The sequence below is a fragment of the Budorcas taxicolor genome, chromosome 17 (genome assembly GCF_023091745.1).
Source record: "Budorcas taxicolor isolate Tak-1 chromosome 17, Takin1.1, whole genome shotgun sequence".
Classification (NCBI taxonomy): Eukaryota; Metazoa; Chordata; class Mammalia; order Artiodactyla; family Bovidae; genus Budorcas; species Budorcas taxicolor.
This window is the reverse complement of record NC_068926.1, coordinates 61,854,602-61,998,780: the sequence shown is the minus strand read 5'-3', so window position 1 is coordinate 61,998,780 and position 144,179 is coordinate 61,854,602. Positions and strand designations below refer to the sequence as shown.

The following is a 144,179-nucleotide window of genomic DNA, read 5'->3' as shown; positions in this document are numbered from 1 at the left end:
CAGTCCACGGGGTCCCAAAAGAGTTGGACAGGACTTAGTGACTAAACAACAGCTATTTCAGAGGCCAAGAAAGAGCTTCACTCTGCATCTTTAATTCACTCAGAGTAGATTCAGAGTTCCTATCTACCAGGCCCTACTTGATCTGCAGCTCCCACCTCCATCCAATCATTCATTCTCCTCTCCCCCGTTGCTTCCTGGGCTCAGAGATCCACACTAAGGATGCTAAGGCTGCTTCCCTCTCAGTGACTTGGTTCTCTGTCTGGGATGCACTTCCTCTATTAGCTATACGGTACCCTCTCACTACGCCAAAGCCTTTGACTGTGTGGATCACAACAAACTGTGGAAAATTCTTCAAGAGATGGGAATATCAGACCACCTTACTGGCCTCCTCAGAAATTTGTATGCAGGTCAAGAAACAACAGTTAGAACCAGACATGGAACAGACTGGTTTCGAATTGGGAAAGGAGTACACCAAGACCATATATTGTCACCCTGTTTAGTGAACTTATATGCAAAGTACATCATGTGAAATGCTGGGCTGGATGAAGCACAAGCTGGAATCAAGACTGCCGGGAGAAATATCAATAACCTCAGATATGCAGATGATACCACCCTTATGGCAGAAAGGGAAGAGGAACTAAAGAGCCTCTTGATGAAAGTGAAAGAGGACAGTGAAAAAGCTGGCTTAAAACTCAACATTTAAAAAATGAAGATCATGGCATCTGGTCCCCTCACTTCATGGCAAATAGTGGGGAAACAATGGAAACTGTGACAGACTTTATTATCTTGGGCACCAAAATCACTGCAGATGGTGACTGCAGCCATGAAATTAAAAGACACTTGCTCCTTGGAAAGAAAATCTATGACCAACCTAGACAGCATATTAAAAAGCAGAGACATTACTTTGCTGTCAAAGGTCCGTCTGGTCAAAGCTATGGTTTTTCCAGTAGTCATGAATGGATGTTGAGAGTTGGACCATAAAGAAAGCTAAGCTCTGAAGAACTGATACTTTTGAACTGTGGTGTTGGGGAAGACTCTTGAGAGTCCCTTGGACAGCAAGAACAAACCAGTCAATTCTAAAGGAAATCAACTCTGAATATTCACTGGAAGGACTGATGCTGAAGCTGAAGCTCCAAAACTTTGGCCACCTGATGTGAAGAACTGACTTCTTAGCAAAGACCCTGATGTGGGGAACGATTGAAGGCAGGAGGAGAAGGGGATGACAGAGGATGAGATGATTGGATGGAATCACCGACTCGATGGACACGACTTTGAGCAAGCTCCGGGAGTTGATGGAGAAGGAAGCTTGCCGTGCTGCAGTCCATGGGGCTGCAAAGAGCCGGACACGACTGAACAACTGAGCTAAACTGACACTGTCACTTCCTTCAGGTCTCAAATGCCATCCCAGGCTTTCGTCTCTTGCCCACTGCATGTGAAATAGAGCCCTCCCCCTATCCCCATTATCCCCATCACCCTCCATCACTCTTACCCAGCTACACTTTTCTCCATAGCACTTATCATTTGACATAATGTATACACATCTTACGTTTAACAATATTTGTTATTGTCTATATCCCCCACTAAAATAAAAGCTTTCTTAAGAACAAGGATTTTATCTGCCCCCTGCTATGCTCACTTCACAACAGTAGGCTCAGCCTACCTCTGAATTCCACAAACACTTGAATGAATTTGTTGATTAAACACTATTTACTGAAAAATAAACAAACCAACAACAAAAATACCCTTCTGTTTAGAATTCACAGGGAAGAAAATTTTTTTTAATTAAATACCCTGCTACTGCTTAAATTAAAATGCTAAGTTAATGCTGATCTACTTTTCAGGATGGGCTCTTTTTTCAGATTGACATTTAACTTTAAGCTACACTTACAGATGAAAAGAACACTGGAATTTAAAGACAGGAAAGCCAGGGTCTAGTCATTTGCCTTGCCATAACTAGCTATGTTGTTGTTGTTGTTCAGTCGCCCAGTAGTATCCGAATCTTTGCAACCCCCTGGACTGCAGCACGCCAGACCTCCCTGTCCCTCACCATCTCCCAAAGTTTGCCCAAGTGCATGTCCATTGCATCCATGATGCTATCCAGCCATCTCATCCTCTGACACCCTCCTCTCCTTCTGCCCTCAATCTTTCCCGGCATCAGGGACTAGCTTGCTCCCAGCCAAAACCTTTCCTTATCTCAGATAACTTCTCTCTAAAATGAGGGGAAGGAAATTCCCTGCCTGTGCTCTCACTGCTGAGGGGCCTCGGTTCAATCCCTGGTCAGAGAACTAGGATCCCACAAGTCACACGGTATGTCCAAATTAAATAACATTTTTTTAAAATGAGATTGATGTTTGACAGAAAACAACAAAATTCTGTAAAGCAATTATCCTTCAATTAAAAATAAGCTTTAAAAATGAGATTGGTTTAAAAAAAATTTTTTTAATAATAAAATAAGAGAAACAAATATCTCTAAGGTTCCTCCTAAAATTCTGAGACTCTGTTACAGCTAGTGCAGTCTTATGAAAGTTGCCAATCATAAATCACTTAACTCAGCTTGAATCTCATCTTTCTAATCAAAAACTGAAAGATTCTATATAACTATAAAACCCTGTAAAAATCGGTCATTTTTACCCAGGTGTCCACTAGAAGGTGTGACCTGGAAGAATATACTACATAGGGGTGGCAGCATTTCAAAAGTTAGGTGTTTTGTTTTGTATTTACCTAGCTGCTCCATGTCTTGGTTGAGGCATGTGGGAGCTAGTTCTCTGACCAAGGACTGAACCTGGGTTCCCTACATTAGGAGCGCAGACCTCTGGCCACTGACTGCCAGAGAAGTCTCCAAAAACTAGTTTTTAAAAAGTTAATGAACCTCTAATCTTCCTCAAAAATAAAAAGAATAAGTCACTAGAAAGGAAATAAAGATATCTGTTTATTACCTTATCTTTAACCAGTTATTGAATTTAAAGTAATTACAAACATGAGCATCATACATACATGATTAGTAGCAGGTATGTTTGAGACCAAATAGAGCTGAGTTAATGTCAGGCCCTCTTTTCCAGTTATGTGATCCTGAGCAAACTGCATACCTGCTCTGCAGTTTATTTGCCTCATCTGTACATGGATACAATATTTACAACTGTTAAAACAGGTAACAATATTTAGCTACCAGGATCCTTTTTTAAAAAAACCAAGATCCCTTTGAGAATTTAATAAATGCTTGACACATATGACATACTTAATCAACATTATTATTAAATAAATAAATGTGAATACACCCACACAAAACACAAATCTAGCAAAACATTCTTAGCTGCTTCTTCTGATACTATGTTGCCTGTATCACACATGGAAAGAAATGAAAAAAGTTCTGACTATAGTCAGAAGTGTTTATCACTCATACACATATTGGTTTCTGAGAGGTCAGACAACAAAAAAATGTTTAAGAGTTTAAAAAAAAACTTCCAGGCCAGAGAGGTTCCTTCTTTTAAAATCATTCTTCTGTGGAAATACCTGGCAAATACTCAGTACATTTATACAGTGAACATCTTAGGAAAGCCAACTTCACGTATTTTTAAGGGAGCCTACACTTTTTAATCCTAAAAATAAATAAACTACATACATATAAAAATTTTGGATCCGTGAACTTAGTCTTGAGAAACAAAGAGCTTTCCACATTTTACCTACAAGAGAGCCAATTAAATCCAAAGATTCCACCATCATAGCATAATGCCCCTTGAGCTTTCAAGCAGATAAGACACTCAGACACACCTTGCTTTTTATAGGAAAGGCCCGAATGAGACATGATAAACCTCTAATTCCATGTTAGGAATTCCCTATCAATATGCACATGCCTTTTTTTGGTAGCTAGACTGTAAAATAAGTCATTAGGAGTTCACAGTGGAAATGCTGCAACCTCAACCTCGAATCCAGACACAAAAATACAGAGGTCGGTATTCCCATCTCAGACACATCCAAATGTCTCAGCCAACGGGATCCCGTCACTGCCCTGTCCAGAAACACACAGTAATGGGGTTTAATCCGTTTCTATAAATGTTCGTTGTGCTGAAAGCCAAAGTGCCTGCAAAACCGCAAAACACAAAAAGATTCCTCGCATTCCGTTTATAGCCAACAGACAGGCCAGCCTCTCTGCGCCCTACCCCTGAGAGTCCTCCTTGCGACAATAAGAATTTCGTGCCACCGGATGCTTCCTACACGTCAAAATGTCATCCCGCAAAGTGGAGGTGGGGAGGGGGCAGTGCCTGGATCAACCGATCCTGCCGGAGCTCTCACCCCGGGGCAAACACGGGAATCAAGTGAAGTCGGTGCAAAGTTCCCATCCATCCAGCATATTTGGTTTCCTTCTGCCCCCAAACCCAGCGGCACAACTGCTGAGATTTGCTTTTGCACCTGCCACGGCTGCTAAGCCTGGGCTTGTCCTTGACCCCCGAGATCACAGATAAGGCCTTGCGGCCTAAAACGTTCATGACCCTTGCGGAGAGCGCATTGAGGACCGCCGCAGCATCCCCCTTCGCTGTCCACACAGCCAGCTTGCTTCCCTGACAAAGGCCCCGTGCCAATCCCCGGCACGACACACAGTAGTTGCTGGAATGCCCATCACCGACTGGCAGCTGACACTACCTTCTCCCGAGAAAAATAAACAACACACACACACGCGCGCGCGCGCGCACACACACACACACACACACACACTGGGGTATAACAACACGGCGGGAGATGTAAAGCATTAAAATTAAAGACCCCAAAGCTAAGCAGCCTGGGTGTGCCCTGGAAGTGCGTCCGAGGGGCCCGTGGGGGAGGGGAGATAGGGCCCGGGAGGCGGCGGCGGCTCCTCTGGGGCGTGAAGGCCGGGCCGGGTGATGGTCTAATAAAATGCTGGGAGTCGGAAGGTTCAAAATGAAACCACAAATGAAATCCCCGGCGGGCCTGAGGCCCCGGGTGGTCTGCAGACCAGCGGCGCGGCCCGCACCTGCCTGCCCAGCGCCCACCCACCACACACACCTGCCAGGGCAGCCTTCTGGGGCCCTCGGGGTCCGGGGTGAAGCGGAAAGAAGGCCCGACCCCAGGGGTGCGGGCCGGGTGGGCTAATCTGACGGCGGAGGCCAGGGGGCAGCCTCGCTCACCTCTAGGTCAGTGTCGGCGGCCTCCGGGGCCCCGAGGATCTCGCTGGGCAGCTCGGCCAGGTCGGTGACCCGGATCAGCCCGTCGTGCAGGAAGATGGTCTCCTCCTTCACCGAGAGCCACTGCGCCGAGTCCGCGGCGGCAGCCGCCGCAGCCGCCGCGGCCGCCGACGAGCCCATGGCCCCAGCTGAGGGGTTGGCTGTGAGGAGCAGCCGCTCGGCTCGGCGAGATGCGAGCAGGAGCCGCCGAGTTCACCAGTCCATGGCAGCAGCCGCCGCGCCCGCCTGCAGCGCCCCACTCGCCGCCTCGCCCGTGCAGCTCCGCCCTAGGAGGTCCGAGCTGCCATCCTCCCACCTCTGGCCCCGGAGACCCCGGCCCCGCCGCCACCGCCGCTGCCGCCGCCCTGAGGAACAGGATCCGCCTCTGCCGCTAGGCAGCCAACTGTCAGTGAGGCGCCATGTTGGGGGCGGGGCTCCCGGCATGCCCCGCGGAGCGGACAATACCGGCCCCGCCCACTCATCTGGCCCCGCCCACCTACCGAAGGCCCGGAGACAGCCAGGTTGGCTGGATCTCTGCCTAGCCTTTTTCTGCATCTTGCCCTCAGAGTGACCTCCCACGTCCTTTACACTTCCAGGGCGCCCTACGCCTGCATTGCTCCAGGAGAAGAGGGCAGCCTTCCTCTGCTCTCCAACCCTCTGCTCATGTGTGCACCCCTCTCTGGCCTGAGTCCCACCGTGGGCACCTGGGCAGACACATGGAAGTTCACGGGCTGCTTACAAGTTTAAATAAGATATATGCAAAAATATGGCTCACAGTAGGTGCTGCAGTTTGTTCATAAGCACTTGGTCGAAATGCACAGTAGGTGCTACATATTCACCACAAATTCTTGTACCCAGTAATCACTCAAAATCTGGTGAAAATAAAGCACTAGTCACAATGTCTGGTGTCTGGCCCTTAATAAATGCTACAAGAGGGAGTTAAAATTATTCTTATATTCTATCACTATTCAACACTGATTGACATACACCTTAAAAATATGCCAGCCATCCCACTTTTATTAAAAGAAGAAAGGAAAGAACTATGTGTTTAGAGAAAAATGTGTGAGTGACTATGTACTAAGTTGTTAATATGAATTGCCACACAGAGCAGGACTAGCCTGGAATGGCTGAAGTAAGATTATCTTTGTATTGCTTTTATACTTCCAAAAAAAAAAAAAGAGCACTCTTTAGTATCAAAGGACTTGAATGCATATGTCCACCAAAATACCTGCACAGGCCTAGATGTCCATCCATACATGAATGGATAAAGAAGTTGTGGTACATAAATGCAATGGAATATTACTCAGCCCATAAAAAGGAATGCATTTGAGTCAGTTCTAATGAGGAGGATGAACCTAGAGCCTGTTACACCCAGTGAAGTAAGTCAGAAAAACAACAATTGTGTGGTAACCATATATATGAAATCTAGAAAAATGGTACCGATGAACCTATTTGAAGGGCAGCAGTGGAGACACAGACATAGAGAACAACCTGTGGACACAGTGGCGGGAGGAGAGGATGGGACAAACTGAGAAAGTAGCACTGAAACGTATATATTACCATAAGTAAAATTAGATAGCCAGTGGAAACTTGCTGTATGAGGCAGGGAGCCCAAATCAGCTGCTCTGTGACAGTCTAGAAGGGTGGGATGTAGAAGGGAGACTCAAGAGGGAGGGTAAATATGTATACCTATCGCTGATTCATGTTGGTGTATGGCAGAAACCAATATAATACTGTAAAGCAATTATCCTCCAATTAAAATAAATTTTTAAAATTTAAAAAACCTGCATAGGGAAGTTTATAGCAGCTTTATTCATAATTGCCAAAACCAAGATGCCCTTCAGGAAGTAATGGATAGATAAACCATGGTACATCTGGACAATGGAATATTATTCAGCACAAAGAAGAAATGACTATCAAACCAGGAGAAGACAATACCCTGTATGATTCCAACTATATCATATTTTGGAAAAGACTAAACTATGGAGATGATAAAAAAAGATCATTGGTAGCTAGTGGATGCAGAAAGGAAGGGATGCAGAAAGGCAGAGCACAGAAATTTTTAGGGCAGTGAACAGTACTCTGTATAATACAGTAATGATGTATACATGAAATTATACATTTTTTCAAAATCATAGAACATACTACACCAAGAGGGAGCCACAGTGTAAAATATGGACTTTAAGCATTATGATGTGCCAGTTCGGTTCATCAGTCATGACAAATGTATCACATGGTGGGGCATGTGAACACGGGAGAGATCATGCACGCATGGGAGCAGGGAGTATGTCTGAAATTTCTGCATCCTCAGTTTGTGTGTGTGTGTGTGTGTGAACCTAAAACTTTTCTAAAAAATAAAAGTTTTCATAAAGAAAGAATGAATGAGAGCATTAAAGAGCATACTTTTTGATCCAGCAATTCAGCTTTGAGGAAGTTGTCTGAAGGAAATTATCAGATTCACAGTCCAGGATGAACACACAGGGATGTGCAGCTCAGTATCGTTTATAAGAGGAAAAATTATAGTCAGATTAAATACCCAACAATGTGGGACTGGTTAACTATTATAATGGTATATCTGAAACATGGAATATTACGATGCCATTCAGAATAATGCTTATAAAGGATATTAATACAAGTGAATGGTGAGGTATTAGTAAATGGAAAAAAATCAGGCTAAAATAGTAAAGAAATTTTGAAATTTAATTGTGTTTGTTGTAAGACTGCATTTTAAAAATTACATACATGCATGACTGTAGATGTAGAAGACAGGGAAAGTATCATGTCTGATAATATTTTGGTAAATTTCAGCAGTGCATTTACAGGAGATGCACTACATTTACAGCAGTGCATTGACTGGGAGATGAGTGGTTTGTGCTTTGCAATGTTTTCCAAATTTTCTTTCTCAAGCTTGCATTACTTTTGATAAAACTGAAAAAAAAAAATCTATTGAACCTCTAGGAATGGAGGTACCTCCACTCATATATCTATCACACTATCCTTCTGAGTATTCATTAATATTTGCATTTTACAAGGAACTGAAGCTCAGAATTAAGTGACTTGCACCCACCTAGAAATTGGCAGAATTGAGATTTGAATCCCTGACTGGCTCTATCCTCTTCTGCCTCCCTCCCAAATAAGCAATTCATATACACTGCACTATAACAACCTCATGTGCCTTACAACAATTGTTAATTTCATTTTCAGGATATTTATCCCCCATGCATGTGTTAAGCTTCTAGCAAGTGTCAAATCCTGGGAGGTATATAGAATGGAGATATTATTACCCCTGTTTTCAGCTAGAAAACCAAGGCTCAGTTGGATGCTTTAATCAATATCTCACAGACAGCAAACATCAAATCTCAGATGCGAACCTAGGTTTGTTTGAATCTATAATCCCAGCTTTCTTTTTTTAAAAACTTTCTCTATTGTATAGGTGTATAGCCAATTAAGAATGTTGTGATAGTTTCAGGTGAACAGCAAAGGGACTCAACGATACATATACCAAACTCCCCTCCCATCCAGGCTGCCACATAACATTGAGCAGAGTTCCTAGTGCTATGCAGTAGGTTCTTGTTGGTTATCCATTTTAAATACAGCAATGTGTGCATGTTCATTCGAAACTCCCCAACCATCCCTTCAACCCAGCAACCATAAGTTTATTCTCTAAGTCTGTGAGTCTCTTTCTGGTTTGCTAGTAATTTCATTTGTATCATTTCTTTTTAGATTCCACATATAAGGGATGTCATATAGTATTTCATCTTCTCTGTCTGACTTATTTCATTCAGTATGACACTCTCTAGGTCTATCCATGTTGCTGCAAATGGCATTACTTCATTCTTTTTAATGGCTGAGGAATATTCCGTTGTATATATGCACCACATCTTCTTTATCCATTCCTCTGTGAAAGAACATTTCAGTTGGAATCTAAATAGCCTTGTGTGGCTCAAAATAATTCTCCTCCTCATATTGTTTGTATTTCAAGATAAGGAGTCAAGATGCCCAGGAATTACAGATCTTTCTTGACCTATGATGGGGTTATGTCCTGATAAACCCATTGTAAGTTGAAAATATAAAAAATAGAAAGCCTCACTGAACTTCATAGCTTAGCTTACACTACCTTGAAGGTGCTCAGAACACTTACATTGTCTGTAGTTGAGCAAAATCAACTCTATCCATTTTCCACCACTGTAAAGTTGAAAAATCTGTAAGTTGAACCATCCTAGGTTGGGGACAGTCCGTATTGCCCTTCACTTCAATGAATTAAAACAGCACATATCCACAGCTGAAAGTCTTTAGACTGCATAATGAATAGTTATTTAATATTTTAGCAACAGTAATTAATTAGTCACTGGACTACATGGCTACCACTGTACCATGAAGAGGCAGCTGATGAATTAATATTTATAGAAGCCCTATGGAAAAAGAGACCATTTACTGGAAATCTCTTAGAACAGATCAGCAAGATGGAGAAAGTCCCTGCTCAAAAGAATTTTATGCTAGAAACCTGGATACAGAGAATCCAAATTTAGTTAAGATCACACACACACACACATACCATGCATACAGGAAACAGCCATTCATGGAAGCATATGGAAAGGAAAGGTTTATGATTTACGACTTATTTTCATTGGAATTGTCCTCTCCACTCTTCTGTTTGAGAACGGGTGCTTGGGATAGGAAAAGGAGCAGGAGAAGGTGTTGTCTGGACAACCCTCTGTTGGAAGCAAAGAAGTCTGAACAAGAAGGAAGAAAAGCCATGAGTAGATTGGACTTCAGTTTCCCCTGGGAGGCATCTCCTCAAGAGAGAGCGAGCTTGTTGGTAGAGACTGTCTCCCCGCTGCCCCAGCTGCTGACGTGGTGTTCACGGGCCTTGCCTTGAGCTGGGGCCCCTCTGGGATTTTTCAATAGCTCTCCTTTCTGCTAGCTTTCCTGTACCAGCTGACTGTCTAAAATTGAGTCTGTAAGCCTTACCGGGCCCACAAAAATGCAACTGTAGGGTGGGGATAAGTGGTCCTTGATAAGCCTTAATAGAGCTTGAAATAGCTTTAAACAAAGCAGCCATGTTAATTTTTAAGGCCTTTCAAAACACCAAGGGAAAAATACATGCCTACATCTGCTACATAACTATATGCACACACATCGACAGAATCTGTGGGGGAGATTGATTATTTCCATCTCACTAATCACAGTCTCAAAGAGGAAACACGCACACCTACTCAAAATCTTTTTTCCAAATGATATGGTTGGCCGTGTTTTCTCTTTTTTTTTGTAATTTAAGGAAAATTCCTTCAGCTCATAGGAGGGTCTATGAGGCATCGGAGAAAAGAATTTGAAAGAAAAGATATTTGAAAATCAGAGGGAGAAATTCTCCTGAGAGCTCCCTTAATTACGATTACCAAGGGAAGAGCCTCCACGTTGATGAAAAGCATCAAGAAGTGCAATTGTCATTGGAGGAATCCGGCACCTTGGAGTTCCAAAAGATGCCACGTCCTCTCTTGCCCCCTTGTGGATACCAGAGGCCTTATTCAATAGGGAGGGGATATGTGTACACATATAGCTGATTCATGTTGTTATACAGAAGAAACCAACACATTGTAAAACAATGATCCTCCAATTTTAAAAAGCTAGTCCCCACAAAGGAAAAGCGGGCAAAAGGCATAATCCTAGAGTCTGCACAAGAAAAAAGGCAAACACTGTTATCTTTTCATTCATTCAGTATTCCAAGTGCCGGCAAAGCGTTAGGTTTGGCACTCCTCCCCTCTAGGAGAAAAGCATCTTTCCTAGCTCCTGCTTAGAATGGGAAAATGACTGGAAACAAGTAATTCCAAAGGGGATGAGAAGGCTAGGGACCTGATCTGAGAAATGAGGACGGTTCCCCTTAAGGTTTTCCTTTTTTAATAATTTTGTCCAGGGTGTTTTTGCTCAGGTTTTTTTAGTGTTTTTTTTTTTTTTTTTTTTTTGAGATATAATTGACATAAGTTTGGGCTTTTTTTGCTGGCTCAGATGGTAAAGAATCTGCCTGCAATACAGGAGACCTGAACTGGATGCTTGTGTTGGAAAATCCCCTGAAGGAGGGCATGGCAACCCATTCCAATATTTTTGCCTGGAAAATCCCATGGATGGAGGAGCCTGGTGGGCTACAGTTCATGGGGCCACAAAGTCGAACACAACTGAGCCAACTAAGCACAGCACACAGTTGTGTAAGTTTAAGGTGTACAGTATAATGATTTGACTTACATCATGCAGTGATTATCACAACGAGTTTATCAAACATCCATTCATCCCATGTACAAACAAAAGAAAAAAGAAGTTTTTTCCTTGTGAAGAGAACTCTTAGGATTTACTCTTCTTAGGCCAGAGCCAATCTTGATCCAAGAGTTACCCAGGCTTCTTCCGGGTTCTTTAGCCCTTGTACAGTTGTTCCTGCTCAGGGTCTTTGCACATGGTAGTCCCTGGCCCAGATTGTACTTCCCACCTGTTTCACTTGACAAACTCCTATTCATCCTTCAGGTCTCAGCTACCTCAAAGAGAAATTCCTTGGCTCCCCCAAACATGACAAGTCCTCCTGTTTCTCAATCTCTTTGCACAGCATACTTTCTCAGTAGTACCTATTTTGTGCTAAGCCGTGTCAGTCGAGTCCAGCTCTTTGTGACCCCATGGACTGTAGCCCACCAGGCTCCCCTGTCCATGGGATTCTCCAGGCAGGAATACTGGAGTAGGTTGCCATTTCCTCCTTCAGGGGATCTTCCTGACCTAGGGACTGAACCTGAGTCTCTTACAAATCCTGCATTGGCAGGCAGGTCCTTTACCAAGAGTGCCACCTGGGAAGCCCACCTATTTTAACTGCAATTAAATAATTATCAATAAAAATTTAGATGCCCTTGTTAGACTGTATACCTTAAATACATTTTAAAATATATGTTAAATATTTGCATATTTAATCAAATACCTATATATTAATACATATACAAATATATATTAAATGTGCTGTGTTGTACTATGCTTAGTCACTCAGTCGTGTCTGACTCTGCGACCTCATCGACTGTAGCCCACCAGGCTCCTCTGTCCATGGGGATTCTCCAGGCAAGAATACTGGAGTGGATTGCCATGCCCTCCTCCAGAGGATCTTCCCAACCCAGGGATCAAACTCAGATCTCCCTCATTGCAGGTGGATTCTTTACTGTCTGAGCCACCAGGGGAGCCCAGTATATTAAGTACATTAAATTCTTAGTGCCACTGTATATTTACAGTAGTACCTATACAGGTGGGAACTGTATATTTAAAGTGTTTAAAATGGCATGTTTTGTTATATATAATTTACCACAGTAAAATAATTCTAGTACTTCCCTGGTGGTACAGTGGATAAGAACTCGCCTGCCAATGCAGGGGACAAGGGTTCGATTCCTGGTTCCGGGAAGATCCCACATGCCACAGCTACTAAGCCCACATGCTGCAGCTACTGGAGACTGAGCACCCTAGAGCCCATACTCCACAGCAAGAGAAGTCACCACACCACAACTGGAGAGAGCCTGTGTGTAGCAAGAGACCCAGCGCAACCAAAAAAATAATAAGATAAATAATTAAAAATACAATTCTAAAAAAAACGTATACACTTTAACTGCTTGGCACATAGTCAGGACAATAGCTTTTGTCATTAGGGCCACACTGATTACCTGAAAGGTAAATGAATAGCAGCAAAGTTAGGTTTCAAATCCAAGTCCATTGGATCTCCAAAGCTACAACTTGAACCTCTATACCATTCTCAATTGACCTGTATTCAATGAACAATTTTTGAGTGTAGTCCATACCTTCTTTGTCCAAGAAATTCCAATTTTATACTTGTACAATCTATGGGAAATTCAGAACACAGTTGCCTTTCCTTACTTTGATACTGTTTTTATTTTGAATTACATACATGGAGCATAGCACTGAGGTGTGTTCAACACTTTGGGCTGCTAAAGGTGGTAATCAGGCTCTGGACTAGAATAGGAATCCTCCCCAAACGCATGTAACCAGAGCTTGGTGCTTGATGCAGGCTACGTAATGGTCCCCAAAAGTGACCTGTCTTAATCCCTCAACCTCATGCATATTACTTTATATGGCAAAGAGTACTTGGCAGATGTGATTAAGTGTTTTGCTTGCAGGATCTTGGTTCCCTGACCAGGGATCAAACCTGCCATCCCTGCAGTGGAAGCAGAGTCCTAACCACTGGACTGCTGGGGAAGACCCAGATGTGATAAAGGTAAAGATCTTGAGGGACATCTCTGGTGGTCCAGGGGTTAAAAATCCACCTTCCCATGTAGGGGATGGGGGTTAGATCCCTGGTGGGGGAACTAAGATCCCACATGCCTCAGGGGGTAACTAAGCCCACGAGCCACAAGCAGAAGCCTACACAGGAAAGATCCCATGTGCTGCAACTAAGACATGATGCAACCAAATAAATAAACGTTTTTTTAAGAAAGACCTCAAGGTGGGGAAGGCAGTATAACACAAAAATATATTTGGTCTTTTTCCTGGGTCCTTGGCACAGACCTCCTAAAGCCCATGCAATTTCCTGAGAGATGGAAGTATCTTTTGTTATTTGTAAGGAGCTCTTTTTGATCACTCTTGTGATGCCATGGATTAGGGCCTGCCAGCCTCCTCTGTCCATGCAATTTTCCTGGCCAGAATACTGGAGTGGGTAGCCATTTCCTTCTCCAGGGGATCTCCCCAACCCAGGGATTGACCCCAGGTCTCCCACGTTGCAGGTGGATTCTTTATGGTCTGAGCTACCAGGGAAGCCCCTTTTTGACCACACCCAAGTTAATGAGCTGACTTAGGGTCAGCCCCTAGCCTCAGGATAGGGATAGTCACCAGAAAGACCAAGGTATTTGAAGGCTGGAAATTTCAGCCCAACCCAGACTTAAGGAAAGGCAGGGAAGTGGTGGTAGTGCTAGTGACCAAGTTCTATGTTAAAACTCTTGAATAAGATTTGATGAGCTTCTTGATTGATGAACATATCAAGAGGTGCTGGAAATAGTATACCCAGAGAGGGTACAGTGCTCCCAGCACCACCCTTACTTGCTTTGCTCCATTTATAGCTTCCTGAGTTGTACCTTTTATTGCAAACTGGTGAATGGATGTGAAGTGTTCCTCTGAGCTGAGAGCCGTTACAGCAAACTATCAAAGCTGAGGATGGATTTGTAAGAATCCTCTATTTGTAGCTCAGACAGAAGTGTGGGTCTGACCCAGGGACCCAGTACTTGTCATTGGTATCTGACGTGAGGGGCAGTCTTGGGTACTGAGCCTTAATTTTTGGGTCCATGCTAATTCCAAGTAGTTAAGTGTCAGAACGGGATTGTAGGACATTCAGCTGGTATCTGTGGAGAACTGGAGAATTGCTTGGTGTGGGAAAATCCACACATTTTGGTGTCAGAAGTATTGTGAGTGGAGAAACTATCTTCACAAGGAGATACCCTGGATTTTCCAGCTGGGATGTAATCACACTGGTCTTTTAGAGATCGAGGGTCAGAGAAAGCTGATATGACAGAACCTGGGCTGGAGCACCTGGGAGGAAGGGATCCCAAGTCATGGGAGATGGATGGACACTCACTACCGTAGGCTTGACACTAACCCACTGAAACCCACTTTGGACTTCTGACCTCCAGAACTCTAAGAGAATGTACTTAAGTCACAGACTTTGTGGTAACTTTTTACAGCAGCAACGGAGAGGTGTTTGGATGCTAAGGAAGAAGGATCTCAGACACAGGGTTCCCAGCCTTGTTCTCTACAAGCAGTCCTGCCCTAAGCATTGCACAGATGCACCAGAGCTACAGGAAGCAGACGGATGGAAAGGAAGGACATCTGAGACGGAAACACTGGGGACTTTGCTGCTGGTCCAGCGGTTAAGACTCCGAGCTTCCACTGTAAGGGGCATGGGTTCAATTCCTTGTCAAGGAACCAAAATCCCACATGCTGTCAGCACGGCAAATGTATTTAAAAAAAAAAATATCAAAGAATCTGGAACCTTGCAAAGGAGCCAGTAGAGTGGTACTATGATTTGGGAATCCTTGGTGTCCCTGATATTTTAAAATGAGTGTGTGAAGTGAAAGCCATGTGCCATGTTGCTACTGAGATGCTGTCTTCACGTTCATTCTCTGGTGAGAGGAAAATGAAGTGTCCAGAGGGTGCAGGACATATTTGACACAGCAACAGACTGAATGTAGAAGCACGCATGAGAAGCCAGCTGTCTTCCATAAACCCAGAAGTTCAGAAATTGGCAAAACCATGAAACAATGCCATTTTGTTTTGGAAATTATTTTTCACAAAAATATTGCATTAACATGGAATGGTTTGTCATTTAAATACAAATATTTTAACAATTATTTGGTCTTAATATGGTATACTATCAACAGACATAACTCACATGAACAAAAAACTCTTATCACAGATAATTTAAGACCATAAAGAGCTCTGGAGACCAAAAAAGAAAACTCAGTCTTTAATGTACATAAGAATTTCTTATGGCAATTTTTATAATCACACTTTATATTAATAAAATGATAATTTTATCCACATGACTTTTGCATATTTATGATTATTTCAAGACTCTATGTTGCTCTCTTGAATATTCTACCCATCTCTCTCATAAACTTTCATGGACTTCCCTGGTGGCTCAGACGGTAAAGCGTCTGTCTACAATGTGGGAGACCCGGGTTCGATCCCTGGGTCGGGAAGATCCCCTGGAGAAGGAAATGGCATTCCACTCCAGTACTATTGCCTGGAAAATCCCATGGACAGAGGAGCCTGGTAAGCTATAGTCCATGGGGTCACAAAGAGTCAGACTTCACACGACTGAGCGACTTCACTTTCACTTTCTTTCATAAACAGCACATGAATGTTCAAACAAATCAACACGAAGTATTAAAACATATTTCATAAATCTTAATAGATGAACAGATTTTTCTGGTAGTGCAGTCGCTAAGACTTCTCGTTCCCAAGGCAGGGGACCCAGGGTCGGTCCCTGGTTCAGGAACTAGACCCGGTGCAGCAAAACCACCACCACCACCCTATTATCAAAAAAAAAAAAAATCTTGTCATTTTTCACCTATTGCTAAACTGAAGTCTGACTACTTCATTTAGTGAGTCTGTAAGGTAACGGGCACTCTCAAGTTGGTACAACCTTCATGGAGGGTAGTGTACTTTGGCACCATTTACCAGAACAGCCTATGGCTTCCCAGGTGGCTCAGTGGGTCTGCTGGCAATGTGGGAGATGTGGGTTCAATCCCTGGATCAGGAATTGGCAACCACTCCAGTGTTCTTGCCTAGAAAATCCCATGGACAGAGAAGCTTGGCAGGCAACAGTCCATGGGTGAGACACAGACGGACACACCTGAGTCGGACACAAATGAGCGTAACCACAACGGCTTAGTAAGTTCTCTGACTAAGCAAACTTTTCCTGGTACTTGCTCATCTGTATGCATATCTCAGATTCTAACTCTCAGGCACCCACTGCTGAGTCTACTTCAACCAAAAAAAGGAAAAGTGGGGAAAAACAGCTGTCTTACAGAGCCATTACAGAGGCGTGTCTAGGCTGTGGGAATGGCATTGCCAAGCTCCTTTCCTGGGAACTGCATTTAGCATTTCAGGTAAAGAACCATTGCTGTGAACTGTGAGCACCTGTGTTTTATATCATTTTATACCTGTTAGCAAGGTATGTCATAAGGTAATTTCACTTTATGCCATTTTAGTTTACAAAAGGTTTCAGAGGAGTACTCTACTTCTAGAAAGCAGTGAAAACCTATTTAATTAAAATGCTAGAAACCCAAATACCCACAGGACGCCAAGGTTACACTATGCAGCAGTAAAGATGAGCACTTCCTATGGAACAATCATAACACACTTACCCGTGTAACGGCATGTACTGCACACGAGGGAGAAGGGTATCTAATTACACTAATTTGTTATATATGCTTTAAGAAACTAAGCATACAAGAAACTGGAAAGAAGGGAAAGTCTGCAAGCTGAAAAGCCCAGTTCTTATCCATGTAGTTAGTACAGACTCATTCAGTGATGACTGGGGAAATCCCACTGTTTTGTATTGGTACGTGCCTGGCGACAAAGCTGAAAAGACACTAAGGAAGCTAAGAATGCTTATCTGAAAAGACTCCTCTGCAGTTTACAGCCCCCAATCCCACTCCTTTTAATAGAGGCTAATGTCCCATTAAGTTGGCTATAAGTCATACCACACCTAGAAGCAGATCAAAAAAAAAAGACACAAAGGAAGTGACAAGTTATTTAATTAGGTTCTTTGCAAGAAGTTCAGAATACTACTTTGTGAGGATAAATTCCATTTGTGAGAGCAAACACAGAGCGGAGATAGCCCTGGAGCTGAGGGACAGCTTTGATTCTTCGCAGAATTTGCGAGTCCACAGCTTTCTGGTCAACCTTGCGCTGCTCTGTGATCTCGTATTTCTAAAGAAAAAGAAAAATCATTAAAAAAAACTTGGCCCAAGAACCAAACTCCTCATAAGAAATCCTCATTCACAAGTACTCAGTCCTGGGGATATTCAGAAGGCAATTCTGATAATCCTCTTTGGAGAGCTGTGAAACATAACCTATTTTAATATATAACAACCAGTTTTACCCTTTTGCCTACTTTAATATAATATAAAAGGATAAATGATCGATAATTCCAAGCAAAACAGTAGTTCACAGAGTTTCATCAAAACCTCAGGCTTCTGAGTTGAACTCCTAGCTGCCAACTAGGAATCCAGGACACTACCATTTATTATTATTTAATATTATTTCCCAGATAGTCCTCACTCGTTATTTACAGCCTTTCTTTTTAACAGTTCTTAACCTTATTTATTTTTACTCCCAACTAGAGGAGCCAGAGTTACCAAAGGCAAAGACAGAAATAGCAGCTTACCTCTCTCTCTGTGTCAAAGATCTCACCCTCCTGGTGTCTGGGTTTACGCAGCTTCTTCTTCTTGAAGTAAGTGTCAGTGAGATATTCTGGAATTTTCACACCACTGATATCGATTTTGGTGGAGGTGGCAATGACAAATTTCTGGTGTGTTCTACGCAGAGGAACTCGATTGAGGGATAGAGGCCCTGGGGGTGGGGGAGGATCAATATAGTGAGGGAAAGGAGGAGCAAATGGTCAAGACCTGACTGGATTTGAAAAAAATATCTGCTGACAAAGGTTCTATCTTTTTTCTAGGTCAGAAGAAATTCCAAACTGCTTTCCACTGCCAGCACCAAGGCTTTTATCAAGAGGTGTGGCTTCCCCCATCCCTCACACCTTAAGTTACACAGACTACCCCTCCCATCTTAAAGTTACGCAGACCAGGAGAGAGCCGAGTTACTCATACAGGTTGGTTAAAAAAAAAAAATCACCAGTGCCTCGTGAAAAATTCAAACTAAGGACTTCTAGGAACTCCATCCTGGGGCCAAGTGGCAGACCAATCACAGGCCTTGTACAGTATTCCTTGGAATTAGCAGCCAAACACTCTGCATTACAGGTGGCAATTACTTTATGATATGCCACATTATCATAAAGTTAAATACCTGCTCCCTTAGAATGCATCTGTACACAAGGCAATGAAATAGGCTTAAGAATCTCAGGGCACTGAAACCTCTACTTAGGTTCCCACCTAAGCAAAATGTACACTTCAGGCATTTAAAAACACAATTCAAGAGAGTAGTTTCTAAGAGTTTTCATCACAAAGAAAGAACTTTTAAACTTGTCCACTATGGTAATTATTTCATAATATATATATTAATAAATCAAACCATCATATTGTACACCTTCAACTCCTAAGAGTGATGCATGTAAGTTATTTCTAAACAAAACTGAAGATGGGGAGAGCTGCAAATTTCAGAGAATATTAAATCCAAGGACTGACTTACCAGTCACAAGTAGCAAGCCACTGCCCAGCTGCTTCAGGAAAACGACCCTCTGTAAATTAAAAAGAAATGCTACATGGCTTCACAAATAAAACCTGACTTCTAAATTAATCAAATCACAGACTAACTTTGTTAAAGCAAATTTCTACCTATGTATAGATACAACAGTTCTGGAAGGAATTATACCAAACTACTAACAGGGGTGATTCTAGGATATAAGCAGTAATTCGGTGTGCCTTTTTTTTTTTAATTAGCAGCCACCACCCTTAACAATAAAAATAAATATCCTTCAACTCTAATTCTATCCCTGCAATTCCATTCTAAGGAAGTAACTCAAACATATTTTTTGAGTACAGGGACACCTGAATCATTTGTAACTAGTATTACCAAAAACAGGAAAAGGTAATCACTTATAGACTAGACACATGATGCTAGGGACTGGATTGTTGGTTCTGTTATGGAGCATCCCATCTCGCCCATGGGACCTCCTGCTGCTAGATGCAGTTAACACAGGCAAACCAATCCCATCCCAAGTGCCAGCGTATTCGGATGCAGTAACTCCGGGCAGCTGAACTCACCTTGCCTCTGTGGCGCCCAGTGAGGATGATCAGAATGGTCCCAGGAGTGATGCTGGCACGCAGCTTCCTCACATGCTTACTGAAGGGTTTTTTGCCATGACTCAACAGTTTCCGAGGCACATCTTCCGTAGGGTAATACCTAGGCTGGAGAAAGCCCATAGGTCCAACTTATTAAAGTAAGCTAATCAAGTCAGTAGAGCTGGTTCTTGGGTAGGTAAAACCTTTACTACAGTCTTGCAGTTAGTTTTATTTACACTTTTATTTACACTATTGCATTTCACTTCTAAGATTTTAAAAGTAGAAAAGGTCAGTGCTGCTTTATTAGCTTTTCATGCAAGAACACAGGGTAGAAACTGAGAGAGCTGTGTGTTCAAGCAGAGGGAAAGATCCAGCAAGTAAATCTGGGGTCAAACCAAACTTTAGTGTACTGCATGGCTTATGTACTGTCGTGCAGCAGCCATTCTCAAGCTTTTCTAAGGTTTCTGACTCTGCTGTAAACCACATTTCAGAAAACAAAGGCCTGACACATTCTGTATGCTATGAAAAAACCAAAGCTTGTTTTCCAATTAAAATATGTTCACACACATCACACTAACATGCATGACTTCCACATCATTCACAAAGAAAAACAAACTGTATAGAACCAAAGATACTAGCTTAGATCATCAAGACTGCCAGTTCATTTATTATAAAAATAAGACCCCACAGACAAGTAACAGATCCTATGACAAGTAACTCACAATAATCTAATTCTATCAGTTTAGTGGACACTTCTGCTTTTACCACAAACATGAATGGCTAACAGAAAAATCAGCTCACAAAACCTTTGATAAGAAGAATCAAAGTGCCATTTTTGCTCTTGTGCAGTAATATTCAACTGTGCAGAGTGAAATACCTCTGGGAATAGTCCCATAATGGAAATCAGAGCAAACCTTTCTTTTTCACAGAGAAAATGTTGTGTCTTGTGCATGGTAAAGAGGGGCCAAGAAACACAGCTTTAGTGGACAAATGTTCTGTAGGTCTGGCCGCATTTCTAGGCTCTGTGCAGGGTAAATTTCACAACCCCGAGAGGCGAAACTTTATTCCAGCTTTATAAGAAACAAAAGCGCAGAGAAGTAACTCTGCTGAGGAATAGTAATAAGTGAAAGTGAACTCGCTCAGTCCTGTCAGACTCTTTGCGACCCTGTGGACTGTAGCCCACCAGGCTCCTTCATCCATGAGATTCTCCAGGCAAGAATACTGGAGTGGGTGGCCATTTCCTTCTCCAGGGGATCTTCCCGACCCAGGGATCAAACCTAGGTCTCCCGCATTGCAGGCAGATGCTTTAACCTCTGAGCCACCAGGGAAGTAATAAAGCCAAGTCATAAACCCAAAACTTGCTACCCTCCATTAGTAATCCTCTGGTAAACACAAACTTCCAGAACCTTGAGCACACACAAAAACGCTCACAAGATACAACTCAACTCCCAACTTAAGATCTCCACATCTTACCATTTTGCGAAGTTTGACCACTCGGGTACCACCATTCTTGTCGCCACCAACTGGTTTTGTGACAGTAGCAAGAGCACGAACCTTCTTTTTCTTTTCGACCTATGAGGAGACAAACACATCACAGTCAGAGGCAGACAAACATTTTAAGCTTAAGAAAATGCCCAATGAGTTCCCCTCATCCCTTACCTTGGATTTAGGTGCTGAATATTTTCTCTTGTACAAGGCCTTTCTGGAGTACATGGCTGATCGGGAATATCTGCCAATTCCTCTGACCAGGACAGGATTTCGGCTGCAGTGGGGCTTCCCCTTCTTAACCTTCTTCACCTTTTCCACCTTTTTAGCCTTCTTGCCAGCATCAGCCTTCTTGGCTTCAGGTTTTTTCTCCTTAGTATCTGGCTTCTCAGCCTTTTCACCCGCCATCTACCAACACGTGTATTTTTTTTTTTTAAAGGCATTTCACCAGTTATCCCATAGCTATACACTGACAGCCCTCCCAAACTACAAGTCCTCATCCTCCAAGTAGCTAAAACGTCCTTTTCATTCTTCCCACTCTTAAGATACAGGCCTTCCTCCTAATCCCACCTTTGCAACAACATCCGTAATGGTGTAATTTTTAGGTTGTCTCCCACAATACACTATAACCTCTTCGACAAGCCGAAGACACCTCACGCCCGTTAAGTGTTTGCTGCATATTTTGATGTCACAGGTCCTTATTCCATTATTTCTATTTTGCAAATTAAAAATTCTAGGCACAGGCCAAAACAATTTCCAAAGCCAAGAAGCAGCGAGACTCTAACTTGAAATCGCTCGCTTTCAGGACTGTTCTTACCAGACTGCCTCATTCAAGAAATTCGGTTTAGGAGGCGAAGACACACACTCACCAAGTCCAAACTAAGCCCAGAGAGAAAAAAACGCAAAGCCCCGGCGCCGACTTCCGGCCCGCGGACTGGGCAAGAGGGGAAAGCAGCATTTGGCCTCACCCTCAAATCCACAACGTGGCAGAGACAAACTAGGTTGCGTATTCTGGAACCCAGACTGGGGATTCCGGAGCGCGCGCCGCCGCTCTAGTCCCTGCGGCCCCGCTAGTCCGCTACGAATCCCTGGAAGGGCCCTGTTTCCCCAGTACAGGAAGGTGGCGAGCGACCGGAGCCTCTACAACATTCCACCTCACCCTCTTCGTGCCCTACCGTAAACCCAAGAGAGAGAAATGAAGCGTCCGGGAGGCCTCTCAGAAGGTCCCGAGGGTGTCTGACCCCTGCAGATGTCGACTTGATACCCTCTCGGCTAGGATGGCGAAGGATTGGGATCTTGAAATCTAGTCCTGAAAAGACATACCACCATTCTTACCTTGCAAGATGGGAAAGAGAACTAAGATCCTGGCTTCCGGTCTATAAGGAATGAGTTTCACTTCCTTCCGGGTCTGAGGCATTATGGGAAATGTAGTTCAGCCTCTTTGGTACTGTATACAGGACTGATTTTCTCAGGAGGCGAAAGTGGAGAATACGTTTTCTGAAAATGCTTCATTTTATAGACTAGTAGAATTCTCAGAGTACTTTTGGGAACGGGCCTAAAGTTGAAACGTTTATTTTGCCGACCAAAGACATTAGAAAGCATTACCATTTTAAATAGTAAGAAAGTATAGATGAATGGGTATATCTTTCCTTTTGTCCTTTGCTTTTTGCTTCTCTTCTTTTCACAGCTATTTGTAACGCCTCCTCAGACAGCCATTTTGCTTTTTTGTATTTATTTTTCTTCAGTTCAGTTCAGTCGCTCAGTCGTGTCTGACTCTTTGCGACCCCATGAATCGCAGCACGCCAGGCCTCCCTGTCCATCACCATCTCCCGGAGTTCACTCAGACTCAAGTCCATCGAGTCCGTGATGCCATCCAGCCATCTCATCCTCGGTCGTCCCCTTCTCCTCCTGCCCCCAATCCTTCCCAGCATCAGAATCTTTTCCAATGAGTCAACTCTTCGCATGCGGTGGCCAGTCTTAATCCCTGTCTCCTGTACAATGTCACGAACCTCCATCCATAGTTCATCAGGCACTCTGTCTATCAGATCTAGTCCCTTAAATCTATTTCTCACTGCCACTGTATAGTCATAGGGATTTGATTTAGGTCATACCTGAATGGTTTAGTGGTTTTCCCCACTTTCTTCAATTTAAGTCTGATTTGGCAACAAAGAGTTCATGATCTGAGCCACAGTCAGTTCCCAGTCTTGTTTTTGCTGACTGTATAGAGCTTCTCCATCTTTGGCTGCAAAGAATATAATCAGTTTGATTTTGGTGTTGTCCATATGGTGATGTCCATGTGTAGAGTCTTCCCTTGCATTGTTGGAAGAGGGTGTTTGCTATGATCAGTGCGTTCTCTTGGCAGAACTCAATTAGCCTTTGCCCGGCTTCATTCTGTACTCCAAGGCCAAATTTGCCTGTTACTCCAGGTGTTTCTTGACTTCCTACTTTTGCATTCCAGTCCCCTATAATGAAAAGGACATCTTTTTTGGGTGTTAGTTCTAGAAGGTCTTGTAGGTCTTCATAGAACCGTTCAACTTCAGTTTCTTCACCATTACTGGTCAGGGCATAGATTTGGATTACTGTGATATTGAATGGTTTGCCTTGGAAATGAACAGAGATCATTCTGTCGTTCTTGAGATTGCATCCAAGTACTGCATTTCGGACTCTTTTGTTGACCATGATGGCTACTCCATTTCTTCTAAAGGATTCCTGCCCACAGTAGTAGATATAATGGTCATCTGAGTTAAATTCACCCATTCCAGTCCATCTTAGTTCGCTGATTCCTAGAATGTTGATGTTCACTATTGCCATCTCCTGTTTGAGCACTTGCAATTTTCCTTGATTCATGGACCTAACATTTCAGATTCCTGTGCAATATTGCTCTTTACAGCATCAAACCTTGCTTCTATCACCAGTCCCATCCACAACTGGGTGTTCTTTTTGCTTCGGCTCCATCCCTTCTTTCTTTCTGGAGTTATTTCTCCACTGATCTCCAGTAGCATATTGGGCACCTACCAACCTGGGGAGTTCCTCTTTCAGTATCCTATCATTTTGCCTTTTCTTACTGTTCATGGGGTTCTCAAGGCAAGAATACTGAAGTGGTTTGCTATTCCCTTCTCCAGTGGACCACATTCGGTCAGACCTCTCTACCATGACCTGCCTGTCTTGGGTGGCCCCCCACAGCATGGCTTAGCTGCATTGAGTTAGACAAGGCTGTGGTCCGTGTGATCAGATTGGCTAGTTGTCTGTGACTGTGGTTTCAGTCTGTTTGCCCTCTGATGCCCTCTCTCAGCGCCTACGATCTTATTTGGGTTTCGCTTATCTTGGACGTGGGGTAGCTCCTCTCTGCCGCTCCTGCGCTATTGCAGCCACCACTCCTGCGCCGTGGACCCATCTGAAGGACCCATCTGAATGTAGAGTTCCAAAGAATAGCAAAGAGAGATAAGAAGCCTTCCTCAGAGATCAATGCAAAGAAATAGAAGAAAACAATAGAATAGGAAAGACTAGAGATCTCTTTAAGAATATTAGAGATACCAAGGGAAAGTTTCATGCAAAGATGGGCTCAATAAAGGACAGAAATGGTCTGGACCTAACAGAAGCAGACGATATTAAGGAGAGGTGGGAAGAATACACAGAAGAACTGTACAAAAAAGATCTTCACGACCCAGTTAATCACGATGGTGTGATCATTCACCTAGAGCCAGACATCCTGGAATGTGAAGTCAAGTGGGCCTTAGGAAGCATCACTAAAAACAAAGCTAGTGGAGGTGATGGAATTCCAGTTGAGCTGTTTCAAATCCTAAATGATGATGCTATGAAAGTGCTGCACTCAATATGCCAGCAAATTTGGAAAACTCAGCAGTGGCCACAGGACTGGTAAAGGTCAGTTTTCATTCAAATCTCAAAGAAAGGCAATGCCAAAGAATACTCAAACTACCACACAATTGCACTCATCTCACATGCTAGTAAAGTAATGCTCAAAATTCTCCAAGCCAGGCTTCAGCAATCTGTGAACCATGAACTTCCAGATGTTCAAGCTGGTTTTAGAAAAGGCAGAGGAACCAGAAATCAAATTGCCAACGTCTGCTGGATCATGGAAAAAGCAAGAGAGTTCCAGAAAAACATCTATTTCTGCTTTATTGACTATGCCAAAGCTTTTGACTGTGTGGATCACAATTAACTGTAGAAAATTCTTCAAGAGATGGGAATACCAGAACAACCTGACCTGCCTCTTGAGAAATCTGTATCCAGGTCCGGAAGCTACAGTTAGAACTGGATATGGGACAACAGACTGGTTCCAAATAGGAAAAGGAGTATGTCACGGCTGTATATTGTCACCCTGCTTATTTAACTGATATGCAGAGTACATCAAGAGAAACTCTGGGCTGGAGGAAGCACAAGCTGGAATCAAGATTGCCAGGAGAAATATCAATAACCTCAGATATGCAGATGACACCACCCTTATGGCAGAAAGTGAAGAGGAACTCAAGAGCCTGTTGATGAAAGTGAAAGAGGAGAATGAAAAAATTGGCTTAAAGCTCAACATTCAGAAAACTAAGATCATGGCATCCAGTCCCATCACTTCATGGGAAATAGATAGGTAAACAGTGGAAACAGTGCCAGAATTTTTGGGGGAGAGCTCCAAAATCACTGCAGATGGTGATTGCAGCCATGAAATTAAAAGATGCTTACTCCTTGGAAGGAAAGTTATGACCAACCTGGAGAGCATATTAAAAAGCAGAGACATTACTTTGTCAGCAAAGGTCTGTCTAGTCAAGGCTATGGTTTTTCCAGAGGTCATGTATGGATGTGAGAGTTGGACTGTAAAGAAAGCTGAATGCCAAAGAATTGATGCTTTTGAACTGTGGTGTTGGAGAAGACTCTTGAGAGTCCCTTGGACTGCAAGGAGATCTAACCAGTCCATCCTAAAGGAGATCAGTCTTGGGTGTTCATTGGAAGGACTGATGTTGAAGCTGAAACTCCAATACTTTGGCCACCTGATGCGAAGAGTTGACTCATTTGAAAAGACCCTGATGCTGGGAGGGATTGAGGGCAGGAGGAGAAGGGGACGACAGAGGATGAGATGGTTGGATGGCATCACCGACTCAATGGACGTGGGTTTAGGTAGACTCTGGGAGTTGGTGGTGGACAGGGAGGCCTGGCGTGCTGCGGTTCATGGAGTTGCAAAGAGTCGGACATGACTGTGCGACTGAACTGAACTGATAGATAGATGAATGAGCTTCCCAGGTGGCGCTTGTGGTAAAGAACACACCTCCCAATGCTGGAGATGCAAGAGACATGGTTGGATTTCTGGGTCTGGAAGATTCCCTGGAGGAGGGCTTGACAACCTGCTCCAGTATTCTTGCCTGGAGAATTCGATGGCCAGAGAAGCCTGGTGGGCTATAGTTCATGGGGTCCCATAGAGTTGGACAGGACTGGAAGGACTTAGCACATGGATGGATGAAGGACTTATCCCAGATAAAGTGAAACCTATCCGATGAAAGGCTAGATGGGAACCTTCCAGGGACATTTTCTCCACAATTACCTAAAGCCTGCATCGCCTAATCAGACTACAGCCTGTGCTCAATGACAGCAGGTCTAAAAAGCTAGAATTTGTTTTACCATATTTATTGAAATATAGTTGATTTACAATGACGTGCCAGTCTTTGGTGTATGACAAAGTGAGTCAATTTACACATAGATACATTATTTTAAAAATATTTATTTTTCATTATGGTTTATCCCAGGAGATTGGGTATAGTTCCCTTTGTAATACAGTAGTAGAAAAGGCTAGAATTTAAAGCCAATGAAGTACATTCCTGCCCTTGAGAACACATATTCAAGGAAAAAACAAACAGAGAAATGAATAATTATAAGTTACTTCTTCTGGGGGATTTAGGAAAGTTTTGCAAAAGAGTTTGGTTTTGCATTGGATTTGGAAGACTAGATACAAATTTAGCAGATGGAAGTGGCAATTGGAACAATAAATGCAGGGGGCATGGAGGCATCAAGGGGCATGGAGGCATCAAAGAGCATGATTGTTCATTCCCTCCACATTCCCTCCCTGGCCACTTTGCCCTCTGTTTCTTCATTTCTAAAATGGAAAAAAAAAAAAGGAGATAACCATAATATGTACCTCACAGAATTGTTGGGAAGATTAAATAAGTTAATATATACAAAATTGCTAAGTATGGCATTTTATGCATGGAAAGGGCTAAATAAATATCTGTCCTTGTTGTCACTGCCACCAGCACCATCATCACCATCTAGGTCATAGCTGTGAATGATGTAATGGAGCAGGACCCTGTGGGGTCTTACTACGTGCCAAGTATTCTGGGAAAAACTATACATCAGGGGTGGGAAGAGCAATGCTGTATGCTATGTGCCTAACACTGCTTTATGTATTTTGCCTTATTTCATTGAATCCTCCTGACAGCCTATAGAGGATACTATTATGGGAAAACTCAGACTCAAAGAGGTGCAGTAACTTGCCCACAGCATGGATCAGATTTCAGAGAGTGCACTCTTAACCAATAGTCTGTGAAGATTAAAGAACTGATTAATGAAGATGAATAAGACAGCTTGCTGTGCATATTAATAGAATTAAAAATAAGAACAGTTATTATCTCTTGCAAAACCAATAGCACGGTATATCTTATAGGGTTGTGTGTGTGTGTGTGTGTGTGTGTGTGTGTGTATGTTTTAAACTTCACTGCAGCCCTTAAGGTAACATGTACACAATACGACATCTTTCAGCTTGAAGTTTCCATTCTCTTCCGTTTGCTGTTGCTGGTGGCTAGAGCTTTATGCCTTGATGTATACAAACCACTTGCTTCAATGCTGTGTCCCTGAGATTAATGTAGCCTTTTCTGGTTCCAGGTGACTAAGGACACAGATGCAGTGATCAGATGCTTATGAAGGTCTCAGAAATATCAGTGGGACACTTCTGACCACAGTAGAGGCAGGGTTGCCACGTTTGTTGAAACATGGGGCTTCTACCCATGTCTGCCTTCCACATGGGTTAGGATGAATAAGATCCTAATAGGCTGCATTTAGAACCAGTAACGAAAAGTGGGGTCTGGCTACTCACTGCTCAAAAGACATTAAAGAGTCAAGGTTGGCGAAGAGGAAAGTTTGCTTTATTTTGGATGCCGGCAATTCCTGTCCAAAGGCTGACTCTCTCACCCGACAATCGGGGGCAAGAGTTTTTATAGGCAGAGGGAGGGAGCTATGTGTAGAAATAGCACAGTCAGCTCTGATAGTCCTCTTGAAATTGGCCTGACCAGCGTCATCTTTAACTAAGTACAGTTGGTCTTCAGTTCCAGGGTTGATTTGTTCCCATTTTCTTGAGGTCGGTTCTCGGAATTGTGGCAGCTTGTTTCACGGCTTCAGTCTGGTCATCGTGTAGATAAGTTCTTCCACCTGGTGGGGGTTTTAGACTCTATAAGACAGCTCACAGGATGTGGCTCAGAATACTATCTACAGCCTTTGAGAAGGAACTAAAGATCCTTGACTTTGCTTACAGACTAAACTATTATTGTTTTGTCCTGTTTGACTGCTTTTCTTTGCTTCTGCATTTTCTCAGTTCTCTAATTAAACGTGTTCTTTGTCTAAAGTTTTTCTACAGATGAAAGGCAAGTTGAGGCAAGGACCGTAGTGTCCTACTCCGTTTCATACCCATTCAGGATTATTCACTGTCCAGGCATGTAATTTTCTCCAGGAAGAGCTGACACTGGTTTTTTTTTTTTTTTTTTTTTTTTGAGAATGGGGATGTCAGCACATTTATTTGCTCAGCTTCTTAAGCAAAACACCTCTTAGAAACTGCTAATTCAGAAAATGTATCACAACGAATAAAGTGCAGAATGGTTTACTTGAACCCCTCAAAAATTCTGACAGTCTCAGAGACTTTCTCCTAGTGATGACTCCAAAACGTTTCTTAAATGACTTGCCATTGACACAAAGATATAATGAACTCCCTCTAGTGTTTTGTTGCGGTATTGCAAAATTTAGCATTCACTGTGCTGGGCCTTAGTCACTCAGTTGTATCGCCTCAGTTGTGTCGGACTCTTTGTGACCCCATGGACTGTAGCCCACCAGGCTCCTCTGTCCATGGGTATTCTCCAGGCCAGAATACTGGAGTGGGTTGCCATGCCCTCCTCCAGGGGATCTTCCTAACCTAGGGATCAAGCCCAGTTCTCCCGCACTGCAGGCAGATCCTTTACCGTTTGAGCCACCAAGGAACGCCTTAGTTGGGCAAAAAACATTAATATCATCATTCTGTTATAGATAAACAGTATGATTAAGCACCTGGTTTTGCCATCTATAAGGAGGTCATAAATTTGTTCAGCAGTTTATTAATTACAATGTAAATATTTGAAGCCTCAACGCAAGACTTTAACACGATGTAGGACTTTAACATGAAAGAACTGAGGTTTGATTACAATAAATGGCTTATCCAAGGTCACACATACATTTACATTGAATCCTATCTCTTAGAGCTACTGGAAAACAGAAAACCAGTGGGCAGTTGTGCTACAGAAAGAGTACTACTCTTCTAGCCAGGGATCATTTGTTCTCTGACTTTGTGATAAATCTCTTATTTTTAAAATGGAGGATGATATTGACAATACTAATAATCACTCCCTTAATGTTAATGTTAAGGTTAATAGCGGTTCACTCCCTCACTCAATTTTCTCATAAGGAAGTTCATGCAAGCACCATTAAAACAGACCACCCTGTAAATAAATTGTCTACCAACACAGTAACTGACTAAATACTGAACATCCACACTGTGGAATACTATGCAGATATGGAAAAGCGTGAGTTACATCTCAGTGTGCTGTCCAGTATAGTTCAGTTCAGTTCAGTTCAGTCGCTCAGTCGTGTCCGACTCTTTGCAGCCCAGTGGACTGCAGCACGCCAGGCTTCCCTGTCCATCACCAACTCCCAGAGCTTGCTCAGACTCATGTCCATCGAGTCAGTGATGCCATCCAAACATCTCATCCTCTGTCGTCCCCTTCTCCTCCTGCCTTCAATCTTTCTCAGCATCAGGGTCTTTTCCAATGAGTCAGTTCTTCACATCAGGTGGCCAAAGTACTGGAGCTTCAGCTTCAGCATCAGTCCTTCCAATGAATATTCGGGACTGATTTCCTTTAGGATTGACTGCTTTGATCTCCTTGCAGTCCAAGGGACTCCAGCATTACAGTTCAAAAGCATCAATTCTTCGCAACACAACTTTCTTTATAGTCCAACTCACATCCATACATGACTACTGGAAAAGCCATAGCTTTGACTAGACAGACCTTTGCCAGCAAAGTAATGTCTCTGCTTTTTAATATGCTGTCTAGGTTGGTCATAGCTTTTCTTCCAAGGAATAAGTGTCCAGTATGGTTGCATCAGCCAAATGTGGTTATTAAGCACTGGAAATGCAGCCAGTTCACACTGAGATTTCACACATTGTCTGTAAGTGCAAAATACACACTGGACTTCAAAGCTTTAATAAGTAAAATAAAATAATGTAAAATAGTTTTTATATTTGACATTATTTTGGGTTAAATAAGCATATTTTTACAAACTTATTTTACCTGTTTCTTTACCTTTTTACGTGTGACTACCTGAAGTTTTGGGGATTCACAGGTGGCTCAGAGGGTAAAGAGTCTGCCTGCAATGTGAGAGAACAGACTTTGATCCCTGAGTCAGGAAGATCCCCTGGAGAAGGAAATGGCAACCCACTCCAGTACTCTTCCCTGGAAAATCTCATCGACAGAGGAGCCTGGCAGGCTCCAGTCCATAGAGTCGACAGAGGATGAGATGGTTGGATAGCATCACTGACTCAATGGACATGAGTTTGGGTGGGCTCCGGGAGTTGGTGTTGGACAGGAAGGCCTGGCGCGCTGCAGTTCATGGGGTCGCAAAGAGTCAGACACGACTGAGCGACTTCACTTTCACTTTCTTTCACTAGAAGTTTTAAAATTACATATATGGTATGCTACTATGTATAAAATAGATAACTAATGAGAACTGAATATATAGCATAGGGAACTCTATTCAGTGCTCTGTCACCACAGAGCAACTTCTCTAAATGGGAAGGAAGTCCAATAAGGAGGGGAATATATGTATATGTAAAGCTGATTCACTTTTCTGTACAGCAGAAGCTAACACAACATGATAAAGCAACTATACGCCGAAGAAACAAATAGATAAAATCACATATATATGGCTGACATTTTATTTGTATGGACAATCAGTGCTGGTCTAGAGTTCAGTTCAGTTCAGTTCAGTCACTCAGTTGTGTCCGATTATTTGCAACCCCATGAACTGCAGCACACCAGGCCTCCCTGTCCAACACCAACTCCTGGAGCCCACCCAAACTCATGTCCATCGAGTTGGTGATGCCATCCAGCCATCTCATCCTCTGTCGTCCCCTTCTCCTCCTGCCTTCAATCCCTCCCAGCATCAGGGTCTTTTCAAATGAGTCAACTCTTCGCATCAGGTGGCCAAAGTATTGGAGTTTCAGCTTCAATATCTGTCCTTCCAATGAACACTCAGGACTGATCTCCTTTAGGATGGACTGGTTGGATCTCCTTGCAGTCCAAGGGACTCTCAAGAGTCTTCTCCAACACCACAGTTCAAAAGCATCAATTCTTTGGCACTCAGCTTTCTTTATAGTCCAACTCTCACATCCATACATGACCTCTGGAAAAACCATAGCCTTGACTAGATGGACCTTTGTTGACAAAGTAATGTCTCTGCTTTTTAATGTGCTGTCTAGGTTGGTCATAACTTTCCTTCCAAGGAGTAAGCATCTTTTAATTTCATGGCTGCAGTCACCATCTGCAGTGATTTTGGAGCCCCCCAAAATAAAGTCCATCACTCTTTCCACTGTTTCCCCATCTGTTTGCCATGAGGTGATAGTACCAGGGTTTGGGTGGACTCCAGAAGTTTGTGATGGACAGGAAGGCCTGGTGTGCTGAGGTTCATGGGGTCGCAAAGAGTCGGACACGACTGAGTGACTGAACTGAACTGAACTAAACTGATGGGACCAGATGCCATGATCTTAGTTTTCTGAATGTTGAGCTTTAAGCCAACTTTTTCACTCTCCTCTTTCACTTTCATCAACAGGCTCTTGAGTTCCTCTTCACTTTCTGCCATAAGCGTGGTGTCATCTGCATATCTGAGATTATCGATATTTCTCCTGGCAATCTTGATTCCAGCTTGTGCTTCCTTCAGCCCAGCATTTCTTATGATGTACTCTGCATATAAGTTAAATAAGCAGGGTGACAATATACAGCCGTGACATACTCTTTTTCCTATTTGGAACCAGTCTGTTGTTCCATGTCCAGTTCTAACTGTTGCTTCCTGACCTGCATACAGATTTCTCAAGAGGCAGGTCAGGTGGTCTGGTATTCCCATCTCTTGAAGAATTTTCCACAGTTTATTGTCATCCACACAATCAAAGGCTTTGGCATAGTCAATAAAGCAGAAATAGATGTTTTTCTGGAACTCTCTTGCTTTTTTGATGATCCAGCAGATGTTGGCAGTTTGATCTCTGGTTCCTCTGCCTTTTCTAAAACCAGCTTGAACATCTGGAAGTTCATGGTTCACAGATTGCTGAAGCCTGGCTTGGAGAATTTTGAGCATTACTTTACCAGCATGTGAGATGAGTGCAATTGTGCGGTAGTTTGAGCATTCTTTGGCATTGCCTTTCTTTGAGATTTGAATGAAAACTGACCTTTACCAGTCCTGTGGCCACTGCTGAGTTTTCCAAATTTGCTGGCATATTGAGTGCAGCACTTTCATAGCATCATCATTTAGGATTTGAAATAGCTCAACTGGAATTCCATCACCTCCACTAGCTTTGTTTTTAGTGATGCTTCCTAAGGCCCACTTGACTTCACATTCCAGGATGTCTGGCTCTAGGTGAATGATCACACCATCGTGATTAACTGGGTCGTGAAGATCTTTTTTGTACAGTTCTTCTGTGTATTCTTGCCACTTCTTTTTATATCTTCTGCTTCTGTTAGTAATGCCCATTATATTTAAGAGGAAAAAATATCAGAATTTTATTTTTTATATGTATACACATATATATGTACATATATATACAAATGTATGTGTATGTTCAAATACATACATATTATTGTTGTTGTTCAGTTGCTAAGTCATGTCTGACTTTTGTGATCCTGTGGACTGAAGCATGCCAGGCTTCCCTGTCCTTCACTATCTCCAGAAAATTGCTCATATTCATGTCCACTGAGTCACTGATGCTGTCTAATCACCTCATCCTCTGCCACCATCTTCTCCTTTTGCCTTCAGTCTTTCCCATCATCAGCGTCTTTTCCAATGAGTCGGCTCTTCCCATCCGGTGGCCAAAGGATTGGAGCTTCAGCTTCAGCATCAGTCCTTCCTTCTAATGAATATTTAGGGTTGATTTCCTTTAGAATTGACTGGTTTGATCTCTTTGCTGTGTCCAAGGGACTCTCAAGAGTCTTCTCCAGCACCACCGTTTGAAAGCATTAATTCTTCAGTGCTCAATCTTCTTTATGGTCCAACTCTCACACGACTACTGGAAAAACCATAGCTTTGACTATATGGACCTTTGTCAGCAAAGTGGTGTCTTTACTTTTTAAGACACTCTCTAGGTTTGTCATAGCTGTCCTTCCAAGGAGCAAGCATCTTTTAATTTCACAGCTGCAGTCACCATCCACAGTGATACATATTATGAACTCATACATATTTATGCACACTAAGACTCTATTTTTAAAAATCCCTATATATGTTATGTGTGTGAGTGAGTGTGGGTGTGGGCTATGTGTGTTTGTATAGGTATAGAAAAAAGTATGGAAGGATACACACCAAACCATTAACTCTGGTAGGGGTTTGGGAAGGGAGGGTGTATACATTGTAGAGCAGGGAAAAATCACTGTTTTATTTGATCTGTTTCAAGGAACTTCTATTGTTTTTGTAGCTGAGGAAGAAATTAAAATAAAGTATATCTAAAGGAATGTTTGGTTCCAAATAGGAAAAGGAGTATGCCAAGGCTGTATATTGTCACCCTGCTTATTTAACTGATATGCAGAGTACATCATGAGAAACGCTGGGCTGAAGGAAGCACAAGCTGGAATCAAGATTGCCAGGAGAAATATCAATAACCTCAGATATGCAGATGACACCACGCTTATGGCAGAAAGTGAAGAGGAGCTAAAAAGCCTGTTGATGAAAGTGAAAGAGGAGAGTGAAAAAGTTGGCTTAAAGCTCAACATTCAGACAACGAAAATCATGGCATCTGGTCCCATCACTACATGGCAAATAGATGGGTAAACAGTGGAAACAGTGTCAGACTTTATTTTGGGGGCTCCAAAATCACTGCAGATGGTGACTGCAGCCATGAAACTAAAAGACGCTTACTTCTTGGAAGGAAAGTTATGACCAACCTAGATAGCATATTAAAAAGCAGAGACATTACTTTGTCAACAAAGGTCCGTCTAGTCAAGGCTATGGTTTTTCCAGAGGTCATGTATGGATGTGAGAGTTGGATTATAAAGAAAGCTGAATGCCGAATAATTGATGCTTTTGAACTGTGGTGTTGGAGAAGCCTCTTGAGAGTCCCTTGGACTGCAAGGAGATCCAACCAGTCCATCCTAAAGGAGATCAGTCCTGGGTGTTCATTGGAAGGACTGATAGTGAAAGTGAAAGTGAAGTCGCTCAGTCGTGTCCGACTCTTTGCAACTTGTGGACTGTAGCCAACCAAGCTCCTCTGTCCATGGGATTCTCCAGGCAAGAATACTGGAGTGGGTTGGAAGGACTGATGGTGAAGCTGAAACTCCAGTCCTTTGGCCACCTGATGCGAAGAGTTGACTCATTGGAAAAAACCCTGATGCTGGGAGGGATTAAGGGCAGAAGGAGAAGGGGACGACAGAGGATGAGATGGCTGGATGGCATCACTGACTCGATGGACGTGAGTTTGGGTAAACTCTGGGAGTTGGTGATGAACAGGGAGGCCTCACGTCATTCGATTTGTAGGGTCGCAAAGAGTCGGACACGACTGAGTGACTGAACTGAACTGAACTGAGCTGAATGGAATGTTTATTAAGCTTGCTCATGCCTGTGCTAGGCTCTGGGCATAAAAAGATGAAGACAATGAGTTTAAGAGGAGCTCCTGATCTAGGGGAAGAGACAGGGAATCAACCAACAATGTTAGGGACTGACAGAGGCATGAACAGGCAAATCCCAAAGTTTAGGGAGAGTTTTTTTTTGTTTCTGCTTTCTGTTCACATTAGTTCCCCAACCAGGGATTCAACCTGGGCCCATGGTAATGAAAGCACTGAGCCCTAACCGCTGGGCATGCTCAGCTAATCAGTCATGTCTGATTCCTTTGTAACCCTACGGACTTGTAGCCCGCCAGGCTCCTCTGCCCATGGAGTATTCATGCAAGAATACTGGAGTGGGTGGCCATTTCCTACTCCAAAGGATCTTCCCGATGCAGGAATCAAAGCTGCATCTCCTGCGGCTCCAGCACTGGCAAGCGGATTCCTTTCCACACTGAGCCACCTAGGAGGCCCCCTAACCACTAGACTGCCAGGGAATTTCCAGGGAGAGGTTTCTATTTTATTTTGAGGAAGTAGTCAAGGGATGTGTACAGTGAATGTTTCCTAGAGGAGCTGATTGAGTTGGAGCTGAAACTTGCATGACGTTCAGTTTCCCAGATGGAGATGAACTTAAAGGGTATTTAATTAATTAATTAATTTAAAAATTTTACTTGACTGTACTGGGTGTTAGGTGCTGCAGGGAGGATCTTTTAATTGCTATGTGGGATCTAGTTCCCTGACCAGGGATCGAACCAGGGCCCCTTGCATTGGGAGTGTGGAATCTTAGCCACTGAACCACCAGGGAAGTCCCCTAAAGGATATATTATTAAGAAGGATTAAATTTTGAAAGACAAGGATACAAGAAACAGCCAGAGGCCTTTGGAAACTACCAGATTATGTGAAGAAGTTGAGGTAAATGAAACTGACCAGGTAGGCATAGTTCATGTTTAGAAGGGCCCCATGGAAGAATTTTCACTCACAGTAAAGGCTTTGAACTTCTTTCATGGAAAGGACATGACTAGATTTGTATTGTAGAAAGATCATTCTAGCTGTTGAGTGTATAGAACATAGAAGATACTGGGGTAGCAATGGCTTCTTCACTCACACAGCTTACAGTTTGGGAATTCCCTGGCTGTCCAATGGTGACTTGGCACATTCATTGCTGTGGCCTGTGTTCAGTCCCTGGTCAAGGAATTAAGATCCTGCAAGCCATGTAGTATGTCCAAAAGAAAAAAAAAAGCTTACAGTTTACTTTTGAAAAGAGACTAATGATAACCAGCATTTATCACATGCTGACTTTGCCAGGCACTGTTCTAAGTACTTCATAAACATTAACTCTTTTATTTTTTATGGTTACCCTATGGTAGGTGCTGGACTGGATGAAGCACAATCTGGAATCAAGATTGCCAGGAGAAATATCAATAACCTTAGATATGCAGATGATGCCTCCCTTATGACAGAAAGTGAAGAACTAAAGAGCCTCTTGATGAAAGTGAAAGAGGAGAGTGAAAAAGTTGGCTTAAAACTCAACATTCAGAAAACTAAGATCATGTCATCTGGTCCCATCACTTCATGGCAAATAGATGGGGAAACAGTGGAAACAGTGTCAGACTTTATTTTTGGGGGCTCCAAAATCACTACAGATGGTGATTGCAGCCATGAAATTAAAAGACGCTTCCTCCTTGGAAGAAAAGTTATGACCAACTGAGACAGTTTATTAAAAAGCAGAGACATTTGCTGACGAAGGTCCATCTACAAAGCTATGGTTTTTCCAGCAGTCATGTATGGATGTGAGAGTTGGACTATAAAGAAAGCTGAGCGCCAAAGAATTGATGCCTTTGAACTGTAGTCTGGAGAAGACTCTCTAGAGTCCCTTGGACTGCAAGGAGATCATAGCAGTCAATCCTAAAGGAAATCAGTCCTGAATATTCATTGGAAGGACTGATGAAGTTGAAACTTCAATACTTTGGCCACCTGATGTGAAGAACTGACTCATTGGAAAAGACCCTGATGGTGGGAAAGAGTGAAGGCAGGAGAAGGGGACGATAGAGGATGAGATGGTTGAATGGCATCACTGACTCAATGTACACGAGTTTGAGTAAACTCCAGGAGGTGGTGATGGACTGGGAGGCCTGGTGTGCTGCAGTCCATGAGGTCGCAAAGAGCCAGACACGACTGAGTGACTGAACTGAACTGATGGTTGGTAGTATTTTGATCTCTCCATTTTACAGAGAAGTAAACTGAGAAACAGAGGACCCAAGTGACTCGCCTGAGGACACCCAGGCAAGCTAAACTTTGGAGATTAACAACTTAATCCTCATACGATATTGTGTCTTAGATTTATAATGGAGTGTGTTCAGTTCTAAGCTACAACAGGTGTCTTAGTATTGATCAGTCAGTCCTGTCTGATGCTTTGTGACCCCATGGACGGTAGCCTGCCAGGCTATTCTGTCCTTAGGATTCTCCAGGCAAGAGTACTAGAGTGGTTTCCATTCCCTTCTCCAGGGGATCTTCCTGACTTAGGGATAGAACTCGGGTCTCCTGCATTGCAGGCAGATTCTTTACCATCTGAGCCACCAGGTGTCTTGGGGACCATCTAAACTGGGTTGGGAGAATGAGGTGATTCTTTCTGTTCCAGAGGAGATGACTTTTAGCCCGAGATCAGAGGCATAGACTAGAGTTCATGGGGAGGGTCAGAATCCTCCAAGGAGAGGGAGTAGATTGTTTAAAGGCCCTGAGGTGGAAGAGAACATGGCTATTGAGAGGAACTGAAAGTCATTCAGCATGGCTGCATCATAGAGCGGTGGTGAGAAAAGGGGCTGGTAAAGTGAGCAGGGACCAGACCAGGTGATTGTCAAATGCTTTTAAAAACTCAAGCTGCATGCTGTGCATTTTATATATGTTTTCATTTTTTGGGGGCCACGCTGCATCATGAGGGATCTTAGTTTCCCAACCAGGAATTGAACTGTGCCCCCTTCATTGGAAGAATGGAGTCTTAACTACTAGACCACTAGGAAAGTCCAGAAAAAAAATTTTTTGACCGTATTTTAAAAGCAGTGAGAACACATTGAAGTGTTCAACTGAAGTCGTGACTAGTTTTGCAGTTTAGATTACCGGGGCTATTATGTGGTGAATAGTTGGAGAGAACAAGCCTTCAGGCTTAAGGTCAGATAGGATGTTGTTTGCCATCTGGGTGGCCAGATTCAGGGGAATGAAAAGAAACAGGCTGGACAACTGCTTGTTCAAAGTCTATGGCTTAAATTGGCATATATTAAAGACAATTTTTGTAAGAATTTTTGGGTAGCATCAGTGCTGAAGAAATTAGCATACTGTATGAGAGTTCTTTGTATAGGAATGATGTGGGGAACACTGGAAGGGGAAAAAAATGAGGATTTTGGAGCTCTGCAGTTGTGGGTTTGAATTTTGGTTCTGCCATGTACTAGATCTGTGGCCTTTCATGAGTCACAGGGGCAGATTTTTCTCAGAAAAAGCTCTACCGTCTCACTCTGGTCTGAGCTCCCTCATCTCCATCATCTCCAGTGTTACAGTATTCTGAACTGGTCTCTGTTTCCAGCTTTGCCCTCGTGATTCAGTTACTGAAAGTACCCAAAGGAATACTATTAAAGCATAGATTATATTCTTCTCTGCTTAAAATCTTTTAATGACTCTCCATTTTACTGTTCATTTATCTTTTTTTTTTACTAGATTAAAAAAAATTTTTTTTTGGCCTATGGGATCTTACTTCTTCAACCAGGGCTGGAACCCAAGCCCCTTGCATTGGAAGCACAGAGAGTTAACCACTGGACTGCCTGGGAAGTCCCTACTATTTATTTCAATAGGCTTTGGACCCTATATCATCTCTACCCCTTCCTCATCTCATTTGCTGCTACTCTCCCTGCATCTCCTATATCACCCCCCCCCACCCCATCCCCCACCTCCTGCTGTGCTCCAACTTCTCTGGCAGTTCAGACTCATGAAGAATTTGCCTGCAATGCTCTCCCTTTTTCTTCAAATACAGAAATCAGCCTCTAGCCTCAGAGCCTTTGCACTGGCCTCCTCCTGTACTTGAAATGCTCTTTTTCTAAATTTCCACTGACTGCTCAGGGCTTCCCTGGTGGCTCAGATGGTAAAGTGTCTGCCTGTTAATGTGGGAGACCTGGGTTTGATCCCTTGGTCGGGAAGATCCCCTGGAGAAGGCAACGGCAACCCACTCCAGTACTCTTGCCTGGAAAATTCCCCATGGGTGGAGGAGCCTGGTAGGCTACAGTCCATGGGTGGCAGAGAGTCAGACACAATTGAGCAACTTCACTACTAGACTGCTCCTTGACTCAAGTATCATCCTTAGTGAAGCTTTCCCTAAATACCCCATTTAAAGTAATATAAAGGGCAATGGAGAAAAGAAGGGAGATGAGTATTGGGGGTATTATCTCAATTGTTTTATTTATCTCGATTACTGTAGCTCCTCCCATGAGAATATCGGGGATTTTTGTCTTTTCAGTTCACTCTTTTATCTCTATAGTCGAAAATCAGTGCCTAGCAGACAGAAAATGCTCACGTTTCCTTCCAATGATAATAGAGCTAATAATTACACACACAAAAAAGTGAAAAAGTCCAAGTGTTAGTTGCTCAGTTGTGTCCAACTCTTTGTGACTCCATGGACGGTAGCATCACAGGCTTCTCTATGGAATTCTACTGGCAAGAATACTGGATTGGGTAGCTATTCCTTTCTTCAAGGGATACTCCCGACCTAGGGATTGAACTGGGATTTCCTGCATTGCAGGCAGATTCTTTACCATCTGAGCCACCAGGGAAGCCCCAATAACTACAGGAGAGAGTGAGTAAAAGTCGCTCAGTCGTGTCCGACTCTTTGCAACCCCATGGACTATACAGTTCTTGGCATTCTCCTGGCCAGAATACTGGAGTGGGTAGCCTTTCCCTTCTTCAGGGGATCTTCCAGACCCAAGAATCGAACCAGGGTCTCCTGCACTGCAGGCGGATTTTTTACGGAGAACTTATTAAACAGACCAGGCCTAGTTCTAAACATTTAACATATTTAATCGTCCTTATAATCCTAAGAAGAAAATACAATTACTATTCTCTTTTTACAGAAATCAAGGATGGAGGCTCAGAGAAATCAACTTTCCTAAGGTTCAGTTCAGTCGCTCAGTCGTGTCCGACTCTTTGCGACCCCAACCTCTTTCCTAAGGTTACACAGCAGTAAGCGGAACAACTATTTGAGGAATGAAATGAATGAAATTCGACTTCACAGCGCAGGGATGGAAATTGACGCTGTGGGAGCAGATAGAATCAATTCACGCGACTGCGTGTAACTTTGAGCATACAACGCACGGTTTAACGCCAAGATCTAAAGGAGAATGAGAAAGTCCTTTGGGAACAGCGCGGCGGAGGCTCCACAGATCCACCAAACTGCCATGACCAGCCTCAGCGCAGAATGGAAGCAGGAAGTAGCGGCGGGCGTCGCGTGGGAGTGACGTCACGGAGGAGCCGACGGGGAAGGGCGGGGGAGGAGGAGGAGGAGGAGGAGGAGCGAACCGGGCTTGGGGGGCGGCTGCACAGTCTCCGGGCTCCTCAGGCCTTGAGGGGGGTCTGCGCGCGGCCGGCTGGCTCTGCCCGCCCCCCCCCCACGTCCGGTCCGGAGCGGGCCTCCCTCGGGCCAGCCCGATGTGACCGGGCCCAGCGGAGCCTGAGTAAGGAGCCGGTTCGTCGCGGAGCCGGAGGGCGGGAGGAACATGACATCGCGGAGGTGAGGAGCCCCGAGGGCCTAGCCCGGGCCTCGGCCCGGCCCCCGCCGCTTTCAGTCAGCTCCGCCCGGGAGGGGGCGGCCCGGCTGGGCTTCGGACTCCCGCCCGGGGTCGCGGGGCAGGCTCCGTTCCAGCCCCCTAAGCCCTCCAGGGCCCCGGGGCCCGGCCCTAGCGCGCCCCCAACCCCTCGGGTCCTCATTCATTTCCTGCCTCCGCGGAGTTCCGGCTCCCGCAGCCCTGGGGATGCCCGTCAGGACGGGGACAGGTAGAGCCGCCCGGGGAACCGCGGACGCTAGCGGCCCGGCTCGGCGCGCCGCATTCCTGACCCATTGCCTCATGAGAATTGCCTCATGGTGATTCCGAAATAACCCCGCTCACTTAGGGGAGGCTCCTCGGCCCGGGACGCGGGAGGGGAGAGTAGAGAGTTGCGCGAGGCCAGGCCGATAGTCGAGCCTTTTTGGGTCACTCTGCGTTTTGCGCGCATTTGGGGGCTTTACTCAGGGTCCTTGACCACTTTGTATGCCTCTTTGCATCTTCTTCCCCCCCCACCCCCCACCCCTCACGTGCCAGAAATGGAAAAACTGACTATATCTGCAGCTATTAGAAGTATTTCCTTCCTCTGCGATCTTCGCTTTGGGAGGTGGGAGGGAAGGGATCGTATCTCTAGTTATTTTAATCCTTCACCACAACCTTAAAAGTCAGGTAACATTTATTACCTCCGTTTTACGGATGTGGAAACTGAGGCTCAGAAGAAACATACTGGTAAATGACAGGGTTTGAACCTAGAAGTCAGAAGGAAGATGAGCGAGTTAATGAGATCCTTGGAAAGTAGTATAGTAGTAACTATACTACTCATTGCTAACATTTATTTAGCTCTTACCGTATGCCAAACACATTTAATCCTTATAACCCTATCAGGTAGGTACTGTTATCCCGCTCTAAAGAGAGTAAATGAATTTCGAAGTTAAGCAACTTGCCTAGTAGTTCTAGTGCTAGTGTTGGTCGCTCAGTCGTGTCCGACTCTTGCCTAAGGTCACTCAATCAGTAAGTGGTGGAGACAGAACCCCACTGTTAATTGCTATTATAACTATTGCCAATCATTTGTAAGCCTTAATTTTGTTGTTAAATATTAGTATGATCGATTGTTTTCAGATAATGATCCTGCTATTGTATTGTCATTCTGTATAGAATTCACACTGTCTTAGACATTTGGAAAACTGTTTCAAGCTGTTGGGGTTATTGACTGAGAGACTTCAAAACATTAGGAATGTCTTCTCAGAAATACACCTGCACATTATTCATTGATGGGATGAAAAGAGTGAAAGGAGAAAACTGAAAACTCAAGCAGTGAGTGATTTGGACAGGTCTTCTGGCAAGTGCTTACAGATCTGGGTAATATATAATTGCATTTCAGCAGAACAGCCTATAGCCTCAAATGTTCTAATTCTTTAGAGAGCATTTAAATAAAACAGTTTTCTATTCTTTAATCTGTCAAATAGTCATTGAGGCTTTTGTTCCTTGTGTCTGCTTTTCCAGACAAGTAAGGATCTGCTTCTTTTAGGAGACAAAAAGTCTGGGGACTGGGGGTGGGGTAGGGACTGGGTAGTAATAGACCCTACATTGTCCAACTTGTTAATTTAGAAGCCAGGAAGTGTGAGAAGAGCCAAAGCAGCAAGTGGTAAAGATGACAGTTTGAAATGAAGTAATTCCTCCTCTCCTCCTCCAGCTCTCCCATACTTGTTATGGAAGAGAAATATGTGCCCCCTAAGAAGTCAGATTATGATTGTAATGCACACACACACACACACACACACACAAATGATTGTAATGCACGACTTCCCAGGTGGCTCAGTGGTTAAGAATTCACCTGCCAATGCAGAAGACTCAGATTGGATCCCTGGGTGGGGAAGATTCCTTGGAGAAGGAAATGGCAACCCTGTCCAGTATTCTTGCCTGGGAAATCCTATGGACAGAGGAGCCTGGCTGTCTGCAGTCCATGGAGTTGCAAAAGAGTCAGAGATGATTTAGCAACTAAATAACAACAACAACAATGCACACAATTGGGGATTATTTATTATTAGTTTTCAGATCATAGGTCTTTTATTATTTTTAAACCAGCTTTATTGAGGTATAAGAGACATGCCACAAATTAAATATATTTAAGCATACAATTTGATAAGTTTCCACACATGTATACACTCAAGAAACCAGCAATACAATCAAGATAATGAATATATCCATCACTCCTGTGATGGCTCCTGGAACCCTTTATAATCCCTTCCTTGTTGCCAGGCAAATACTCTTCTGCTTTCTGTCACTATATGTTAGTTTGCATTTCCTAGGATTTTATACAAGTGGACTTTTGTGTGTGGCTTCTTATGCTCAGCAAAATTATATTGAGGTTCATCTATGTTGTTGTGTATGGCAAATAGTTCCTTTTTATTGATCAGTGATATTCCACTGTATGCCTGTACCACCCTTCATTTTTCCATCCAGTTGTTGGTAGACATTTGGGTTGTTTCAGAGTTTGAAGTCAGGTGAAGTCGCTCAGTTGTGTCCAACTCTTTGCGACCCCATGGACTGTAGCCTACTACACTCCTCTGTCCATGGGATTTTCCGGGGAAGAGTACTGGAGTGGGTTGCCATTTCCTTCTCCTGAATGTCCGTGTTTATGTATTTATATGGATGTATACTTTCATTCCTCTTTGATAAATCCTTATCAGTGGTATGGCTGAATCACATAGCAGATGTGTATGTATATATATTTAGGAGATATAATTTTTTAAATTTTTTATTGGTGTGTAGTTGATTTACAATTTTTTTTACTTTAAAAATTATTTATTATTTAATTGAAGGATAATTGCTTTACAGAATTTTGTTGTTTTCCGTCAAACCTCAGTATGAATCAGCCATAGGTATACATATGTCCCCTCCCTCTTGAACCTTCCTCCCATCTCCCTCCCCATCCCACCCCTCTAGGTTGATACAGAGCCCCTGTTTGAGCACGTGTATATTTAATTTTTTCAGAAACTATCAAACTTTTTCAAAATGTTCCCACTGGCAGTGTATTAAGAATTATAGTTTCTCCACATCTTGGTCAACACTTGGTGTGGTCAGTTTTTAAATTTCAGTCATGTAAAGGTGTGTCATTGTAGTTTTTTCCTATATCAGTTCTTTTTAATTTAATTTACTTATTTAATATTTTAATGGAGGTATAATTGACATGTAACATTATATTAGTTTCAGGTGTACAGCATACTGATTTGATATTTATTTATTGTAATTTTAATTTGTATTTTCCCTGGTGACTAATAATGTTGATCATTTTTTTCATGTGTTTGTTTGCCATCTGTATCTCTTCTTTGGTGGCACATCTATTGATTAAATATATTTTCCTTTTGAAAGTTTATGTGTAAAAAAAAATTTACTTGTTTGTTTTCTTATTGAAATTTGAGAGCTTTTTTATTCTGGATACAAGTCTTTGATCAGAATTGTAAGCATTTTCTTTTAGTCTGTACCTTGTCTTTTCATTTTTTTAAACAGTGTCTTAAACAGAGGGTTTTAATTTTGATGAAGTCAAAATTATCAGTTAAAAAAAGTGGATCATGCTTTTGGTGTTATTCCTAAGAAATCTTGGCTTAATCTAAGTCTCAAATGTTTTCTCCAAGTTTTATAGTTTTAGGTTTGTGATTGACTTTGAGTTAACTTTTGTGTGTGGTATGGGCTGTGGATATATCTTCTCTTTTTTACATATGAGTGTTCAGTTGTTCTGGCACCACTTGTTGAAAAGACTGTCCATCTTTACTGAACTCGCACCTTTTTTGAAGATCAGTTGTCCGTTTGTACATGGGTCTATTTCTGGACTCTCTTCTGTTCTATTGATCTATTTGTCTTTATGCCAATACTGCAGGATCTTGATCACTGTAGCTTTATAACAAGTCTTGAAATCGGATAGTGTCTTCAGTCTTCAAACTGTTCTTTTTCAAATGACGTTTAACCTCAGAATTCATACATTGACCAAGTAGTTACTGAACCAGGCAGGATGAGGCAATAAAGTAGGCAAAGTTTGCTGTTCTCATGACTGAGAGAGAACCCATGAATAAATAAGACTGTTTCAGGTAGCAGTAACTTCTGGGAGGCCGAAAAAAGCAAATGTGGAGAATGTCGTTAGTTTTGATAATGGATTTAGGAGAAGTCTCTGAGGAGGTGATCATAGGAGCTGACGCCTCAGTGACGAATATCCTGAATTTTGTGTAGCTTAATTATCAAACTAATCTTTTTTGGTCCATGGGTTTAGAGTCTCTGTGCGTTCAGTAATTAAAATGTCATATTCAGTATGCTGATGCCTCTCAGCATCACAGGTAGGGAAAGGAAGTCATGAGCAGTTAAATGACAAGCCCCACCCCATCCCCACCCCGCCTCTGCCATGGGCTTCCCTGGTGGCTAGGCAGTGAAGTATCTGCCTGCCAAAGTAGGAGACGCAGATTGGATCCCTGGGTTGGGAAAATCCTCTGGAGAAGGAAAGGGCAACCCACTGCAGTATGCTTGCCTGGGAAATCCTATGGACAGAGGAGCCTGGCAGTCCACGGGGTCGCAAAAAGTCAGACATGGCTTAGCCATTAAACAACAACCACCCCAGGTAATAGAGTGATGGCAGTTCTTTGTTTAGATTTTGAGATTGCTTGGCTGCTCTACTCTGCCTCACCCGGCTGACCAAACAGGTTATATCCTTCAGCATCTGGTACATCTTTGGCATTTGCTTTTGTTCCTCTGGGAGAGACTGTCCGATGACTTGTACTGAGAGGGGCAGAAAATTTAGCTTGTTCTCTAACTCTAGGCTTTTGGTTTATTTGTTGCAGGTCAAGTACATTTTGTCCCAGGCTCTCCCTGGTGGCCATGTTTGTTTATCTCCTGTGGGAGTCAATAAACTTGCCTTACTGAAAAATAACAGCTCTGTGTCTTTCCAGTTGAAACTGGTTGTCTTTGCTAACATCCTGTCCAGAACTTGGGTTTTTGTCCAGAGCTGCTCAAATGCAAGGCCCACTGCTGAGATTCCTTACTGCTCTTGCACGTGGTCAGTGTGGTGACTGTTAGAGAGTCACTTGGGTGTTTGTCCAGAGCTGCTCAAATGCAAGGCCCACTGCTGAGATTCCTTACCGCTCTTGCACGTGGTCAATGTGGTGACTGTTAGAGAGTCACACGAGATCTGGAAAAGCAGAGCCAACCCTTGTTTGTAATTGTTACTAGTGGGCCTTGGTGTACTTTGTTAGGCAGCAGCAGAACAATAGAAGACACTGTGCTTATTCCTTTTTCCCTTTGGGAAACACAAACAGCACTTGCCCTCCGATGCTGCCCTTTTTAAGGAAGGGGAAGACAAATACTGATGTTTGGTAGGTTCTGTGGCAGTTGTGGACTGCAGCCAAGGGTTTGAGACCACCCCCCCCCCGCCCCGCCCCGCCCCGCCGAAATGGATTCAGACACCCTAAAATTGCAGCCCATTTCACTACTGAGTTTTGGAGGGTGATGTACATTTAGCAAACTCTTGGCGGTGCTGAAATATGAAAGACACAGTTCACGTTTTCAAGTAGCATTGGCTTTAGAGGGAGACAGACTTGTAGGCCAACATCGAATGAATCTGATGAAAGTAGGACCAAACTGAAACTGAAATTTGTCAGTATAGAGCGTACTGTTTAGAATACACACATGCTTGTGTACTGATGTACACGTTCACACACACTGTGTATGTCTGTTTATATACACATACCTATACCCACATGCAATATGTTTATTTTAAAAATAGTAGACTATAGATCCAAGCCTTTGTCATTCCACTGACCCACTCTAATGGAACCTTGACTTATTAATTCACGAATGTGGGATTTAACTTAGTTATTAGGGGATTACTACGTATGGGGGGCACTGTACTAGGCGTTGAGTGTCCAGGTTTTAAGGAAACAGCGAGTGTGAAAGTGCTGAGGTGGGGAGCTCTCAGACTGCTTGAAGGACAGACAGGAGCACGTGGTAGAGCTGACACTGGGGCTGTAGGTGGGGACTAGACCATGCAGGGATTATTAAGGTCCTCAGCATCACGTGGACCCCAGAGAAGAGTTTGGATTGTATTTTAAGAGCAGCTCAAACCCATAGAAGGATGTGATCGGGGAGTGGCATGAGCTGATCTATTTAAAAATATCCCTCTAGCTGCTCTGAAGGGAGGGTTGTAAGAGGCTCGAGTAGACCCTGGGAGAGCAGACAAACGAGACTTTGAACAGGGTAGAAGCCATTTGTGGAAAGATTTTTGGAGGCAGTTTCCAATGCCTTGTCATCAGAGCAGAGATGCTGACCAATGAAACTCTGTGAAAAGATAATGATCGATTAAGCCATAGCTCTTTACTACCATTGAAAAACTGCCTTAACTTTTTTTCTAACCTCTGTTACCTAGAATCCTTTTCCCTATCGACTACCCCTCCCTCATGACTCATCCTTTTCACCATAGAAAATTACCATTTAATTGGAAAAAAGGAACATTCTTGTAATCTGCAGAAAGTACCACTCTAAGCTTTCTCCCCAAGGACAAAGAATCATTTTTTCTGGAGCAGCGGGTAAGAAAACCATACCCAGTATTACTTTATATTTAGGCAAGAAACTGAAATTAGACTTTGAATCCCTAGTTTAAACTCCTTTCTTAGCATAGCAGCCTTGAGAATAAGTTCCTGAAATTAACAGCCTGCTCTACTGTTTCCCCACGTCACTGGGGGGAAGGGGACGCATGGATAAAATAATCAGCATCATTGTATTTTCTTTTTGGTTCATCAGCATTTTCTTTTTTAAACTCACTTGACATAAAGAAGAGCCTGGTCTCAGTGAGCTAGGGCTTTGTAGAATCTGTGTTCAGTGATGAGAGATTTACATTTTTGGTATGATTTCCCGGCAAGTAGTTTGGGTTAGTAAACTCTCCTGGAGGTGGGGGATTCTGTCTTTCCTTTCTTCAAGCCCACTCAGCACAGGGCTGATTTGTTTTACACATTGATTGAAGGCTCTTTTTTCCACAGGTGTTGGGATTGTGTGAGTGTGTATGTGTTTTCAGCTCTTTCTGCGAGATGGGTGGTCCCCACCTGGGCCATGTTATGACCTGAGAATCTTAATAAATAATAGTGCCACAGACTAAGAGAACAAACTTATCAGGAGGAAGGATGGGGAAAGGGATAGTTAGGGTGTTTGAGATGGACATGTACACACCGTTATATTTAAAGTGGATAACCAACAAAGGCCTCCTGCGCAGCACAGGGAACCCTGCACAGTGTTACGTGGCAGCCTAGACGGGAGGGGAGCTTGGGGCAGAATGGACGCATGTACAGGTATGCTTAGTTCCTTTGCTGTCCACCTGAAACCATCACAACATTGTTAATTGGCTATACCCAATATAAAATTAGAAAAAAGTTTAAAAAAAAATAGTGCCAGAGGATGACCAATTAGAAGGGGTTGTCAAGCACCTGCAGGTTTGTGAGAGTTACAGTGTACAAGAGGACGCTCATATTCCCTGGTGGCCCAGTGGTTAAGACTCTGTACTTCCACTGCAGGGGTCACCGGTTTGATCCCTGGTCAGGGAACTAAGATCCAGCATGCCTTGTGGCAGGGCATTGAGAAAAAATAAAGAAGCGAACTCTCTTCCCCTCTTTTGCATGTGATTTTTTCCCCTGTGCCCGTCCTCTCTGGCTTTTCTCCTCCCTGGTTTTTCTTCATTCCCCAAAATTAACTCAGGCATCTATCCTTCACCAAGTGCCTACAGTAGACGTTAGGCAGACTGAAATTTATCTGTTTCTTCTCATCTTTTATGGACCTACCTTGTTGATAAACCCAAATGCCCTTTTCCCGTCCTTTGAGGTGACATAGATACATTTACATGATTTGGGGAGACTAACCTCTGCTGTTTGAATTCTCATGAAGCAGAAGATGGGGGCAGGATTTAGAGATGTGTGGCCTCGGTACCTACTATTACAAGTGTTTCTGTCATCCTTGAGGCTGGCTCTATAATCTAATATTAAACCTATTAACTTCACGATTCTTTGGCTTCCCTCGTGGCTCAGTGGTAAAGAACCCGCCTACCAGCACAAGAGATGTAAGGGACATAGGTTCAGCCCCTGGGTTGGGAAGATCACCTGGAGAAAGACATGGCAACCCACTCCAGTATTGCCTGGAGAATCTCCATGGACAGAGGAGCCTGGTGGGCTACAGTCCATAGGGTCGCACAGAGTCAGACACGACTGAAGCGACTTAGCACACGCATATCCTCTACCCTCCCTCACTAAGATCTCAGGGATTGAATGAACTCTTAACCGCTCTGTGTTGCTGCTGCTGCTGCTGCTGCTGCGTCGCTTCAGTCGTGTCCGACTCTGTGCGACCCCATAGACGGCAGCCCACCAGGCTCCCCCGTCCCTGGGATTCTCCAGGCAAGAACACTGGAGTGGGTTGCCATTTCCTTCTCCAAGGCATGAAAGTGAAAAGTGAAAGTGAAGTTGCTCAGTCATGTCCGACCCTCAGCGACCCCATGAACTGCAGCCTACCAGGTTCCTCTGTCTATGGGATTTGCCAGGGAACAGTACTGGAGTGGGCTGCCATTGCTCTGTGTTAGAGGTGAGCATTTTGCAAATCACAAAACTGCTAGTCATTGAACTACAAATATTAAATATGCAATTGGGAAAAAGTTTCTGGTAAATACAAAGAACTTTTTGAAAAGCATAGCTCAGGAAGGAGAGTTTACAGTATATCAAAACTCAAGTGGGTGGATTATGTTGTAGAACTTTCAATTTCTAATTATACACCGTTCGAAATAACATGGGGACAGCCCCTGAGCCTTGAAGTTCAGTTTTTGCAAAGACAGTGTAAAATAAATGATTCATACGTCAAAATGGGCCATGTGAAACTGACATAATTATGCAAAAGAAGAATCTATCTGTATATCTTCCACCAAAAATAGTAATGATAACAACAGCGATAACCAGTGTTTGTTAAGCCCTTACTCTGTCTAACCTTTGTGCTAAATGCTGGTTACTGAGTTTCCCTGGTAAACATTACTCTCCTCTGTTCCCTCTTAATAACATGATAGGCATAATTAGAATGAAGCAATAATAGTTTGTTTAATAAAGGGGTAAAGAGACCACTTGCTTTTTCTCCTGTGCCAGTCTGTCTGATGAGTGTCCGTGGTGGTTACCTAGCCCTACCTTCAGCAGTCACTTTTATAATGTCTCTCAGCCTCAGCAGGATACTCTACATAAATGTTGTGTTTTTAAAATATACAAAGGTGGGAACACATGGTTATGAATGAAGACCATCTAGACTCAGAGTCTTGCTCCAGAAATTTTTAGAAATAAATAACAGTGTAAAGGCTAAAATTTTGATTTCTGGAGTCTACATTGTATGCTGGCCCCATGGAAAACAGTCAGTAAATGTGGCCACAGGTTTAGAAAAGCATGTATTTATTGTTTATTTTTATTTTTGGCTGCTGCGTCTTTGTTGCTGTGTGTGGGCTTTCTCTAGTGGCGGAGAGGGGTGGCCGCTCTCCAGACGCGGTGCGCGGGCTTCCCGCTGTGGTGGCTTCCTTGTTTCGGAGCACGGGCCCTAGGATGCGTGGGCTTAGTTGTCTGCATGGCATGTGGGACCTTTCTGGATCAGAGATCGAACCCGTGTCCCTTACATTGCAAGGCGGATTCTTAACCACTGGACCACCAGGGAAGTCCCGTGGCCGCCGTTTTAACCAGCCATAATAAATAATAGCCAGTAAATTATTTTTTTCCTTGCTGTCAGAGCTAGTTCATAATTGAGGAGAAAAAAATGTATGTAATAATATGACCATGGAGAAGTCTTTTCTGTTTTATAATTTGCAACTTTTAATTTAAATCTGAAATATTTGTAGGGGAGAGAGACTCAAAAGGGAGGGGATATATATATATATATATATATATATATATATATATATAAATAATTATGGCTTCCTTGGTGACTCAGACAGTAAAGAATCCACCTGCAATGCAGGAGACCCGGGTTCAATCCCTGGGTCAGGAATATCCCCTGGAGAAGGAAACGGCAACCCACTATAGTATTCTTGCCTCAGAAATCTCATGGACAGAGGAGCCTGGTGGGCTACAGTCCATGAGGTTTCGAAGAGTTGGACGTGACTGAGTGACTAACGCTTTTCATGACTTGATTTGTGTTATTGTACCTCAGGAAAAAAGCACAACATTATAAAGCAATTTTCTACCAATTAAGAAATATGATTAGTGGTAAACATATAATTATGCCTTCTCTGTTTTCATACTCTTTCCTGATGTAAATTCTCATCTCTGTCTTATTTACTTTCTTCTTCCAGTCACCCCGTCTTTTTAGTACCTATTGTGAAGGGTCCTGTTAAAATCTATGCCTTTATTGTAGGTATTTTATTCTGACCTAAAACAGAATTCCTAGTTCCCAAGGTGAAAGTCCTTAGAGTTTTTTCTGTGCTAAGCATTTTATGTGTTATTAATTTACTTCAAGCTCACAACAACTTGCTGTGAGTTAAGGTTTTCTAAACATAGCAAGAAACCCAGAAGCCATAAAGGAACCAGCTGATAAATTTAATCATGCCAAGATGCATTTCTTTGGGGGCAAAAAAATTAACCACAAGTGAGTAAAAAAGGAAAAATGCTAAGACAAATGTCACACATATAATAAAGGATCATTTTTCTGGTTCTATCAAGAGCCCCTTTAAATGAGTAAGAAAAAAAATCCAATAGAAAATGAACAATGGCAAGCTGACAACTCACAGAAAAGGAAAAAAAAAATGGTCTGAAGACATGAAAAATTGCTCAGTCTCACACAGAAATGCAAAGTAGAATGGTACCATTTTCCATGACTCAGATGAAAAAGTTTGGTAATATATGTAGTATTGGCAAAACTGGGAGAAAACAGGGACTTTCACACTCATTTCATGGGAGTTGAAACTGTTACCTTCTTTTGAGTGCAGTTTGACAGATTTGTCAGAGTTAAAAAAACACTCTTGTCAAAACAGTTTTGTTTCTAAAATTTTAATTTACAAACATACTTGTAAACATGTATAAAGATAATTATAAAGGGTATGATATTCTGCATTATTTGTATTAACAAAAATCTAGGAATAATATAAATGTCCTTTAATAGGGATTAAATTATGAATAGTACATTCTTATAATGAAATAATGTATAGCCATTAAAAAGAATAGAAAGATCATATAGAAAGATCTTTGTGTTGTAGTAAGTGAAAAAATCGGGGTGTGGATCAGGATTCCATTTGTGTGTGTGTTTCACATAGCCTGGCATGGACTATGCGCCTGTGCACACATAGGTAAGTGTGTGTGTGTGTGTGTGTGTGTGTGTGTGTGTGTATGCATGAGACGTTTCTCAGTGTTACAGGAAACTTGCTAACTGTAGTTACTTTTGACGAATACAGCTGGGAGTCTATGGAACCTTGGCCGTTTTTCTCTGAATTTCATGCCTATCTGTGCTGTTTTAATAAATAAATTTTAAAAGGTTTTAGAAAGCTTTAAGCGTGTGTGCTCAGCAGGATCCTAGAGGGCATCGACTCTATACAAAATTAGAGCCGCCTAAAGTAGCTGGCTGAGATAAGGAAAGATGAAACAGGAATGAAAAACAGGATAACCAAATAAAAGGATCTTGCTAGAAGCAGTAAACAATGCTCTCGAGGCAGCCCTCCCCGTGGTGAGGTTGAGGGCAAACCCGAGAAATTCTTCTAAGAACCTGTTTTTGAAAAACAGAGAGGAGGTAACAGTGGTGGAGCAGTAAGGGAACAGGCCTCCCGTAGGTGGTGGGGCCCAGGCGGGGTGACCAGCCAAGTGGAGCAACCGCTGGGCTTGCAGCACGCGTCCGCAGAGGGAGACAAAGTGGCTTCCCCTCATTTGCTTCAGCAACCTGAGAACTGCAGGGTTCAGGAGTTTTCAAATACTGTGATATAACCATCGTTATAATTTAAAAATAATTAGAATCTTTTTTGAATCAGGAACAAGGTATCTGCCTTCCATATCACTGAAGTAGCTGTCTTTATCTGGTATAGATATCAGTGTTATACTTGCTTCATGAAAGGAAGTGGTGCATTTTCTTTCCTTTTGCTTCTCTGGAATAAATTACAGAGCATTGGAATGGTATGGTCTTTGAAAGTTTGATAGAATTCCATTTTGAAACCAAACAAAAAGCCTGGTGCTTTTCTGTGGGGCAGTTTTAAAATTGCTCTGTTTTTATATAGAAGTTGGTTTGCCTGCATTTTCTCTCGAATGGACCAGTTTTGGCAGTCTGTATTTCCTTAGAAAATTATTCACTTTATCTGGATTTTCTAATTTATTTGCGCACCAGTTTGCGAAGTAGCTTCTGAAAAAATTCTCCTTCTTCTGTTTCAGTGGTTATGGTTATTTCCCCCTTGTCATTTCTTATTTTGTGTATTTGTGATTTTTTTTCTTGTTTTTGTACTCCGGAATAAGTTAACTAGTGGTTTGTCTATTTTGCTAATTTTAAGAAGCAGGATTTTTATTAATTACATCTGCTACCTTTTTGTTTTCTTTGATTTTTGCTTTTAGCTTTATAAAATATGTTTCCTCAATGTAAGGCAAAACCAATACAGTATTGTAAAGTAAAATAAAGTAAAAATAAAAATTAAAAAATAAATAAATAAAATATGTTTCCTTCCTTGTGGTATACTTTGGCCCTTTTTTTTGGGGGGGGTGGGACTTTATTATTTATTTTTTTTATTATTGTTAGTGTTTGTGTAGGGAATTTCCCACTGACCACTCCATTAGTTGTATGCTATAAATATCGATACATAGTGTTTTTGTGGCCATTATTTTTTACAAATTGTGTAATTTGAGCTTATATTTCCCCCTTTACCTAACAGTTGTTTAATGGAAGGTTTTAAAATTTCCGGGTAGAAGGGCCTTTCAGTTTTTTGCTTATGTTAGTAGAATTCGGTTTTATTGCTTTATGATAGTGTATTTGGTAATACTTTTTTCTCTTAATATATATATATTATTGAAATATAGTTGACTTACAGTGCTTCAGGTGCACAGCAAGGTGATTCACTTATGTGTGTACACATGTACTATTTTTAAGATTCTTTTCCATTATAGGTTATTATAAGATACGGACTATATATAGTTCCCTGTGCTATACAGTAAACTTTTGTTGTTTGTTGCATGAAATCTAGCATTCTATTCATACTACATCAAACAAGTAGAATCAAAATGTCATAAATTTTTTAGCTAGGCAAAAATATATATAGAAGTTTTCTAAAATACATATATTATACATGTATATATAGACATGTAATTATGTGTATAATACATATATGGCTATATATGAAAAAATGGAAAACAGAGACTAAATAAAATGGGAGCACTGAATATGAAATAGATAAAGTGAAACAAGCTAGATAAAAAGTAAAAGATAATCGTATAGTCCAGTTGCTCTGCAACATGGCTGCTCATTATAAACACATCTGGAGAAAAAAAGCAATACCTGGGCATTTGTATTTTTCAAAAAATTCTAAGATAATTCTGATGTGCATCTGGATTTTAAAAAGTGATCACAGGTTTTTCTGTTAAATGGTAGTTTTGCTGATATAGAATTCTATTATTTTCTGTAGACCAATCATGATACAATGGTATTAAGTTGTAATACTTCTACTTTATAGGAGTTACTGTTTTCTTTTCTTTGTGACCTAATATATCTGATCAGTTTTTATGAAAACTCTCTGGGCACCAGGGAAGAATATGTGACTATTATCAAGGTGTGGAATTCAACATATGCGCAATGTATCTACCATATTGTTTACGTTGTTTAGATTTTCTATCTCTCACCTATTTTCTTAGTCTGTTTTCTTTTGTATTAGATGTGGACTATTAAAATCTTCTGTTATTAGTGTGTTTCCTTGCATCTCCTATAGTTTTTGCTCCATAAAGGTGATTGTACATAAATATTCATAGATTTGTTGTTTGTTAATTTTTTTAATAGATAGCAACCTCATCTACATTGTTATGATTGATAGGTTTGGTATCAATTCTATCATAATATTTTATACTTACAGTTGACCCTTGAACAACACAAGTTTGAATTGCACAGGTCTACTTAAACATAGATTTCCCTCAATAAGTATGTGCTACAGTACAATACAGTCTGCAGCTGGTTGAAATCATGTGGTTGGAAGCAGAACAGTGGGTATGGAGGGCTGTGTATAAAGTTAAATATGGATTTTCAACTGTGTAAGGATCAGTGCCTCTAATCCCCAAGTTTTTCACGGGTCTTGTGTGTAATAGTGTTTCCTTGCATTGTTTGTCTCAAGATGTGTGTGTGTATAATTTTTTTCTAAGATGTGTAGTGTATTTAAAAGTTTTTTGTTGAAAATAGTTTTTTGGAAGGTTTGTGTCTTTTTTCTTAATTCTAGTACTTAACACCCCTCTGTTTGGTTATTTAACTTTCATTATCAGGCTTATCAGATTTTTTTCATTTCCTTTAAATACCCATCTGTTGCCTATTGCCTATATAGCAGTGGGGCTTCCCTGGTAGCTCAGCTGGTAAAGAATCTGCCTGCAACGCAGGAGACTCTGGTTCTGGTTTGATTCCTGGATTGGGAAGGTCTGTGGGAGAAGGAATAGGCTACCCACTCCAGTATTCTTGCCTGGAGAATTCCATGGACAGAGGAGCCTGGAAGGCTACAGTCCCTGGGGTCACAAAAGAGTTGGACATGACTGAGTGACTTTCACTTTCACTATACAGCAGTGAGGTTTTTATTTTGGCGGTGTTGGGTCTCAGTTGTGGCACTGGGGAATCTTTCCTGGCAACACACAGACTCTTTAGCTGTGGAGATCAAGAGGACTCATGTGGGATCCTAGTTCCCCAACAATGAGGTTTTTATTGTTTTCCCTTTCCCGTTTTCTGGTTGTAGTATTTCTGCTATGTGACAATATGTAACTACTGTGCATTAGCCTTCTACTCCCCTTCCAGTCTTTGTTTCAGTTGTCCGTGTACACTTACAGATTATTAAATGCCCACTGTCAGGTATTTTGTCAATGTTGCTTGTTACCATTTGCTTAAATGAAGTTTATCCTTTAGGAGATTCATCAGGAAAGACTGATATGTGCAGCATTCCCTTAGTTCTTGTATGTTGAAACTTGTTTTTTTCTATAGCTTTGATAGTTGAAGGATAACTTGGCTGGATATAAAATTCTTGGTTTACACTTTTCTTTCATTGTGTTTTTAAAAAAATTCTTGTTCATTTGTCAACTTGCTGTATATGTTGACTTTGAAAAGTCGGATGCTAGTCTCATTTGTTTCCTGTAGCAAGTTATTTGATTTTCCTGCAGGCACTGAAGATTTTTTTTCCCATTTGTTTTTAAAGTGTAATAGTTTCATTAGAACAAGAGTCAGAGTGACTGTTCTGGGCTAATTTTCCTAAGTACCTGGTGACACTTTTCAGTGTATATGTCCACATCTTATTTATTGTCTCAATTTATTTTTTAAAATTTTAATATATTTATTTAGTTATTTATTTTTGGTTGTGCCAAGTCTTTGTTGCTTTGCAGGCTTTTTGCTAGTTGCAGTGAACTGGGGCCATTCTCCAGCTGTGGTTCCTGGACTTCTCATTGTGATGGCTTCTCTTGTTACAGAGCATGCTCTCTAGCACACACAGACTTCAGTAGTTGTGACACGTGGGCTCAGTAGCTGTGGGTTTAGAGCTCAGGCTCAGTAGTTGTGACACATTCCTAGCTGCTCTGCAGCACGTGGGATTTTCCTAGATCAGGGATCACACCCATGTCTCCTGCATTGGCAGGAGGATTCTGTTGCATGTTTTTTTTTTTCTTGGTTATATGTGTGTTCCCCCACTCAGCTTCAGACTACCACATCAAGTAATATGTTATTTTGTAGCCAAAAGCAAAAGAGATTTGACATTCTAACTGGCTTATATAGGTAGACAAATTGAATGTTAATGTAAGATTTTCACTGTACTTTTTGAAAAGTTATAAGTAACTGGAAACCCTCTGTTATTGCTTTTTGATTCCCTAGGGCTGTGAGGACTCAGGTGGGAACCACAGATCAAAGAAATCAAAGAAAAAAAAAGAGTTTAGTAATCATGCTGTGTGCTAAAGTATGGGATGTTGGGATGATAGGTATATATAACTTGAGGTTGAGTTTTCCTGGGGTAAAATTCCATCTTGATTTTTTGACAGGCTCTCAGAGGGAGTGAAAAGCCAACTAATATATACATATTTTTTTCACCTGAGCCCTGTGATTTTTCTCTGGGACAATCAGAGTGATGTTTAGACTTTCCCCCAAATGCTCGGAAGATACAGTAGGAAAAATTAAAAAGAAAATAAATTTCAGTTAATGTAAATAACAGGAGTGTTGGTAGGCTATGTCTGAATTCTTGCCTTTTCTGATTATTCCTTGTCAGAACAGTCTTACATTTATTATTATGATTGGCAGTAATAATATCTAACCTTAGTGCGTAATATAGATGCACTCTCGGATGACTAAGCATCTCGTATTTAGCACATGCCAAATCCAACACCTGAGTTTCCTCTCCCCACCTTTTTCCCTTGTCTTGTACACAGTACCTCCAACTTTCTACTTACCCAGACCTGAAACCCAGGCATCTTTCTTACTGTTTTCTCTTTTCCGCATCTCATTTGTTAATAAGGAAATCCTGTTGGCTGCCTTCAGAGTATTCCCAGTTGGACTGTTTATCACTGCTCCTTCTGCCACCTTGGTCCTTGGTACCATCGTCTCTTGCGTGGATTATCACAGGAGCTTATTTAACTGATCTGTGTGCTTCTGTCCTTGCATGATAGCTTAAAGGATGATTTTAAAATGTAAGTCAGGGACTTCCCCGATGGTCCAGTGGCCAAGACTCTGCTCCCAATGCAGGGGACCTGGGTTCGATCCCTGGTCAGGGAACTAGATCCCACATGCTGCAACTAAAAATTCTGTGTGCCACAACTAAAGATCCTGCATGTCACAGTGAATGCTGAAGATTCCTCATGCTGCAACTAAGACCCTGCACAGCCAAATAAAAAAATAAAAAGTAAGTTAGATCATGTTGCTCCTCTGCCTAAAAACCCGGTAGTCCTTTCCCATTTCACACAAAAATAAAGCTGAAGTTTTTACAGTGTCCTCCAAGGCCCTCCCTCATCTGGCTTTTCATTACCTCACTGGCCTCATCTCCTTTCCCTCTGACCCTTGTCTGTTCTGTCCCAAGTTGAACAGGTCAAAAATGGTCTGCCCCTGTGCCCTTTTCTTGTTCCTCCGTTTGCCTGCTGTGCTCCTGTCTTATATGGCTACATGTTACTGCCTTGCTTCTTCCAGATCTGATCAGATACTCCCTTATGGCTGAGGCCGTCCCCAGCCACCCTGAATAAATAGCATCCATGTCAGCCCCAGTCCCGTTAACCATGCCCCCAGCCTCACCGGCTGTGCCAGCGGGATGCCAGGTCCCTACAGAAGGGAAGACAGGGAGAAGGCGGTGATCAGAGAGAGTTGGGGAAAGGTTGTGTTGATATTTTTATCTGCTACTCTTCTCATAGGCATTTTAGCGGCAATGGTGTGGAAAGCAGTGCTTTGTTTTTCATCGCTCTTTTTCTCTCTCTCTCAAGATGGTTTCACCCAAATATCACTGGCGTGGAGGCAGAAAACCTACTGTTGACAAGAGGAGTTGACGGCAGTTTCTTGGCGAGGCCCAGCAAAAGCAACCCTGGCGACTTCACGCTTTCCGTTAGGTGAGTCGGAAGAACAAGAGCACATCCTGAGAGTGCCTGCCAGGTGGGAAATGTTAATACCACATTTGGACAACCTGCTACCCTCATTTAGAGTCTGAAGACCTGTCTGCAGCCCTGTGAGTGAGGCCTTGCCAGTGCCCTGGTCCCCAGATCAGGGGTGATTCAGGCCTGCATGTGGTGTTTTAGGACATGGCCTCCTACGAGTGAGCGGATTAGGGAGTCAGCAGAAAGGGCCTGAAAGGTGGGCTTTTCTTCTCTCTGGAGGGACCACAAAAGGATGAGTTGGAGCAGAGCATAAGTTCTTAAATTGAGCCTGGTTTGATCCCAGTGTAATCCCACACAAGGCGCAGTTCTGGTTCCACTCATCCTGAATTTGGTTCCCTTTCTCTTCTGGTGATTACTGAATGGGGGAAAAAAAAATACTCTTGAAATATTTCTTCAAATAGACTCACAGACATAGAAAACAAACTTAAGGTTACCAAAGGGGGAAGTGGTGGTGGTGGGGGTCTGGGATTAACAGATAAACACTATATTATATATAAAGTAGGTAACAAAGACCTACTGTATAGCTCAGGGAACTGTACTCAGTATCCTGTAATGTTCTATAAGGGAAAAGAATCTGAAAAAAAATGTGTACATAACTGAGCCGCGTTGCTGTACACCTGGAACTAACACAACACTGAATCAGCTATACTTCAAGTAAAAAGAGAAAGAAAGAGAAGAGTTTCTTGAGATCCCTTTTCTTTTTCAAGAAATAAAGCATCACTGAGGAAGTTGTGGTGCCGTTTGTTCCCCTGTCCAGTCCCATTCCCCTCGCTCTTTCCTCAGAGGAAACCACCATCAAGAGGCTGGCATATCTCTTTCCTGAACATGTTTTTATGCTGTACTGCATTTGTCCTATGTGTGAATGATATGCAGTTGGTTTGTGTGTTTTTAGAATTCATATCCCTGGCTTTATAACGTATGCATTCTGCGACTTCCTTGAAAATTTTTTTTTTTTTAAATTCTGTGCTGGGACATATAGATCTAATTATCAATTTTAATGGCTGTATAATACTTGAATGGTGTGAATATACCACAATTTATCCCATCCCCTATTGTCGGACACTAAGTTATCTTTACTATGTTTAAAATTGTTTTGAACAGTATGGCCAGCCTATCCTGTTGCATGTCTCTTTGAGCCCACATGGGAGAGTTTTTTCTTGAAATTGAGTTTCTCTTATATACTCTCATATTCTCCTTGCTCTAGCTCATTCCAGGAGCCAGATCCGAACTGCTCTATGAATTTTCTTTTGTTGTTATTATTTTTTTAAAAAAAAGTAAGGAAAATGTGCTCTCAGGATTTATCTAGGACCCTTTTGGGACTTGAGAAGTCCCTTTTTGATGGGTATTAGTTTCTCTAGGAGCCCATGTTGTCATTAGCTTTTACTTCTGTTTTGCTCCCAGGAGTGGGCAGAAGCCTTCGTGAGTTTTCAGGCCTTGTCTTAGCACAGACCTCTAACCTACAGTTGAGTGACATTTGACTTACAAGAGTTTGCATGGAGATTATATAATAGTAATGATGATGAGGAGGAGGAAGAGGAGGATGGTAGCAAACATTACTGAGGACTTGACACATCCCAGGCCATCTTGCTAAGCACCGTGTTTCATTTTATTTAATCTCTCCAGTAACCTAAGAATAAATACCACTTTATTAAGTCCTAAGAATAAATACCACTATCTCCAGCTTTGAGGTGAGTAAGCTGAAGCTCAACGGTCAAGTTAGAAAGCTGGTCTCGTACCTAGTAGGCAGCAGAGCCAGGACTACAGAACTGGTGAGGGTTTTTTTTTTTAATTTACTTTTCCTCAGCTTTTTATTCTGAGCAATTTCAGGTCTATCGGAAAGTCAAAATGTGAATACCGTGAACACCCGCAGTCTCTTTACCTGTTATTATAACATTTCACTGTGTTTGCTCTTTCTTTTTATGAGTGTGTGTGTGTGTATACTCCTTCTACCAAACCTTTTGAAAATAAGTTGCAAATGTCAGGATGCTTATTTTTAACCTCTCAATATTGTTAGTTCAGTGTGCATGTCCTATGAACAAGGATATCCTGTATAATTACAATATCATTAATATTATATATGAGAAATTTTAACATTGATTCAATGTTATCTAACGTACAGTCCCTGTTCAAATTTCTCTCTTCATTTCAATCGTGGCTTGTGAAGCCATCCCTTTATGTCACATCAGAAAGCACAGAATATCTGTTTGTCTTATCTTTTGGTGTTTGTTCTCTTGCAGTGTTACTTCTTTTAGGCCCTTGTAGTAGACAGAGCTGGAGAGTAAATATATATTTGAAAGCAAATTTTGAATATATCAACATCAATACATACATGAATATATATCAAGCCAAGTTAGATAGTTCCAGTTCAACACCAGCTTCTTCACCTCTTCTCATTCCATATTTGCATTTCCCTTCACTTATAGCGAGAACCCTGTTTTATAGCCGCATCAGTGTATGACCTCATTTGCCCAATCCTATAATAGGAAAATAGCTTCAGAATGACTATACCACTATCATTTCTAATTACAGACATTTCTAATTAAGTAAAGTTCATGATTTCCCTGGAGTCTTTTTTGTTCTTAGAATATACCCCAATAAGGGTGTACTGTTAGTACTGTTTTCAAAAGCTACAGGAATTAATTTTCTGTGTAGTTATGAACTTACTATGAAGTCAGATTCATTTCTTTCTGTATTCATTTTTGGTTATGCACTCATTTTTTTATGTATATGATAAATATGGTTTCTTGTATATATGATATAATAGACACTGAGATATGTGTATATGTGTATGCATGACATGTTTATTGTTCTAGTTTTCTGCAGGTGATCTAAACTTTCTGTTATGCGCCCATGCTAGTTAGTCAAGGAAGATACCCAGTTTTAATTTTGAGCAAAAAAAATACAGAAAAATACATAAATTTATGTACAATTACCCATGTTGTGTTTATTGCCAGTCATTTTTTTCTTCAAAGTAAAATATAAAGTAAAGCAAAGTTTCCTCTTTTTCACCACGCTTTCTGCTGTTCTTTTCTTTCCCAGAAATAACTACTGTCTGAGTTTGGTATATTTCTTTCTAGTTCATTTTAAAAAGGGTACATATAATAAATAATGGAACATAAAAATAATAAAATGTAAACATAATTATATGTATGTCTGTGGTCTGTGTCATGAATAATATATGGTATGACTTGTGTACATTCTGAAATTTTCATAAATGGTACATGCTAAGCATATCGTTCTGCATTGTGCTTCTTTCATGCTCTATCATGTATATTTATGTATATATACATTTTTTTTTTTGGCTGCACAGCAAGGCTTGCCGATCTTGGTTCCCTGACCAGGTACCGAACCTGGGCCCCAGGAGTTAAAGCACCAAGTCCTAACCACTATACCATCAGGGAATTCCTAATATTGTATTTTTTAGATCCACCTATGTTGCTTTATATTGATCTAGTCCATAACTGAAATATCTGTTTTTGTGTTCTTAAGATTAGAGATAGAAAGCTCATGTGCTAAATTAGAATCAGGTGTAGCTGGAGGAGAGACTTGAAGTAAGTCTTTTTTACATGGAAAAGATTGTTACCACACATTAGAAGTAGATATCGTTGTTAACATTGTAGGGTACTTTTTCATACTTTGTTCCCATTTTGCTTTATCTTTGGATAAAGATAGTAGTGTTTATATTTAACAGAGGCCTCCGTCGATAATGTTGTAGGGTCAGACTAAAAAATATAGGTTAGTGGCTATCATTTTGGGATTGCCAGACTTCTTGGGTCCACAAAGATGATTATGAGTAACGAGGTATATTTAGTAGTTCGGAAAACCAAACGGAAAATCATCAGACTGCCTAGGCTAACTAAAATACCAAGTTTTAGAAACTTTTGGCCAGTGTGTTACATCAGTTCAGTGGGTTGACATATTAGCCGTCTCATTTTGGAACCTGTGTCAGTTATATGTCTTTAAAATGATTTTTAAAGATACAGTTATGTATGATATCTTGAAGTGTATCGTGAGACGAGTTTTGACTAGTGTACTTATTAATGTAACCAAAACTCCACAGTCAAAATCTTGACTATTTCTTTCACCCTCGAAAGTCCCTTTGTGCTCCTTTCTAATTTTCCTCCCGCTAAGAGGTCAGCAATATTAATATTCTTTTTTCTATCCCCATTGACTAGCTTATTTGACAGTAATATATAAATGAAGTCATACAGTATATTTTCTTTTGTGTCTGACTTCTCCCTCTCTTTTTTTTAAAATTATGAAACGCTTCACGAATTTGCATGTCATCTTTGCGCAGGGGCCATGCTAATCTTTGTACCGTTCCAATTTTAGTATATGTGCTGCCAAAGTGAGCACTGGCTTCTTTGTCATAACCTAATGTTTTAGAGATTGACCTATGTTGTTTGTGAATGGTTCTGTGTCTCTCTTTGTAAATTCCTATATGATATTCCATTGTATGACTGTTTGTATACATTTTGGTGATAAATATTTGATTTTTCATTCTTCTGCTACTACAAAGAGGCCGCAGTGAATATTCTTGAGCCAATCTTTTGGTAGCCATGAAGTTTCATTTTTAGAGGGCAAAATACTTAAGAGCGGGTTTACTGAATTACTGTTTAATTCTAATGATACTCATCTTGATTAGTGATGAGAAAAATGATTGCCCCTTAATATACACAGAACCCTTTGTGTTGAAATGGTTGACTGTGTGGTTATTTTTCACTCAATGCATTTGTTTTAAAAAAGCATAAACTTGTACCTTCTTTGGGTTTGTTTCAGTTAGGTGAAATCTAATAATGAATGTGAGATCCGTATTTACTAGTGTAGCTCTTTATTTGTCTCCCCACCCCCCCCACCCCCCACCCCGTCTTTCTAATGGACTATTTTAGAAGAAATGGAGCTGTCACCCACATCAAGATTCAGAACACTGGTGATTACTATGACCTGTACGGAGGAGAGAAATTTGCCACTTTGGCTGAATTGGTCCAATATTACATGGAACATCATGGGCAATTGAAAGAGAAGAATGGAGATGTCATTGAGCTCAAATATCCTCTCAACTGTGCCGATCCTACCTCTGAAAGGTCAGTTCTGGTTCTGTAACTGTGGAGCCTGTGTCTCTTCCGTGTCACAGGTGTGATGTGAATGCATCATGGGGGTTTGGCTTCTATCTGTTTATTAATCTTAAAATCTTAAAAATCTCATAATCTTAAAAGTTTTACTAAAGTATCAGTGGTAGGATCAGTTTACTCTCAGAGTGGCCTTTTTTTGCAAAAGCTTCAGTCACTATTACTGAGAACTCATAGAAGTCTCAGACAGTTCCTGTATAGATTATACTTGGTACATGCAATAATTTTAAGATTATTAAATTTGAATGTTACTGAACTTTGAGAGTTAGGAGAGGAAAACAAACACTAATGGAAACACCAAAACGGTAGTAGTTCCCTGTAGCTGCTGACTAGCTGTTCAGCAGTGCCACCAACAGATGTCAGTTTAAGCTCAGAAGTGGGAAAGCAGAGAACTCAGCCGGTTCAGATTGTTCATAAGTTCTTTGATGTTATATCCACGAATGTGGGGGAATGACCTTGCTTAGAGGGAATTGTATTATTTCTGAGATCTTTCCCTTGTTTTGGAACTAAGCTGATGAAAGCTGGGGCTTGATTTATTTGTATTGATTTTATTGGTTTTCTTCTGCATTCTCGGTCTCCTTTCTGACTCAATACCAAATCAGGGTCTCTTAATTAGGTTTGTATATTTTCCGTCTTCAGATAGGTTTCTTCTCTTTATACCTTCATGTCATTGTTATTTTATGCTGATCATTTGTTTGCCAGCCAGATTATTAAGCTAAAGACTGTCAGCCAACTCTCTGCAGTTTATTTCTTAATTTTACTGTCTTTGGCTGAGAGTGGATGAAAAATATCTTGATACATATACCTTCAGTGATGAGCGATTAGCACTACGTGCAGATCATACTTGTTTCCTCACCAAGATCCTGAGGGAAAAAGCCACATTATTAATATGACTATGTTAAGATATTTTCTATAGTAACTTAGAGTAGTATTTTCTCAAAGTCTGACCTCAGACCGCCTACATTAGGACTCTAATGTGCTAGTTAAAAATGCAAATTGCTGGGCCCCATTCTGACTTAGTGTATTGGTATCTCTGCTTGTAAGGTATGAGAGTTCACATCGTTAGCCCAGTCCTTTGCCTCTACTTCAGGTCTCATGTGCATTAAAATTTGAAATGATAACCCAGCGGATAGTCCAAATACGTGAACAGCAAACTTGGAGGCTCTTGAAGTATAAGTTGAAAATCTGGAAAAGCTTGGAATGTTTGAATTCATTTCTAACGAAGATCCCTTTTTTATGGAGTGTTTGCATGCCAAAGCAAGGGCAAACATTCACATGATTCTCTGTCACTACCATAACTCTCTATTATAATTTCTTTAAATGACTGTGATTAAATAGTTGGTCATTTTAGGGTTGGGCAGTGGAGAAATGGCAGACTGCCTTTTTAAAAGATGAGGGATTTAAAAGAAAATAAGGAAGATTGAGAATATTTGTGTTCAAATGACTGTGGGCTCATTTAAGGAATTTAATGGTTACTCATAACGTCTTTATCCTTTTTCCTGCATGCTGGGGATGCAGGTTCAGTCTTGAATGGGATGGATCAGTCTCTTGGACGAATGTGTCTATTTTAAATTGTTTTGAGAGATGACTGTGGATGGTAGTTTTATAAAAGGATGTTGTGAACTCATTGCAGAACTCAATTGATTGTCATTAAAAAAAAAAATTAGGTGGTTTCATGGACACCTCTCTGGGAAAGAAGCAGAAAAATTATTAACTGAAAAAGGAAAACATGGTAGCTTTCTTGTGCGCGAGAGCCAGAGCCACCCTGGAGATTTTGTTCTCTCTGTCCGAACTGGAGATGACAAAGGGGAGAGCAATGATGCCAAGTCTAAAGTGACCCACGTCATGATCCGCTGTCAGGTAAAGCCCCAGCTGAACCGTGAGTCTTCTGAAATGTCATCTTTGGGTGGTTTTTCAATTGGGAGAAGACCAACACCATTTCCTGCAAAGTCAGGTTTTCTTTGTTCATTTAGGCGAGGGCTTCTACACTTTGAGTACCTTGTTAATTATAACTGTTTCATCATTTCATGGCTTTATTGTATTACTTATTTCCTGTGTGTCTCTAGCAAGTCACCTTCTGCCCTGTGGTATCTTTTTAAATTTTTTTTGGATGCACCACGTGGCTTGCAGAATCTTGAACCCTGGTCCTTGGTGGTGAAAGTGTGGAGTGCTAACCACTGGGCTGCCAGGGAATTCCCAGCCCCACAGTATCTCAATCTACTTGGACATGGTTGCAGCTGTAATCTGCCTCCATCTGAATTTCTAAAGCGATGGCCTCAGCTCCTCCCTTGGGTTGGCATAGTATAGCCTGTGACTACATGTGATTTCATATCAGTTAAGGCTGGGAGAATTGAACTCACCATTTCTTGTTTTTAATGTGGTGGCTAGACTGAGGAGGTTAGGTTTTTGGTCAACTACATTAAACTTTGTTTTGACATAGGTTTTTTTTTTTTAAGTTTAGTTGGAGGCTAATTACTTTACAATATTGTAGTTGTTTTTGCCATACATTCACATGAATCAGCCATGGGTATACATGTGTTCCCCATCCTGACCCTTCCTCCCACGTCCCTCCCCATCCCATCCCTCAGGGTCATCCCAGTGCACCAGCCCTGAGCACCCTGTCTCATGCATCGAACCTGGACTGGCAATCTATTTCATATATGATAATATACATTGACATAGTTTCTTAAATAGTAACTGTGTATTCACTTATTGCTTTGGTTTTTTAATAAGATTAAAAAAAAAACCAGCTTTATTGAGATATAATTCACACACCATGAAATTCACTCTTTTTAGGGTGGACAGTTTGGTGTTTTTTTTTTTTTTTTACTATATTTACAAATTATGCATCCAGTAACAATAATTCCAGAATATTCTCATCACCCCGAAAAGAAACTGTTCTTTACCAGTCACTCCCTATCTTTCCCCCTCTCCCCGACTCTTGGCAGCCACTAATCTCTTCATTTCAATGGATTTGCCTGTTTGGGGTGTTTTATATAGATGGACTCACGTAATATGTGGCCTTTTGTGACAGACTTCTTTTACTTAGCATGTTTCTCAAGACTTATCCATATTGTAGCATGTGTCAGTAAACTCTTTCTGTTGTCATACTTTCTGTCGTATAGATATATACCACATTTTGTTTATCCATTAAACAACTGATGGGCATTTTGGCTATCATGAATAATGCATTTATGTAAAAGTTTTCATGATATTCTCTATTTGATGAGACATGATGTTCATATTTTCTTTTAATTTGTATAGTTTCCTTTATTATACTAGCTGGTTTAAAGTTTTGTCTATACTTTCTCAAGGACAATTTCTACTGAATGCTTTCCTCCCATTCCCAAAATATGGTCCACAGTTTCCTGTTTCTTTGCATGGCTCATGAGTTTTTTTTGGAAACTAGACATTTTATTTTTTAAAACTTTGAAATTTGTATTGGAGTATAGCCATTTAACAATGTTGTGATAGTTTCAGGTGGACAGCAAAGTATTTTACTTATTAAAAAAATTTCCCCCATGCCATATGGCTTGTGGGATCGAAGTTCCCCAACCAGGGATTGAATCTGGGCCCTCTGCAGTGGAAACTTGGAGTCCTAACCACTGGACTACCAGGAAATTCTTGGAAACTAGACAGTTAAAGCAATATTATGTGGCAGCTCTGGAAATCTGATGTCCTCCTTTCCCAGGGTTTGTTGTTGCTGCTTTTTATTGTTCCTATAGTTGTTGCTGTTTGTATGTTTATTGACTTTCCTATATTCTTTGTCATGTGGGGCCACTGATGTCTCTGCTTGGGTAGCATAGTGATCACCTGATGGTTGGACAGAGATTTCCTTAAATGCCGTGAAACATTAAATCTCCCAGACTGTGCCAGCATAGCTGTGTGTGTGTGTGTGTGTGTGTGTGTGTGTGTGTGTGTGTGTTGGGGCACGTCTGCTTTTAGTGTTCTGATACCTTAAAACTCAGCCTTAGCCTTCACTTCCTGCTTTTACACAACCACACGTCTGCTTTTAGTGTTCTGATACCTTAAAACTCAGCCTTAGCCTTCACTTCCTGCTTGTACACAACCTCAGAATCAGCCAGAGATAAAGATTAGGGCCTTTTTGGATCTTTCCTGAACTTTACATAGCCCTGCACGTGCACATGTCCTTCTAGATTCTCAAGAGTATGTTGGAGGTTTTCAGAGCCCGCTACGGACGTTGCCTGGATTTTCCTTTTAGGTTTTTGCTCAGTCTCTTATAAAGCACTGACTGGTATTGCTGCCTCAGGCAGCTGTGATATTAAACAAGTTGCTGCAGATTGTTTTGGGGAGATCCCCTGAAGGCAGGGCTAAATAGGCTCTAAGTCAGGTTCAAAGACAAGCTCTGAAAACAGGGAGCTGCTAAACAGATCACGTAGTGATAATTCTCTGGGGACTGGTCTGGACAGTGTTCCAGTTTCATCTTGTCTGCTCCAGTTGTGCTGAGCTGCTTCGTTTTCCCAGCTACTGCGGTTATGAAGCCATCGGTTTTCAAGACTACCAAGTCGGGGGAGAGTTAGTCTCTATACTTGAGTTGGGAAAAGCAGTCATTTAACCTAAAGGTCATGAGCATAATTTTTTTTGTTGTTTTTTATCATTAAAGGAACTGAAATATGATGTTGGTGGAGGAGAACGGTTTGACTCTTTGACAGACCTCGTGGAGCATTACAAGAAGAATCCTATGGTAGAAACATTGGGCACAGTACTACAACTCAAACAGGTAAGCATATTGGAAAGCTAAACTCCACCTCCTTATACAATTAAAGAAGTCCCAACATAAAATATTCCAGATGGAAGTAGAATAGTATCATAAACCTCCATGTACTCATCATCCAGCTTCAAGTATATCAACTCATCAAGTCTTGTTTCATTTATTAGTCCACTCACTACGTTCTTCCGTAGTATTTGTACACGAATTTTAGACATTACATCATTTTCATGACTGTTTTCATATATAATTCAAAAGGCCTTACGGAGTTTTAAAGCAAAGTTTTGATAAAGTTTTCATTGTAAATCCAGCTTTGATTATCTTTAGGTGATCATTGCTTTTCACTTGGGAGTTACTACTATTTTAAAACTCACTCATTACTTAGTGGCAAATGACATCATCTCTAACATGTGGTCTATTTATAAAGAAAAATAGGTTCAAATTTATATCAGCAGAGTAAAGTATGTGGAGATTCAAGAAAGGTATTTCCTGACTGAACAGAAAGGAAAGTGAAACTGTGTTTGAAAACTTTTATTGTGAATACTGTGAACTTCCTGTCCTTGCTTTTATGAATGCCAACATAGAAGTCTTTTTTTTTTTTTGCATTGATGCTTTTTTCTGTAATACTTTCTTCATTTTGCACCGACTGCTGAATTTGATTAGCCCCTCAACACAACTCGTATCAATGCTGCTGAAATAGAAAGTCGGGTTCGAGAACTAAGCAAATTAGCTGAGACCACAGATAAAGTCAAACAAGGCTTTTGGGAAGAATTTGAGGTAAGTTATGAAAAAAAATTTTTTTACATGATTTATTAAATCCTAATCTTAGTGGAAGGGAAGATAGTCTTGTGTTTGGGATTGGATCTCAAATACTCACTTGGATCTGCAGCTCTTCTTAATTTGGTCGTTGATTGACATGGAGCAAGTTGCTGAGGGGGCTTTTTCAAAAAAGTTGGCGTTATGTTCTAGGAGAAAGGAGTTGGCAGTTAATATTAAATGAATGAGCCATTTGGCTCATGGATTTGGCTCTTTTGGTTTGGACTGCTGGCAAAATCCCAGAAACATAAAAGTACCTAATTCTTCGGAAGATTTCCAGCATTGGCTGGGGTCTTCAGGAAGAATATATAGCTTTGCTGCAGCGAATAAGTAAAAGACAGCTCGATGTGGCTTTAATCTGGGAGCTTATACCTTTTATAAGGTATAATCTGGAAGTTTATACCTTTTCAGAGATTAACTGATTTCTTTCCTGAAACCAGCTTGGGTAGGAGAATGTCCACAGTGGGAGTGGGCTGTGTCCCTGTTGCATTGAGATGTGTCACCGTTGTAACCTTGTTCTCTCCCTTGTCATCCCTTTGACAGAAAACGTCCTGAAAAACAATTGTGTGCGTGTGTGCTGTATCTATCTTCATAGTTACCTTTAAGCAGCATGCCTAGTAACCAGCAGAAGCTCCATAAATGTTTGTTGAATGAGTATTTACATTTAGCTAATATTTATGTTATTATATTATTGTTATTCTGTTTATGGGAATGATCATTACACACTTTTTGTAGGACTTCGAGTGAGTGAAGTCGCTCAGTCGTGTCCAACTCTTTGCGACCCCATGGACTAGTAGCCTACCAGGCTGCTCCCTCCATGGGATTCTCCAGGCAAGAGTACTAGAGTGGGTTGCCATGGACTTTAGGATTCATAAATATCTGTGGAATGAATGAACAAGTAAATGGCCACATGGAGTCCTTTTAACCACCATATGTCAGATCACCTTGGCAAGATATTATTTCCATTTTACAGATGAGGGAAGAGCCTTCAGGCTCAGAGAGGCTGAGTAAATTGTCCAACATTCTGTACCACGAACCTTGATTGAATTGCAGCACTCAGGGTGGGTACAGAATAGAACAGTCATGGTCTTTGCTGTGTGTTCCTGACCAGGGATTTGACCTCATGTTTATTCCTTTGTACCAGCATTGGGCTAGTCACCATGGACACCCTGGTGAACAAGATGGACAGGGTTTTGTCTTTAAGGAACTTTGAGTTGAGAGATGGATAAGAACAGAAATTTCAGAGATCTTACATCAGAGTTTGAATGAAAAACCTATTTTTTAAAAAGACTTTTTATTATGTAAAATTTCAAATATATACAAGTGCAGAGAGAATCATCTGCTTGTAGTAGTATATACCTGTCACCCAACATTAACAATTGATGTTACCTGGCCAGTCTTTTTACACTACATTCCACTTATAATGAAGAGTCATCACATAGTAGTCATTGTTCTCATTATGCTAGTTGTCTCTTGTTGTTGTTGTTGGATCATTTTTCAGATACGTTCCCCCTGGATCTCTGTTTTAAAATCCTAAGGCTCTAAATGTTCTCATGTGGGAGGTTCTAAGAACAGGCTAGCACCCCCACCTCCCCCTTCTTTCTTTCTTGGCTGTGCTGCACGGCATGTGGGATCTTCGTTCCCCAAGCAGGGATCCAACCCATGCACCCTGCATTGGGAGCATGCAGTCTTAACCACTGGACCACCAGGGAAGTCCCCTGTATTTTTTGTAGGTTGGTCTATCTAGAAGCTTCGTCAGATCCAGTTTTTCCTCAGCAGGACTGCATATATGTTGGTGTGTCAGGAGGTGCTTGTCACCAAAGACAAGATAAATGTTTGATTCTCTTCCTTTTTACTAAGTAGTTTTCAAAATAGCATTCTCCAAAAAAAATTTTTCTATCAATATGTGCTCATGGATTTTAAAAAAACGTTCTGTACGTCTTTATTTTTACTTTATTTTTGCATTGGCACCTTACATTTTAATTTTTATTCTTTATTTATGGCTGTGCAGGGGTCCTACGTTGCTGTGCATGGTCTTTCTCTAGCTGTGACAAGCGGAGGCTGCTCTGTAGTTGGGGCGCGCAGGCTTCTCAGTGTCGTGGCTTGTCTTGTAGCGCAGCACGGTCTCTAGGTGCACGGACTTCAGTAGTCGTGGCTCACAGGCTGGGGCTTAGTAGTTGTGGGCATATGGGCCTAATTGCTCCGCAGCATGTGAGATCCTCCCAGACCGGGGATCGAACTGGTGTCCAGTGCGTCGCAAAGTGGGTTCTTACCCACTGGACTACCAGAGGAGCCCTACTCATGAATTTTTAACACATTCAGTGTGCGTCTGTTTACGGCATTCATCATCATTTTTGTTGCTCAAATTATTTTAGCTTTTGCCACTGGGAGCTTCTGCAAGTGGCTTCTACTCCTTCCTGTACCACTCTAGTAGTTTTTGCTAGATTCCTTAACTTTGTGGTTTAATAAATTGTTACAGGTAATACATTTCCCATATCAGAACTGGAATCAGTCATTTCTCTAAGGAGTGAGTTAGCTTCTCTCTTTCCTCCCTTTTTTCCCTTCCTTTCTTGGGAAGTGGTATTTAGAGACTGTAGTCCAGGAGCCAGAAGTGCTTATTGCTATAACGTTGGTTATTGCCTTCTCAGTGGGTGGAGCTAGAAAAAGTTATTTTCTTGAAATAACTTATGAGTCCAGATGAAACTTCCAATTCAAATTTAGGGCTCAGAATTACAGGACTTCCACTACCTGTAATAATATGATTACTGAAAACAGTTTGTTTTCCTAGTTTTTATTTTTTAATCCTTAAGGTAGTTCCTTCAGAGAAATAGAGTCATATTACTGTTCTTTCAATTCATTTGTAATAGTTCTTCTCTATATGGTTATTTTCTAACTGGATATACAGTTAGGTTGTTTCATTTTATATTTGAATTTCAGAAATTTCTTTCTATAAAATTTTATTTGTAATTATATAAAATATTATCTTTGATTCTAAAGTCAGATATAAAAAAATACATTCAAAGAAGTCTATCTTCTATTCCCATCTTTTCCTCCTTATATTTATAGCCCTTTAAAAAAATTGTAGCTTATCATTGCCTTTCAAAAAGCATAAGCAAATATGTATCTGTAATTTCATAACCCATCCTTTTGTGGATAAATAGTTGCAACATTTTACACCCTTTTTTTCCCAGCATTGTCTTTTTGTTACATTGGAGATCCACCGGACAATAGTGTCTACAGATAATCTTCATTCATTTTTACTGCATAATACTCCATTGTGGGGATGTACCATAGTTTATTCAGCTTTTTGATCTGCATTTGGATAGTTTGCAAATGAAAGAAGATACAGTGGATAGCCTTGTGCATGCTTGTTTCTCTTATTTTTGTGGATTATTGTTCATATTAACTTTTTTTTTGGTATTCTGTATTTTTTAAAAAAGTGATGGTTGTTAACTCATCTTTATTCTTTTTTGGCCACGCCACATGGCTTGCTAGATCTCAGTTCCCTGACCAGGGATTGAACTGGGCCACAGCAGTGAAAGCTCTGAAACCTAAGCACTGACTCCCAGGAAACTCCCTACTCATCTTTAATCTTTATTATCTATCCTGCATGATTTTGGTTAGCATGTTTAAAGTCTGAAAAGTACTGTTTCTAATTAAAATTTTAAAATATCAAACCTTTTTGGTAAATGTAAGAAATAATTATAAGAAGTAAATGGTGAGTAATTTTGTAATCTAGACCCATTTTTATATTACACTTTAAAATAACTGGGGCAGTCATTTGCATCAACCACTTTTCCTATAAAATGTGACCGTGTGTGCCTGTGTGGTTAGTCTCTCAGTCATGTCTGACTCTGCGAGCCCGTGGACTGTACCCTGCCAGGCTCCTCTGTCCATGGGGTTTTTCAGGTAAGAATACTGGAGTGGGTTTCTATTTCCTTCTCCGGGGGATCTTCCTGACTCAGGGGTTAAACCTGTGTCTCGTGTCTTCTACACTGGCCGGCAGATTCTTACCACTGAGCCACCAGGGAAACTAAAGTGACTATGGACTTTTAAAAAATTATAGCAGCCAATTGGGTATCTGGTGCATTGGGTATCTGGATTCGTTAAGTTCACTTAGGCAATGCTTAAAGAAACTAAGTCCTTCCTGCCGCTTGTGGCAGCAGGGAGTTTTTCCTGATCCCATTGGTAGGGTTAGGATAAGAACTTAGAAGGAAGGTGCCTAACCTGACCTTTCTGGCCATGGAAAGAAGATTGACTCTAAATGTTCACCTGATGGTTTCACTCCGTGACATGTCAAATTAAGTTCATGTTTTATATATTATTAACAACAAAATGAGGGAGAACTGAGTTGGCTTTCAGGGGAAGTGGGAGAGAAACAAGATCATGTCTGAACTCTCCTATATCCTCTTCAGAGGTCAGGCTGGGGTGATGAATTGTCAGGCACTCAGTCAGGGCATTATCGTTTCATTTAAACTGAAGCTAGATCCAAACAGCTGGTGGCCTGCTTTCTAGATCTCTTATGTACCTGCTTCTTAAATCCAGTCAATTTTTTAAAAAAATGCCCTTTAAAGTTGGGGCCAGGGGAATAAGGCTGGGAACAGAGCGAACAATTATAGAAGAACTTAGGTCTGTGGAAGCAGAAACTCATTAAAATCTTAAGTCCTCTGAAGGTAAAGCTTGATCCAACAGCAAGGTATTATTTTAGTGGTTGTACCTTAGTTTTTTCCCAGAAGGTGATAAATTTGGGATTAGTTCCTTCTTACTGTGTGTTCTATGGTCTTTAGAGTCAACCAGAGCTCTAAATTGCAGTGCCTTTGAGAATTTAGCTCTGATGGGTACATTTTGTTTGTCTGTATGCCAGGCTTCTGGTTTTCTGTAAAATTCTGAGTGTTCTTTCAGCTATTTCTCCCAGAAGACACTTACAAATTACTTCCGATCTTGATGCATCTTAAAATACACAAAGTCTCTTCTGAAACTCTTTGGTTCTTTCCTCCTTTGCTCCTGAAATAAATTCAGATTGATGGTTTTCTTCTAGGTCATGTGGTGTGATCAGAATGTTGCAAACCCAAGCTTTGATTTTTCTTCCCTGTAGATTCTCCATCTTCTTTTCTTTCTCCCCCACCTTTCTTTTTTTAAAAAACCACATTTACTGTGGTAAAATGAGTGTGCCCTTTTCTGTAAACATCTTGTGTCTCTTGCATATCTCTGCTCATGACTGCGAAGAGGTGGACAATATTTCTAGATTTGGTGAAATGAACTAAAGTTCTGTTAAAATGAGACTGACACTAAATAAATGAACAGGTAGGTTATGATCCTGCCATTTTGTCCCTGTGATGTGCAAGTGACCTGAAACCTGAATTCACCACCTGTGTATCATGCATGAGAGTGTGTGTGCTAAGTTGCTTCAGTCGTGTCCAACTCTGTGACCCCATGGACTGTAGCCGTCCAGGCTCCTCTGTCCATGGGATTCTCCAGGCAAGAATACTGGAGTGGGGTGCCATTTCCTCCTCCAGGGAATCCTTCTGACCCAGGGATCAGACCTGCTCCTCTTACATCTCCTTCACTGGTTCAGTTCAGATTAGTTGCTCAGTTGTGTCCGACTCTTTGTGACCCCATGGACCGCAGCACACCAGGATTCCCTGTGCCATCACCAGCTCCCGGAGCTTGTTCAAACTCATTTCCATCGAGTCAGTGGTGCCATCCAACCATCTTATCCTCTGTTGCCTCCCTTCTCATCCTGCCTTCAGTCTTTCCCAGCATCAGGGTCTTTTCCAGTGAGTCAGTTCTTTGCATCAGGTGGCCAAAGTATTGGAGTTTCAGCTTCAGCATCAATCCTTCCAATGAACATTCAGGACTGATTTCCTTTAGGATTGATTGGTTTGATCTCCTTGCAGTCCAAGCGATTCTCAAGGGTCTTCTCCAGCACAACAGCTCAAAAGCATGAATCCTGCATTGGTAGGTGGGTTCTTTACCACTAGCACCACCTGGGAAGCCCATTATGAGTTATGGTTTTGTTCAAATGAAACTGTTGGTGAACAAATAGATACACTTCAGCCCTGCTGTTTATGTCTGCTGTATGCATATTATCTAAGAAGATAGTCCGGGTGAGTCTGTGGCCCTGCAAAGACATGTAGTCCTTTTTGTTTTGTTCTGTTCACTGTAGCCCCAGAATCCAGCAAAGTGCCTGGCACACAGTAGGCACAGCGTATGTTTTTGTGTTTTGTCAAGTGTGAGCTGTTTTCAGTAGCAAGAGACTTGTAGTGGCTTTGGACCCTTTGCTTATATTCAGTAGGGAACAGATCTCTGACGCTTAAAAAGTATGGAGGAATGTTCCAGGCTTTGCTTTGATATGTCCCTCTTTATTCTCATGCACTTTTCATTTGGAGTCCCTGTTGGAGGCTTGGCAAATGCACATTTTAGTCCCTGCAACCTCTCTACAGACTTGCTTAAAACGATGTCATTCAAGATCGCAGTAATGAATTTCAGAAAGATTTCAGTTATGAACTTTCTGACTTTAAAAAAAAAATGCACACAGATAAACCCAGCACACCTTCTTCACTGGGGTTCTGTTTTACAAAGCGCTTTAAAGCTTGTTTTCCTCAGTATTTTGGTTTTTCTTCAAAGCCCATCCTCCTTCCATTATACACAAGCATCTCTTCCCTGTCATGGTCTGAAACTATTCTCCATTTGCATGGGCATTGCAGGCAGTTCGCTGACAGCCACACAGATGTCCTGGATTCTGCCAGCAACTCTGCCAGCCAGCGTGTCTCCGGAAGGAGCTCGTGCCTATCTTCAAACCCACAGTCTGGTTTGATTTCTTTAAAGTGATTACATCCGCTCAGGGGAGCTATAAATTCTCCTTGGAGGTGGTTAGGTTTTTATGGAGACAAGACTTTTAACTGCACCCCAAAGCTGTGCCTCGAATAATGATTCTTGCTGGTGATCTCTAGCAGAAATCTTCCGCTGGGTGACTAAGCAAACCCATGTTGAACAACAGCCCCCAACCAGGGCTCCAACTTCGTGCTTAAAAATGCCCTAGGATGGCAGCCCTGAAGCTGTCATCAGGGTTTTCCATCCAGGCCCGAGCTCCCAGCTGCTGTCTTCTTGCAGGCAGAGCATCACAGTGGCTAAGGGGGTCTATTCCACAAGCTTCATTCTGGAGAAATTCCTTTGTTTCCTTTGAACTCTTTCTCTTTCAGCCTCCCTCCCCTCCAGCTTTTGTTCTGCGCCTCTCCAGTGTCAGGTTTTTCTCTTTAGGAATGTTTTCATTTGCTGGAGCTGCCTGATGTCTTTACAGAGAGTTGAAGAACCTGAGATACTTCCAGGTACTTTCACGTCTCTGCTTAACCTTCCCCTTTGCTTTTGAACACCCTTGGTGCTTTCTACACCTGTGGTTGTCCTCTGTCTTCTCCATCCAGTGGGCCTGTATTGTGGCCTCCATTTCTTCTTAGCCCCTTTCTTCCTTAACTTTGGAATGTGACAGTCCCCAGTATATTGACATAACACTTTTAGAAGACACCAGTGGCTTGCTTGCTTTCTTTTTGGGGGGCTGTGCTTGGTCTTCACTGTGGCACACGGGCTCAGTAGTTGCGGTGCATAGGCTCTCCAGTTGCAACACGCAGGCTTGGTTGCCTTGTAGCACATGGGATCTTAGTTTCCCAGCCAGGGATTGAACCCGTGTCCCCTACATTGGAAGGCAGATTCTTAACCACTGGACCACCAGGGAGGTCCCACCAAAGGTTTTCTTAATTGTGATTTAAAAACAGTCTTTTCTCTGGCCTTTTTTTCCTGTGAGCCAGTCTTGGAACAGCTGTCCAGCCTCTCTTTCCCACCATCTTCTCATTCCTCTGATGGCAGCATGTGCCTGGTTTATTCCCTCCTCCCATCCCGTGTGCCCTTCTTGCTATTCACTGCTCTCTCTTCTCCTGACCAGTTAACTCTGCTGGTTCTCCAAGACATGGCCTGGGCCCTCTGCTCTTCTGGCTTTAAAATTGCTCCTCACTGAGAGCACGTCCATTTTCACCCCAGTCCAATTACACCAAGTGGCTTCCAGGCTCTGGTTTTACCTTTTGATTTGTGCCTTCCACACTTCTTGGCTTTCATGTCTCTTCAGATTCAAGCATCCACAGCCAGACCTACTGTTTCATTTTTGCCTTCAAACCAACTATCCATTTTTACATCTCCATCTCTGGTGCTTGTCCTGTATATTCTCTGACCCTGTATGATGGAATCCTCGGAGCATCCCTTAACGCGTCTTTCTCCTCTTTCTCTGATTGTCATGCACCAGGTCCAGTTGATTTTCCTTTCCTAGTTGTCTTTCTGATTTTAGAGGAAGGAAGGAAGCAAGCCAGCATTTACGGTCTGTTTGGTGCTGTGCTGTGGGCTAAGGAAGTCATCTCATTGTGTCTCCGGATCTTTTGAGGGAGGCAGATCTTGTGTCCCTGGACGCTCTGTGATCAGGGCAACTCCCCAGGACCGCCCAGGCGGGCAGCGGCCGAGACAGGAGTCTCACCCGATGCCAGGGCTGTAGGTGCTCACCGCCCCACAGGACACCAGCTGCTCTTTTACCCTTGACCTCTGCCCTTCCATTCACCCTTCATGCTCATCTGCTCCCAGCATTTCTCCCGTCACTCTTCTGCTTGCAAACCTGCAGTGGCTCCTGATGTCCCACCAGAGATATAGCATTTTCATTCTGAAGATGAAGTACCCGGAAGAAAGGGAGAAAGCTGTCCCCAAGGATGTGGCGGGCAAATAGTTGGCTGTGGTTTGAACTTTCAGAACTTCTGACTCCCAGTCCACTGCACTGTGCTGCTCAGCTGTTGAAGATCTCCTGCCCAGTTCCCAAAGCCCTCCAGCTCCCCACCTGACCTCATTCCCCACCGCTGACAGCATGACTTCCAGACTCTGACCAGTTTCCTTCCCCCCAACTCTGAGGTTACTAGCTCTGGCCTGTTAGCCACCTTTGCTTGCATCCCTGCCTTGCTGGGATGTCTTGTCTTCTTCCTTGCCCTCCTCTGTCTCTGCCTCACCCCTCACCTACCTCAAGCCTCAGCTCCTCCCAGAAACCACCTTCCCTTCACTTTCATGAATCTCACTCCCAAAGTTCTACATCACCTAATCCATTACACACTGAATGGCAGAGTGTTAATGATGGATTTGTCTTGTGCTGTGGGCTGCTATTTCCTGTGTCAGATCCTATTCTCATCTGGGGACTGTGTCTTCTAAATGTGTTTTTCCACTTATTCTTCCCCTTGTTGGAGGAAGGTGATGACTTGACTTACAACATGCACCTGGAAAGGAACCAGATCTTAGGTTGGTTTTGTCTATTCATGGTGCTTTGTAAGTGCTTGTCCATCAGTGCGGACCTACTCTGACCATGAGAGACTCCATCAGCCCTTTCATTTCTCGAGGTTGCCGTGGACTCATTGGGAACTAACCGCTCAGACTCCACCGTGAGGAAGTGGTAAAAGGCCAGGCCACGTAGCATCTGGAAGTGGGGGCTTTCACCCGCTAGTGGTGCCTGGTAACATTGCAGAGTTTGCAGTAAAGAGGACAGAGTGAGAATTCCAGTGTTCCTCTTTGCAGAGGGCAGACACCAAAGGGAAACAGAAATTCATTCAGACAGGGAAGAAGGCCTGCACACGTGGAGCCTGCCCACATGGTTGCCACTGTCTTATTCGTGGCCCCAAATCAGAGAGGCCATCGGCCCAGCAGCCCTTCTCAGCCTTCTCTCTCTCCTTCAGGAGGCCAGCCATGCATAGGTAGCGGGAGAGTTAATAGCAACTTTTACATTTCTGTTTTTCTTTTTTACAATTTATAAAAACTTTCTTTTATTATTGATGTTTTCACACACCCTGAAGTCGAGAAACTAGAATGATGAACCTTCTTTTTCCCAACACTCAGCTTAACACTTAGCAATACTTTGTTATTCTTGTTTCCTCCCCTCCTAGTTTGTTTTTAAAAATAAAGTAACTGCTGGGATTTCCCTGGTGGTGCAGTGGTTAAGAATTCACCTTCCAATGCAGGGGACGCAGGTTTGATCCCTGGTCAGGGAACTGAGATGCCACAGCCCATATGCCGCGAGGAGACTAAGCCTACGCACTGCAGCTAGAGAAGTCTGCGTGCCACAGCTAGAGAGCTCGTGCGCCAGGACTGCTGATCCCGCGTGCTCAAGAGCTCATACTCCACAGCTGGAGAAAGCCTGCACGCCTCAGCAAAGACTCGGTGCAGCCAAAAAATAAGAAGAGGAAGGATTAGAATTTAAAAAATAAAGTAACTGTACAACTTGGTCTGTCCCTAATGGTTTATGGCATTATTCCCCACCCCCCGCCTTAGCAGTTAGTCCCGGTTGCTCAGAGCAGTGAGGACAAGTGGTTCTCAGGCCATGTCCTGGCGCGTGGGGCTGCCTGGCTCTGCCCATCCACTTGTGTGTCTGTCTTTCTTTGATCCTGTTTTTCCACTTGCATTCATGACATTCTGTTCAAGAGCCAGTTCCAGTGGTCTTTAATCAGAGGGCTTTGGAAGTCTGTGAGGGAGTGTTCCGAGGGGTCTCTTTTGATCATCACAGAGACTGAGGATGCTGCTACTGGCTTTTGGGCTGGAGACCGGCAGGGGTCCAGGTGTGGGGAGCATGGATGTTCAACAGCCATACGTGTAAGGGATGGTTCTGCACTGTGAACACCTGTTCTGTCCACACTGGTGGTGCTGCTGGGCACTCCTAATGTATAGTGTGGATCAGGGGATTATCTTTCTCTTCATGGCTTTTATAAAGGCTTAACCATTTGATATAATCCCTTTGTTGATCAGCTTTGGCTCATGTAATCAGGTGACTGTAGCCAGCCTCTGGTCCTTTTGGAGGGTTCATCCTTCGGTGCAAATCTTTGGTTGTATTGCTTGGGAGAATGGGATACTTGCAGCCTGTGCCCAAGCTTTATAGTCTTTTTTGTCGTTGTTGGTTGCACATGGGCTTCTCTCTAGTTTTGTACTATCCTTTTAGCTGCCTGTCCAATGCCTTATCACTGACATCCTGCCTGGCCCAGTGGATAATGGGGACAGAAACAGTGACAGTCAGCTGCAGGTCATTCACAGCTTTTGGTGACCTGGGGGCGGCTTAGAGGGAGTTCATGGAAGATCAACTGGGAAGGGGTTGTAACCTCCTGGGGGCAGGGCTTGGTGACAATGCCTGGTCCACCAGCCTGGTCCCTGGGAGAAAGCACCCCTTAGCAGGCGGTAGCTGATAATCTCGGGTGCAGTCGGGGAGCCTCTGCTGGCAGAGCACAGAAACTCACAACTTCTGAGTTCTTTTTATTTTCAGCCTCACTCTAGGGAATGGCAGCCGTCTACTGTGAGAAATGAATTGTGTTCAGGCAAGTGGGCCCCAGGCATAGTTGAGAACAGGCTGATGGGGTCTGAGGAGGGGGCAGGGCTGGAGTGGGAGACACACGGTTACTCAGTTCTAATCCATGACAGCTGCCAGCCGCTGGCAGTCAGCACCCGGCAAAGCCAGGGACACAGGGCCCCTGGGCCTGTCCTTTCTGGAAGACTCCAGGGCCCAAACTGTCTCAGCTTGTGTTCTGTTTAAACCTACCGCATGGAAGAGACGGTTGGTAACTTAATGCAGGATGAGGGAAGCCAGAGGCTGAGCCGAGTAGATGGTCCAGCCAGCACGTGCTGGGTATTGGTGAGGCTTTCCTCAGCCTGGAAGTCTGAATTATTCTAGCAAAGTGTTTTTGGTGTGTGAGGTGATTTTCGGCGGCCCTATTACAGTAAGATTAAATTAGTGAATGAAGAAGGTTTTCTCTTTTTTTTCTCTTTTACCCTTATCCATTTCTTTGGTCATGGCTTAGGAGAAGGTCTGAGTACAGTTTTAATATGCCTCTTACATCTGCCTCTGGGCTTCCCTGGTGGCTTAGTGGTAGAGAATCTACCTGCCAGTGCAGGAGACGCAGGTTTGATCTCTGGGTCAGGAAGATCCCCTGTAGAAAGAAGTGGCTCCAGTATCCTTGCCTGGAAATCCCGTGAACAGAGGAGCCTGGCAGGCTACAGTCCATGGGTTCACAAAAGAGTCAGACACGACTTAGTGACTGCACAGCAGCAACATCTCTTTCTTAACACTTGCCAGTATACCTTTCTTTTTTTTAAAATAAAGCCTCAGGCATACCAGGGCTTCCCTGGTAGCTCAGCTGGTAAAGAATTGGCCTGCAATGCAGGAGACTCTGGTTCTACGCCTGGGTAGGGAAGATCTGCTGGAGAAGGGATAGGCTACCCACTCCAGTATTCTGGCCTGGAGAGTTCCATAGACAGTAGAGTCGGACACGACTGAGCGACTTTCACTTTCAGGCATGCTATAATATCTAGATAGGATTTGACAATATTTCATTTTTATTATATTCCTTCTTCTGGTTACCTTCTATATGTAGCAAGTGATAGTGGTTTTCTTATGTGCTAGTAATATGCAGTTTTCTTTTGAAATACATCTTCCAAAGGGGAAAAAGTGGAGGTTAGTTTAAGAAAACAACTGATATAATAGGCAGTGTGCCGAGAAGAGACAGCATCTTGAAGATGCTTTCCTTCCTTTGTTTTCATTTATCTTTTTGTTTTTGGCTGTGCTGTGCAGCTTGTGGGATCTTAGTTCTTTGACCAGGGATTGAATCAGCACCCTTGGCAGTGAAAGCTTGGAGTCCTAACTACTGGACTGTCAGGGAATTCCCTTAAATATGCTTTTCAGGTGACTAAAGATTGGGAAATGCTGATCTCATATTTTGCTTCCAGTGGCTTTCCTTTACGTTGAAGGCCAGGTCAACAGTGTCAGCATGGAATGCTGAGTGTGGGGCCTGCAGTTCCTGGCCATCGCCAATGATGGTCTGTGGTTTGTCTGTCTCCCTTCCACCCCCCAACCCCTTCCTGTATTTATTTGTCCATCCAGCAGATACATTTGGAGGGCCTGCTTTGTGCTGGATGCTGAGCTGGTTACAGGAAACAGGGGTGGTCCATGCTCTCTAATAGAAAAGACAGGTTGTAAAGACGTAGCTGTATTCAGTGTGACAGGAGCGCTCACGGAGGGTGGTGCTGCAGATCGTGTGTGGGTATCATGGGACACAGGGAGGTCGTGCTGAGTGGGTCAGGAGAGCTTCCCAGAGGCGGCGGCACTTGGGGTGGGTCCTAATGAATGACCGAAAAGTAACATTCAGAGGTATTCAAGGCAGAGAAAAGGAATTCTAGGCAGAGGCCATGAACAAGAACATGAAGGCCTGAAGAAATACGGTGGGTTCAAGACACTTGGTGTGGCTGCGGTGTAGACAGTGCGCCTTAACTCTTACACCAACTCTGTGGGGTAGGTAATTAGGGTTCACCCTGCTTTATGCCGGAGGACACTGAAGGACAGTCAGGATAGTGACCGGACAGTCAGAAGCTGAGGTTAGAGGCAGGCCTCCATCCACTCAGAGAAGAGAAGGTCTCCTGAGTTGTTTGGAGAAGCATGCGCTTGTCTCGAAGGCAGGGGGAGAAATTGAACGTGATTAAACAGGGAGAGATGGATGAGATTTGCCTTTTCTAGAGCTCGCTCTGGCAGTGTGCCCTCCACAAGTGAAGCGTCACTCGAAGTGTGTTCCATAAGTGAGCATTTGAATGCTTTGCTGTAAAGTTTGTTTTGAATCAAGCCCCTAGTTATTTCCTGGCGTGTAGCTTTTGTTGATGTTGTTTCTCTTCACTTGGTTGATGTTTAAGTGATTGATTCAGTTCATAGGGTTTGAACCTCACCTTACTGTCTAAAAATCAAGATCAAACTTTCTTCCTAACAGCAGTATCAGAGGATATGCCAGCTCCGAGAATGCAGATGGCTCTAATTACTGTATGTGAACTCACTGAGGAATTTTGAGTGACCATTTGATTGTCAGAGTTCTGTGTATGTTGTATTTTATTTCTGTCCAGGTTTCAGCTGGCTAAACATTTTGGTTTTGAGCTGTGTGTCAAGGCTGAATTATTGCATTTTGAAACCTAGAGTCAAATAGCAATTTAAACTCCTGACTTTCATACCTGTCTGTGAAATGCAGATAAATGAAATAGAAATATAATAGGTCCACTGTGTTATGAAATACTGGCTCTGCCTTCCCTTGTAGAGAAATCTCTTAAGGGATCATCATTTTGGCATATATAAATATATTTTTAGTATGTAACACTTTTTTTTTTCTTTTTAGTCTGCCTTTCACTTTCTTGATTAGCCCATTTGTGATTTCCTATTCAAACGAGGCTGGTCTGAAACCATTGGTTCCTTGAAGAGGCACTTTTGGTGATTCTGAAAATGAAGCCTACATCCTTAAAAATGCTTCATTCAGCCTGGCTGGTCCACCTTCCTGTCTGTTTCTACAGCTGGTCTTCCTCTCCACTTCCTTATGTCGTCCCTTCTTCCCTGGGGCCAGCCCTGCTGTGGCTGCCTGCTTTGTTTAGGCTCTTCTTTCCTTGGTTCCGTTCGCCACGTCCTTTCCCTGCAGAAGTGTCCTTCCTGACCACTCGCTTCAGGAGCCTGAGCGTTCTCCTCCTCCGTCTCTATCTGGGGAGACAGAGGGGCGCCCCCTCCCCTCAGAGTGCAGGGGAGCGGGCGTCTGTGCAGACGCAGGCTTGGCTGCCCAGGGCACTGATGTAGGTTTGGGGCACAGGAGGACTGTAAAGCTTTGCTAACAAAGATTGCATGCCCACAGTAAACCACTTTTACTGTCCGCCAGAATCCAGATTAGAGAACTGAGTTTCAGCTTGCTTTGAATTCATCAATGGTTAAAGTAGGCAGATTACAAAGTCCTCAAGAACATGGATCACATCTCCTATTTGGGTACTGTATACCAACGGTCACTGGCTTTCATTCTTAATAACTTACTTTTAAAGGTCTCTCTTTTCAGGGTAGGGGCACACTGGGCGACTTGGGGGATCGGATCTTAGCTCCCTGACCAGGGAGTGAACCCAGGCCCTCAGCAATGAGAGCAAGGAGTCCTAACCTGATAGGAAATTCCCAAAGTTTCTCTTCTCATAAATATTTAGTGTAGAAAATTTAGGCAAAAAATGAGCAAAACAAAATATAATCTTACTGCTGAAAATAAAAAAGCCCCATCCTTTTTTGGTGTACAGACTTCTGCCATTTCTTAGATACATACGTGCACACAGACATAAGGGTTTATGTAACACACTGTTTGGAAAATTTGACCTTCTTTTTAGTTAACACTCTGATTATCTTTCCAAGGCATTAGATATTCTCCTAGGCTGTCTCTTAAATGTCTGTAGAACATCCTTTGTTTGAATGAATGAAAGTGTTTATTTCGGCAGCTCTTTCAGTGTCTCTGCCCCTCTTGATGTAGCATTAAGGTGAGCATTCTTATAGCTGTCGCCCACGACTCTTAAACATTTCCTGGGATAAATCCCTTAAAGCAGAACTGCTCAGTCAGGCTTTTTTGGGGAAGCTTTTGATTCATAATAATATTTACTTTTGTTTCTCTCCAGACACTACAACAACAGGAGTGTAAACTTCTCTATAGCCGGAAAGAGGGTCAGAGGCAAGAAAATAAAAACAAAAATAGATATAAGAACATCCTGCCCTGTAAGTACCAGTCTCCGTAATAGTCACTCTTGGAGGTTTTGATCCCCAGTGTCTCTGTCACTTCTCTGGGGAGGTGGGGCATGTGCTTTTTCAGCAGATCCAAGGCCTTAGCTTCCTTTAATTGTGAGTAGTTTCCAAAGTAGTCAGCTGTGGTGGAGACGGATGGCCTCGTTCATCACGTCCCTGTGATGCTGCTTCTTACAGAGTGAAGTTGTCACTAGGAGGCTTAGAGTGTGGTTGTTTCCTTCTGTTAATTTAGACTGCCCAGGAGAGATCATGTCAAGGCTTGCTCTCTCCCAGGGTCTCACCGTCAGCCTCAGGGGTCCCAGGATTGTGCCCTTGCTCTGCAGTCCCTGGCTCTTGGGTCTGCGTGGGAAAACTGGTACTGGAACCCCCAGAGTCACTACTCTTAGCTCCAGGCTCTAATGCAGGGTCTCCAGAGTGGGCCAGGAAGAAACATTTAGAACTTCTCTTGATTTATATTCTTTATCCAAAAAAAAAAAGGAAGAGAAAGAAAAAAAAATTAAATCTGATATGCAGCTTGATAGCAGAGTGTGTATAATGTATTTAATAAGCTTTGTTTGTATCTATACTTGGATTGGATTGGCCAGAAAGTTTGTTTGGGTTTCCCACATTGTGAGCATACAGAAGAACCCAAATGAACTTTTTGACCCATCCAATATGTATACATTTCAATGTCCAAAAACTTTATTATTAGAGTTTATTGGGGAACGTGATCAGATTGGAGAGCCTTGCTCTAATGTCTCATCGGGTCAGAGCTACTTTGTTATATATTGTAAACCCATCCCGTGTGTGTGTGTGGAGCATAGTCTTCCTCTTTCTGTGTTCATATAGGCACATACATGGTGTATATGAATATCACATCCATATAGATGTGTGTAAGTGAGGATGGGAGACAGTGGAAGCTCTTCTAATATCGAGGAGAGAAAAAGAGGAATTTGCAGGGAATCATTCTGAGCCACAGCATGGTCCTAATGACCTTGGGGAAGCATTATCCTCTCTACATCTTAAGTTTTCATTTCTGCTCAGGAGGTCTGAATGGTGCTCATTAGTAAGATGTGGGCATGTAGGGAAAGATGACGGGAACAGTGGTATGCAGTACTAAAAAGAATATTACTGTCCTTTCCTTCCATAAAAATCCCAAGCAGATGTTTCTTCTGATTAGCATCATTTTCTTTAAAGATGGGCAATCTGAAACAAAAGAACAGTGTTAAGACTTAGGACTTTATTACTAATTCCCAGTGTAAAATGTGTTGCTTGGAAGCACACTCAGATTTTTATATCAGTAATGTACTTTTATACAGAATTTGGTCAGTAGATACTATTGTCAGAATCTTGTTGTCTGGAGACTGTATTTAATTCTACTTCACTTTTAAAAAATCCTTTTTATTACAGAAAGTTTAAAGTATATTTGAAAGTAGACAGTATACACAACCCACACATGCCTAGCACCCAGCTCTACCAATTGTCAGCTCGTCCCCAATCTTGATTCATTTCTATTCTTTTTTTAAATATTTATTCTTATTTATTTTGGCGCGACGGGTATTAGTTGCAGCACATGCGATCTTTAGTTGCTGCATACAACCTCTTAGATGTGGCATGTGGGATCTAGCTCCCTGACCAGGGATTGAACCTGGCCCCCCTGCATTGGGAGCATGGAGTCTTAGCCACTGGACCACCAGGGAGGTCCCAATTTATCTGTATTCTGGTACATGTCTCTTCTTTCCCTGAATTGTTGTGAAGCAAATCTCAGACATAGGTCATTTACCTATACTTTTCCTTTAAAGAAAAAAAAAACAAGAAAGCAAAAAACGTTTTGTTTTGAAATAATTTTAGACTCACAAGAAGTTGCAAAAATACATAGAGGGTTCCCGTGTACCGTTGTTTTCTCCAGCTTCTCCAGATGATAATATCAACAATACACTATTAAAACCAGGGAATTAACATTGCTACCTTATACTCCTTAAGGAAAGCATTTGGGGGCATCATATTCAGATTATCATGTTCGCGTTGGATTTAGTTTTTAATGGCATTTTATCATGAAATGAATAAAACCGGGACTCCCTGAGGATGAGCTGATTTGACTTGACTTGTCCTGAAGGGGTCTGAGTACCACTGTGACCGTGGTCTCTTCTTCTTCCAGTCGATCACACCAGGGTCGTCCTCCATGATGGTGATCCCAATGAGCCCGTTTCGGATTACATCAATGCAAACATTATCATGGTAAACTGCTTTCATGGTGTTTTCTGATTGTATATTGCTAGCCAGTGTTTGTATTTTAAATCCTTCCACATGGCCTGAAAGCAATTTTCGAACATTTGAAGTTGTTTTCTTCCTCAATCTCTAGCCTGAATTTGAAACCAAATGCAACAACTCAAAGCCCAAAAAGAGTTACATTGCCACACAAGGCTGCCTGCAGAACACGGTGAATGACTTCTGGAGGATGGTCTTCCAAGAGAACTCCCGAGTGATTGTCATGACGACAAAAGAAGTGGAGAGAGGAAAGGTATACCGCGTACTATAGTCTCTTGAAGTATTGGACGCGTCAGGTTGATCACATTCAGTTCAGTTCAGTTCAGTTCAGTTGCTCAGTCATGTCCCAATTCTTTGCAACCCCATGAATCGCAGCATGCCAGGCCTCCCTGTCCATCACCAACTCCCGGAGTTCACTCAGACTCATGTCCATCGAGTCAGTGATGCCATCCAGCCATCTCACCCTCTGTCGTCCCCTTCTCCTCCTGCCCCCAGTCCCCCCCAGCATCAGAGTCTTTTCCAGTGAGTCAACTCTTCGCATGACATGGCCAAAGTACTGGAGCTTCAGCTTCAGCATCATTCCTTCCAAAGAAATCCCAGGGCTGATCTCCTTCAGAATGGACTGGTTGGATCTCCTTGCAGTCCAAGGGACTCTTAAGAGTCTTCTCCAACACCACAGTTCAAATGCATCAATTCTTTGGCACTCAGCTTTCTTCACAGTCCAACTCTCACATCCATACATGACCACAGGAAAAACCATAGCCTTGACTAGACGGACCTTAGTCGGCAAAGTAATGTCTCTGCTTTTGAATATACTATCTAGGTTGGTCATAACTTTTCTTCCAAGGAGTAAGTATCTTTTAATTTCATGGTTGCAGTCACCATCTGCAGTGATTTTGGAGCCCCAAAAAATAAAGTCTGACACTTTCCCCATCTATTTCCCATGAAGTGATGGGGCCAGATGCCATGATCTTCGTTTTCTGAATGTTGCGCTTTAAGCCAACTTTTTCACTCTACACTTTCACTTTCATCAAGAAGCTTTTTACTTCCTCTTCACTTTCTGCCATAAGGGTGGTGTCATCTGCACATCTGAGTTTATTGGTATTTCTCCCAGCAATCTTGATTCCAGCTTGTGCTTCTTCCAGCCCAGCGTTTCTCATGATGTACTCTGCATAGAAGTTAAATAAGCAGGGTGACAATATACGGCCTTGACGTATTCCTTTTCCTGTTTGGAACCAGTCTGTTGTTCCATGTCCAGTTCTAACTGTTGCTTCCTGACCTGCACATAGGTTTCTCAAGAGGCAGGTCAGGTGGTCTAGTATTCCCATCTCTTTCAGAACTTTCCATAGTTTATTGTGATAAACACACAGTCAAAGTCTTTGGCATAGTCAATAAAGCAGAAATAGGTGTTTTTCTGGAACTCTCTTGCTTTTTTGATGATCCAGCGGATGTTGGCAATTTGATCTCTGGTTCCTCTGCCTTTTCTAAAACCAGCTTGAACATCTGGAAGCTCATGGTTTACATATTGCTGAAGCCTGGCTTGGAGAATTTTGAGCATTACTTTACTAGCATGTCAGATGAGTGCAATTGTGCAGTAGTTTGAGCATTCTTTGGCATTGCCTTTCTTTGGAATTGGAATGAAAACTGACCTTTTCCAGTCCTGTGGCCACTGCTGAGTTTTCCAAATTTGCTGGCATATTGAGTGCAGCACTTTCACAGCATCATCTTTCAGGATTTGAAATAGCTCCACTGGAATTCCATCACCTCCACTAGCTTTGTTCATAGTGATGCTTTCTAAGGCCCACTTGACTTCACATTCCAGGATGTCTGGCTCTAGGTGAGTGATCACACCATCGTGATTATCTGAGTCGTGAAGATCTTTTTTGTACAGTTCTTCTGTGTATTCTTGCCACCTCTTCTTAATATCTTCTGCTTCTGTTAGGTCCATACTGTTTCTGTCCTTTATCGAGCCCATCTTTGCATGAAATGTTCCCTTGGTATATCTCATTTTCTTGAAGAGATCTGTAGTCCTTCCCATTCTGTTGTTTTCCTCTATTTCTTTGCATTGATCACTGAGGAAGGCTTTCTTATCTCTTCTTGCTATTCTTTGGAACTCTGCATTCAAATGGATTATCTTTCCTTTTCTCCTTTGCTTTTCACTTCTCTTCTTTTCACAGCTATTTGTAAGGCCTCCCCAGACAGCCATTTTGTTTTTTTGCATTTCTTTTCCATGGGGATGGTCTTGATCCTTGTCTCCTGTACAATGTCATGAACCTCCGTCCATAGTTCATCAGGCACTCTATCTATCAGATCTAGGCCCTTAAATCTATTTCTCACTTCCACTGTATAATCATAAGGGATTTGATTTAGGTCATACCTGAATGGTCTATTGGTTTTCCCTACTTTCTTCAATTTGAGTCTGAATTTGGTAATAAGGAGTTCATGATCTGAGCCACAGTCAGCTCCTGGTCTTGTTTCTGCTGACTGTATAGAGCTTCTCCATCTTTGGCTGCAAAGAATATAATCAATCTGATTTCAGTGTTGACCATCCGGTGATGTCCATGTGTAGAGACTTCTCTTGTGTTGTTGGAAGAGGGTGTTTGCTATGACCAGTGCATTTTCTTGGCGAAACTCTATTAGTCTTTGCCCTGCTTCATTCCGTATTCCAAGGCCAAATTTTCCTGTTACTCCAGGTGTTTCTTGACTTCCTACTTTTGCATTCCAGTCCCTTATAATGAAAAGGACATCTTTTTGGGGTGTTAGTTCTAAAAGGTCTTGTAGGTCTTCATAGAACCGTTCAACTTCAGTTTCTTCAGCGTTACTGGTTGGGGCATAGACTTGGATTACTGTGATATTGAATGGTTTGCCTTGGAAACGAACAGAGATCATTCTGTCGTTTTTGAGATTGCATCCAAGTACTGCATTTCAGACTCTTTTGTTGACCGTGATGGCTACTTCATTTCTTCTAAGGGATTCCTGCCCACAGTAGTAGATATAATGGTCATCTGAGTTAAATTCACCCATTCCAGTCCATTTTAGTTCGTTGATTCCTCAAATATCAACGTTCACTCTTGCCATCTTTTGTTTGACCACTTCCAATTTGCCTTGATTCATGGACCTGACATTCCAGGTTCCTATGCAGTATTGCTCTTCACAGCATTGGACCTTGCTTCTATCATGTTATGTTATGTTCTATCATGTTATGATCATGTTAAGAACTGAATAAGCATGCTAAGCTTATTCTAACTGACCCTCTGGAAAAAGGGGAGTGGAGGAAATCTGGTGTAGTTTTCTGCACTGCATGGTCTAGTGTTGTATCCCTAGTTTCCTGGGCAGGGATCAAAACCCAGCTCTCCTCAGTGAAAGCGTGGAGTCTAACCACTGGACCACCAAGGAGTTCCCTTATAAGGTTTTCGTTGTTGTACTGCTAGTTGTTAACACGTCTGAATACCTTTGGGGCTAGGTCTGGTCATGGTGAAAGAAAGGCTTCCTCCAGCAGCTGCCCGCAGTAGCATTAGATGTTCTTGAATTAATGGACAAGTTAAAACATTTTTATGATTTCTGCTTCAGGGGAGGATCACCTGCTCTGAGTGTAGAAAGGAAAACTGAACCCTGCCGGTTGCCTGGTTGCAGTTATAGGAGGCCACCCGTTCTCATTCTCTGGTGCGGTTGGAGGAGGCCGACTTGGGGACTGGGAAGAGAGGGTTCTCGGGTTACTTTAGAGGGATCAGGATTGGCCCCTGTCAGAAGAGCTGCCAGAAGCTCCTAGAACAGACAGACGTTGGGACCAGTCACCCTGCCCCGCTCCTTACCTCCTTCTCCTGGCCTGCGCCTATGTTCCCATTCTCCCTCTTCACTCTGCAGCTGGAGCGGAGGGTGATGTGCTCTTGGTCTCCCCACAAGTCTTTCCAATAACTTGTGTTTGCCTTGGTATCTGCCCCCTGCCGCCAGTGCATAGAAGGAAAACCAGACTCTGGATTCCTGGGCTTTTAATTTAAAAGCTAAAGTATCGGTGCTCACGTTTTAGAAGTTGTTTGCCAAGGTTTACATCAGAGTTTGGGAAACTGGGAGGAGGGCGCAGTCATTCGCAGACGTGTAGAGTCAGCTACAGTGTTAGGAGTTGTGATTTGTGTTCTCTTGGGTGACCAGCAGCCCTCAGAATTGATTGACCAGTGAGAGCATTGCATACATTTAATAGTCAAAGTGTTCATTTGGGGATAATAAAAATTGTATCAAATCTGTCAAAGAGGTATTTGGATCTACAAAATACTGGAGGGAAAGCCAAATTCAGAATAATAAATAAAAGGCCGCATAAAGCATGTCAAGAAAAACAGTAGTGCTATCCATTAATTCTTCTGTTGATCTTTTCTCCTACCATATTTTGTTTCCTTTCGATTAATCATTGACTGGGGGGGTGGTGTCTGCAGCTGTTTCCTGATTTCTTGTTTTTTAACAGTGAATTGCTGTATCTTTCTAATGTACCAGGTAGATTTCTCTTGCTGGTAGTTGTGTCTTGGGGGCTGTGGAAAGTGAGTGCTGTGGGTGACTGCTCCTGGGGAAAAAAGCAAGACACAAAAACATTCTCTGCCCAGGACGCGTCACCAGATCTCTGCAGACTCATGTCTCATTGAACAAAGTATCTTCCTCTTTGGCAGCAAGACTGATTCCCCTAGTGCCATATTTTTCAACCCGAAGCCAGCAGCTATTGCAGGCTCGGCGTTCCCAGGCGCCCGGTTAAGCGAGGGTGACGTGTGCAGCAGGTATCAAGTGGATCTGGATATAGAAAAAGCAGCTGGTTCAAAACTCCATCAGCTGCCTTTCTGTGCTGGAGTTGTTCACACTTGGGTTAGATAAGGCACGGAGGCCTCCTACACGGGCGCGGAAATGAACCAGACAGTCTGGCTCATTGGGTAGCCCATCCACCTCCAGAGCCCCTGCCTGTCTTCCCTGCAGAGTGACTGGCAGATCTCTGGAATTCAGCGCTCAGCGGTTGCTAGTCAGCACCCTGCACACCCCGTAGTCCCCTGCTCTCTGCCCTTTAGTTCTTCTTAAAAAAGATAAGTTCAAGTCCTTTCTTTAAAAATATATTTATTTATTTGGCTCTGCTGGGTCTTGGTTGCGGTATGCAGGATCTTTGGTTGAGGCATGCAAACGGTCAGTTGTGGCACGTGGGATCCAGTTCCATGACCAGGGATCGAACCTGGGTCCCCTGCATTGGGAGCACAGAGTCTTAGCCACTGGATCGTCAGGGAAATCCCTCCTTGGTTCTTTAGAGACAAATAAACAAGCACCGACTCTCCTCAGACCCGTGACTTAGATGAACCACTCTGCTGCACTGGCTTTCTCTTCCCACTTCTCCCTGGTTCTCCCTGCATCTGCTTCTTTAGTTTGAACTCTTCTTTCCTTTCCTTTGAAAATCCAACAGACACCAGGCAGGCCCTTTTCCATGTTAGTAGTCAACACTTGAATGTTGCTCTTCTGCTGGTTGAGTCTTTCATGTCAGAGTTCACAGAGATTAACTCTTTTCTTGGACCCCTTCCAGAGTAAATGTGTCAAATACTGGCCTGACGAGTATGCACTAAAAGAATACGGAGTCATGCGCGTTAGGAACGTCAAGGAAAGTGCCGCTCACGACTATACCTTAAGAGAACTTAAACTCTCGAAGGTTGGACAAGTAAGTATACTGTCGTACTTTAGACAGTCTGGTAACTGCACAGGGGGTGTGCTAATCCAGGGTCGTGCAGTCACTCCTGTCTGCATACCTTCAGGCATTTGTTCACTCACTGAATAACATCCAGTTGTGGACACCCTCTGTGTGCCAGGTACCACCGAGGTACTTGTTTTGTTGTCATTGTGTTAGTCACTCAGTCGTGTCTGACTCTTTGTGACTGTAGCCCGCCAGGCTCCTCCGCCCTTGGAATTCACCAGGCAAGAATACTGGGGTGGGTTGCCATTCCCTTCTCCAGGACATCTTCCTGACCCAGGGATCGAACCCAGGTCTCCTGCGTTGCAGGTAGATTCTTTACCGTCTGAGCCACTTGGGAAGCCGCAGGGTACTGGACTGGTACATGGCAAACCAGATCTGCACGGTCCCTTTCCCCACAGAGCCTAGGGAGGTGGGAGGCTAAGGAGTAAATAACCAACCAAGCTTTCCAGTTGTGCTGGGGCTGTGAACGCCACAGTGTGGTGTGTTAGAGAATGAAATGGAGTAAGCAGGGAGGACCTCTTTCGGGGGGTGCCAGGCAAGCTGAGACCTGAAGGTGGAGCAGCATCTGAGGCTCGGGAGAGGAGAGTTCCAAGCAACAGGAGCAGCAAGTGCAAAGGCCCTGAGGCCTATTTTAGTGCTCATGTTCCATGTGTCAGCTTCTAATTGTACGTAGTTCAGGTTTGTCCCTGGGATGACTATGTTTGTTTTTTTTTTTTTTAACTTTTTATGTTATATTGAAGTATAGACGATCAGCAATGTTGTGATAGTTTCAGGTGGACAGCAAAGGGAGTCACCAATATGTGTACATCTGGGGTGACTAACTTTGCATCCATCGTGATTTGGATTCATCATGATTTCATGGTGAGATAGGCTTACTTATTCAGGGGCCTCTTGGGACACAGAGGTGAACAAAACAGCCTTTGTCCTCAAGGAATTGCAGTCATGTAGCCACGAGAAGCCATGGTACAAGTCCCTATGCCATCTAGCAGACACCCGCTGTCACACCCACCTAAGGTGCTGGGGTTCCTCAGCAGCGGGTGGAGAGAGGGTTGGGGGAGTGCAGATCCGTGATGGAGAGAGTGCACGGAGTCATAGCTGGGCAGCCGGGGCGGGAGGAGGCAGGCGGAGGGCGGAGGAGGGACTGTCCTCTGGTGAGTTTCATGAGGTGGTCTGGGGACCTGAGTGAGCCGGGAGCCTCAGCGGCTGTGGTCCAGGGTGAGATGTCGGAACTTCTGATGTGCCGTTCTGTTGCTGGCAGGGAGAGGGTGGAGGTTCAGTCGATTGCGAGACTGTGTGGGCAAGCTGGAAGAATGTCTCTGTCAAGCAGAAATTAGAGATTTAGAGGACATCAGACAAAGATTTCAGATAGATTTTTCTTCAGCTGTAGTGGTAAACTACCCGTCTTCTCGTTATCAGGTGTTTCTCAGTAGCAGGTGGATTTTTCTTCAGGTTTTTTTTTTTTTTTTGATAAACCATCCATCTTCTTGTTAGCAGAGATTTGGGAGTACCAGGTACAGGGAATGTTGGTGTTTGTGTTTCTGTTTTGCACTTGTGGGTGCAGGTGCTGACACAAGGCCGATCATTTCTCCAGGATTACTGGTCATGGGTTATCTGCTTTTTTGTATAGCATGCTCCATTTTTTTTAAAGTGCTATCAGATGATCTCATTTAAGCCTCCTAATCGCCTGGGAAGGAGGAGTGGGACCAAGACCTCAGTGGCCATTTATATAGGAGGAGGAACAAGGATGCTCAGGGCAGCTGGGTCTCTCTCATTCCCTGTCCTTTCTGTGACCCTGGGAACCCCCTGAGTTTTAGCTCACTGGTAACCTCCAGAAAAATCCTTTTTCATGACTCAGCAAACTAAATGCTCATAATTCCCGAAAAGATCTTGACTGTGGTTCAGATTCCTTGGATGTTCTGAAGGTCACAGGTGGTGGATACTGGTTTGGTTATTCTCTCTCTTTCCTTTTTTCAAAATCCCCTTTAAAAATGTTACTTAGCTTATGTAGTCTCCAGATAATGTAGGAAGAAGACACAGTGACAAATAGTGACCTAATTGGGTGAACCCAGAACACGATGCCTTTTTAGTTTTTTTGGTCTCGGTACCCTTGTTGACCTTTATTAATGTCAGTCCTCAGAAGAGCACCAGCGTGCTGAGCCTCTTCCTTGCTTCGCAGTGGCTTTCCGTTTAACTGGTCTTGTTTAGTCCTCCCAGTGATAATTGTGGTAGAGTGTCTTATGCCCATCCGCACATGAGGGGTTTGAGGCTTAGAGATGTCCAAGGACCACAGTGAGCGTGAATGCTGGGGTTGGGGCCTGAATCCACCCACCTGATTGCAAAGCCTGTCTTACCTGCTCTGCACCAAAATGGAAGTTGAAATAATTATAATAAAAGTGCATGTTGCAGGAGAGGCGGGCCAGGTACAAAAAGACAGAGACGAGCAGATGTCTGGAGGGAATTCCCCTTTCTCAGGTGGTGGGAGGAGAGCCCCCGAGTCCCAGAGGGCTCCGCTGTCTCCCACGTGCAGCTGTGCTCGGAGGAGGGGGAACAGGGACCTCATCTGCCGCTGGCTGACGGGGCAGGCACGAATGCTGGCTGTCGTTTCCTCAAGAACAAACTGCTGTAAGAGACATCTTGTTTCTTTGGACAGAGGCAATGGGTTCCAGCCTCCAGGATTGCTCAGCCAGACCCAGGAGGAGGAGAGATCTGGGGAACTTGTCGGGGGGACCTGTGAACGGAGCGTCGGGAGGCGGTGGTGGCCTGGTCCTCCTGGCTCACGGAGGATCTGGGAAAGATAGGACCCGGACGATGTCTCAACCCCTTGATTTATTTAATTCTTTTCTGGTTTTTCTTGGCTTTACTCCAGGGGAATACGGAGAGAACGGTCTGGCAATACCACTTTCGGACCTGGCCGGACCACGGCGTGCCCAGTGACCCGGGGGGCGTGCTGGACTTTCTGGAGGAGGTTCACCACAAGCAGGAGAGCATTGTGGATGCGGGGCCCGTGGTGGTTCACTGCAGGTGACTGGCCCCTCCACCTCTAGGATGTCACCTGTCCCATCATCTCTCGACGCCCAGGGTGCTTGTTTGTACTTGCCCAGCCCAAGCCACAGCTCTTTAACTGTGGGAAAAATTTAATGCCTGTTTGTGGCATTAAGGGACACTTTGACCCCAAAGTATATTTCTTCTAGATCCTGTGGGACCACCAGGTACTGGGGTGGTTGGGGCAGGGGGTGGTGAACACAGTCCTTATTCTTAAGGCACCCTTAGTCTGGTAATGTTTGATTGGTTTTCTCTGTTCATGCAGTTATTTTAGGATTCATCTCTTTGATTGTGATCCTGTTCTTGTTTTCCATGGAAATATGGTGTATTTTTTTCCCCCTGACAACATACCTATTTATTTCAGAATATTTGGACCGCTCCCTGTTCAGGCTTCTAGAAGCCAGGCCCATGGCCTCCGCACCAGAGTTTGTAGGTGCCAGTTACCAAGTTTAGGCTTCATGATTATACTGGGGAAAGTTGGGTTTCCTAAATCTTTCATATGTTGGGCAAGTAGATGCGTGTGAAACATTATTTATTCAGTTCTATAAAAGCTCCCTTTTATTGAGCCCTTGCTCCATACCAGCATCTGCATCAATTGTTTTTCACCCATTACTGATATTTGATACTCACAATAGCCCATTTCACAGATGATGAAACAGAGGGTCAGAGAGGTTAAGGGATTTGCCTCAGGCACACTGTGCTGGAGAAGCTGGGCTCCAAGTGCAGGATGGACTGAGTCCAAAGCCCTGGGCTCTTTGCTAATATGTTTGCAAATATAAATAGACAATCTTATAAATACTCCCAAGAGCAGACATTGTTTCTGTTAATCTTAATAGCTTGGTTTTGAGTATAAAACCCTCATGAATGACTCCATTGTCCTCGCTCTTCGTCCTTCTGCCCACAGTGCTGGAATTGGCCGGACAGGGACGTTCATTGTGATTGATATTCTTATTGACATCATCAGAGAGAAAGGTAGGTCATTTGGAGGGCAAGAAGCTATGATTCCTGTTTTTAGTTTATGCAAGGAAAGTGCTAGTGAAAATAGCCTGCAGAAGAAAATTGAACGTTAAAGTATTTTCACAAAAATCTAGGCCAGAGACTTCAACTTTCAATATGTTTGCCCAAGAACAGAAGTGATGCTGTTTGAGCTTTTGGCATAAAACACAGCCTAGGAGAGTGGTGGTCTCTGTCCATCTGCTCGCTCTTTGCTGATGGTACAGGGCGGTGTTGTAACCTGCGGGGCTCCTCACCGCTGACCCCTAACCCTATAATCTTCTAGGATCGTTGTTGGTCAGAAGGCCAATGCCGTAGCCCTTGGAACAGGTTCGGTTAAAACACGAACGTGTAAATTTGCTTTATCTCTGCTCAAAGTTGTGCTTTAAACCGCTTCACCTTGTCTCTGCAGTTTCTCCTGATGCTCCGTGGTGCTTTGCTTTGTAGGTGTCGACTGTGACATCGACGTTCCCAAAACCATTCAGATGGTGCGGTCACAGAGGTCAGGGATGGTCCAGACAGAAGCACAGTACCGATTCATCTATATGGCTGTCCAGCATTATATTGAAACACTACAGCGCAGGATTGAAGAAGAGCAGGTACCAAGCCTACACGGCTGACATATAGATTTTTGGTGTTTTTTTCTGGGCAGCTTGGCTTGGATATGCTCTCCTTCTGAGAGAGAATACAGGCTTTGCTAGATAACTATCTTTATCTGAAAAGGAGAAACAAGTTCCCAACCAGGAAGGACCTCTCTGGAAATGAATTATTCCCTACCGCACAACTTGGATTTTTCACTATGGAGTAGCTCAGGGAGGGGCAACAAGCCTGACAGATGGGTTTGGGATTTCCCCAGGTTCACCTGGTAGGCTTAGAACTCCAAGCCTCAAAGTTTCCAGCCTGTTCCAGTTTTGATCCAGGCCTTATTCATCCTGATTCCATCTCTTAAATGAATGCCTTACTCTTCATAGCACATGAGGGTTGGAACCACCAGTGTGGTCAAGTTGGAAACAGAAACATTTCCATTTTTAATAAGCCATACATAATGAACAGTGTGGCACTGGAGGCTCTCCGTTGCAAGCTCTTTATAACACACAAAGCTGAGTTCATGAGGACTGAGGAAACTGCTCTTTTGGGAGCTGTCCTTAGCTCACTGCCCACCCCCAACCCCAGCCCCATCACCGTGCTGCTCACTGGATAGATGTGATGTCTAAACAGTGGTATTTGCCTTCTTTACCCTGTTTATCACCTTCTGGAAAATTCAGCTTCTCAAAAAGGGGACCTACAACCTTACTGAAAGGCTTCTAGCCTAGCAGCGCAGCGGCCATGTTATCAAAGCGTGGTTAGCCCGAGTTAGTTAGTTCAGCAGGTTCTCAGTCCACGCACAAATACTCACTAGGTTGTTTCCTTGTACAAAAACGTCTTCAGAAACAGTGTGGATATAGAAAGGCATGGTCAAATGATTAACAAGCTCTGCTCTGGTTTTGAACTTTACCGCTTTAGGTTGTTGTCTTAATGTAAGTGCTATGAACTTAGAATAGAACTTAGAAGTGTTAATCTCTCAGTCATGTCTGACTCTTTGCAACACCATGGACTGTAGCTCACCAGGCTCCTCCGCCCGTGGAATTCTCAGGGAAGAATACTGGAGCGGGTAGCCATCTCTTCTCCAGGGGATCTTCCCGACCTAAGGATCGAACCCAGGTCTTATGCATTGCAAGCAGATTCTTTACTGTCTGAGCCACCAGGAAGCCTTTAGATGGTTACTGTAGGCTATTTCATATTCACCTTCCCAAATCACACTCCTGATTTGGGCCAGGAGTACTTACTTAAAGCATGAAGTTGCCTCAAAAGAAGGACTTCTAAGAAGTAGAATGTAGTACCACTGGTACAGATGGGAAATTACTTGGGAATATTTTGAAGACCATAAGGTCGTCTTGTTCAGAAAAGCTCTCTATTTCATTCAGAAGCTTTGGTTTTTCTTCTGGTTTTGGAGAATTTAGGGACTTTCCCTCCCAGCTTATCTGGCACTTCACGTCTTCCTATTACTTACTGTATATGGTCCCTCTGACCCTAAATCTGAAGTTGTAATTTGGATTTAGGAACTAGTTAAAACCAAAATACCTTTATTGCTGCCCTTTTGTTGGGGATGAGAGGTAGGGGAGGTAGAATCACTTAAATATTACAGAATGTAGACTATAGAAATTGGATGTCCCCAGTAATGCCATCCCAAGAGTACCGAATGAGTGTGTGTATTCGTCCACTCAGCCAATACTTGTCGGTGCCATTATGTGTCAGCACATTAGCTATTTGGTATATGAACCTTTGGATTTAAAAGAAAAATATGTAGGCTTAGATTGTATTTGTTTTTTAAAATTAGATTTTGTGGGGACTTCCCTGGTGATCCCAGTTGTTAAGACTCCATGCTCCCAACACAAGGGTTACAGCCTTGATTCTCTGGTCAGGGAACTAAGATCCTGCATGCCAGAGTGGGGCAAAAAATAAATTTAAAAAAATCCACTAATAAAAAGAAATAAAGTAGATTTTGTGGTATGTTGTTTCTTTCAGTATACTGTTTGATTCAATGTAGGAACTTGCTACTTGATTTGGGACTAGAGTAAGAAGTACTTTAATTTAGTAGGTTTCAGTGGCAGACTTAAAAATACTACACCCATCTGATTTTTAGATTAAGCAAACGAACAAAACTCATTCAGCATAATTAATTATGCTGAAATCCAGGTATTTCCAAAATTATTAATATGAAGCATTAAGGACCTTTGGGAGTAAAAGACTGTGCTACAGAGGAATAAATGGAAAAAAAGAAAATGACAGTCAGAGGTGGAGAGCAGGGTAAGGGACGAAGAGACACCAAGGCAGCATTGGAAGGAGGAAATGCAAAACAGGTGGGAATCTAGGGGAAATGCAAATGAGCAAGACTGAGAAAATTTTCCAGTCTTTATATACCGATCTCATACTCTGCTATTTACTTGGAAGTTGATTTCTTTTGTTAACTTCCATTTACAGTATTAAAAAGACATTTTTAAAAAATACGCAGAAACAGCGTAATGGAATTCCCTTAGAATGTTCTGCTGCTGGTAAGTCGCTTCAGTTGTGTCTGACTCTGTGCGACCCCATAGACGGCAGCCCACCAGGCTCCCCCGTCCCTGGGATTCTCCAGGCAAGAACACTGGAGTGGGTTGCTATTTCCTTCTCCAATGCATGAAAGTGAAAAGTGAAAGTGAGGTCACTCAGTCGTGTCCGACTTCACGACCCCATGGACTGCAGCCTACCAGGCTCCTCCATCCATGGGATCTTCCAGGCAAGAGTACTGGAATGGGTTGCCATTGCCTTCTCCATAGAATGTTCAGTAAGGTGGTATCATACTATTGTACTGTTTCATTATTTTGCAGGTTGTATTTTTGTACCTAACATTGTGTATGAAATCTGTTTTGGTGTGCACGTATACATACGTACATTTCTTCTTATTTTGTGATATGAGTACATCACATTCCTTTGTTCTCTTGGTGAATGTTGGAAATAGCACATCACTGGACATCCTTATCAGCTCTTCTAGGCTTGTGTGCATGAGCCTCTGAAGAAGAAAATGTTTAAAGTTGTAGTACATACGTGCCTTTTCATCATTACCAGATACTAACTAGTGTTAGCACTATCCGTTCTGACGAATTGTGCATCAAAGTGATGGCATAGTTTACCCTCCCACCAGCAGTGAACGAAAGTCATTGCTGTATGTCAGTATTTGATATGGATACCCTTTGTAATATTTGCTGTGTCTTGAATAATCCTGAAATGAAAGCAGCATTGTATAATGATGAGAACTTTATGGATTAGATTTTTGGAACTGGTGAATTTAGGAGGAAAGAGTGATAAATCATCTAACCAGGAGTCCTACCGAATGCAGTTCATTCTGTATCTGAGATGAGATTGCATTCTACTGATTTTTTTTGCCTTTTTTCCCTCCAGAGTTCATCATTAGGCTGAAAATAAAGTATTAAATGTGCTAGGGTTTTTTCTGGTGTAAGGGTGGGATGGGGACAATGTGATAAAATGTATGATCCTGATAAGATGCTGACATCTTTTGTACCCGTGGGCCATTTCTACTTGGAGTGCATTTATTTCTGGAACTCTCTTCCCACCCGTTTACTTGAAAATCATTAAATGTGTTGCAAGTGAACTATGAAATGATTAGATGCTAATGTGGCAAAGAAAGTGTGAATTCTCTCTTAGCCCAGAAGCAGGTACATTTCATTTAATACGGTAAGTTGTTAATGCATGATTCTCTCTGCTTTTGAGTTGTATGGTTCAAAAGTCCCTTTCACCCATAGGATGAATTTACATGGAGGAGGTGAATTCCCTGGCATTTGGCCAGCATACCAGTATTCAGGGTTCAACTTATCTATATGTCCAGCTCTGTCTTTCTCTCTCCTTTTTCCTTTCCTGTGAAATGCCTTTTTAACTTCTTCATTCCTTCAAAAAAGTCATAGGACTTCATATATGCAACCTTTGCTTTTCAGAAAAGCAAGAGGAAAGGACACGAATACACAAATATTAAGTATTCCCTGATGGACCAGGCAAGTGGAGATCAGAGTCCCCTGCCACCTTGTACCCCAACACCATCCTGTGCAGAGTAAGTAGAAATGAAGGAAATTCTTTTTACCTGAACATAGTCCTTTAGAAAAGCTTAAAAAATGACACATGTTTGCAGCACATGCTTTTCCTTGGTGCACATTATTGTTGCCTGACTAGTTTGTGAGTGTGGCTAGCTAAGCTAAATTGTAATTCACCTAAACTGAAGGCTGCTTGCTACACTGGGTAGGAACCTAGGGGATTATAAATATATCAAGTGCTGTTTCTCCAAGAAGAATTTTATTTTTATTTCAGTGGGGTGGGGGATTGTTGCAGAGGTAGGTAACACCCCTTTTGATGAGTCAGGATTCTTTGCTACATAAAATAATGGTCTAATGGTCCCTGGTGGCTCAGGTGGTAAAGAATCTGCTACAGTGCAGGAGACCCAGGTTTGATCCCTGGGTCGAGAAGATCCCGTGGTGAAGGGAATGGGAGCTGATTCCAGTATTCTTGCCTGAAGAATCCCATGGACAGAGGAGCCTGGCAGGCTATAGTCCGTCGGGTCACAAAGAGCTGGACTTGACTCAGCGACTAAGCACACAGTGGTCCACACAGCCGTGGTCTAATTTTCCAGAGTCAGCAGAAATCCACCGTGGCTATTTAAACCAGGGGTTAGCGAACTGTAGCACCCAGGCCAAATCTGGGCCACAGCTTGTTTTTGTACAGCTCATGGATGGCTTTTAAAGGGTTATTAAAAAAAACCACACACACAAAGAATAATACATGACAGAGACCGCATATGGCCCACAGAGACTACATAATTTTCGGTCTGGTTCTGTACAGAAAAACTTTGCCAACTCCTTTTTAAAACTAAAACATGTGATAGGAAAATATTTGTTAAATCAATGATGTAATAGTAATTATAAGTTATGATTTTTCTGTATATCCTGAAGTCACTCTCTGGTATAACATTTACTTTTTATTTTCCCCTGCGAGTCTTATGTCTGTTTGCTTCTGATGTGGATTTTTAAACCCCTGCTGGCTTTAATACTCTATATAAATGTTTTGGATAACATATATGAGGTTCGTATTTACATTTGCTTTCTATTTAGCATTGAGATGAAGTGATGCAGCAAAAGTACGCTTTTCGCCAAGCTCCCTCTTCCTTCTGGCTGCTTGTTTCTTTCCCAGTAGGCCGATGGGGAAAGTTGATACTTTGAATTGTGATCTGCAGTGGAACCAGCACGTCAGGGCCCCAATTTCTTGCCAGGAAGCTTTCCCCACGTGTTGGCTCAACAGAATTAGCTCTGATGACTCCCCTGTTACCAGTGGCCTCCTTGTGAGCAACAGGTTCTCTGCCTTTCCCATCATCCCCCTCATAGGGTGCAGACCCAGGAGACCCCAGCCCCTGCTGCTTGTTTCAGCTTGTTCCTCTCTGGCCAGCCTGCTGCTGCTGATTTCCTCGTCCTCCTGGACTGTTCTGGTCACCAGGGGCCCTAAACCACCAACCAGTTTCACGTTCACTTTCACGTGACTGGATAGGGACTGAATGGATCTAGAGTCACTGCCTGACCATTCCTACATTTTGCCTTCATAGAGCTCTGGCCATCAGATCCCTCTCCTCGCAGTGAACACCATTTTTTTCTCTGTGCACACTCCCCAGCTTCCTTCACGGCCTAACCCAGGACCTTGTTACACAGGCCTCCCTTACTCCAACCTACTGGGAAACAGCTCTCCGTGTGCCAAACCCTTGAGAGCACAGGGACTCAAGGCTCTTCACAGTGATTTTGATATGTGTTTCTGTCTCAAATCCCCTCCTAGAATGTCAGCTCCTGGGGACAACAGCTATATCTGTGCCATACTCAGTCCCAGAGAATGAAGTAGATGGGTTATTACTATCACATAAGGTTAAGCAGTATGTCTGTGTTTTTGTTAGTGTCTTCTTCTTTCTCTTCTTTTCAGAATGAGAGAAGACAATGCTAGAGTCTATGAAAACGTGGGCCTGATGCAGCAGCAGAAAAGCTTCAGATGAGAAGACCCACCAAGACGTCAAGCACAGAAACAGGTATTTCAGTGCAAGTGGTCTCGGGTTCATTGTTCATATCAATTCAGTTCAGTCGCTCAGGTCGTGTCCAACTCTTTGTGACCCCATGGACTACAGCATGCCAGGCTTCTCTGTCCATCACCAATTCCCGGAGCTTACTCAAACTCATGTCCATCAGGTCGGTGATGCCATCCAACCATCTCATCCTCTTACCGTCCCCTTCTCCTTCTGCCTTCAATCTTCCCCAGCATCAGGGTCTGGTGAATTTGTGGCATTTCGGAGCTGGCATATAATCCGTGACTGTTATAATAAAACAAACCTCCTTCTTTTTAGAAATCAGCCTTCTTTTTCTTTTGCCTGTATTTCTTTTTCCAAGCTGGATTCATTTAAATATTGAAATCAAATGCAAAATTAATTCTGTTAAGGGCAGGGTTAGCACTGAACTGAGAAATGGTTAAAACTGGTGATGAAGAGCATATATCATCATTCCTGCAATTTTTAGTAAAGTAGATTAACCCAGGCTGTGCTGGGAGAGGATCTCTAGGGATTTAGGAAGTATGGGGACACGGTCCTGGATGATTGGAGTCAGGATGCCTGAGTTTTCACCTTAGTGGGCCTCTGATTGCCTGCCTGTGTGACACAGGGCACTGAACCTCCTGGGCCTCTCTGACTGGCTCGACTCCACACCTTCCAGCTCTGATGCTAGGAATTATCTCCCTTGTACATCTCCTCCCTGTCAATCATCTTTTTAGAGAGTGACCCAAGTGCGTGTATGGATGTAACCCAAGAGAATTTAGAAGCTCACAGTTTTTAGTATTTCATGTTGAAGTTCTCATTTCTAATGAGTAGTATATTTAAAAGCTTTAACTCTGCTTTAAAATGGTTTACTGCCTTGCCAGACTTTTCAATGTATGCTCCTTAAAAATTCTAATTTCTTTCTTTGCTAGATGTGAACTTTCACCCTCTCCCTGAAAAGATCAAGAACAGATGCAAGAAAGGTTACATGAAGAATGAACTTGAATTTGGAAAACTTGCACTGTGGTTGGCTACCTTTTGATAAGCAAAATTTGAAACCATTTAAAGACCACTGTATTTTAACTTGATGATACCTGATTTCTAGTTACTCATGTCCTCAGATAAGAAATCATCTCTATGATGTAGACAGTGTTATATTTTATGGAATTTTATTTTAAATTGAGGAAGCAGTTAAATTGTGTTGTATATTTTACAGATGATGGTGACTCAAATTCTAGTTATTGGCATTTTTTTTTTATAACCTCAACAGATTGAGTTTCCTCTCCCCTCTTTGTAGGGGATGCTAGGGCACTTGTAAGAGGAAAAATGATTTGGAAAAATTAAGTAACAACATCCTATAGAAGAGTGAACAGTTTTATTTATCATCACTTATCCAGTAGTGGATAATTCATTTTGATGGCCTCTTATTTTGGCTCAAGAATAATTAAGCCAGTGCCCCAGACTGTCTACCTTTGCATTGACATTAAAAAATCACGGAGGGGAAAGATCATGGGAACTTAGGATAAAAGGCATGCTTTCTTCTTAGCAGTTGACCAGTTACCATTCAGCCTGTTGACTGAAAACGTTGTGGTGGGAAAACATTTGCCATCTTTCCTTTTCATTTGAGTAATTGTCTTGTGTTTGGGGAAAAAAATTGCATCTTCAGATAACCAGTTTTTGGTTATCATTTGTTGCTGACAAACCACCTCAAAACTGAGTGGCTTAAAACAAGAGCTTGCTTTTTCTCACCTTCTTCAAACTGGGCTGGGCTCAGCTGGGTGATTCCTCTCCTTGTCTTGCTGGTGTCACTCATGTGGTGGGCAGGATGGCTTGGCTTCTCTGTCTGCGTGTGGTCCTCAGGTCTCTTATTCGCCAGCAGGGTAGCTGGACCACATTCATGGGAGCTCTGAGGCCCCAAGGGTATAGAGTAGTAACGGCCACATGCACTGAAGACTTCAACCCAGAACTGTCGCCGCATCATTTCTACTGCCCCGTGTTGGTTAAAGCCAGTCCCAGGCCCAGGCCCAGGGCCAGGCCCAGGCCCCGTTTGGGAAGAGGGGCCTGCATGAGGGCATGAACTGGAGGTAAGTTTCCTTGGAGGCCCCCAGCGTAACAGTCAGGACCAGTGCCATGGAAAAACAGCTAAAAAAAAAAGTAGCAAAAGTAGGAGCCGCTAGTGACCTTGGAAAGCTGAAGCTGGTTATGATAACTGGTGTAAGTTGGGAGTCGGGCAGAAACAGGGCCTTCAGCAAGCTTCTTGAACCACTTCTGCTGGCTCTTAGCATATTTTCTGAACCATCACTTTGGGCACCTGACCTCTCAAGGATGGATGTGTTTGTGAGGGCAGAGCATTTGAAAGCAGAACCAGCTCACTGCCCTAGCCCCTACAGAGAGGTGTATGGAGTGCACTCCCACATATCCCACACCCATGCCTGCCGTTGGCTGAGTGAGGAGGAGCAGTTCTCCTGAGGCCACTAATCTGACTGAATTAGCAGTAGCTCATTTTTGTTTTAACTGAGCAGTAAGATTTGCTAACGTCCTACCTGAAGTGCCTTCTCCAAAGACATCCCTCTTTGCCCTGTGTGTTGAATCATCATTCAATGAGTGTATTTCAATTAAAGCGTCATTGGTGGACATGGTAAAGATAATAAAATGCCATGGCAACTTTGCTGTTAAGTCATGGGCTCCTTCATCGAATTCTTCTTGCTTTGTCTCCTGAAAAAGAAGGACTAGATCCAGCCCTGGTAGTAGTTCCTTCCTGAGGGCTTTACCTCCTTTAAAATCCTGAGGAGATTTGTTTGAGGAGAGCCTGGCTGCCATTTTCAGAAGACAAAAATGTACATTGGAAAAAAAGAGTATGTTGATTTCCCCCCTACCCCACCTCCCATCCCGCCTGGCCGTTGAACTTCAGCATTGAAGCACAGCCTTCAGTGCTTCAGAACACAGGTCTGATCTGAAGGTAATTACCTTGTAAGAGGAATGTAAATGACTACTGTCTTCTTGTCAAACCTGTAAGGAAAGAGATTCCAGTTAAGTATTTGCAACAAGGATCTTGCGTCCTGTTATTTTTTATTACATTGTCACATTGAAGGGTTCTCATTTTTGCGGTAAATTTTTGACTGTGGACTTTGGGGGCAAGGTCTTTCACCAGCAAACAAGGGTTTGATTGTACAATATATCTGCTGCAGTAACGTCTCTGCCTGTAGCTTAAGATCAGTTGGTTTTGCACTTGGAAACCACCTGATCTTGGCCAGCTTTGTAAAGGGACATTGATTTCATTTAGATTTCCCTCCATAAAGTCAGCAAACTATCATGTGCTATAAACTGATGCCAAGACAAGGTTGTAATAGTCCCTAGGGTGCTGAGGTGTGCCATGTGTTTGGTAAAGGTGATTGTAGGTTCTTGGGTAACGTTACATGGGATGGATTCAGGTGGAGGGACTGTGAAGATGGGTGGGGGCAGGGGGCGGGGGCTCAAGGTGCAGGTAGAAAAAAATACAGTGGAAATGGAAGTTCCAAAGAGGTGGTTTCTGAGGAAGTCAGAGGGCCTGGGGCCAGAGCAGTCAGTAATAGTTGAATCAAGTTACTGGGAAGTAGGTGTGATAGCTACACGTCTACAGTCTGCTTCCAGGTTGCTGGTAGACATTAAATTTGCACAATATCCCGTAGCTGGCTAAGTATTTTAAAATTATAAGCATAAGATTTTATATTTGGGGTGAAGAAATTACCTGGCACGTGGTATTGGGGTTTTTTAAAAAGAAGCCAAATTTCAGAGTCTTAATAACTTTTTTAAAAAGGAAAAAAAAAAGCAAAAAGACACCTTGTATTCAGTGTGTGGCCCTCCTGAAAATTCTGGTCATCTCTCCCTTTGAAATCAGTGACTCAGTGACTTTTTAAATGTGGCTAAACAGGGATGAGAACGTACATGTATGATTTTCTTGGTGTTTGTGCGTCCTTTACAAAGCCCAGTTGCTTTGGAACACCCAAGAAAGTCATCAAGATTATTTTTAGGTGTTATTAAGGGGTTGTTAAGGGTTTACTGGGGTTTTTAAGAACTAATATAATGTCCTGGGTTCTTTCTAGTGCAGAGGAATGTGGAAAAAGGTATGCAGTTGTGAAGTGCTTTGTTGTAGCTTATTAATCTGCAAGGGAGACTTAGGTTGTAGACATAAGTACAAACCCAGTGCAGTTTTTGTTTTCTGTATGTTGTTGGGGGAATAAAGTTTTATATGGCAAGCACATGGCCTCCCTGATTTCAATATGCCTTTATTAGGATCTGTATTAGCCCTTGATTTCTTTAAAATCTTTTTTCCTCTTCCTCTTGAAAAGTAAGTTCCAAAATATAGTTTATTGTATCTTCCATCCCTAAAGTTTATTCCTTTTTCATTACGGGCAGTTCACACAAGGCAAAAATATTAAACAGTTGGTTTTAGTGTGTTGTATAACTTTACTGTCTATCAAACTAATTTTTACAAGTTTTCATCCTAAACCTCAAATCATGTAATTAATAATTTGCCTGTTTATTTATGACCTAATTGTGATTCTTTTATTAATAAAAGCTAATGGAAAAGGACCCTTTATTAAGTTGATGACTAGACCTACAGGTAATTTTCCTGCAGTATATGAAGTATTGTGCCAGAGTATTGAAAGATATGTAATATTTTATTGATAAATCTATCCTTCAAAAGGAAGACGTTTTAGGATGTCATCATTTTGATGTGAATCATGTAAATGTTGATAATATGCACTGTTTATTATACATTTAGTGTTTCAAGAGATTCAGTTAATTGCCTTTTTGCCCACGTATATTACATAGTCTATTTGCAATTGTTTTTAAAAAATAACATTAAGAGAATAGTTTATGTAGAGGAACGTTAGTGGCTGTTAATTGTCTCCCCACCTATATTTATGGGTGTTAGTTTTAACTGCTTTGCTAGTTGCAAAGCTGCATTATCAGAGTAAAAGTGTATTTGTAAACTGTATGGGAACTAAAAATTAGGAATAAAACCATTTTCTTATATTACAGTATTTGTCATTTACTTCATCAAAAATGTCCAGAAACAACATTGCAAAGCAACTATACTCCAAAAAAAAAAAAAAAAGGTCGAGGAAAAACTGTGTTTATATGTCCCTGAACCTCTATACTGGCCAGATGCTGACATTTAGCAACTCTTACCTAGAAGGGAACTTGGAATATAGAATGAATGAATGAATCAGTTCCTCAGGCACTTACTCAGTACCAACTTATTGAGCAGCTCTGGGAGACACAAAGGCAATTTTATTCGAAAGAACTTATGAGTAAGTAGCAAATAAAAAATATGTCTGTATAATATACACAGAAAACATATAGAACTGGATGTAAATAGTGTTGAGTGGGGCCCTGAAGTGAAGATATGATAAAGGAGGCTTGCAGGAGCAGTAAATCAGCGTGGCGCAGGACGTCAGTCTCCCCTTAGGAGTAGCTTAGGTCTCATACCTCATGCCAACAGGGCCGTTTGCTGCTTCTGACATCGCTACCCAGAAAGAAATCCTTTTTTATAAATAACAAAACAGGTATTCCTTCTGTATTATAAATCCAAGGAATGATCTGTATTATTTACTTACTTACACTTTTGTAAAATACTGTTGCCCTCCTCTTGGTCTCAGCCGAGTTGCCTGTATTTAGATGCAGGTGGTTTGGTCATGTATCCATTCAGGAAATACAGAGCCCCTGCGAAATGCCGAGTGCTGCGTCTGTCTGTGTTAAGTCACGGGGACTGAGCAGTGAGCAGAATAGATGTGGGGGCCATCGTCACAGTGGTGGTGCTCCAACATGGGAGCTAGGCCTGGTACAGTCAGAAGGTAGTTAACTGGGGATTCCCTGGTGGGCCAGTGCTCTCAGTGCTAAGGGCCCGGGTTCGATCCCTGGTCCTGATCCTGGTCGAGGAACTAAAATCCCACAAGGGACTTCTCTGGGAGTCCAGTGGTTAAGACTTCACCTTCCAATGCAAGGGGCTTGAGTTCGACCCCTGGTCAGGGAATTAGGGTCCCACGGGCTGTGGGGTGCAGTCAAAAAAAAAATCCCACAAGCCACATGGTGCAGCAAAAAAAAAAGGAAAGCAGTTAGCTGTACTTGGGATAAGCACTACTGAAGATGCAGGACAGTAAGACAAGCAGGAAAAATGGGAATTAGTGAATTTCAAATGGTATGGGAGTTGTGAAGAGGAACTGAGGGTATCTATCAAGGGAATTTTCTTGAGAGGGGAACCTCTGCTGGGTTTTCATAGCATGGTATTTTGGTGTGTAGCGACTGAACAACAACAACTTTGGTGTGTACCCTCTGGGGTTTCAGAAAAGGTATACACTGCTGGCCTGGAAACTCTCTTTCCCCTTCAGCCTGCCTGAGATCCTGAGTTGTACATTAGATATTAGTTGCTCGTTTGTGTCTGACTGTTTGCAACCCCTTGGATTGTAGCCTGCCAGGCTCCTCTGTCCATAGAATTTTCCAGGCAAGAATACTGGAGTGGGTTGCCATTTCCTTCTCCAGGGGATCTTCCCAACCCAGGGATCGAACACAGGTCTCCTGCATTGCAGGTGGATTCTTTACTGTCTAAGCCACCAAGGAATTTCTGTACATTAGATGGCAATGGCAGTATCTTTTACTTGTCATGAAAGAACTTTCTAGTTCTATAGGTCTTACACATAAGAAGAGTCCCTAAGAGAATGTGTAGATTAAAGGGCAAAGCAGGAATCCCCATAACCAATTAATTGTGAATGGAGCGCTAAGGGTTTATTTAGCTTGTTGTTGTGTTAGTTACTCAGTTGTATCTGACTGTTTCCAACCCGATGGGCTGGGCTGTAGCCTGTCAAGCTTGATCATCTTGTAAATGAAAAGCTTTTGAAGAAAGCACCTGTTATTGGATCATGTGCATGCTTTTGTATCCACTCATTTGCTTTGACTGATTCTTCACCAGCTGAGCTATCAGGGAAGCCCATACAAGAAGCAGTTGGAAAAAAAAGGGGATGGTGACCTGAAGTAAATGGTTTTATTGCAGGTGCTGTTTTTTTCCCCCTAGGAACTAAGTGAGCTTCCAAACACTGAATTTGAGCCAAGAAGAGTGATTTGCTATTTTATCAATAGCCACAGTTACTAGTGAGCTGATAGTCTTGTCATTTGAGGTTAGATGATTTAAATCTCTAAATAGCATCCTGATATAAAACACAGCTACTCAAAGAAGAGTTGATAAGAAAGAATCTTATGAACATTTTTATGGACAAAAAAATTCATATGTTACTCAGACTTGTCTCTACCTGATAAGACCGTAGAGTGTTTTGGGTACAAACTCTCTTCCATTCAGCAAAAATTAAATCCTTGCTAGAGACTAGACACGGGAATAGATGGATAAAAGTCCTTGTTTTGACATGTTTAGTGTAGTCAAGGAGATAGATCTGTATATAGGTAGTAAGTTGATGGGAGTAGACAATAAGAGTATTAACTGAATGGTTACATAGAGGAGTAAATTATAGGGGAGTTGGAATTCAATGTTGGGGGTCCCTTAAGCTTATTCTTGGCCATGGGGGAGCCTCTCTGTGTTTGTGTGCGTATGTACAGAGAAAGAGGGGAAGTGTGTGTGTGTAGAGAAATAGGCAAACTGTCCTTTCATTTTCTTGTGGGTTCAGTTAAGGTCAGTTTCTTTGCTTCTCTTTCTAGAAATGAACATGCAAGGCAAATAGCTATTTCCCTTCTTCTCTTTCAACTCTTCTCTATTCATCTTTGAATAAAGGAGAATAATTCTGTTTGTCATGATCTGCACCAATGGCAGTTCTAGGACTCTTCTGGACACATTTTGCAGCAAAACATAGTACATATTTTATCAGTGTCTTTATCCTCTATCCATGCATCTGTTCACCACATTTTTAACCATCCTGCTCTTGGTGAAGTATAAAGTCACTATTTGGATAATCTAGGCTAGTTTTGTTAGGACTTCCTAGTATAATTTAGAGTATAACTATGGTTTGGAATGAGCCATTTCATTCTGAATGTAATCACTGTTGAGACCACATTTTTCAAGGGAAAAATCAAGTTCACGTCCTAAGGCGAAGGATTTTTTTTCCCTACATTGTAAATGTTTTCATATAAGTTCACAGAGTTACATTGCAGTTTAGTTTTACAATTAATAAATGTTCCTTTATTTATTAATTCAGGACTACCCTAGAGAATGTATATAATCTAGGCCTCTGAGTTTTAACAGCTTGGCAGAATGTATCTTCCAAGTGCTGGTATTTTCTTTTTTTCCGGCTCTGCGGCTTCTGGGATCTAGTTCCCCAACCAGAGATCCAACCTGGGCCCTTGGCAGTGAAAGCTCAGAATCCTAGCCACTGGTTGTCATTCAATCACTCATTTGTGTCTAACTCTTTGTGACCCCGTGGACTGCAGCACACCAGTCTTCCCCGTCCTTCACTGTTTCCTGGCGTTTGCTCAAACTCATGTCCATTGGTCCATTGAGTTGATGATGCCATCAACCATCTGGTCACCAGGGGATTCCCAAGTAATTGTATTTGAATGTGATCTCATGATTCATGAGTTCTTTTGTGTTTGTCTTTAGTTTGTTTAAAAATTTTTTTTTTAATTGTGAAATGTGAATAACACAAAATTGAACGTTTATACCACTTTTAAGTGTATGGTATGAGGAATTCACATTACTGTGCAACATTAACCATGATATTTCCAGAACTGTATCATCACCACTGAAATTCTGGACCCATTAACCAATATGTCTGTTTTTTAAAAGTTTCCCTCCCCTAGGCTTAAAAAATTGTGTTTGTTTTTGAATACATAATAAATTCACTTAGAACAAAGTGTGAAGTATTCAAAAGAGCATTTTTTTGTTGTTCAGTGGCTGTCGTGTCTGACTCTCTCTGACCCCATGGACTGCAGCATGCCAGGCTTCCCTGCCCTTCACTGTCTCCCAGAGTTTGCTCAAACTCATGTCCACTGAGTCAGTGATGCCATCCAACCATCTCATCCTCTGTCACCTCCTTCTCCTCCTGCCCTCAATCTTTCCTAGCATCAGGAGCTTTTCCAATGAGTCGGCTCTTTGCATTAGGTGGCCAAAGTATTGGAACTTCAGCTTTAGCATCAGTCAAAAGAGCATACAGTGGGAAATCTCTTCACACCTGTCTCCTGTGAACAGTGTTTCTCATTATCCCCAAGGACTGAGAGCAGCTTTGAACATATGTCCCACTGTAAGTGCCAGTTCCAAGAGTTTACATTTGTTACTTGGATATGGTGTTGGAAAAGACTCTTGAGAGTCCCTTGGACTGTGAGGAGATCAAACCAGTCAATCCTAAAGGAAATCAGTCCAGACTATTCATCAGAAGAACTGATGCTGAAGCTGAAGCTCCAATACTTTGGCCATATAATGAGAAGAGCCGACTCATTGGGAAAGACCCTGCTGCTGGGAAAGATTGAGGGCAGGAGGAGAAGGGGACAACAGAGGATGAGATGGTTGGATGGCATCGCCGACTCAATGGACATGAGTTTGAGTAAACTCTGGGAGCTGGTGAAGGACAGGGAAGCCTGGCGTGCTGCAGTCCATGGGGTCGCAAAGAGTTGGACACGACTGAGCAACTGAACAACAGCAACAACAAAGTGCTGGTTCCAAGAGTTTACACTTGTTTCTTGGATGCAGGATGCTGAAATGTCCCCCAGTGTGGCTGACACTAGTTATAGCCCGACCAGCCTCTTTCCCCTCGTATCTTTACCCTGTGGTCCAACATGAGCCCTCATCCCTCTAATAGATGAACAGAGATGGTTCAATGTAACTAAATCTGCTTCTCTCAAGCATCGTTTCAAATGCTTTGTGCATCCCTTTCTGTGAATTCTTTATGCCACTTGCCTTTTTGTTTTTTCCTTTCCTTTTCAGTTCTGGATCTGTCCTGTTCTGAGTTTAGGACGAAAGATATTCAATTCTCTCTGACTGGCTGACTTGTCTGGAATTACTGAATCACCAATCAATTTCTGTAAATGCTCTTTAGGTGCGTATGGAATATACCTGTCTGTGCATTGTGGTTTGGGCCTTGCTGTGATTGTCATTCTCAGTTTTTTTCCTTCCTCAGGTTGATGGAGAGCATTCTTGGCATTGCCAGGATGCTGAAGCTCTCTACCAGCTACCATGTGAGACCAGTCTTAATTATCCTGGCTAGTGAGTTTAGGGGAGAAGGCAGTGGCAACCCACTCCAGTACTCTTGCCTGGCAAATCCCATGGACAGAGGAGCCTGGTAGGCTGCAGTCCATGGGGTCGCACAGAGTTGGACACGACTGAAGTGACTTAGCAGCAGCAGCGAGTTTAGAATTTCTTCAGGTTTTCTTTCAGATTCAAAAGCAACAAGCAGTATGCATTCATGCATCCATTCAACCCCTTTTTAATGAGTATGGTGAGCCCTAGGCTAGCTACTATGAGGGATGGAAAACAAATATCCATCTTGACCCCTGTCTTAAAAGACTTGACACCCCATTTAGGGAAAGGAGACACACACAGGCTAAATAAAAGATGGAAAATAAAACAGCTATGGAAAGACTGTCAGAGATGATTTAAAAAACTGAAAGGTACCTTCCCCTGGCAAAGCAGGTACTCTCCCCTGTCTGTCTTGCTCACCGCCATGTACCTGTGCCTAGCATGATGCCTGGGTGGCTCAGTAGTTACGGATGAATGGCTCATCTCCATTTTACAGATGAGTAAACTGAGGTTCTGTCTTCCCCAGTGGCTCAGCGGTAAAGAATCCACCTACAATGCAGGAGAAGCAGGAGACTCAGGTTTGATCCCTGGGTCAGGAAGATCCCCTGGAGGAGGAAATGGCAATCCACTCCAGTATTCTTGCCTGGAGAATTTCATGGACAGAGGAGCCTGGGGGGCTACAGTCCATGGGGTCGCACAGAGTCGGATACAACTGAAACAACTTAGCATGCATGCAAACTGAGATTCAGGGACACAACTGACTTATCTGAGGTTCCACTCGCTCAGTAAGTGGGGAATTAGGGTCTGTTGAGCCCAGGAGTGCAGGATAAGCAGGACTCAGGTGGAGGCAGCCTCACTCTGATTCTCTGGGGCAGCTGTGAACTCTGAACAGTCACGCCCAGCCCCTGCAGAAGCCCCTTGAAGCTCTGGGCCAGCACTCAGCATCTCCTCCACTGGTGCAGGCCCCAGCATTACCACCGCTCTATTGTTTCAACCAGAAATGTAGGGATCATCTGTGACCCCTCCGGTGCCTGTCCATCCCTCCGGCCAGTTCCATTCACTCTCCTAAAGTATATCTAGCCCTGGTCTGTTGCCATTACTATTACTGCCATTCGAAGGTCAAGGAGACAGGTAGTGATGTTCCTGGAAGTTAAGGAAAGGCAGTGTCTCAGGCCCTCCTTCACCCTTACTGGGTCAGAAAAGTGAAAGTGTTAATTGCTCAGTTGTGTGTGACTCTATTTGACTGTAGCCCACCATGCTTCTCTGCCCATGGGATTTCCCAGACAAGAATACTGGAGTGGGTAGCCATTTCCTTCTCCAGGGGATCTTTCCAACCCAGGAATTGAACCCGAGTCTTCTGCATTGCAGGCAGATTCTTTACTGTCTGAGCCACCAGGGATTGAATCACAAACTGTATTTTTTTTTTTTTTTTAAACAAGATTACCAGGGGCTGTGTGGGCACATTTGAAATGAGCTGCATTGGAGAGAAAGGTCGTTGGAAATTAGACCCCGTGCTTGGTTCAGTCCACATCTGCAGATGGGGATTTGGGAATCACTTGACATCACAGGAGTACCCACGAAGAATAGGAAAAATCCAAAGACTGAGTCTCAAAGAACCCATAAGGCCTCAAAACCAACTTTAGATATTCTTAGACATCGCACCTACCAAAACCGAGTTTGTGAAATCCCAAGCATATGTTAAATCCATCTAACTATGGGAAGAGAAGGGGAAAGAAATGTAGAGGAAGCAAACTCTAAAATTAAAGTCTGTTTGGGAGGTGACAGATGTCTGGGTCCTGATGGATTTCTCGGCTTGTAAGAAGTAGTTTTTTTCCATCTTCATTCATACATGTTTGACGGTTGCTTCCCCTTTTACCATTATTATTTTTTCTCATACGAAAATCAATTTCCTTCTTTCTAAAGGGTGGATTCTCTCAAGTGTTACCTTGTATAAAGGCTTTAGAAAATGTCTTAACAAAGGTTTGAGTTACGGACAGAAAAGATTCCTAAGCTTCCGTCATACAAATAAGCTTCTAGCAGTGCCCCACTGTGAATTGATTTATTGTGTTCAATATGTTTTCCACCTTTGACAATGGACTAAGATCCTTGTTTGTGTGTGTATGCTTAGTCGTGTCCGACTCTTTGTGACCCCGTGAACTGTAGCCCACCAGGCTCCCTTGTCTGTGCAATTTTCCAGGCAAGAATGCTGGAGTGGGATGGCATTCCTTTCTCCAGGGGATCTTTCCAACCCAGGGATCGAACCCATATCTCTTGTTGTAGCCACGTGTTCTGGGAAACAAACTCACTCAGAAGGACAATGCAGATAGTGGAGTGCAGTTTATTACACTGGCGGGCCCAAGGCAGAGTCTCCTCTTAGCCAAGGACCCTGACCAGTTTTTCTGATGAAAACCTTATATACCCTAAGTGTACGTGCCCAAACCCACCTCCCCAAATTCCCTGAAACTAGTCTGAACAAAGGAAAAGAAAGATACAATCAAAGTTAACCTGTGATTCATATGCCTTAAGCCTAGGTAGTTAACAGTGGACAAATATCAATAGGCCTGTGGTCATACCCCAATAAACATGATAGAATTTATGATTCTATTCAGTTACACAGATAATTAGGGTATTCTTTTAGGCAACAGAGAGTCTAGGTACGAGCCCTGGGGCTCTTCCATCCAGGTGGCCTGGTTTTCCAGTTGGTATGTTGTTTCCATAGATACTGGGCATATAGCTCAAAGTCCACAGTCCGGCCTGAGATGGAGTCCTGCTTTCAAGATGGAGCCTGTTCTGTCTGTTTCCTCCTTCATTTCCCCCTCTTGATGCTCTTAACTCATAGTATGAGCATAATTCATAGGGATATATTGCACCCTGACTCTCCGACCTCCAATGTGGGAGAATGACATCAACCTTTGGGTTACAAAATTCATAATACATTGTAAAATAAAGGGTCCACAAAGCAGAACTATCAAGGCAACTATAACAATGGTAAATATAGTTTTCCACCAATCACCCTTCACCCAAGATAGGACTGAAGTCCAAAAAGGAAGATTATCATCAGACATAACCTTTACCTGACCTTTCATGTCATCCTGGGTGGCTGATATATAGCCAGATAAATCAGGAATATATACACAACATTCAATTTTAATTATAGCACAGGTCCCTCTTTGTACTGAAACTAAGGTTAGTCTCAAGACGATACCAGCAAGTCCTTGTAGCAGCAGTTGATCGTCGAGCTTCATCTCTGTTTCATCTTTAAGATGACCTTGGTTTCACGGGGATCAGTGGGGTCCTGTTGCGTAGTCTGCTTAGCGTCCTCCGGGTCTGCCTGGTATGCTCTCTTCACCCTCACATGGTGGATCCAGGGAGTGACACCTGCAACTTTAACTGCAGTAGGGCTGGTTAGAACAACAGTATATGGACCCTTCCAATGTGGGGCCAAGGAGTGCTGTTTCCCGTCCTTGACCACACCTGATCCCTGGGCACAAATTCATGAATCTGTTCCCAAAGGGAGAACGGCACCCTTTCTTGTACAAACTTAGTTACCTGATTTATTACCTTACCCAGTTGTTCCATCTGCTGTGAAATCTCATCGCTCTTTACCTGAGGGAAATGTGTTGACACCTGTTTTATTATGGGAGGGGGCCTCCCATACACAGTTTTGTATGGGAAAGAGCCACGGAACTGTGGGGTCATCCTGAGTGAGCAGAGCCGTCGGAAGCAAATCCACCCCGGAACAGTCAGTCTCTAAGATCCACTTGGAGAGTGTCTTTTTAAGTGTCCGGTTGGTTCCATCCTCCATCCCAGAACTCTGGGGCCTATATGCTGTATGTAATTTCCACTTGATGTTTAAAGTTTTGCTTACTTGTTATACTAAATCAGCTATGAAAGCCGGGCCATTGTCTGATCCAATGCTGGTAGGAAATCCAAATCTGGGAACTATCTCCTAAGCAGGCACCAGGCTACTTCTGATGCTGTTTCAGTCTGGGCAGGAAAAGCTTCTACCCATCCCGAGAATGTACATACCATGACCAGCAGGTAACAGTAGTGTCGGTGAGGTTTCATTTTAGTCAAGTCCGCTTCCAGGTATTCAAAGGGCAGCGTGCCTTTTAGCTGAATCCCTGGAGGTTTCTGTCCATGCCAAGAGGCAGCATTGACCTGTGAGCAGGCAGTGCAGTTCTGAGATTTTGTCCTGTGTTAGGGAAGAGAGGTGGGGAACTAAGAAATATTTTCAAATTAGCTCTTCCAGTTTATCATGGCCTAGATGGGTTGCTTGGTGTGTTTGGCTTATCAGAGTGGCTGCCAATTCCTCCGGTACCAATAATTTGCCACTTGGCAATTCCCACCACCCCTTTTCAGTCTTGATGGCCCCTTCTGCTTTGGCTAGTTAGTTTTGGCTTCAGTGTATTTTGGAGAGTCTAGCGTTACCTCAGGCAGCTCCACCAATATGAGAGCTTTAATAGGGGCTTCACTTGTCACCCCCAAGCCCTCGGCTGCTTGTTTAGTGGTCTTATCTGCCAGTCTGTTCCCTGAGCCTGGGGGGTGGGTATCCTCTTTTTGACGTCCTCGGCAGTGTATGACTGCAACCCTTTCTGGTTCCCAGGCAGCATCTAACAGGGTCTTAATTTCTTCCTTATTTTTAATATCTTTTTCACTAACTGTCAAAGGCCTCTCTCCTTATACAGAGCCCTGTAGTGTGGCAAAAGCATACCTGGAGTCTGTATCAATGTTTGTCTTCTTACCTTTTGACAGCTGGAGGGCCCGGATTAGAGCATATTGTTTGACCCATTGAGGAGACCAGTGTGACGGCAGAGAGCTAGCCTCAGTGATGGTTTCTTCCATGACTACTGCATATCCCAACAGTCATTGTCCTTGTTTCACCAGGCTGGTGCCCTTGGTGTACAGGACCAAATCTGGGTCTGGGATTGGCTGGTCTCTCAAGTCAGGTCTGCTGGCATATTTCCTTGCAATCATGTGAGGGCCCACCTTCTCCCACAGGAAGGAGAGTGGCCGGATTCAGAGCCTGACAAGGCTCAGTAGTAACATGGGGGTTCTCACATAACAGTCCTTGGTATTGAGTAATCCGGGATGTCGATAGCCATTTATGGGGGTTCCCTCGCAGGAGAATGTTGACCTCATGCGGGACTTCTATGAACAAATCTTGGCCCAAAGTCAGCTTCGTTGCCTCTTGGACCAGTAAGGCAACTGCAACAACTGCCCATAAGCATCCCAGCCACCCAGTGGCAACATTGTCCAGCTGATTAGAGATAAGTCACTGGTCTGTCCCATGTCCCCATAGTCTGGGACAACACTCCCATAGCCACCTTGTCCTTTTCAGTCATGTAAAGAGTCAACGGCTTTGCAAGGTCTGGCAGGCCCAAGGCGGGTACTGATGTCATTGTACCGGGTTTGAGTTCTGTTACCAGTGGGACATGTTTTGCAAGCCTGGTGCGGGGGGTGGGGGTGCAGGGTTGTCTTCCACCCAGACCTCAGGGAATTGTTGAGTTAACACTCTCTCTTGACTGTTTAGCCCGTCCAGTTTCCCTTCCAGGAGCTCATGCAACCTCCATTCATCTTGAGGGGTTACTGAGAGGAAGAGTAAATAGGTGGTTGAGCCCACTCGAACAGTGGGTCTTTTGTGGGGGGAAAGGTCACTTGTGCCCCCAATTTCAGAGAAGGCAGTGGCACCCCACTCCAGTACTTTTGCCTGGAAAACCCCATGGATGGAGGAGCCTGGTAGGCTGCAGTCCATGGGGTCACACAGAGTCAGACACGACTGAAGTGACTTAGCAGCAGCCCCCAGTTTAGACAGCAAGTCTCTTCCCAACAAAGGTACTAGGCATTCAGGGATGTATAAACATTCATGAGTCACTTGGTGCCCGCCACCATCTGACATTTTCGGGGTAGGCTTGAGACACAATGGCTGCATTTAGTCACCATCTGAGACCCAGCAGCCTCTGGCTGGGTCTATTGGCGTATAAAGTCTATAGGCCTCACACAGTCTTTCGCAGAACTCAGAGGGTGATTCGCTTTCCCTTTGAATCACTTTGGAGGGTTTTGCCATACTCATACCTTTTCGGGCCCCCCTCTTGAGGCCTTGTAAAATAGCCACCTGGTATCTCTCCAGGTGGCCCCTCCCTTCCTCTGTGTTACAGTCCCAGCGGGGCCTCTCATCGGGGGTGGCTAGCTCTGTCCACCGCCGCAGGTTTGCAGTACCCTCAGGTGCCATTGCTCTTAACCATTTTCTGGCCTCAGTTAGGATCCTGTGTCTGTCCTCAGTGCTGAAGAGGGAGACTAGTAGTTGGATTATGTCATCCCATGCAGGGCGGTGGGTTCGAAAAATAGTCTCCATTAGCCTAATCGTGGCTTGTGGCTCCCCCACACTATGGTGGAGTGTGTCTCTGCCAGTTTAATGTATCCATAGAGGAACATAGCTGGTAATAATAGGCTACAGGGGGCTGATGGTAGTGCCCCATGTGTCCTGAACTGGAGGCTGTCGTAGCTCTCTGAGGGGCATCTGTAGTGGGGCTCTTTCCCCCTGTTCCTAGGTGGAGCACAGCCTCTGTCTAATTGCTGTGTTTTCTTCCCCCTTCCCATCAGTACTCACCAGGAGAGTGGATACAATCTAGGAGGTCCAGCTAAGGTGGAATTCTGGGGGCATTGACTAGAGGTCTCCATTGCTGGGATTGGAGCCTGCTGAAACGGCGGCTCTACGAACTCCAGGAGAGCTGGTGGAAGAGCAGTGGCTGCTGCAGGAACTTCACCTGGCCCTGCATGGGGCAGTAAGGCGGCCTCCAGTCCTGGTGGAGCATTGGGAGGCAGGCGTGTCATTATCCAGTATGGGGAAGGGTCAGGTCATCCCCGTCCAAATCCTGTAGAATTTCCTTTTTTATCATCAGTCAATTTTTGTGCCATTAATATTTTTCCCTTTCCCTTCTGGATACAGAACCTTGTCTAAGTAGGAGGGTCTTCAGCTAAGCCTAGCCATGAGTCAGTATATGGATATTGATCCAGGTGTCCTGGCCCTCCTGTGACTACTGCGTAGACTGCTTCCACTATTTTTAAGTTCATGGTGTTCTCTGGTGGCCATCCTACTCCCATACGGGGCCATTCGACCTCACAAAGTATGTGGAGGCGGTTAGGCTTCATCTTCACCCCATAGTCTCCTCCAAATCCTTTCTTTAAATTTTTAATCATGCACTCCAATACAGTTACCTTAGATTCACTTCCCCCATCTTGCTTACCTTCTCGGACCTTCTACTTTTCCGTTTTGTTCTGTCCACAAAGTTCTCAGTACCCTATGTGCTTCTGATATTTCCACTCAATGACACTTAAATTGCCATTCTGCCTCCTTCCTAATTGGGTTGAGATGAGCCTTACCTGCCAGGTCTCAGAGGGAGAAGGGGGATCGGCGTGTCTTCACCTGCCGGTCAGTGTAGCCAAGCCAGAACATCACGTGATCCAAGACTGTTTCTCCCTTAACTTTGAAAGTCCCTTCTGCCTTGGTGGGCTTGATTAGGTTCAGATGAAAATACAGATGGGTTAAATATCCCACGTCCCAGGCCGTCTCCGGAAAAGCCAATTCGTACTCACTTATGTATCCCCCTCCTTCTAGCCTGACAATTCCGAGGGGGTCGAGAATTTCATAGCAGATGGGACACCTCCTTGGGGAGGGCAGAATACGAGCACAGAAAAACCAAGTTTCTTCTCCTAAAAATCCCCTGACAATTGCTTGGTAATAATTTTCCCCAAGACGGTGTGGACACCACCTCCTAAATGACCTACACAAATTTCCTTCCTAAGCCCTAACTCGCTTGTCAACCTGTGTACCAAGTAATTGTTGCCACCTGCCTATTCCAGGCTCCTGTAGGTCTGTGCCCCTTCTAATCCCTCCCAGGAGGGTGATCAGGCCCCCTCTTCCATCCTACTGGGTAGGTTTCTCCTCACCTGAGAGCTCAGTTCCTCTGCTGCCGTCCACTACCTGCCAACGTGAAAGGTCCAGGCATTGAAAAGCACAATCCTTCCAGAAGGGCGAGGCGCCTTCCCCCTCTAGAAAATTCGAGCTGCAAGGCCTCGGAGTAGTCCCAAATGGGACTTGTCTCCTCAAAGTGAGGAGTTTCCCGGCCAATGCCCCAAATGTTGTATCCACGCGTTCCAGGAAACAAACTGTCCTTCTGAGTGAGTTTGCTTCCCAGAACACGTGGCTACAACACTCTTACATCACCTGCTTGTCAGGCAGATTTTTTACCTCTAGTGCCACCCAGGAAGCCCCAAGATCCTCGTTGGGGATGCATAAATCCTTTCTTTATTTTTAATTTTTTGAACACACTGTGAGGCATGCAGGATCTTAGTTCCCCAACCAGGGATCAAACCCGTGCCCTCTGCAGTGGAGGTGTGGAGTCTTAACCACTGGACCAACAAGTAAGTCCTAATTCCTCTCACGAGATAAAAGAATAAACCATCAAGTTTCTTCTAAGGGGAAGTTAAAATATATGTTTTGGTGCAAGGTGTTAATTATGTTGGAGTTTTAGGCTCCAGGAGGAGGTGGAACATTCTGTGCTAGGCGTGTTAATTTAGTGGGAAAAATCAGGGCTTTGAAATCCTACAATCCTGATCTTGTTTCTTGGTTTTATCACCTATTGGCTATAAGATCTTAGACAAATCAGTTCAGGCCTTTGATCCACAGATTCCTCTTTGGGAAATCTACCTTGTTGTGAAGGATTGTTGAGAAGTTTAATGGGGGTGGATGACTCGGCACATAGTAGGCACTCAATAAACATCTATGTTTTTCCTACAGGACTTGGAAATCTCTTGCAGACCCTTGACATAGCTTGTTCCTGTGTTATATGAATTTACTAGCTAATGGCACATAGCAGGGAGGATATGAATGAAATTCATGGGTTACTTTAGAGTTTACATAGCCCTTCCAAAAGGTAATGGTTGAGCAAATACCTTTTACTTTATTACAGTCAACAAGTGGGAAATTGCTTCAATTTGGGAAGCGTGATCTGAAAGAGCTGAGAATGGGGATGAGCTGACGGTAAAGACTGGGTCGTAAATTTTGCTCGTGTGACTCTGGGAAGTAATTTAAGCTTTCAGAACCTCATGGAGAATGGGGTGATGATCATACTGCCTGTGCAGATAAAATGAGCTAACAGGATACACAAGAATGATTCTTTGTAGGAGCAAAGCAATGAAAGATCCCCCAAAAGTCCCTCTGCAGAAGAATGGATGGGATCAGTAGTTGTGGTGTTTTCCATACACTGACTGATGTGTGATACAGCAAAGGGAAGGAATGGATCCTGTCAATATGATTGAATCCTTCACACAAAGGGACAAGGAAATCTTGGGAGAAGACGAACACAGTGAGATCATTTATTCTGCATGCCCAGCTACATGCAAAAACAAATAACCATGTTTAGAGAAGAAAATTGTTCATAGTCAAACTCTAAAGGAAAATACAGGAACGATAACCCTCACTTTCTGGTAGTTGTTTCCACATTAGGAGGATATGGGGCTGGATAAGAGAGAGGGACCAGTGGGCTTCTGATGGCTTCCACGATGCTTATTGGAGCGATTTATTCATGTTATTAGTTTTTATGTCTTATCATCTATTTACGTTATAAGAGCATAAGTTCCATATAATTGTAGATTTTGTGACATTTTATAAGGTATTTACATTATAAGATGATATGTTTCATGTTTTTATGGATTTTATAACATTTTGTAATATGTTCATATTATAAGATTATATGTTCCATATATTCTCTTGAACATTTGAAATATGTCAGGGTGAAACATTAAAAAGGTGACGCTAATAAATGTGACAAGCACCTCGTGAATAGTGCACTGCTCAAGTCAGCTTGTATAACAGCCAGTAGTTGCTGCTTGTTGACTGACTTCCAGGTGTAGGCACTCTGCCAAGGGCTTGACCTGCATTCTCTGACTACCTCCACACAACCACCACACCCTGGAGCTGCCGTGTTTTTTCTTCACCACACCACAACTGCCTTCTCAGATGATAACTTGTGGCAGAGATTATCTATATGAGCTTTGTGGTTTCTTTCTTTTCCTTTTTAAAAAAATTTTTAGCTGCACCACAGAACGTATGGAATCTTAATTCTCCAACCAGGGATCAAACCCACGCCCCTGCAGTGGAAATGTGGAGTCTTAACCACTGACCTGCTAGGGAAGTCTCTGTAGGTGCAGTTACCTTCACTTGTCAGATGAGTAAATTGAGACAGTTAACCAAATCACATTGTCTGAGAATTTATTAAGTGCCAGGTGCTTCTGTTACACTTGCCTTATCTTACTTCATCTTTTGGAGACCCTAGGAAATCAACTGAAAATATAACTGTTGACCAGAGGTCGGCGAATTTTTTTTTTTATAAAGGGTCAGAAAGTGAATATTTTGTGCTTTGTGGGCCAGATTGTCACTATCATGACTCTGCTGTTGGGACACAACAGAGATATTGTGTACCTCAATGATGGGGCTGTGTGCCAATAAAACTTTATTGATGGTCATTTTGTTTGAATTTCATTTAATTTCCAAATGTCACAATTTTTTTTTCTTTTGATTTTTTCTAAGCATTTTAGAATGTAAAGTTTTTCTTCACTCGCGAGTGAATGAAAAGCAGGCCGGGGGCTGGATGTGGCCCATGGGCTGCAGTTTGCAAAAAGGGGCTGTCGACCATCAGTTCCATGAGGGGAGGAATCTTCCTGACTTTGTTCAGCATTGTATACTCGACACACCATTATGTGCCCACCATACAGCTGATGAATGTGAGTGTTACATGCTGGTATTTCAGAAGTCAGATGGTGGTGATATTTTCTCTCCACTTTGGGCAGCCATCTTGGTTTTCAGGGGGCACTGTTAATAATGCTCTCTGTCTTGGGCAAACCAGGAGGCCTGGTAACATTGCCAATCAGGGAGGTGACTCTTCACCACAGTGGCAGCAGGACACTGGCTGTGTGCTGTATGTGTGAGCATTGAAACAAGTGACTGATTTTTCCCCACAATTTATAACTTGGGAGATTTCAAGAGTGCAGAAGAAATGCAAGAATAATGGATTAGTGCAATGAACACTTACATAATAGTTACCTTGATAGAGCCATTTTTGACAGGTGCCACATTTATGTCATCTCCGCCTACCTACGTCTCTCTACCTACCTACATACCTACTTGTCTTTATCTACTGATTTTATCTATCTACCCATCTATCTGCCTTATTGTCTACCCAGGTAACCTACCTATCTTTGTATCTGTCTACCTATCTTATCTATCTATCTACTTTATATACCTGCCTATCTATCTTCTTGTTGTTGTTCAGTCACTAAATTGTGTCTGACTTTTCGTGACCCCAGGGACTGCAGCACACCAGGCTTCCCTGTCCTTCACTATCTCCCAGAGTTTGTTCAAACTCATATCCTTTGAGTTGGTGATGCCACCCAACTATCTCATCCTCTGTCACTGCCTTCTCCTCAATCTTTCCCAGCATCAGGGTCTTTTTCAGTGAGTCAGCTCTTTGGTCAAACTATTGGAGCTTCAGCTTCAGCATCAGTCCTACCTACCCTACCTATCTTTCTACCTACCTATCTTATCTGTCCACCTACTAATCTATTTACCCACCTACCTACATACTTTCTTTGTCAATCAATATCATTATTTTTCCTTAGACTCAAGCACAGACAGCATGACACTTCATCCTTTAACATTGCAGGGTGCAAACCCTAAACGCATTCTCATCCTTCTTCATAATTATGATTATGCTGTGTGCACACTCGAGAAATTTAACACTGACACAACATCATTGTCTAATATATAGTCAATATTTTTATTTCCCCATTGTCCCCCAAATGTCTTTCTTTTTTGGGAACCAGGATCCAGTCAGAGATCACACATGTCATTTATTAGTCGTTTTGATTCAGTCTCCCGGAATTTAGAGCAGTTCCCTTCTCTTTCTTTTATGACATTGGTATTCGAGAAGCACAGGCCGTTTGTCTTGTACAAAGTCCATCGATCTGAATTTGTTTGATTGTTTCTTATGATTAGATTGGGGTTAAACATCTTTTGGCAAAAACACAGTGTGGGCATCGTTGTGTCCTTCTTGGTGTGTCCCATCAGGAGGCACGAGGTGTCATTTGTCCTGTTATTGATGATGTTAACCTTGATCATGTGGCCAAGGTGATATTGTCTAATTTCTCCCCTGTAAAGGAATCATTCCCCTTCATGATGAACATCTGCCATTTTTTAATTCAAGGGAAATAGTCAGGAGAAATCGCTCAAGAGTGTAAACAGGAAAAGACAAACAGGTGCAAGGGGTCCTGTCTGGCAGACAGTTTGCTCAGCTTCCAGGTTCTTGCAAGCCTTAGGGGTGACTGAATGTAACTGGTGCATAGCTCTTGGTCCCTTACTTCGTGCCGATATATATGCAGAGCAGTGCTCTTGCCCAGCAACTGTGGATTTATTGATTGTGTTAGCTCTCCATGATTCGGTGGTTTGGGTGGGCTGCTGGGGGCTGCAAATCTTGCCTTGGTTGTTGCATTAGTTTTCATTTCATGTAGCTTCTAAGATAGAGCACGTGGCCGGCCTCTCCTCCTCTCTGTGGCCTTTCCAAGGGCAGCTGTTTGGACACATGCCACCGTGTTCCAGGCCACCTTCTCTCCCCTGATGATTACAATAGTCCCCGAATTGTCCCTCCAAAATCTGCCTTCCCAGTCCATTCTCCTTCAAACAACCCCAGTGGATTTCTCAAAATTCAAATCAGACTATTAACCCTCTCCTTCTTAAAACTTTACCTATTGTCTTTACTTATTATTATGATTATTTTGCCCATTGACTTTAGGATGAATATCTAAATACATACTCTGGTCTACCCTCGATGGTCTGACCCTTACCTTTCTCTCAGAACTTAATTTCCTTCCACTCTTGCCTGTCCCTGGTGTCTGCACGCCAGCCACATTCTGTTGTGCAGAACGGCTGCACAACAGCCATTCTGTTTCACAAAAATAGATATTTCCTTTCTGTTTCTGCCTCAGGGCCTTTGCATATGCCTCAGTGTTCTACCTGAGATATTCTGCTTTCACTCTCCCACTAAGGTAACTACTTGTATTGTATGCTCACTAGAGACTGCTCCGATTTCAGGTATGGCTGGATCCAGAGGCTTCAGTAAAGTTACTAGGGATTTGTCTCTTGATAAAGTGTTGGCTTTATTTAGGCTGTTACTTTCCTCATGGTGGCAAGTTGGCTGCCAGTACATCCAGACCTATGTCACGCTCCCTCAACAAATCCTACGTAAAGAGATTACCTCTTTATTAATAGTTCTGATAAAAATTATGGGGTTGGTAATTGGATCACCACAGCTCACATGCCCATTCCTGAGTGAATCCTAATAGCCAGAGGGACGGATTACACACACGCATTGTAAGGCCTGGGTCATTGGAAGGGAGTGTGTGTTGGCATTTCCTAAGCCTCATGGATTAAGAGTGGGGGATGGTCCTCAAAAGAAAACAGGGTGCTATTACCAGAAGAAGGGGTATGGGTGCTGGGTAGCAAAGTAATAGTGCTTATTACTGACTGCTGGAAAGGTTTAAACCCATTTTTTCCCTGGAATATAATAAGCGTTGTATAAATAAAAGCAAAAATAAATAATAAGAGGAGAGTTGGCAAGATTTGGCATGCTATGTGGATGGATACGATGGAGATAAGGTGCTTAGAGGCCTCAAGTCTGGAGTCCTGGTTCCTAGGAGGATGGCCAACCTTCAGCTAAGAATAATGTGGGGAAGGGCTGAGTGTGTGGGTGGAGGAGCAGCTAGCTTTCTCTGTTACAGCTCCTGTGTGTGTGTGTGTGTAAGAGATGTGCGTGGCAGTCATTAGAGACCATTAGTTGTTTTTCAGTTGAAGTATACTTGATTTACAATGTTGCACTAATTTCTGCTGCACAGCAAAGTCATTCAGTTATACACATATATACATTCTTGTTTTATATTCTTTTCCATTATGGTTTATCCCAGGAAATTGGATATGTCAATAGTTCCCTGTGGTATACAGTAGGACTTGGTTGTTTATCCATTTTAAACTTAGTAGTTTGCATTTATTAACCCCAAACTCCCAGTCTAGTCCCCTCCCTCTCCTCCTTCCCCCTTGGCAACTGCAAGTCCATTCTCTACGTAGAGACCATTAGTTTCAATTCCCTATTTTTTAAGGTGAAGAACCCAGGCCCTGAATGAGGTAAAATAATTGGTCCACTTCCCACAGCGACAAACTCTATCTCCTGGTTTCATCCCCCTAAACCTGACATTTTTATTTTTTATTTTATTCCTTACTTTCCTTTTGTCTTGAGGGATGTGCATTTGCATTTACTTTGAAAACCAAAGAAGAATATCACAGGCATTTTCAGTGGCCAAAAAATTGCATTTCCTGAGGCTAACTGCAACACTGATTGCAATCTACCTGTATGTTCAAAAGCCCTGGCAGGGCTGCTAAAACCTTCACTTTTATAGCTGTCTTTTTCATAAAGGCAGTTTGGAGAAGATGAAAATACTCGAAGCTTCTGCAAGTCATTTTGTGTCACGGCCATTGACTGCTTCTCAAGTTTTAATGGAATTTTATTAAAGATTTCTTTTGCATTTCAGGTCTTTCCAGGTCTGGTGCCTGAAAATATAAACCCACTGAACAGAGCTGAACTGGGGCTCTTGGTTATCCTTGTCTAGAAGAGATTTTAGGAATTCTGATGTCCAGAGAACTTCCAGCTTGGCTGAGAATGACATCTGTATTAGATTGCCTGTGCCCTTGGGCAGGCCAACGTTGGGACCTCTGTTTGCCCCTGTCCTGGAGGGTAAAACCAGAGTGGACTATAGTGTATGAAACAAATTTTAGTTGATACAAGGATAGAGCTTTAAATATCATCTGGTTAAAGTATTTTTTGTTCAATTCTGTCTTTTTTTAGGCTGCACTAAGAGGCTTGAGGGATCTTAGTTCCCCAACCAGGAGTCAAATCCAGGGCCTCTGCAGTGGAAGCTCTGAATCCTAAGCACTAGACCCCTGGGGAATTTCTTTCCTTGATCAATTCCATTTGTCTTTTCCGTGAAGAAAAATGCAGCTTGTTGCTAATGATATTTTAATACCTGCATTGGCTAATATCTCCTTCTAACAAAGAAAATTTAATAACATTGCCTTTTTAAAAATTTTATCTTTTTAAGTTGAGGGATAGTTGACTTACAATATTATATAAACTTCAGGTGTACAACTTAGTGATTCACAATTTTTAAAGGCTATACTCCATTTATAGTTATTATAAAACAAATGGCTATATTCCCTGTTAGTGAGCTAGTAAAGTTGCTCAGTCACGTCCAACTTTTTGAGACACCATGGACTGTAGCCTACCAGTCTCCTCCGTTCATGGAATTTTTCAGGCAAAAGTACTGGCGTGGGTTGCCATTTCCTTCTCCTGGGGATCTTCCCGACCCAGAGATCGAACCCAGATCTCCCGCATTGGAGACAGATGCTTTAGCATCTGAGCCATCAGGGAGGCATATTCCCTGTACTATATAATATATTCCCATATCTTATTTATTTTATACATACTAGTTTGTATTCTTAATCCTCTACCCCTATATTGCTCCTCCTCTTCCCTCTTCTCACTGATGATCACTAGTTTGTTCTCGACATCTCTGAGTTTGTTTCTTTTTTGTTATATCACTAGTTTGTTGTATTTTTTAGATTCCACATGTAAATGATATCATACAGTGTCTGTCTTTCTTTATCTGATTTATTTTACTGAGCACAATACCATTCAAGTCTGTCCCTGGCAAAATTTCATTCTTTTTTATGGCAAAATTTCATTTTTTTTTTTTTTTACCATGTCTTCTTTATCCATTCATCCGTTGATGGGCACTTGGATTGTTTCCAAATCTTGGCTATGGCAAATAATGCTGTTATGAACATCGGGATACATGTATTTTTTTGAAAGAGTATTTTTGTTTTCTTCAGATATATATACATAAAAAACATTGTTTTTATTTACTATTTGTGTTTTTCCTTGCCCTTCTCTCTGTGTAGCCAGTGAAAACTAGTTTTCCATTTATTTATAATCCAGCAATCACCACTACCAACACCAACGTAGTGCTTACTAATTCCAGGAACTTTTCTCAAGATTTTACATGCATGACTCATTTCCTTCTCTTACAAGATAGGATACTATTATTATCCCCACTTTAGAAATGAGAAAATAAAATCACAGAGAGGTTGATGCACTTGCCCAAGGTCACACAGCTAGTACATACCAGAAGGGGGATTTGAACCCAGGAATTCTGCCTTCAGAGCCTGTGACCTTAACCATCCTAGTTTGCTGATACATGACATAATGTTTCCTTTTTAAAACAGATTTACCAAAAACAAGAACAAAGAAAGGAGGTGAGAGTTAATTTAAAGAAAAGTATTAAACAGATAATAAAGCATGCATGACAAGGGTACAGCCAAATTGCGACCACGGCTTTGAGTCACTGAAACTCAGGAAGCACTTCACACGCTAGAAACCTAGAATTCCACAAAGAAGGAAAATGCCTGCATCAGGGAAGACACCAGATGGGGGCTCCTGAGTGTATTCTAAGCCACAGCTCTGGTAGCTCACAAAATCGCTTGTCTAAGATGAGGAATGTCTTCCTTTCGTAGCCATAGAGCCTGGTGACTTCCACTAAGGGCGTCATGCACGCCGGACTCCTTCAATCTGACCTTGCTGGAGGCTGAGGTTTGCATCCTTTTGTGGAGGTGCTGGCTGCCCCCAGAAGGACCACCATGTGACAGGTGTTTTAATGTACTGTCTGTGGGGTGTGTCAACTGACCTTCAGCCAAAATAATCAATGGGCTTTTTGCACAGTACAGTCATCTCACGGCCCCTTGGGCAGCAGAGATGGGATGGAGGAGCCTCCACACAGCACCAGAGACAGCTGTGGGCGGCTCTGCTTGCCGTGATGACATCCCTTCTCCCTCTACTTTGCAGACAAACCCTAGCACTAACCCTAACCCCAGTTCTAACCCTAACCCTTCAGTTCAGTTCAGTTCAGTTCAGTTCATTTCAGTCGCTCAGTCATGTCCGACTCTTTGCAACCCCACGAATTGCAGCACGCCAGGCCTCCCTATCCCTTACCTTACTCTAACTCGTAACTAACCTCAACCACAATCCTCTGCTTCTCCCCTTTATCCACCTCATTCATCCATTCATCCCCTCTCCAGATTTACTAAGGTATAATTAGTATTGCATACATTTAAGGTCTCCACTGTGAAGACCTCCTATGTGTCTGTTAGTTGCTCAGTCGTGTCTGACTCTTTTTGACCCTGTGGACTGCAGCCCACCAGGCTCCTCTGTCCATGGAATTCTCCAGGTAAGAATACTGGAGTAGGTAGCCATTCCCTTCTCCCGGGGATCTCCTCGACCCAGGTAGCGAATCTGGGTCTCCTGCACTGCAGGCAGATTCTTTACCATCTGAGCTACTAGGGAAGCTACTAGGGAATATACGTATATATTATGAAATGATGACCACAATCAAGTTAATTAATGCATTCATCACCTCACACAGTTACCATTTTCATCCACTCAATTATTCAAATATTTGTTCATTTATTTTTTTAAAAATCCGTATTTATTGTATCCGCTAGGGTTCCAGCAGGGAAGAGAATGCACACTTCAACTGGATAATTGAGGAGAGTTTGGTAAAAAAGACTGTAGCTGTATAGTTATATAGTTATGTAACTGTAGCCCAGTATAACGATGTGGTTGTGATCAAGGGGACTACAGGGCATACTGAGGCGTTAGGGCTGGCAGAGAGAGAATCATTACCACCTCCAGGGCAAAGGGAAGGAGTGCAGTTGGAAGCGGTGTGGGGTGAGGGGGTGGGGAAGGACAGGTGGGGCTATGCAGGAGGGGCCACCCTAAGTCAGAAGGTAGGTGGTCAGAGCAGGGAGGGGCCAGAAGGAAGCCCCCTCCCTCCTTCCTTCTTGCACATCCCAGATCACTTTCTAGTGCCTCTGAATTTGCAGCTGGAGTGTCACTCAGTGCTGTGTATCAGCACATACATGTTACAGTAGAGAGGAAACCAAAACATTTCTTTTACTTAATGCCCCTTGGAGAGGAAGGACAAAGGATAGATGGAGAGGGCTTTTCCTCAGAAGCAGATGAAAAAGGAATGTTTTCTTTTGCGGAAATAGTGCTCTTGGCAAAGCTTTAATGTGCACACGATGTGTGACTGGGACAAAAGAATACTGAGACATCATTAGGAGACAAACGTATCTGACTTTGCTTTGTGTTATATCTGGCTTCTGTTAAGGCAGAATTCACTGTGCTCACTGTAACTCACTCACCTCAAAGCTCAGAGAGGGCGAGTGGCTTGCTCAAGGACACGCAGCGAAGTTTTGTTGCTGAACTTCAGGGCCCCTGCTTCCTCACTGTGTACTTGTTCCATTTTGTCATCATCTGTGAAACTGTCTTCAGGTGCTACCTCTCTCTGGGGAGAAGCCCAAGTCCTCACAGTTTCTGGAAGAAAGTGCAGTGTTGTTATTTAATCGCCTCGGCTGCATTTCATCTTTTCCAAGTGTTAATGGCATTTCCTGTCATGCAATGCTCCAGACAAATGCTGGGTTATCTTCCTGGCCCTTTGCCAACTCAGAGAGTTCAAAACATGGTGATTTTTTTCATATCTATCCCTGAATGCAAATTTTCCCTCTAGCAATCTCTGCCACAGGCCACTTGGTCAGATCAGAACCTGTCACCTCTCCTCCCTCTGCTGACTCCGCATCCCAACTTTCCCATTTGTCAGGGATGCCATCATATACTCAGGCTCCCAGGCTGTCAAACCACAGATTGGTCTTTCAGTCTTTTCTGTTTTATTCCCTTTATCCAAGTCATTATGAACTCCTTTGCTTTTTACTAACCAGTGTAGACTAGCAGTTTAAATAAGAAGTACATGCTGGTGGGGAAAATGTTGGCATCAGACAGATCTGGGTTCAAATCTTGGCTCTGCTGTTTGTCTGTGTTGTACTTATGAGACGTTTGGCAGGTTGCAAAAACTCATCAAGTCTCAGTTCCATGTGCCACTCAGATCCCCTTTTAGTGGAGGGCTTGTCAGGGGGATGCTGACAGCAGATGGCCCTCAGCTGTTAATTCCTTCAAGGTTCCCTCAGCTGCAGAGCCACTTTGACCTTTTCCCCTTCTGGGTCAGCCTGCAACTCAAGGTGGAGTATGAAGGCCTAGCCATCGAGACCCAACTTTTGAACATCACCAAATTAGCACCAGGCCTCCCCATGGGGGTTGAGGATGTGGTTGAACCTGCACCACAAGCTCAGTTTCCCCCTCTATCCACTCTACTTCCTTCCCTAGCCTTCCACAGGGATCCATCCCAAGGGCTCTCCTTAATAAATAGCCCATATGCTAAGCTCTGTCTCCAGGTGGAGTTCCTGTGGATTTCCTGGTTTCCAGGTGGATTCCAGCTTGGAACACTGGATGACAATCACACTTACTCCTAGGTGGATGGGAGGACATGTAGCCTTCCCGTCATCAGTGAATGGGAAGCTCCTAAGAGGCTTTAAGGAGGGGAACAGCACCATCCAATTTCCTTTAAAAAAAAAAAAGAGAGAAAGAAAGGAAGAGAGAAGAAAGAAAGAAAAAGAAGAAAGAAAGAAAAGGGAAGAAAGAAAAAAAAAACTCTCTGGCAAAGGAAGGGGGTTCTTATCAGCAGTATCAGCATCCATGGTAATAATAATGGGGATTGGTCTCTGTTGTAGCAAACATTCTGTCCTTTCCCCATTTATCCTGAAAGCTAACTTTTTTTTCAGGTTGTCTCATCTTTACTAGACACCCTGCTGGAAGAGAATTCCATCCTTCTATTGCTACAAGTATTCTTGATGTACAGCCACAACATCTGAGGGGTTCATTTCTTGCAATTTGTGGGAATCACAGGAAATGAATCAGATTTTTGCATATTTTTAGGGTAGAGTGATGCACAAACAAATCTAACATACAAAGACCCATCCCGCCGTGGACCATTGCAGGCTTTAGTACCCTCCAGATGCTCTTCTAGGATCCTGCTTATCTTGCTTCTTCCCTCCCTCCGCTCCATGGAGTGGTCTGCCCCCGCTCCCTCCCCACTCCCCTGGCAAGTTCATCCAGTTGAGAGGGTGATATTTGCATGATTTGAATAATAATTTTGCATAATAGAGGCTTTCATTTAAATGATGTAAATTTCCTCCTGTCCTCTCTTTCGATTATTATTCATCCATTCAGTGAGATCACTTTTTAGGGGATGTGATAGAAATATTTACAAAAGACAGAGCATGAAGTGTGAAGGTTTTAATGATTTCTAGCAAAAATTAAAATGATTTTTAATGGTTTTGCTTTTTTTTGTTCAATACATATGAGGGTGGAGGTTGCAGCTGAAGGCACAATTTCTTTTATGAGATTCAGTGAATTTTAAGACTCTGTTTGCCCTGAGTCAGTTGAGGTGGGGGGAATTGGGGACGGAGGATCCAACGCAGTCTCTGGGTACCTCTTGTGAGGTGTACCTGAGGTTCCATCCTACCCTCCCCTTTCTACCTCTCTGTGTCTTGTACGTCTTCTGGGGATGCAGACCTGATGTGTATTTACTTCCTTTTCTAATGGAAGGAACAATGAATTTGGGGGTGGGAATATCTGGCGGGTTCTTAGGTTGGAAGCTGCTGCTGCTGCTGCTGCTAAGTCTCTTCAGTCGTGTCTGACTCTGTGCGAAGCAACAGACACCAATTCGGGCTCAGTTAAGTCAAAGACGTTAATCAGAAGCTTCAGGAGTTAGACTGTGGGAGAGGGGACGTGCTATCAGCCCAGCATGGGTTCCAGGCTCACTTCTTGGTTTGGGGTGATGGGGGCACCTCTAACATTTGCAGGCTCCAAGGCAAGAGTGCAGAGGGAGGCCAGGATATCTTTAGTTTGTGTATTTGAAAATTATACATCAAGCAAATAAACAAAATGTGAGTTATCTTTCTATCTTGACACACTTATGGGTTTGAATTTAGAATGTTGGATTCCTCAGTCATGGTCCAGAGTGTGATGACTCAGGAGACCTCATGGCCCACCCTTCTTTCTCTTCTAACTCTTGGCTCTGTCCTGTACCCCTCCTTGAGCTGTTTGTTTCAATCTGGATAAGATAAGCCTCAGTTTCTTCATCTGTTAAATGGCAAAGATATACGAGGCCCACCTACCCCGAAGGGTTGTTCCCTCTTTCATTCATCCTCTCATTCAGTATTTATTGAGGGTGCAGTATGTGATGGTCACTGTGACAGGTGCTGGGACAGAGCAGCAAATAAGGGACACATGAGGTTTATTTTCAGCTGGAGGAGAAAATAGTAAGTAAGAAAATAGATAAATAATCACAATTTCATATAATAATAGAAGAAATAAGACAAATAAAATAGGATAAAGGAACAAAGAATAATAGAGATGGGGGCAGTGGGATGCTGTTTTAAATACAGAGATCAGAAAAAACATGTCTGAGTGATGTGAAATGACAGAGAATGTTTATTGATTGACATAATGACATTATGCTGATGTCTAGCTTGATTATCGCAGAAGTGGATAAGCTGATTATTGGTAATCAGCTGGAGAAGGAAATGGCAACCCACTTCAGTATTCTTGCCTGGAGAATCCCAGGGACGGGGGAGCCTGGTGGACTGCTATTTATGGGGTCGCACAGAGTCGGAAATGACTGAAGCGACTTAGCAGCAGCAGCGAATTACATAAGAGTTCTTCCATAAACATTTTAAGGTTTTTTGGCTTCCTTTTTCTGTGTTGAATTTTACTGTTTTTAAAAGAGGTAACCCAAAGGGCAGATTCATCCATCCTTATAGAACTGCATGGACATTTCTCTGAATTAGCGGATATTCCTCCTGGAGGGCTCTTAAGGCAACAGAAAGACCCTGACAGCCGGGTCCATGCTGTGTCAGTGACCTGCCCTCCGTGCTCAGCTGCTGGAAGCCTCAGCAGTCTCATTAATGTTGGAAAAGCACTTTGGGTTCCCAGCTGAAAGATACCAAGAAAGGCAAGGTTTAATTATTTTGTTTTTCCCATATCTTCAGTGTGCAGAAAGGCCATCAGAGGCAGCCAGAACTCGCCATTAAGAACAAGAGGCTACAGTTCGTGGAGAGATGAGACGAGACTAGCAGAAGCAGAGAGAGAGGCGGAGGACGGAAGGAGGTTTTCCTGGCTTCTGGCTGAGGACAGGTCATGTGGTGGTGGTCAGTCTCCTCCTGTGCCCATGACCCATCCTGTTTCTATGTGGCTGGTGGCATCAGCTTCTTAGGGTCCACTCTGGTCAGATTCATTTCCCTTTTCCATATCAGAACATGGCTCTGTGATAACCCCCCACCCCCAGGGCGCTCTGTCTTTCTAAGGTGGTCAGTAGAGCCCTGAGGAGGTGAACATTGGCTGGAGGAGATAATAATAATAGCTTTGAGTTACTGTGCACCAGCTATGTCACTGACTCCCCACCACAGCTGCCAATGGAACGATTATCCCCATTTTACAGATGAAGAAACTGAGGCTCGGAGAGGAAAACTGACACATCTGAGAAAATGGATGAACTGGAATTTGAACTCAGCTCTAACTAGATTCAGCACAATCTTTTGGCTCTACTTTCAAAATATGTACCTGCCCACTTTTCCCCAACCCCGCTGCTATCACCTGGTCCAGCCGTTCTCACATCTCAGTAGCCTCTTCCCTGGTCTCCCTGATTACATCCTCTCTCCCCACCTCTTTGTTAATCATCCCAGGCATACTCCTTCCTCAGCCTTTGCACAGGCTGTTCCTTCTGCCTAGAAATCTGCTGCTGCTGCTAAGTCGCTTCAATCGTGTCCAACTCTGTGCGATCCCATAGACAGCAGCCCACCAGGCTCCCCCGTCCCTGGGATTCTCCAGGCAAGAATACTGGAGTGGGTTGCCATTTCCTTCTCCAATGCATGAAAGTGAAAAGTGAAAGTGAAGTCGCTCAGTCGTGTCCGACTCTTAGCGACCCCATGGACTGCAGCCCACCAGGCTTCTCCATCCATGGGATTTTCCAGGCAAGAGTACTGGAGTGGGGTGCCATTGCCTTCTCCTCTGCCTAGAATACTCTTCCCCAAATAGTTGCATAAACTTGTTTCAAGTGTCTGCTCAAATGTCACCTCTTCTCTGACAACCCTTTTAAAAATTGCAACTTTTCCCCACTACCCCTGATTTCCCCTTCTTTCCTTATTTTTCTCCCTGGCACTTCTCATTATCTAACACACTCTATCACTTACTTATTTTTGTTTGTTGTTCACTCTTCTCGAAAAGATCAGCTCCATGAAAGCAAGGTGCTTTGTCACGCCCTCTGCTGCTTCCCCAGCATCAAGAGCAGCGCCTGGCACACAGTAGGTGCTCAATATATATTTGTTGAGTGAATAACTCCAAAGCCATCCTTCTGTCCACCGCAGGCATGGGGCCTCCCTTGCCTGGCTTCCTGTCTATAAGAATTACTCATCCTTGACAACACTTGCTATAGCCAGACACTTCAATTTTCTCCAGTGCTTGGGTGTAAAATAGTGGTTTTCCCACACATTTCTTGATATGCCTGGGAACTCAGATGTCAACATTTCTGAGGGACAGTGGAGCTGTGTCCCCCCCAGACTCCCCCCCAATTTTGTTCAAGTCCAGAGCTCCGAAGTAGATCATCTCTCGGGATTTCTTGATACGGGTCTTTGTTTCGGGTTATAATAAGACAAGCGACTTACGTAAAACAAAAGTTAGCATCTGCGCTGCACACCGGCTTTAATATTTAGGGATAATTTAAACCCAAGGAAAAGGCAGAGTTATTAATAAACAGTTGAGGGGAAGTGTGAAGAGAGAGTATGAAAATCTTCCATTGAAAAAGCTACTGTAGTTAGCATCCAAAATAAGACCCTGCTTAGCATGCTGGTTCTGCTCATTTGCAAATTAAGAGATGTATTGTTTTAAAAATAATTAACTCTAATTTTGCATGTTTGGGAGATGGCTCTCCACTGGCTTAAAAATCTTTATTTATTTGCAATGTTCTGAATACAGATTAATCTCCATTGCTAAACTAAGCTTTTGCTGCTTGATGTACTCTCAACTGGGGCTTCCCAGGTGGTGCTAGTCATAAAGAACCCACCTGCTATTGCAGAAGATATAAGAGACACGGGTTCAATTCCTAGGTCAGGAAGATTCCCTGAAGATGTCGTGGCAACCCACTCCAGTATTCTTGCCTGGAGAATCCCATGGACAGAGGAGCCTGGCAGGCTACAGTCCAAAGGGTCACACAGAGTTGGACGTGACTTAGCATGCATGAGAGAACACGTGCTCTCAAAGGCTCATGGAGGCAAAGCTGGTATCACTAGAGGAAGCTGGTGTCACAAAGCTGGTATCACTGGATCCTTGCAAGTTATATTTTGGAGTTCTCTGTAGACCCCAGAATTCCTATCACTTAGAGTAGGGATCTTAGCAACCACTGTTCAGTGGTTCTTCATTTTACAGCAGTTCAGTTTTCTTCATTTTACAGGTAAAGAAATGGGAGCCCAGAGAGGTAAAGGGACTTGTCCAAAGTCACACAGCAAATCGGTGGCATAACTGGGATTAGAATGAGGCCTCTTCCAGCCTCAGTAGTTGTATTTTCCATGAAAATTTTGTGTTCCCATAGTTCAGTCACACTTGTAAGATATTCATGTGCCCCTAGTACTATTGTGCACGTAAGTTTTTCCTTTAAATAGATTCCCTTTAAAAAACATAAAGCTGTTTATTTAAAAGGAAATAACTGCCCAAGTGTAAATGGAAAATCTTATTACTCACAAAAATAGAAAATAAATGATAATTATACAAGGCAAGTAAAACCATGTATGAAGCTCTAGTAAGGCAACTGTGATTGTTAAGACAATGGCTCATGTACAACAAAAGCTAGCATCTGCTCTGCCCATCAGGTTTAGTATTTAGAGATATTTAGGGCTACTTACGGAGAAGGCAGTGGCACCCCACTCCAGTACTCTTGCTTGGAAAATCCATGGACAGAGGAGCCTGGTAGGCTGCAGTCCCTGGGATCGCTAAGAGTCGGACACTACTGAGCGACTTCACTTTCACTTTTTACTTTCATGCATTGGAGAAGGAAATGGCAACCCACTCCAGTGTTCTTGCCTGGAGAATCCCCGGAACGGGGGAGCCTGGTGGGCTGCCGTCTATGGGGTCACACAGAGTCGGACATGATTGACGCGACTTAGCAGCAGCAGCAGCAGCAGCAGGGCTACTTAGAACTCTGGGTGGGACTTCCCTGGTGGTCCAGTGGCTAAGACTGCGCTCCCATGCAGATATCCGGGGTTGACTGCTGAGGAAACCCGATCCCGCATGCCACTACTAAGACCCAGAGCAGCCGAATAAATTTAAAAAATATTAAAAAAGAACTCTGGGCTGAGACTTCCTGTTAAAAGGAGGCAATAGCAAGTTTGAGGGCAGCATTGGGGACCTGTGGTTACCAACTTGAGACTTTCTCCTTGTCGTGCTCAGGATTGGAAGGGAATGAAAAAAGGGACGAATTTCTTCCAAGATAAAGATTGTGTGTTAGTGGCTCTTGCCAGGCTCCTCTGTCCATGGAATTCTCCAGGAAAGAATGGAGTGGGTTGCCATTCCCCTTTCCAGGGGATCTTCCTGACCCAGGGATCGAACCCCAGTCTCCTGCATTGCAGGCAAATTCTTTACAGTCTGAGCCACCAGGGAAGCCCAACATACCATTTCGGATTGTCTCAAGCACTACCGTCCTGGGGGGTGGGGGTGGGGTGGGGGTGGGGGGCATGTTACCGCGAGACCGTTGCCGCGAGACCGTTGGAACGAGGTCCAGAGTGTGCGGAGGCTGGAGGTCTCGCTAGTCCAGCGGTCAGCCTAGCAGCGGGGGGCCCTCCCAGAGGTGAGTGTGCCCAGAGGTGGAGCTCAGCCTTCTCCCAGGGGCCCTCCAGCTCAGGGCTGGCAGGTGAACCAGGGGCCCAGGGACAGGCTGAGCGCTGTGTCTTGCCCGCAGAGCTCCAGAGCCCTCGTCCTGGCCTCCAGGCAGAGGCGAACCTTTCCCTGACCTCCGCCTCCTCCACCTAATGGCCGCCGTCTCGGAACCTCCTGATGTCCTCAGAGGACGGCGTACGTAGATGCTGCCCTTAAGGAAATAGTTTCCAACAGCTTCAGTCTCTCTGTCCAAGTTTCACAACTTGGTCCAGTTTAGATCAGTTGTATACCTCTAGGAGGTGACCAGAGGCCAGGGTTAAGTTGCAAGGACGTTGCACATTATCACCTCAAGTCCACCTCTGTGGTTGTGTTGGAGGAAAGCAGACCCCTTCCAGGGCCTGGAGGCTGGGCTCTGGTCTAACACTCAGAAAGGAATTGTTCGAGGAGACACCCGTGCTCATGGAGCAAGAGACGTCAGTGGGGAGGGGCGCCCTGGTCGGAGAGCAGCAGGGTCAGGGAACCCAGGAGGACTGCTCTGCCCTGCGGCTCACAGTCTCGGGTTTTATGCTTCCAGGTTGTATAGGATCAATAGAATATGTGTCATAGCAAGTATCAGGTTAATTCCCAGCTCATCACAATTGCCCTTCTTTGAGAACAGCCCCAACTGTTACGGAAGTCACTGACCAAAACGGCCCACCCTCGCTAGCCATGATAGTAACCACTTGCATGAGTTATCAAACAGGAGGTGCTGGTAAGGAGGTTAGCTTCCAGGTTGTCTTTGGCCAGTCATTCCGACTCAGGGACCTTACCTTCCTGGTGGCACGTGCATTGCTCAGCCAAGATGGGGTCTGGTGAGAAGGACTCTAGGAAGGTGGCAGGACGTATGGACTGGCGTCTCACCTCTTTCCTTTCCTTTTTTTTAAAATTCTGGCTGGTAGCAGCTTGTCAGTTCCATGTTCCTTACCAGCACCTCCTGTTTGATAACTCATGCAAGTGGTTACTATCATGGCTAGCGAGGGTGGGCCGTTTTGGTCAGTGACTTCCGTAACAGTTGGGGCTGTTCTCAAAGAAGGGCAATTGTGATGAGCTGGGAATTAACCTGATACTTGCTATGACACATATTCTATTGATCCTATACAACTATTCTCTCCTGTCTAAATGAAAAGCCTGAGAGCGGCAGGTTCCTTGGTGCCTGGCTCCCTCAGTGAAAATGACTGGACAGGGTCTGGGGACCTGGCCCCGAGGGCACCACCAGCTGACAGCTGCCTCTTCAGCAGGACCTGGGCACAGGCAGAAGGACCCAGACTGGATGCTGGACAAGTGCTCCTGGGCAGAGTAACTGGCTGGCATAGGGGCCCTAGAGGACAAAAGTTAAGCCTTGGGACCTTGCTCTTTATTATCAGAACAGAGACTAACGTTTGTTTTGGTGGAGGTTTATAGGTTTGTAGGTTTATATATCATAACCTGATCATGTCCTGACCTTCAGAACAAAGGATCTGACGCCTAGATGTTTGCAACAACTAACCATGCCCCTCCCTCACCTTTCCTATAAAAGAGCTTTGCCGAAAGCTTTTAGGAAGTTTAGGGTTTTTAAGACGTGAGTGATCCGTTTTTTTGGATGGCCCTGCAATAAGCCTTTCTCTGCTCCAAACTCCAATGTTGTGGTATTGTTTGGCCTCACTGTGTATTGGCGCACGGACTTGTGTTCAGTAAAAACAGATGAGGTATAAAGGAAAGTGTCGGGGCAGTTTTTAGGAACCTTCTTTAAAAAGACATTTATTTGGACCGTTGCTTTTATTTCTTCATCGCTTTCTCTTCCCTGTTGGTTGGAATTTGGATGTGATGGTTAGAATTAGGCAGCCATGGTGGACAAAGAAGGGACCATGAATATGGAGTCTAGTGGAGCAATAAGGGGCCCCCGGCACCCCCCCCCCCCGAGCCTCTGGAGTTATTGCTTAATGAGTTGATTGGATTTATGAAAGAGAAATGAGCTTCTATTTTAAAAAGTTTCTATGTTGGATCTTTGCTGTTCATAGCGAAAGTTCATTCTAATACAAAAGGAGAAAGAGTGAATTCTGTTACTAATTAGACGACCTGGATTCTAGTCCCACTCCTCCAGTTCATCTTCCATTCCAATTTGGGGGTGAAAAAAATAGTCCCTGCTTCACAATCCTCAGCCTTGAATTTAAGCTTCCATTGGGGTTCACCCCTCGGGAACTCTCAGTTCTGCTCAGGGCACTGGGTGTTTCTGTTCTGAAGCAGTGATGTGGGCAGGGTGCCCAAGGAAGGAGCAGGATGGGAACTCGCTCCTGCTGGAGTTTATCTCAGGCATTACCCTGTCAAGTAGGCGATCAAGGTAAAACAGACTCAGAACTGTGAGAGCATCCTATGTTAGAGGGAGAGCAGACCTTGATAGCTGTTAAACAGCATCACACAGGGAGCACGTCTGTCCTTAAACTGCCTTATTTTTTTCCTTCTGAACCACACCAACCATGGATCCATAAAGGAACAAACAGTCCATTCCTCTCTTCCTCTCACAACATCCTCAGCAGCTGCACAGTTGTTATGTATTTTAAATAAAGCATTTAAAGCCTCTCAGAATTTAGCAACAATCACCATGGATACTCATCACTGAAATCCTTTGTTACCATAGCAACATTCCACCCTTCAACCCCCCCCATCCCCCACTCCATCTTGCCTGTTTACCCTGAAACTGACACATTGGTTATGGTGAATGAAAAAAATTTGAGAGGAACTTCCAAGGGCATAGAAGCATGAAATATCTTGCCAGAAAATAGGTATTTTCCCATTATTGTAATAAGTATGTTTCATTCTGCTATTTTATCACAGATAAATGACTACTATTGTTGGGGGGAGAAGAAGATCAATGATGAATTAAAGCTAAAATGATCCCTTTGTCATATCCTGTAGGTGATTTTTAATAGCTATTCTTGCTGTATTGAAAATGTGGTCAAAAGCCATTCTGGAGTATTAAACCGTTGGTACTATTTGACCCACTTCTTGCAGTTTTTGAAAACACTTCAAGAAAAAACTTTAAAAGGAACAAACAATCTTTCCAAAGCTTTCACAGCAACCTTTGTGGGATGGTAAGACAGGGGAAACAACCCCATGCCTGACGGACGGGCAGGGAGTAGTTCTGCAAAGCGAACAGAATATGAAGCAGCAAAATCTGTTGTAGCATTTATGAATGACACGTAGGACGGGACTATACATTTCCTGGTTCAGAGAAATAATGTTGAGCAGATTGAGCAAAATACAGTTGATCCCATAATTATTGGCAAGTGTCCTGGGATTGTGTGTATGCTCCCTGAGCAGCACTGGGGAGAATCTGGAGATTTGGAACTCCCTTTCAGTAACCTTTTTAAGAATCTGAGAATGCCTTGGACCGTCTCCCCAGAAAAAGCCCTAGACATACAACATTTTACATATAATTCTACGAGATTCGGTGGTCCCTCAGTATCCATCAAGGGTCACCCCTCTCCACAGATGTTCCTCAACTCCAGGTTTAGGGGATAATGTTCATTTGATTCAGTCCTGGCCATTAAGTTATCTAATTCCATTAAAAAGCCCAAACCATACTAAACATGTTCAGAGATTTCAGATATACTACTTATTTGCTGTCTGTTCCCTTCACTAGAATGTAAGATACATGAAGGCAAGGGTTTTTCAAGATCTTGTTTACTGTCTCATCTCCAGTACCTCAGGCAGCGTCTATTCTCGGAAGTGTGTGTGTGTGTGTGTGTATTGTGCTCAGCTGCTTAGTCACGACTCCAGGGACTGTGGCCCATCAGGCTCCTCTGTCCACGGAATTTTCTAGGCAAGAATAGATCTCCTCCAGGGGGTCTTCCCCACTCAGGGGTTAAACCCCCATCTCTTGCATTGGCAGGCGGATTCTTTACTACTGAGTCGAAGAACCAGGAAAGCCCGTTCTAGCAATTACTTCTCAGTATTTCTTGAAATTATTTAACAGTATGTCCAACTGTAAAGTATTATTGTTAGAATTGTAACTGTATGGGAATCGTCCATGCTATTGTGTGTTCTTGGAAACTATTCCCATTGCTGTACGGTGTATAATGATACTCCATTGTGTAAATGTACCGCAGTTTGTTCACTCATGCTGCTGTTGGTCAGCACTTGTGTTGTTTCCAGTCTCTTGGTTTTGATTGTTTTGCTCTAATGAATAGCATGACCTTGAACTCTCTAGCACATGTCTTTAGTGAACAAA

General features: G+C 43.1%; 3 protein-coding genes and 1 non-coding gene across 5 annotated transcripts in view; 1 reads left to right on the top strand and 3 right to left on the bottom strand.

Annotated features, from left to right (window-relative positions):
• The window catches only part of HECTD4 (HECT domain E3 ubiquitin protein ligase 4), a 167,503-nt gene extending 162,185 nt beyond the window's left edge, over positions 1-5,318 (bottom strand). Inside the window, exon 1 of the mRNA XM_052654305.1 lies at positions 5,142-5,318. Within this exon, the coding sequence (XP_052510265.1) occupies positions 5,142-5,318 (177 nt within the window). The remainder of the gene's footprint in view (positions 1-5,141) is intronic.
• Positions 5,319-17,438: 12,120 nt separating this feature from the next.
• Positions 17,439-22,469, bottom strand: RPL6 (ribosomal protein L6). Its single transcript, XM_052654502.1, has 7 exons — positions 22,324-22,469; positions 21,323-21,556; positions 21,137-21,235; positions 19,646-19,789; positions 19,071-19,119; positions 18,088-18,272; positions 17,439-17,630 (listed from the first exon to the last, which is right to left on the bottom strand). Exons 2-7 carry the CDS (start codon positions 21,554-21,556, stop codon positions 17,478-17,480), a joined length of 864 nt encoding a protein of 287 aa, XP_052510462.1. The 5' UTR covers positions 22,324-22,469; the 3' UTR covers positions 17,439-17,477.
• An 18,318-nt stretch (positions 22,470-40,787) lies between these two features.
• Positions 40,788-108,763, top strand: PTPN11 (protein tyrosine phosphatase non-receptor type 11). 2 transcript variants are annotated; one of them, XM_052654415.1, is made up of 16 exons: positions 40,788-40,999; positions 58,658-58,780; positions 63,718-63,909; positions 65,622-65,814; positions 68,579-68,695; positions 69,347-69,460; positions 84,989-85,085; positions 87,250-87,329; positions 87,454-87,612; positions 92,902-93,033; positions 95,933-96,087; positions 97,013-97,080; positions 97,549-97,700; positions 101,631-101,743; positions 103,645-103,747; positions 104,674-108,763. In XM_052654415.1, the coding sequence occupies exons 1-15, from the start codon at positions 40,986-40,988 to the stop codon at positions 103,712-103,714; spliced, it is 1,779 nt and encodes a 592-aa protein (XP_052510375.1). In that variant the 5' UTR covers positions 40,788-40,985; the 3' UTR covers positions 103,715-103,747; positions 104,674-108,763. The 2 variants fall into 2 exon arrangements, with proteins under 2 accessions (XP_052510375.1, XP_052510374.1); XM_052654414.1 differs by having other exon boundaries at positions 63,715-63,909.
• LOC128062678 (U6 spliceosomal RNA) lies at positions 63,078-63,181 on the bottom strand. Its single transcript, XR_008200832.1, has one exon. It is a non-coding gene; the product is annotated as a U6 spliceosomal RNA (small nuclear RNA).
• Positions 108,764-144,179: the final 35,416 nt, after the last annotated feature.

Excerpts from the sequence above, each read along its gene's own strand:
- RPL6 (XM_052654502.1), bottom strand. The coding sequence starts at position 21,556 with ATGGCGGGTGAAAAGGCTGAGAAGCCAGATACTAAGGAGAAAAAACCT. Across the intron at positions 19,790-21,136 it reads TGGTCAAACTTCGCAAAATG|CCTAGGTATTACCCTACGGA; the intron begins GTAAGATGTGGA and ends GGCTTTCTCCAG. Across the intron at positions 17,631-18,087 it reads TCTTTGACACAGAGAGAGAG|AAATACGAGATCACAGAGCA; the intron begins GTAAGCTGCTAT and ends CTTTTTCTTTAG.
- PTPN11 (XM_052654414.1), top strand. Across the intron at positions 85,086-87,249 it reads ATATAAGAACATCCTGCCCT|TCGATCACACCAGGGTCGTC; the intron begins GTAAGTACCAGT and ends TTCTTCTTCCAG. Across the intron at positions 101,744-103,644 it reads CCAACACCATCCTGTGCAGA|AATGAGAGAAGACAATGCTA; the intron begins GTAAGTAGAAAT and ends TCTTCTTTTCAG.